This window comes from Canis lupus, chromosome 38 (genome assembly GCF_048164855.1).
Source record: "Canis lupus baileyi chromosome 38, mCanLup2.hap1, whole genome shotgun sequence".
Lineage (NCBI taxonomy): Eukaryota > Metazoa > Chordata > Mammalia > Carnivora > Canidae > Canis > Canis lupus.
In genome coordinates, this window is record NC_132875.1 from 396,419 (window position 1) to 528,378 (window position 131,960).

Here is a 131,960-nt window from a genome sequence, read left to right on the forward strand (position 1 = left end):
AGGGCCGCGCTCACCCAACCACCTGAAGGCCGTTGACAGGCTCGAGGTTACTAACCCTGGTTTTATGCCTGTGCCTCTGGCCCCCGGCCCCATGCGCGGTCAGGCGGCGGGCGCCCCGGATGGTCCCCCCCACCCCCGGGAGGACTCGGCCGCCCGAGAACCGTGCCCGCCGGCGTCCCGCGAAGCCAGGGACCAGCGCCGGGTGCGGGCACCGGGGGGGATGGTGGGGGCCGGCATCTTCCCCCCCTTCATCTGCCGCAAACCCAGGACACACGCGGCACGCTGGCACCTGGAGGCCGAGGCCCGAGCCTCTGTGGGGCCAACACCGGGCACGAGCCAGGCTCCCTCGGGGCCTTACCCTTCACCCCGGAGCCGCCCCCCAACCTCCTGCTGCGATGCTAACCTGATGCGGTACCTCATCCTGGGGTCACTCTGTGGTCCCCGTCAAGGGCGGCCCCGAATCCAGCCCGTCAGCACCTGCGGGCCGCGTGGCCTGACGCCCCTTCCAGCGTCCGGGGGGCTCGATGCCTCCCCGGGGCCCACCCATGAGGCGGCTTTCCGTTCCGGGGGTCCCAGGCCCCCCACGGGAACCCGGGGATCCCTCCTGCCCCCCATCCAGCTCTCCTCCGCGGATCCAGGGCACAGCAGGTTGCGGCCGGGGCCCCCCACGCTCCGCGGACAAACACCCGGGCGGCCCGTGTCCTCGGCAGCCAGGCGCTGCGGGGAGGCCACCTTGGCTCCTCGTGCCCGTGAGGGAGGCGTGGCTCCCCTTCAGCTCCCGGAGGGTTGGAAATGGACCCGTAGCCTCCCTTGGCTGGAGCACAGAATGGTTTTCTTTCAAAAAACAAAACAAAACAAAACAGAACAAAAAAACAGCAAAAAACAAGCTTAATATGTTTATAGGTTTGATTTATTTTCATTAGCTTCCGTGCCGGTCAACATAAAATAATTATAAATTCAAGATTACAGTGGAAATCACTACCATTTTAATTAAAAAAAAAAAAACACAGTGGAGGAGGTTGGGAGGCTATATATACCGTCTGCCGTATCTCTCCTGGAAATGTTAAAAAAAAAATCCTGTCACGCACTAGGAAAGGTTTTAATGGGAAAGAGAAGGGAAGAGGCGAAGAAGTGGGAGCAGGGAGCGTGGGGAGGAGCCTGGGAGCCCAGGACGGCCGCGATCCCGGCGCCTTTGGGGCCCCCGGGCCCTGGGGTGCTGCAGAGACCCCAAGTCTGGCGCCAGGCTCGGGGTCTGGCTCCCGGCCTCCCCCGGAGCACCCAGGCCTGGGCCTGCATGGGAGCCACTGTCGCCATCCGCCACCCGGAGGAGAGCTGCCGCCGGGGCCCCACGTGGGTGGGTCGGGGCCCCCAGCCGGCTCCCCCCTGCCCCCCCATCCCACCACCCCGCCCAGCACAGGCAGTGGGAGAAGGCTGAGACGGCCACCGTGTCCTGGCAGAGCCGCAGCCGCCCTGGCCGCGCAGGAAGGTGCATCACACTCACCCACAGACACGGGTGCGCGCTCCGAGCCCGGGCCCCCGGGGCTGCCCCCCCAGGGCCCCGCCGCCACCTGCCTGCGTCCTGGCCGGCCACCCGGGGCGGGGCCGGGAGCTCCACTGGGCCCTCAGAGGTGATGCCCAGAGAGCAAGCAAACAGCGTTCCTGCGGGGCTCTGACATCCACAGCTGCGGGTGGGATGGAGGCCTTCGGAGGCCGCGTCCCTCCCGCCCCAGCCCCACACGCGGGCGCTGGCTCCCTGGCCTTCGCGGCGCGGGCCGCCACATTTTAGGGTCTGGCCAGCAGGCCCAGGGCGGCGTTGGCTCTCCCCACGTGTGCTCCCCTGGTCCCGAGCGAGCCCCGTGGGACAGGCGTCCTGCTCAGCGTGCAGCTGAGGACACAGCTGGTCACGTCCCGCCAGAGGCCAGCTCTGCCCGAGGCGGGACGGGGCTCCTGGGGGGAGCGTGAGGCCTCCGAGGAGCAGGGCGCGGTTGCTTCTTCTGTGAGCCTTTGTGTCTCCGTGTTTTAACGTGTGCACGGTGTGCTCCTCTTCCCCGAGCCCCCGGGGGGATGCAGCGCGGAGGGCGAGGCTTGGCACACGTAGGCGCTCGAGGAAAGGGGCCCCTCACCCTTGAGTGTCACCCCGCGTCCCTGTGCACACAGGGGGCTCGGAGCCGGGAGCCTGGCTGGACGCAGATGCCCCAGAGGACCCCGGGGACCATTTGGGTCAGGATCCCAGACCTGTCCATACCCTTTGGGCAGCTGCTGAAGCGCCCGGACTCCTCACGGTCGGGAAGCAAGAACCCCCGTCCCCGTCGTGGTCCTTCTAGTGGGACCAAGACCCCAAACGACAGGAGACAGATCAACAGCAGGAGATGACATTTAAGTCTGTACGAACAGGAATTCCTGGTGGATGGCGCGGGGACGGGAGACAGGGCTTAAAGGAACCCGGGCCTTCGTCCTGCTGGGCCCACCCACGAGGGCTTCAGGGACACACGGGGTCTCTAGGGGCGGGGCAGCCAAGAGGCTGGGGCTCGAGGGGGCGGCAGACGCAGGGCTCCCGTCCTGGGAGGCCCACGCTGGTCCAGGTGTTCTCCATGGCCCCCTTGCTCTGGCCTCCTCCCTGGAGAGGATCGGGCACCGTCCAGCTCGCCCCACCCGCAGCGGGGCACGTGGGCCTGGCTCCGGCCGTCCCCGGGCTGTCCCCAGGCCGTTCCCCATGAGGTTCCCCCTGCGGCTCCCCCTGTGGCCCCCCCGCAGCTCCCCGCGCGGTTGCCCAGGCCCTGCACTGCTCTACCAGCTTCCACGCCTGCACCGCTCGCTAGGCCAGGGCCCTGTGGCGGCGGCAGGGTTGGGGGCACCGGCCCAAAGGAGCGGGGGCCAATCCTCAGGCTGAAAAGACAAGGGCTTGCTGTCCAGGGAAACTGAGGCTCATCTGTGCAGAAAGTGAGTGACCCCCTGGGGCCAGGAGCCCCCTTGTGACTTTTTCTAGGATCCGCTTCCTTTAGAATGAAGACAGGTGCCCCGAGGGTGGATGCAGCAGCGATGCAAAGGTCCTGGGGCAGCGAGGCAACACGGAGAGCCCCCTACCTGGAGGACAGCAGTTGCCGGGAGCCCCGCAGAGGTGCGTCCCTCGGTCACCACCCGCCGCCCAGTCGGCCGCGCCAGCTCCTGGGACAGGCCCGGGGGACCCGACGAGCTCCTGGCTCCAGGGATGCCCAGTGCTCTTTGCGCTGGGAGTGGCCGCGGGCTCCTGGGCGGGATGCCGCCGTGGGGTGGTGGCAGTGGGGCCCTCACCGCCGCGGCCAATCCAGGAGGGCTGTCACCCCCCGCATGGAGGCGGCCGGACCGGCGGGATGGGGACTGTGTGTAGCTGCTCACCCAGCAGCTCGGCCGCACCGCCTGCGGCGCTCCTACTGCAGACCCGGACCCAGCCCTTATAGGACAGCCCACGGGGGGTAGGGGTGGGGAGGTGTGGGGATGGGGGATGGGGTAGGGCATGGGGGATGGGGGGCCGCCGGCGGGGGCCCAGGAAGCGGAGCTGGGAGCGCACAGACACCTGCCCCCCCGCTTGCACCTGCCGTGGGGCGGGGTGGCCAATGTGTGCTTGCAGGTCAGGAGACAGACGTGGAGCCTCAGTCGGCCTCGGGGGCTTTGGGGTCTCCCCCTCGGAAGCTCCGGAGGACCCCGAGGAGCATGGTGCGCTGGGTGGTGTCCCCACATCCACCCTGTTAGGGACCCACCTGCTCACCTGCAAGTAGGGACCTCGGGCGCCCTCCACAGGACCTGAGCGGCGGCCGGGCCCAGCCTCCTGACCCTGGCCACTTAGCGCACCGACTGCAGCTGCCCACCCACCCCAGCCCCAGGCCCGGCTCGGGGTCCTGAGCGCCAGCCCCATGCTGCGTGCAGAGCTTGACTCTAAAAATTTTTAAAAATGAAAAGGCAAAGAACACGGAGATATTTGTAGCAAAGCAGCTTCCACCCTGGGAAGGGTTGTGGGGGCCCCCAGAACCCCAGGACCCAGCTCTGAGGGTCACGGCTTCACTGTGCCGGTGGCTGCGCAGCCGGGTGACGTGGTGAACCTAGCACCCACCCACCCACCCACCCCCATCCCGCCCCACGTGACCCCTCTGGGCACCCTTGGGCCCTGACTCCTCCCACCCCAGCTCAGCAGCTCCGGGTCCCAGGCCGGGCCACAGGGGGAACGCGCTGTCTACGCGGCCCTGGGGGCAGCAGCGGCCACATCTCCAACGGAGAGATGAGGATGGGGGGGTCGTGCGGGGACAGGCTGTGGTCCAAGGTCGGTCCCCGTGAGGCTTTCAGACGGAGCTCAGAATTCCGCCTCCCTCCGTCCTCACAGCCAGTGGCGAGCAGGGACAGGTCTAGGAAAGGGCACTGGAGGCGGAGGGAACGGGAATCCCGAGGTCACAGATGCACGGAAGGACCGGGAAGTGGGCGCGTGAGCCAGCCTCTCCCAGTCCTGTCGCCTGCGCCTCGATGGTGCTGTCACCCTCCGTCGTCGAGAGCCTTCCCTGTTCCTCCTGCTTGGATGTGGGAGCCCTCGTCGGCCGTCCAGGCCCGTGCCACCGCCGGTCCTCTCTTCTCGGCCCGGCTGGCTCCCTGCTCCTTGGCCCATCGTGCGTGTCACATGCTTCCCTGCACCCCACATCCTGCCTGGTACCCCAACATGTCCCTGCCTCAGGAAGGCCTCCTTGATGGATCCGCCCCTGGAGCACCCCACCAGCACTCGACCTTGGCCTGTCTCCAACATCACGCTGGCCCGAGGCCGGCCCTCAGCCACCCGTGGAGCCCCTTCCCCGCCTCCTCCCTCTGGTCCCCGTCACCCTCTGACAGCTGGACGGTCCCTGTGCACACGGGGCCCGGGCAGCCCTCAGACCACTTGGCAGGTGCAGAGGCCGAGGAAGCCGGGGACGCGGAGGGGGGTGGTCCCGCGGGGCTGTGCGCCCCTCTGAGCTCCGGCCTCAGCTGCCCGGCCGCGGGGTCAGCGGCCTTCCCGACCGCGGCAGGACCGACCGGCTGCCCGGAGCTGGCCTGTGATTCGTGCTCCTTGTCTGTGTTTTAAAAAGGATGAACTCGGGGCCGGGAGATCCCGAGAGGCTCTCGTTCCTGGGGAGAGGTGGCCGTCCCCGCGGGGGGCTGGGGCCAGCTGTCCTGCCTGAGGGGGAGGCTCCCGGCCTCCTGTGGCCCCCAGGCCCAGTTTGCTGGCCCTTTGCTGCCATCGGGTGGCCTTAGGCCTGCAGTGCAGCCCGGCCGGTCGGCGCGTGAACCGGGACGTTTGGGGGGCGCAGGGGTGACCGAGGGCCCCAGGGAGCGGCCTGTCACACTCGCACTTGGCTGCTGACCGCAGGGCCTTAGCGGCTGGGGCCACCTGCCCTCCAGGGTTTGCGAGATGCACCCCCCACCCCTCCACCGCCCTCGGGTTTCCGTCCTCCTGCGTCCTTCTCTGCTCTAGAAGCCCTGTCCGTCCTTCTCCATGGACACAACCAACTCCACCCCTGACGGCCCCGCGGTGCTGGTCTTGCTCCGGAGGGTCGGCCTCCGCGCAGCCTCCCGTGCACACCTGGGCGCCCGGCCCATGGCCAGCTCCACACTCACACCCCACACGCCCCCCCCCCCGTAAGGCCGGAGCGCGTGTCTGGGTTTGTAACCAGGCATGCCCGCGTGTGACGCCTCCCCGACGTCTGGGTCTCAGTGCGCAGGGGAGATGGGGCCCCTTCCCCTTGCAGCCCCGCCGCCCGGGACTCAGCCTGGCCCATGGCACGCGCTCTGCAAGCATCTGACGGCTGACCGCAGGCTCTGCAGGGCGGGAGACGGGTCGGCGAAGGTCGGGGTGCCGAGGACCTTGCGGCCGACCCCGCGGCGCGCTCGGGCCCCCACGGAGCCCTCCTCCTGAGCCGCGCGTGGAAGCCGTGCACACTCAGGGCAAGGCCCCACCCCTCCCTCTGCCTCCCAAGCTGGCGTGCTGGATGGAGTCGGGGTGCAGTAGCGGCGGGAGACGATGCCAACAGCCTCGGAGAAAGGGACCCACGTGCAGAGGAGAGACAGGCGCGTCCTGCTCTGCCCTGAGGTCTCCGGGCACCTTGCCGGCCCACCGTGCTCCGTCCCCGCCGAAGCTCACGGACCATGGAACAAGCCACGTCTCCTGAGACAGCGGAGCAGACAGCTGGGAGCCCTGCTGGCCCGGGTGGGCCCCCCTTGGGTCTGGCGCTGAGCCGGGCCTGTCATCAGCACCAGGTGACCAGGCTCCTTAACGTCTATGGGTGAAGGTGGGACCGCATGGCCGAGCCACGGTCCAGATGCAGATTCGCAGCCCAATTCCAGGGGAAGCGGACGGTCAGAGACCCGGGACACGGCCCCAGGGTTCTAAGCAACAGCAAGGGCTCTTGGGGAGGGGGAGGCTTAACGCTGGGGTTGGACACCGAGGCATTTCCCCAAAACCCTGCTAATTCCTTCCGGGCAAATGGTCAAATGCCCCTGGGGGCCACCCAAGCCCGAGGGAGACTGCGCATTTCCAGGGCACGGGCCCTTGAACTCGGACGCCACTTGCAAAGAGGGTCAGTTCGCTGGATGCTCGGGAACCGACGCTTAGGACGGAGTCACTAGGTTAGAACGGGACATTCCCGGAGTCCGACAACCCTGCGGCCCAGGACTCGGGGCGGCGAGCTCCTGGAGCCGGGCCGTGAGCCGTGGGCGCCCCGGGGCTCCCGCCCGTCCCAAGGCAAGCCCGCCCCACTGACACAGGACCCGGGCCTCGACATCCGTGTGTGGCCCTCTGTGCTCCCCTTTTCTCTGTTCACGCAGAAACCCAGAGCCATTTACGGCTTCCGTCTGGGAGATCCACAGAGAGAGGACCCGGGAACGGCCCGGACAGGGGACCAAGGGACGCGCCGCCTCACCGGAGGCCGCGGCGGCGGAGGGCGAGGGAGGCAGGGGCTCGGGGGCGCAGGCTCCCCCCACCCCTTGAGCCTCCGGGCGGGCCCTCAGGGGCGCCCACGGCAGGGCCCCTGCGTCTTCATGCCAGCGAGGTCCCCTCCTTCCGCAGGTTCCGCGCTCTGACCGCGGGGCCTTTGTCTTTGGTGACTTTCCAGACCAGGATGAGGAGAACGACGAGTGTCATCAAGAGCGTAGAGAAGGAGAGGACCTTCACCAGGTAGGCGGGGCCGGCTATGGCGGTGGCGAGGGTGCCCTTGTCCCACAGGAAGGCTGGGAGTTGTAGGAAGACATGGGGAGCCGAGGGGTGTGGACGCAGACTGCCCCGATGGCTACACCCCAGACGGCCGGCGGCCCCTCCCCGCGTCCTCAGCCCTGGTGCTCACGTGCGCCCGCTGCCCTGGGATGGATGTCGTCACGGGGTGGCTTGATGGATGCACCCCAGGTGGTGGGTGGGGCGCCTGAGGCTCTGTGACGTCACCTGAGCGGGAGGCAAGGGTCTGAATCAAAGGTTCTAGTCCACAAGCCCTCACGCCCCGCCTCCAGGTCGGGAAGGGCTCCCCGATTGCGCATGAGGGCGCCCCCGAACCCCCTTTATTGTTCTTCTTCTCATTTGGCCATAACGGTAGACATGCAGAAAGCTGCAGAGATAGCAGAGACCCCGCGCACCCGGGAGCTGCAGAGATAGCAGAGACCCCGCGCACCAGGGAGCTGCAGAGATAGCAGAGACCCCGCGCACCAGGGAGCTGCAGAGATAGCAGAGACCCCGCGCACCAGGGAGCTGCAGAGATAGCAGAGACCCCGCGCACCCGGGAGCTGCAGAGATAGCAGAGACCCCGCGCACCCGGGAGCTGCAGAGATAGCAGAGACCCCGCGCACCCGGGAGCTGCAGAGATAGCAGAGACCCCGCACACCAGGGAGCTGCAGAGATAGCAGAGACCCCGCGCATCAGGGAGCTGCAGAGATAGCAGAGACCCCGTGCACCCCAAGGGCCGACTGTGTGCAACACAGGACCAAGTCAAAACCAGCCAGCGGGCGTCAGAACAAGCATGAGCGTGTACTTCTACGGCAGCTTGTCACCCGCGGAGGTTCCCGTAAGCGCCGCAGAATCGCCCTAGGCCGTGAAGACTCAGGGTGTCCACACCCTCCCAGTGAGAGACGGGGCGGAAAACAGGCCTCCCGCGGGCTGCACCCCGCTCCGCCTCCATTGTCCGGGCGACCTCATTAAGTATTTCCTCTAAATAGGTGGGAATTCGCGTCCAGAAGCGCCGGGCTCTGGGCTTGGAGGGTCGGGCACGACCCAGAGGGCGCGCGGGCGGGAGGAGGCCTGCGCTGCCCGCCCAGCGACCGCTCCTCGGCCTTGCTCAGCCGGACGCGGCGTCCTCACGGCCGCAGACGCTCTCCCCGGCCCCTCCGCACCCATCCTGGCCATCTTTGACTTTGGTGATCCTACTGGGTGGTTCCAAAGTTTCCAGGTGGTTCTCCTTCTGTGTCATCAACGTCTTCTCTGAGATTTTCTGCTTCTTCTTTGTTTCAAGACTATTCATAGCTGCTTGTTGGAGCATTTTTATGATTCTTTAGAGTCCTTGTTGGGTACGTCCAGTCTCTGCACCGTCTTGCTGTTAGCATCCTTTTTTTTTTTTTTTTTTTTTAAATCAGACTTTTTCCTGTGGTTCTTGCTGTGCCGTACGGCTCTGCTTGCGGGACATCTGGGTGTTCCGAGACTCTGGATCCTATTTAGCTCTCCTGTTCTGGCGGGGCTCCTGTGACATCAACGCCAGGCAGGGGTGAAGGTCCAAGTTCTCTGCCTAACCTCATCAGCGCAGGGTCGGGGAGACCGGTGACGCCTGACGGCTGGGTGGATAGGGTCCTCAGGGCCCCCAGGTGACCGGGAAGGGCACTTTGCTACCTCTGAGTGGGGACCCCATTACCTTTGGGCAAATGCAGAAGCCCGGGACCCCCACCCGGGGTGGGGCATGGGGAGGGGCGCCTCACTCCAGCTGGGCAACAGTGGGGCCCTGGGATGCCCAGTTGGTCTTTGCTCACAGGTGGGGGTGGAACCACGTTTGGCTCGAGTAGGCCAACCATGGTCTAAGACCTTGATGTCTCCCGGGATTGCCCTTTCCCCAGGGTTTGGCTACAGAAAGCCCCGCAGGCTTTTCTTGAGACTGTTTGGTCTACGCCCCTCGTAGTGCTTCTCCAGCACCCCACCCACGGTGTACGAGACAAAATGAAGGCCCAGGGAACCCACCGCCATGTGCATCCTTGGCTCCCAGGTGCCCAGCCCGTCCGCCCCCCACCTTGGAGTCATCTTACGCTCGTTTTACATGAAACGCGTGGTGTTCGTGAGCTCCAGGTGCAGCTCCCCCGCTGGGCCTCGGGACTCCCGAAGCCACCTCGAGAGGTGGGCAGGTGGTGCCAGCGGGAGGACTCCTGTCGGAGCACAGCCCTCCATGTGTGCGGCGCCTGTGGCCTCCGTAGGGTCACGTCGTCTCCCCGAGCCCCCACCTATGCCTCACGGACGGAATTAAAGCAGTAATGCAACGCGTACTGGTTTTTATGGGACTGGAAGGAGCTTATGAGGCATAAGGACCTTTCAACCATAAAACGGGACACAAATGTAGGTCATTTTAAATAAGAGTCGGGGAGGAGAGAGGATACAGGGCCGGGCAGCTTTCCTTGAGCTGCTTCTCCTCCGGGTCTGTGAGTGGCTCCCCCACCCCGGGACGACCTCCCTGGACGTCTGTGCCAGTTCCCTGGGACGTGGGGGTGTTACGGTCACGCAGAAGGTGGGTGGACTTAGGGACCTGGAGGGGAGGTGCCCCTCCTGCTTATCCTACTGGGTCCCAAACACAGTCACAGGCGCCCTCGTGACACAGGAGGACGCGAGTTGCAGGAGAGACGGACACGCCGCCGAGAAGGAGGAGGAGGAGGAGGAGGAGGAGGAGGAGGAGGAGGAGGAGGAGGAGGAGGAGGAGGAGATGCCGGACGGGCAGAGAGACGCTGCCCCAGAGCCTCTGCAGGGGGCACAGCACTTGATTCCAGCCCCGGGAAACGGGCACGGGACCTTGCCGACCACCTGCCCACGTCCCTCACCTGTCTGAGGAGCTGACGGAGAAAGTGACCGTGGACACACGCTCGGCGCTCCGGCCCCTCCTCCCCGCGTCCACTAGGACACGTCATCGCTGTCCTCTTTTATTTTTTAGCGTCTTCACTGAGGAAGGAGTCATGCACCGTGTAGTCACCGTGTAAAGTGTGCGGTCCGATCTTCCGCCCCCGCAAGCCGAGCCCCAGGCCCGTCAGCATCCTCGTCCGTGTGTCCTCTGCTTCCCGGCTGCAGACCTCTGGGGCTCCTCTCGGCTCTGCGGCAGGCTGGGCCTCCCCGTCCCTTACCTGTCATGCTCCTCAGGTCCTAGTCCGCGGCCTCCCCAGGGCTGTGGTTTGACCGGCTGCCCCAACTCACGTCTCAAGGGGCACCGAAGGCCTTCGATGGCCCCCCAGGCCTGCTGGTCTCCTTCATGCTCCCTGCTCGGGTTTCCAACCTGCAGGACACGGCCAAGCACTCAGGATGTCTGAAAGGACCACGTGGCTCCTCGTTCCCCTCTGGGTCATGGTGAAGCCCCTCTGGCATCTCTGGGGAAACAAAACCGACGCACCCAGCACACGTCGACTTCACCACCAGTGGGCCTGCATCTCTGGGGGACCAGGTGGCGGTACCCAGATGCCCAGGGAGGGAGCAGGACCTGGAACACGGGGGTGCTTGGAGGCCCAGGGAGGGAGCAGACCCCGGGCGGGGGTGGCTGGACGCCCAGGGAGGCAGCAGGACCTGGAACAGGGGGACACTTGTCCTGCACTTCTGAGCTCCTCTCTGTCTCGGAGCAGCGACCGTGCAGCCAACACTCGTGGCCTCCCTGTGCTCAGCTTTCCCTCCATCCCGGTGCCCGGAGCAGAAACAGCCCCGCGCGTGCCCCTGGCCGTGACCCCACGGAAGCTCCCGCCAGCAGTCGGAGGCCTGGGCTTCCCGTGCCCCTGATGACGCGCTGGGGTCAGCCTGAGGCCGTGCTCCGTAGAGGCCCGCGGTGGCTGCGCCCCAAGCCCATCTTCCCACACGGTCTCCCCGCTGCAGAGCTGAGCTGTGCCGGCGCCTCTCGTCTCTGCGGCCCCCGTGAGCTGTGACCGCCATCCTGTTGCGCCTGTGACAGTGCCGCCGGCCTCGGGCCTGGGGCCTGGGCTGAATCACAGGTGCAGGTGGCAGAGCAGGAGGCTTGGGCTCCATCACCGCAGAGCCAGTTCCCGCCATCCGTGCATACACACACGCACACGCACACATGCACACACGCATCTGCACGTCCTCCGCCCGCCACCCCCTCCGGCCTCCCGTCTCTGTAGAGTCCCCGAACTTTCCGACGTGGAACAGAGAGGAGGTCAAGCTCGCGGGGCCCCTGCTCAGGAATCGACGGTCTGCGAGCCGGTGACCAGAGCCAGTGACCGCCACCCAGGACCGCAGCTGCGGGCAAAGGCTGACCGGCCGGCTTAACCCCCGCAGGCAGCGCCGCTCCAGAGGTGCACTGGTTTGCTCCAAGTCGTGCAGAAATCCTACAACCAGGCATTTGACTTTACAAAAAAAAAAAAAATCCACCATGGGGCTGTTCTTATTCCAAGGCTCCTTGCACCGTGGCTCTGCTCTTCTCCGCCTGCACCTCCCGGGTCAGGCAGTGCGCGCTCCTCCCCGGGGCTGGTGGCACCCCTGCCCCCCCCACTCCAAGAACCCCTCTGACCTGCAGGACCTGCTTCTGTTCCTCGAAGTCCGTGCCCTTGACCCCGCGGACACAGGCTGCTGGGCAAGAAGCCTCTGGCTGGGGGCGGCTCCGTCCTCATCCCCCTAAACCCACAAGCCCCCCTCCCCTGCCTGCAGAGTTGCTCTTTTTTTTTTTTTTTTAAGATTTTATTTATTTATTCATGAAAGACACAGAGGGAGAGGCAGAGACACAGGCAGAGGGAGAAGCAGGCTCCATGCAGGGAGCCCGATGTGGGACTCGATCCGGGGACCCCGGGGTCACACCCTGGGCCGAAGGCAGACACTAAACCGCTGAGCCACCCAGGGATCCCCCAGAGTTGCTCCTCCACTAGTTCATTTGCTGCTTCATCCCAAAGCTGTATCCAAGATGGATCTGCAAAGGAGGCTGAGCCAAGGAGGGGGGAGTTATGGGGACACACGATAGGTCGGAGGTGAGATTTCGGGAACAGGCGGCCAGGCCGCCAGCTGAAGTCGAGTGGCCCGCGGTCCCTCCGCACGTGGGCACCCGAAGGAGCAGGGTGGAAACAGTGGACTGCAGGGCCGTGGGAGGTTCTGCAGGGCTGTGGGCACCGCCCCGCCTGCTGCCCCGCGGCCGCGGCCTTGCTCCCGAGTCTCTCTCGGGTTTGCAACGTCTCTCCCAAGGCTCCTCATCTCCTCAGCACAGAAACATCGACGTTATTAGTGATGATCCACCGGGTACCCAGTAGGCGCCAGCGGACTGACCCCCCTCGCAGGCTGAGCGACGCCCCCCCCAAGAGGCGCCACGTAGCCTCATGCTCTCCGTGGTGACAGGGACATGTGGCTGCCTCTGAAGACGAGGGGAGGCCGGGCCCAGGAGTCCAGGCCGCCTCTGGAGGCCACTCAGGGCCACAAGACAGATTCCCGCCTGCAGCCTCCGCGAGGGGCCCGGCTGGCGGCCTCTGACCTCCAGGCCTGCGGGAGAACAGACCTGCGTCCTTGGGGCACACGACCCGCAGGCGGCCTTGTCTCCCGTTGGCCTGACAGCCGGGCTTACCAACCTGAGCCGGGTCGGCTTCCGCAGCCCTGCACCCTCGGCCTGCAGAGCCCACGACGCCCGGCCCCCCTACATCCCCTGTCCTATCCCTCCCAGTCCCCCCATCTCCTGCCCTCTTCTTCCCCCTAGGCAACCCCCCCAGCCCCCACCCCTGCGCCCTCCCCACCCTCCCCCAGGGCCCTGCTGTTTGCCGGCCGCTCCCTCCCAGTCCACCCCCGCCCTTGTCTTCTGGGGTCCCCTCTGGTGGTCTCATCCCCTCCCCTAGTTCAGGGGGCTGCCCGCACCCCGTGGCCCCGTGCCTGCACCCAGACATCACCCCCCTCGCAGGCACCGCCAGCACCGCCAGCCCACCCTCCAGCCCATGCCATCTGCCTGTCCACCGCCCCCACTGTGCAGCAAGGAGCCCAGGAGTTCCTCCTCCTTGACCCCCCGCCGCCCTGCATCTCCCCACTCCTGCCTCCCCGTGTGCTCCGCTCCTGTCCTAAGGCTGAGCCTGGGACCCTGACCTGCACCTCCAAGCCATGCATGCGGAAGTCCAGCAGGGCCCTTGGGGCTCAACGTGTGCCCCACCCCCACCCCGGGGCCGATGGTGACTTGAGAGCGGGAACCGTCTGTGCTGTTGTTTCCCTGAAAACCACCATATGCATGTTGCTCCCATGTATTTGCGGAATGAACAGCAGAATGTGATGTCCCAGGTAGGCTCGTGTTTTAGTTCACCCGGAAACTTGGCTCTTCGGACAAAAATGCTGCCCCTGATGCTGCCCCCGTGCTAAAGGGGAGAGCGGACGATTCAGGGCGGGAGATATGGGAGGGTCTTGTGTCGGGAACCGCGTTGTGTGAACCACACCCAGTCTCATCCTGGGGCCCTGGAGGCCAAGCGGCAGTTTTCCGTGGGCCTGTGGAACACCTGCTCCACCGTGGGGGGTGTGGAGGGAGGGGACAGCGCCCGAGGACTCTACCTGGGGTCTGAGCACAGGCATCGCACTCCGGGGAGCTGTTCACCCGTCATCCTGTCCTCACTGGCGTGGAGGGCCCCAGCCAGACACACGAAAGCTCCCTCACCCCTTCCAGGTCCCCCAACGGTGGCTCCAATGGGAGGAACGTCCCACCCAGAGGCTGCAGTGCAGCGACAGCAGAAGCTGCGAGCTCCCTTCCCTGGCAGCCTGCTAGCGGGAAGGGGGTCCTGCTGGTGCACAAGCGTCTCTGAGGCTTCTGAGAGTCACGCGAGCAGCGCGGAGGTCGGCAGGCCTTGAGCCATGTGGCTGGTTCTCCTCCCAAGAAAACAGGGGGGCCTGGTTGCAGCACCAGGGGCAGGACCTGGGGCCTGCAGGAAGCAGCACAGCTGGAGCAGAGTCCCCATCGGGGATCGTGCGACCCCAGGGCTTCCAGGAAACTAACCGCGTGCCCATTAGAGCTAGCGTTTGGGTGCCTTCCAGATGTCAGGGGCCAGTCAGCCGTACCCCGGGAGGCGGAGAACCTGGATGACTGCGGTTACAGGCCCAGTCAGGCGAGGGAGCGCCTTGCCCTCCCGCCCCAGCTCCCCCAGTGCCCCCTCCAGCTCCCAGTGCAGCGAGTACTTTACATTAGCTGGAGTCCCCCGGAGGACACGTCGCACCCGTTCCCCCAACCAAGTCCCACAGCGGAAGCCTGGCAGGTGCGGAGGGGCTCGACGGTGCAACCCTGGTGTGAGGCTGAAGTTTTGGAGCAGATTCACTTGACTGGACTGCTGGTAGCCAAGGAAGCAGAGAGCTGCAGGGTGCGGCGGGGCCCCCCAGGGAGCACGGAGTGTGGCTGGAGGCTCTGGTGGACGCCGGGGGGGCAGGGTGCCGCCCGCCAGGATGCTCATTAGGGTGCTTCTGTAGGGAGGGGTCCCGGGGAGGAGCCTGGTGTGCGGGGACTGGAGCACGAGGGAGAGCTGTGCTGCAGCCCAAGGCCAGGCCAGGGGGGCTGGAGGGGCCGTGTCAGGGGAACCCACGGCCTGCTTTAATGATCACACGTGCATCTTAGAAGGATTCCACAGGGCTTGCGGGGCGAGGGGGGCACCAGACGCAGGGAAACCACCCCAGCAAGACGTGATGGTCATCTGTGAATGGGGCAGATGGGAAGGTGGTCCGACGGGAAGGAACGTGGGCGGAGAACAGCGCGGATCTGCGGTGGAGGAAAGGCCTGGCGACGCCGCCCCGGTGTTTCCGGGCTGCCTCCTCCAGGCGGCCCCAAGGCGCTGCCCTGCTTGCCGCACCTGCTCCCGACCCGACGCCGCACCTGCCCGGTGCACCTGCTGGCTTCCCACCTGCGGGTGCACCTGCTGGCTTCCACATCTGCTTGGTGTACCTGCTGGCTTCCCACCTGCCCGGAGCACCTGCTGGCTTCCCCACCTGCCCGGTGCACCTGCTGGCTTCCCACCTGCCGGTGCACCTACTGGCTTCTGTACCTGCCAGGTGCACCTGCTGGCTTGGCTTCCGCACCTGCTTGGTGCACCCGCTGGCTTCCACCTGCCCGGTGCACCTGCTGGCTTCCCCACCTGCCCGGTGCACCTGCTGGCTTCCAGCACCTGCCAAGTGCACCTGCTGGCTTCTCACCTGCGCGGTGCACCTGCTGGCTTCCCACCTGCTGGTGCACCTGCTGGCTTCCAGCACCTGCCAGGTGCATCTGCTGGCTTCTCACCTGCACGGTGCACCTGCTGGCTTCCGCACCTGCCCGGTGCACCTGCTGGCTTCCCACCTGCTCGGTGCACCTGCTAGCTTCCAGCACCTGCCAAGTGCACCTGCTGGCTTCTCACCTGCGCGGTGCACCTGCTGGCTTCCCACCTGCCAGGTGCACCTGCTGGCTTCCAGCACCTGCCAGGTGCATCTGCTGGCTTCTCACCTGCGCGGTGCACCTGCTGGCTTCCGCACCTGCCCGGTGCACCTGCTGGTTTCTGCAGCGCTCCCGCAGAGTGCACGGGGCCCGGGGCTCTGCACCGCAGGCCTGGGTCCCCAGCCGCCCCGCGCCACACGGCAGGCTGTGCCAGGGCCTCCCGGCTCCACCTGACTTCGGGCGCCCAGTGACCCCAGGGCTGCTCAACAGCCTTAGGCTTTTTAAAAATAGCATTCCATTGTTGCATCCTGACGTTACACACGAAGAAAAAAATAATTAAAAAAAAAAAAAAAAAAGCATTACCCAAAATACTATGTCCTTGGAAGAGCACTGAAGACCATCAGTGCATCAGGGCTCTCGACTCGAGGGCCGGTGGGAAGCAGTGCGCATGCGCCCCAGGTCCCGGACCCCGCCGGGGAAGGCGAACTGCGCATGTGCCTCAGGTCCCGGACCCGCCCCGGAAGAGGTGGGAAGGGAGCCTACAAGGAGTTGCGTGGCCCCGGCCGTCCGCCCCAGCGGCCCACGCTTCATTAGCGGCACGGACGCCGCCGAAGGCCCCGTCCTTGGGCCGAGGACCTGCACCTTGGTTTCGCGTGCAGCGCCGCACTTTTGGAATCCCCGAGGGTCAATCTGAACGGGTCACAGCACAGAATGAGCCCTCTCTTCCGGTGGCTTTTCCGGGGCAGAGGAAGTCGGTGAAGCTCATTGGCTAACGGGGGCGGAAGGGGCTGGGCCGCTCATCCCGCGCGCGGGGCGTGACGGGTGTTGTAGTTCCGAAGCCGAATCTTTGGAGTCCGTGCGGCCGCCGCGGGCAGAGGCGCGCTTTGCACCACCGGAGAGCCCGGCGTGCAGGAGCCGCGTGGCCGTGGCGTGACGGCCCGATGGCAGGACCGCGGGGGGGGAGAGGGGACCGCTGGAGCAGGCCTGGCGGGCGGGGGCGCGTGCGTGCAGGGGAGGAAGCGGCCCTCCCAGCGGGGGCGCGGGGGCGCGAGGTCACGGGGTGCAGGGGGGCGCCGGTGCCTCGCCCTGCTGCGCGGTCCTCCGTATCTTGCTGTTGCGTCGCTTCGGTGGCCCCAGAGGGCTTAGTAACCCAAGGCGCCCCACGCCTGGCCTCGTCCTAGGGGAGACGGGGCCGTGAACCCTCGGCCAGGGCTGCGCCCACCTGCAGCCCACCTGCAGCCCACCTGCAGCCCTTCAGCTCGCGGAGCTGGGTCCCTCGCCGGTGGGGCAGGTGCGGTGCCGCGCAGCCCCCAGCGACTCTTACCTGGCGATGGGAGGGACCTGAGGTTTGAGGTGTTAGCCTTAGGGGAAGCCCGTTGTTGAGTTGAACCCTGCACAAATGGGGAAGCTAGGCCTCAGCTTTTTTTTTTTTAAGCACGCCTTAGGGGACGCCTGCAGGGCTCAGCTGTTGAGCATCTGCCTTCATCCCAGGGCGTGACCCCGGGGTCCCGGGATCGAGTCCCGCATCGGGCTCCCTGCGTGGAGCCTGCTTCTCCCTCTGCCTGGGTCTCTGCCTCTCTCTGTGTCTCTCATGAGTAAATAAATAAAATCTTTTTTTTTTTTTTTTTCTTTTTTAAAGCATGCCTTAGTGCACTGATTGGCCTGGCACAGAAGCATTGCCCGCGCAAAAGATTTTCCTGAACCGTTGAGAAACCTTTTTTCCCTGGTCTGCCCTAAGTTGTCTTACTGGAGACAAGAAGGCAGCGGGCGGGGGTGGGGCAAGCGTGGATCCCCAAAGACTAAATAATTTTATGATTGTGATTATTTAGCTTGAGAATGCGTTGCGATTCCTGTGGGCGGTGGATTTACCCTCAGGGGTGTCTGACTAATACTAGCCGCATGTGCATTCCTTGCTCCCACCATAAAGAAGTGAAACTGCGCCTTTGATTCGCTTAAATATGCTCACGGTGATTCCTCTGCAAGCCCCATATGATTGCGCACCCAGGGACTTCCTCCGCTCCTCCTGAGGCCTCTCTGCTCCGGCTGCCCGGACTTCACCGCCGTCGTCGTCGTGAGAACCCGCCAAGCACACCCTCCCTGGAATACTCTCCCTCCCCCCTAACCCTAACCCTAACCGCCCCTCTGCCCCCAGGTGACCTTGCTCAGGGCTTTCCTGAGACACTGTCCTCAGGCCTTCTCCAGCAACCGTACCTGGACTGGTGCCCTCCCTGGCCGCTCTGTCCCGCGCCTTCCCTAATCTCCCTCTAGCATCATCTCGCCGTGAACGGACTTGTTCACTTGCTGGAGGCCTGTCTTCCAGACTAGGAAGCGAGCATCAGGAGGATGCGGTGCTAATGTGTTCGCCTTCCTGCAGATCCGGCGGGAGGAGCACGTCCTCCAAGGCTTCCTCCCGGGCCGCTCCTTCCGTCAGGACGCAGCAGGCTACTGTGCTTTCCAGCCTCTCTCACCTGCGGGGCTGCAGGTCCTTGGCCCCGCGTCCGGTGGGTGGAGGGCTGAGGCCCAGCTCCGCTGCGGGTTGGCCGTGGGCCACCGACTGATTGTCGGTGTCGTCTGCTCACTGTACAGGCCCCGGTTGTCCCATCGTCATATTCTCAGCGCCTGGCACCGTGTTCAGGGCCTGCAGTCTGCTTCTCCCTGCACACGTTCCCTCCCTGCCCGCATCCTGTGCATCCGGGTCCGAGACCGTGGCCTGGGCCTCACCGCGGCGGCCACGGGGCGCAGGGAGGACGGTAAAGGCAGGGGCGCGCCGGGGGCTCCCTCGCTCCCCTACGGCTGCTCGGCGGGTGTCTGCTAGGGTCCCCGGGGGGTCAGGGGGTGGCAGCGGGAGTGAAGACGCAGTTAGGGCGAGAGGACGCGGCGGGAGACGAGTCAGCCGGCGAGTATCTGCTCCCGTGCATTCCAGCCGGGCCGCGAGAGCGGGAGGTGCCAGCAGGCCGGGAGGGCTCCCTCGCTTGCCAGCCCTCGGAGCTCCTCCAGGGGCCGGGTGAGCATGTCTCACACTCGTCTCATGTCAGCCCCACTTTCACAAAACGCTCGGTTGTATTTTCTTTTTTTAACGTACTTATTTTAGAGACAGCGAGCAGCGAGCGAGCTCGCACACGGGCAGGGGAGAGGCGGAGGGAGAGGCACGGGCGGGGGGGTGGGATCTCCAGCAGGCTCCCCTTGAGCCCCACGCGGGGCCCGGTCCCACGGCCGCCAAGGGATGCTGACGTGAGCTGCAGCCCGGAGCTGGGTGGTAACCGACTGCGCCCCGACCTGACCCGGGCGCCCTTTGTTCTCCGGCCCGCCTTCCGCTCATGCAGGGCCGTCAAGGCCTCGCCCGTCCTGACCACCGGCTCCTATCTGCAGCAGATGAAGGAAACGAGACTCGCGTCCATACCCGGTCGCCCCGCATCCACCTGGACGCTGGTCCCCTCCATCCCACAGGCCCGTCTCCGGGCTTGAGGCCCCAGCCTGCACCGTGTCCTGGGGGGCACCGGGTGCCCTCGGCACGTCGTCGGTGCTCAGTGAATACGCATTGAAGGAGCGAGCCCACCTGTGCCGGGTCCCACTAAGCCCCTTGGATTCCTTCTCACCATCGTCCTTCCATGCAACAAATGCTGTATGGGTCTCGTTCTGTTTGCCCCCAGCCCTAGGTCCGTCCTGTTAACGTGCACGTTAGGACTGCAGCCCTGGAGTCCCCGTGACCGGGGCTAGGGTGTCCGCAGTGGGATCATTCCCGGCTTGTTGCTGCCGCTGAAACGCGAGCAGTGCAGCGTGGCGAGAACACTCGGGTCCCGCGTGGCCTTGCGAGGAGGGAAGCGGGACCTTCTCCGGGTGGGAGCGGCGTTTTCATGTGACCGTGTTTGGCGCTGGGGAGTCGGATGGCCTCCAGCATCCGCACTCCGGGCGCGGTCCCCAACGGGGAGGCCCTGGGAAGCCACTTCACCTGCTGCTGCGTCCCCCCCGACAGGTGCAGGGCCCTGCGACCGGCGCCCCCGAGACCTGATCCCTTGCAAAACCTTGTTCCCTGCACGGCCTCTGTCGTCAGCCGTTCTTTTCCCTGCTCACCCTCGTGTCTGGAAGACTGCTCTGGGCCTTTGAGTCTCTCCCACGAAGCAGCTCCCCTCGATGCACCTCACTGTCCCTGGAAAAACGACAGGGTCGGATGAGCTGGGCGCCGAGGTCACCCTCCCTGTCTCTGTGAGTGAGGGCAGGCCTTGCTGCTGCCCGCCTGCTGGGAGTTTCCTGGGGCTGCACATCGTGCCTCCCCGGGTGATTCATAACCCCGGGGGGCTGGAGAACCACACTGTTGGGAAAACAAAGTGTACAGAGGAAGGAGAAGCAGAAGAGGGAACAGCAGTGTGCTTGGAAGGGGAAGTGGTGCTGCCTGAGCTCTACTTGAAAGAGGCCTTACAGGGTCTAACCTGATTCTTCCCGCTGCAAATGGATTGATTTATCCATGGGAGGTGCAGGGGCGTGACAGGGATGGGCACCACGGGTTGGGTGCGTGTTTGTGGAAAGCCCTGGAAGGTCAAGAGAGTGACTTCCTCCTTTTCCCGACCAAAAGGGTTGTTGGGAGGGAGTCTGTTGACGGGGGATGTCAGCAGGCCCCAGGAGCCCGCTGCACTTGCTCCCCGGCTGCTGCAAGGTGGCTTCTTCAGAGCGGGGCCTTGGCCCTCCCGCTTGGGGCGCAGTTGAGAGCCGCGTGTCCCGGGTCCCTTAGGTGACGGAGCAGACGAGGGAACCATCACTCACGCTCTCCCTTCCAGCCTCTTGGCTGACAGCTGGGGGTGGGAGTGGGGTGGCGGGGAGGGCTGGTGGGCCGTGGGCGCGGACGCGGGGGAGGCTGCTGCTCAGAGAGCAGGGCTAGTGCTGCCGCCTCCCGCCTCCCCGGCCGAGGAAGGCACATCTGGGGCTGGACAGGAAACCGCGTGCATCTTCGGGTTCTTCGGGGACCCCGCTGCTGTTTCCCAAGTGCCCCATGACTTTGGTCGGCTCACGTGTGCGGCTGGCGGGTGGCTGGTGCTTCAAGACGAAGGGACCCATGTTCTGGGCTCCGTGGCCTCATCCGGGCCTTGCTGCACAGACGACAGCCCCCCCCCCCCCCCCCCCCCCCCCCCCCCCCGCCCAGACATCCTCCTCGTGTACTGATTACCTGTTGCCGCCTTGGCCAGCGGCTTGTTTGACGTGTCGGTGGGGTTCGCAGAACTCCCAGAAAACCCGCTTTCCCTCCCCTTCATAAGCACAGGAAACAGACTTTACTTCCTGTGCCTTATCAGGCCTGGCTGATGGGTCATAAATTAACGTTTTCCACCCTCCCTTTCGTTACCTGTCTTGTACACATTTCAGAAAACCCCTTATGCTGTGGAACCAAACAAAGGTCGCCTGTTGAAATCTTGATTCGGAAAAAAGGCCGTGAACGTCTTAGAGATGTCCCTTCCAATACAATAGCCTTATATACACACGTATGGAAACTTAATATATCACAACTATTTTTATTTATTTATTGAAAGATTTTATTTATTTGTTAGAGGGAGCATGAGCACGAGCAGGGGAGGGGCAGAGGTGGAGGGGGAAGCAGACTCGCCGCTGAGCAGGGCGCCTGTCGTGGGGCTCCCTCCCTGGACCCCGAGATTGTGACCTGAGGGCAAGCCAGACGCCTAATGGAATGAGTTACCCAGATGCCCCTACGTCACTATTTTTAAAATATATTTTTTAAATATTTTATTTATTTATTTATAATAGACACAGAGAGAGAGGCAGAGACACAGGCAGAGGGAGAAGCAGGCTCCATATAGGGAGCCTGATGCGGGACTCGATCCTGGGACTCCAGGATCACACCCTGGGCCGAAGGTGGCACTAAACCGCTGAGCCACCAGGGATCCCTAATATTTTTTTAAAATATATTTTTAATTGGGGGATCCCTGGGTGGCGCAGCGGTTTGGCGCCTGCCTTTGGCCCAGGGCGCGATCCTGGAGACCCAGGATCAAATCCCACATCGGGCTCCCGGTGCATGGAGCCTGCCTCTCCCTCTGCCTGTGTCTCTGCCTCTCTCTCTCTCTCTCTCTGTGTGACTATCATAAATAAATAAAAATTAAAAAAAATATATTTTTAATTATAAGTGAAAAAAATCCAAGCTATGGCAGAGAAACAAAGGGTCTGTAATAGCAAACAGGTAGCATCTTCTGTGTTTCCTCCCTCGCCTGATGCTCAGAGAACGGCAGGTGCAAGTGAGACCAGAGCAGGGCTGCCAGGCTGCGCGGGGCCTCGCTGGCCTCCGTGGGGAGCTGGGGCACCTGCCGGCAGGACCTGCGTGGCCTCGCAAGCGGGGTTGCTGTCCATGAGAGTTAGGATGAGGCTAGGACAGCACCGTCTACTTAAAGGTAGAGCGGAAGCCACGTACATACTTAAAGCGCCCGGCAGTCATGTTAAAAAAAGGTAAAAAGAGCCAGGTGCGACTCCCTGTAATACACGCAGCCCGATGCACCCCAAATATGGACATTTTAGCGCGCGATTGCTATTTTTCAGATTATGAACGCGGTGTCTTATGTGATTTCCTAGTGGAAAAGCCTGGCATGTACTTCACGCGGTGACTGCGCAGCCCCGGGCAGGTGGCCGAGCTTCCCTGCGTCCTGGGCGGCCAGAAGGGCCCACTTCCCTCAGCTCCTTCCCTCACTGGTGTGAACTTTGGTTGACATGCCGTCCCTCATGGAGCGCGTGGGCTGTGGGTGAAACGGAAAGTCACCGAAGGGTCGAAAAGTCGGGGCCCGAGCTGGGCCACGGCGGTCACAGTGTGAACCCCATTTTGTGTCAGTAACTTCCATTTCTGTGCCCCCGGGGCAGACGCAGCCCCTGAGATGCCACCTGGGACGAGGGCTGGAGCAGGGGGCGGATGTAGGAGAGCAGGAGCCGGAGAGGGGATGCAGGGCAGGCTGGAAGGAGGGGAAGGGAATGGACGAGAGGCCCTGGGGGGGGGATGAAAAATCCCCCGGATCCGCGAGATCTGTGTAGACAACACCCCTGGCAAGTGTAGCTGTGTGTTTCTTGCAAAATGTTTCAGAGGCTCCTCATCTGTGAGTTGTGAGTCCTGGAGTTCTGGACCAGGTTCAAAGGGCGAGGTGTCCCGTCCTCTCCTTGAAGGGAAAGTTGTAGGACGTGAGAAAGCAGCCATTCAAGACATGTTTTCCTCCCTCTTTTCGGTTAACCTGTGAACTTTGTTCCTTTTCTTTTCTTTTTTTTTTTTTTAAGATTTTATTTATTCATGAGGGACACAGAGAGAGGCAGAGACACAGGCAGAGGGAGAAGCAGGCTCCACGCAGGGAGCCCGACGCGGGACTCGATCCCGGGACCCCGGGGTCACGCCCTGGGCCGAAGGCAGGTGCTCAACCGCCGAGCCGCCCAGGGATCCCCCTTTGTTCCGTTTCATCGGTGGCTAACACGCGTGGATTTCCAGGCCACTTGAGCCGCAAACCATGAAGGGAAGAGCCCGTGAGATTAGAGCTTTATCACCGAAACAAGGAGTCTTAGAATCACAAGACCCCCCCGCCCCCTGCGGTAACTTCTTTTCCAGCGTGTCTGGCACGTGGTCATGCAGGTGCAGGACGGGCACCGCTCCGGGCCCAGCTCACACACACACAAAATCAGACCGTCTTTTACCGAGTCCCCGTAGCGGCTCTAAGGTCGTCCCACTCTTGTGTCGAGCTACATTGTGCCTTCGGTGACTTTCGCACCCGGGGCCTAACGCCACCTGCCAGAGCAGCCCGCCGGGTGAACGAAGGACGCGGGAAGGATCTTCAGACACGGGCTGGTCTGGCGAGCTCCCTAAATTGCTCTTTGTTTTGATGATCTCAGACTCTTCCCCGTTTTGAATGACTCCTTTTGGACAGGATGTCACTGCAAATGCTCTTCTCCAACCAACCAAACAGTATCCAACACCGTGGTGAATAGTCTCCGGTAACAAAACACAGTTAGGTAATAGGGGCTGCCCCCCCGACCCGCCGCACCCCAGCCCGGGGTTCAGAGACTTGTACGTTTCACCCGAAGATGATAAACACACAGTCAAGCCCAGACCTGCCTGTGTGAAAGAGAAGCCCCGAACCCACCACAGTAAGAGGGAGGGACAGCAGCAGTTCACGGGCGCGCGGGTCCTGCTTACACCTACGTGCTGGCAGCTGGCTTTGCTCTGCCCAGGCAGGGACCGGAGACGTGGCTTGGGATCGTGGAAGGTAGAAATTTGTGAGACGGGTCCCCTTCATGATGCTGGCTCCTCTAATAGGTGTAAAATCTATGACAAGGGGCCAAGAAAACCCTGCTATTGACCCCAGGAAGTGATGAGAAAGCTCACTAGGGCTTTGCGTAAAATTAAAAAAAAAAAATATATATATATATATATATATATATATATATATAAATCATGCTGGAGAAATTACCCTCCAGGCCTGCGATATGCGCTGATTTGAGGCCTGATATCATCCACCAGGACAGTGAGCCTCATACTGAGGAATTACATAAGAACTGATGGGGACCACTGGCATTCCTAGGACCTTGCCAGCAGCAAAATGCAAAACAGTTCTCCATGAATTTCCCCTGCAGTCTAGGTCAGATGGGACGCTCACAGGGAAACAATTATAAAACCTCAATGGAAGCGTACGGACGGAGAGGAGGACCTAAGAACAAGTGCACGTTACGTTCGTGGAAGAGTCAGCAGTTACAGTAAGAAAATTCACGTCCCAAGAGCTGCAGGTAACGAAATAAGGCAAAAGATAATAAAACAAGTATGCCAAAAATGTAAAGTCAGCTAAAATGGGGGGAAAAAAAGGAAGAGAAACCCTCACAAAAAGAAGAACAGTATGATGAAAACAGGAGGATTTCCTCAAAAATCAGATGGACCTAATTTAAGAACTTAGGAACCAGTCTCCAGTATTAGCAAGTCAGTGAATAAGTCAGTAGCACAACCGAGATAGTTGAGTTGGTGACGTAGAAGGTGGTCCCCAGAAAAGTACCCAAAAGTGCAGGAAGGGAGGGAAAAGGGAGGAAAGAATAACTGTGAGCCGAAGAGACGTGGGGGAGAGCAAGAAACTGCAGCGGGTTTGTGCTGGGACGTCTAGGGCGGACTTGCAGGGGCCCTGGAGAAGCAGCCCTGAAAATATAATAACTGGGAGCCTCAGAAACGGAAGAAATACCTGAAAGCACCACCTAAGGAAGCACGAGGGCTCCCAAGCTGGATGGCTGCAGTGCGGGGTCCTTGCACACATGGCTGCTGTGAACACGGGTCTCGGTGTGCCCGGGTGTGCACTGGGGCTGATGGTGCCGTCGGGTGTGCATGGGTGTGAACGGGGGCTAGCGGTGCCGTCGGGCACACACGGGTATGCACGGTGTCCACCAGGGCTGGCGGTGCCATCGGGTGTGCACGGGTATGCACTGGTGTGCATGGGTGTGCATGGGGGCTGGCGGTGCTGTAGGGCACGCACGGTGTGTATAGGTGTGCACCGGGGCTGGCGGTGCTGTAGGACGCACAAGGGTGTGCATGGGTGCACACTGGGGCTGGCGGTGCCATCGGGCGCGCAAGGGTGTGCATGGGGGCTTGTGGTGCCGTTGGGTGTGCATGGGGGCTGGCAGTGCTGTCGGGTATGCACGGGAGTACATGGATGTGCACAGGGGCTGGTGGTGCCGTCGGGCATGCACGGGTGTACATGGGTGTGCACCAGGGCTGGCTGTGCCGTTGGGCATGCACGGGCGTGCACGGGTGTGCACCGGGGCTGGCGATACCGTCGGGCACACACGGGTGTGCACGGTGTGTACTGGGCACTGGGGCTGGTGGTGCTGATGGGTGTGCACTGGTGTGCATGGGTGTGCACGGGGGCTGGCGGTACCATCAGGCGTGCACAGGTGTACACGGATGTGCACGGGGACTGGTGGTGCCGTCACAGGCGTGCACAGGTGTACACTAGTGTGCACGGGTGTGCACCGGGGCTGGCGGTGCTGTCAGGTGTGCACGGCACCCGCGGGGTAGCCATGGGCCAAGGCTGCGCAGATCCGGTCTGTGATCTGTGACCCCAGCTGTGAATGCGGGGACCCTGCTTCACCACTGCCTCGGGCGGGGACCAAGGGCTCACCCCTGGAGCACGTGAGGAGCGTGCGCAGGCAGCGTCCACACTGGCCCGGCTCCCGCTGCGCCCGTGCTGCTGCTGGCGGCACTACCTGTACTGATGGCTGAGCAGTGGGATGGGGGACCTCGGGGCCCAGCTCCCCTTCTGCCTCCCGCCCCGCCGTCTCGGCCCCAGGGTCCCAGACCCTCACACCCTTACTCACATTCCTCTCCTGGGTGGGAAAATCCCGAAAATCCGCTGGCCCTCCCCTGACCTCCGTCGCCAGCACAGTCAGGGCCTGCCGGGGGGTCTTAGGGGCGAAGGTGCGAGGTTTGGTGGGAAGAACGTGACGCTTGGGAAGAACGCAGCCGAGCTAGGGGCCCAGCGTCCCCACTGAAACCCGCGGAAATCTCGCACCACTTAGCCCAGCAGTGAAAGGTGAGTTAATACCACCCGTCTTCGTTCTCTTTAAAAAAATATTTGCGCACCTGGGACGGTTGTAGGTGCTGAAGACCGCAGGGGACATAACGGGCAAGACACCTTTTGGAGCCTTTAGCAGGACGGGTAAGTCACCGCTCAGACGGCTCAGAATGCCGCGGACTAGACGCGCTTAGTGACATTCTTGCCCGATACACATGCATCGGGACCTGCGGTGCGGCCGGCAGTGTAGTGGCCACTGGGCACCGTGTCGAGTCAGACCAGGGCAGGAGGTGAGAACGGAAAGGAGCCCTTTGATTTCTGAGAGCGACACGCGGGCGCCAGTTCTCGGGGGTCAGAGCGCCCACAATACTCGGGTGGAGCCTGCCGGGGTCGGCTCAGGTCAGCGGCAGGCCCAGCGCGGGAAGGAGCCCCGGGGGGCGCGAGAAGCCCCCTGGGTGGTCCCGGGGCCTCCTCCCCCCCACCGGGAGGCCGGGGTGGAAGTCAAGCCGCAGACCCAGGTGCCCGGCCGGGCCTCCAGCGCTGGTCCTGTCTGTGGCCACTGTTGGTCAGACCCTTGTGATCCTCGGAGCGGCCTCCACCCTGCCCCGGCCGTGGTGGCCTGGGGTCACGGACCCTCGAGGCTGAAGGAAACCACAGGAATCCTGTCACCTGGTATCATTCTATCTCCTAGTAGGACGTGCCGCCCCCACCCCCCCCAATGCAGCCCTGAGAAAAAGAAGTCCTGGGCCAGGGGTTAGCAGACCTCAATCGGAGTGCTGGCCCACGTTGCTGTGGCCAGGCCGCTCCCTGGCCCCCTGGGGTGATGACCCTTCTCTCCAGCAGTTGTTATGGGGGGCACGCGAAGTGGCCCATGTGACGGCTCTTGGGGAACCAAAAATGCTCTAGAAGCGAGGGTGGGCTTGATCTGGGGGCTCGGATGGTAGCCGGTTCCCAGCACCGGGGGAGCACTCTGGCCCCTCCTCCTGATGACGCCCGTGCCCTGCTTCTGTGACCCCAACCTGTGGGATGGGACCTGGCCTTGCCCCCCAGGGTCCTCCGGTGACTCCATGAGTCTCCTCCAGAAGGAAGCGGCTAAAGCTGTCGTGGCTAAACGCATCCGCCTCACGCGACCTTTGGAAAATTCGTTGGCGTATCTCCTCCATAACCCCGATCTCTGACGGTCATGCTACCTGGCTTTTGTTTCTGATAAAAAAAAAAAAAAATCACAAACAGTTCTTGAGTCAGAAAGGATGTTAGCACTAGAAAATTCGAGGATGCAGATAAACTATAAACAGATTCTTCAAGTTTGACAGGAGGCTGGACGCTGGGAGGACGCTAAGTGAGGCACCGCGCTGGGATTGGGAGAGCCTTGATCCTTTTACTTTTCCGCCTCCTCTCTGGGCTTCCAGCCACTATTTGGTCAGTTTCACAGCTTCATTCAGTCACTCTCCCCGTGCAGCACAATTTTTTGGAAGATTGTATTTATCTATTGACAGAGAGAAAGCACAAGCAGGGGGAGCAGTAGAGGGAGAGGGAGAAGCGGGTTCCCCTTCGAGGAGGGAGCCCGATGCCGGAACTCGATCCCAGGACCCTGAGACCATGACCCGAGCCGCAGGGAGGTGCCTAAGCAGCTGGGCCTCCCAGAAGCCCTCAAAATAATTTGTCCGTGTGGTCTCAAAGTGTTCTGGGGCCGCACTGAGCGCCCCGAGGCGGGCTGGGTAAGGGCTGCCTCCCAGACACAGCCCTGTCTCTGGAGGACTGTCCCTGCACCCCGCAGGCTCCGCGGGGGCCGGGAGGGCTGGGAGAGAGACAGAGCTTGGCCCTCTTCTTGTTGTAATTACCAGCAGATGTGCGCGGGGAGCGGGGAGTGACACAGCTGGCAGCGGAGAGGGGCCCCTTAGGGTCTTCCTGTCTGCCTTTGCTCATTCAGGGAGATCCGGGAAGACCCCTTGAGAAAGTGACCTTTGAGCTGAGGTCTGAGTAAGAGAAACTACGCATCAGAAGGGGGTGACAGGAGGAGCGGGCCTGGAGCTTTCCAAGCGGAGGAAACTCTACAAAGAGGTCAGGCAGGAAGAAGCTTTGCATGTTGGAGGAACTGAAAGCCTGGTGGCTGGGCCAGGCACGGAGCAATGGGAGGGACACAGCAGGGCCACCGAGGTCAGGCCAGGCCCCATCCACCTCCGTGGTCTTTATCTTAAGAAACCTACTTCCGGAGATGCAGCCGCAGGTTAGGGCGGTGGTGGTGGCGCTGGAAAGGTAGAGGAGGACACACTCGAGATGCTTCCAAAGACGGGGGCTGGAGGAGTTGCCCAGGATTCAGGTAAGAATAGTGCGGGGCTGGGAGGTGTCGGGGCGTCTAGGTTTGGACCTGCCAGAGGGGCCTGTCCTCACTAGCGTGGACGCTCTGGAGCCCCGGCCGGTTGTTCAGGGCCACTGGGAGCCGTGGGGGCCCTGCTGTCCCCGTGCAGTCGTAATGGGCTTTTGGCCTTTCGGGCAGAGGCTCACATCTGGAGGGTGACCGGAGGAGGGGCTGGAGCAGACGGGGCAGGTGGAGAGGCAGGGGGTGAGCGGGAGGGGCAGGGGGGCAGGAGGGAAACAGGAGCCTGGATGGGGGGGAAAGAGGGGCTGGGGACACTGAGGGGGATATTGATGAGATTGGGGGGTGCGAGGTGGGGGCAAGGAGATTGGAGGGGCGGGGGATTCAGATGTTGGAGGGGGAGGATGGGGGCGGGGGACGGGAGCTTGGGGGGAGGATGGGAGCTTGGGGTGGAGGATGGGAGCTTGAGGGGGGAGGATGGGGCAGGGAATGGGAGCTTGGGGGGAGGATGGGGATGGGGGATGGGGGCTTGGGAGGAGGATGGGGATGGGGGATGGGAGCTGGGGGAGGATGGGAGCTTGAGGGGGGAGGATGGGGTGGGGGATGGGAGCTTGGGGGAGGATGGGAGCTTGGGGTGGAGGATGGGAGCTTGAGGGGGGAGGATGGGGTGGGGGATGGGAGCTTGGGGGAGGATGTGGTGGGGCATGGCAGCTTCAGAGGAGGATGGGGAGGGGCATGGGAGCTTGGGGGAGAGGATGGGGGCAGGTGCTGGGAACTGGTGGGGGATGGCAGCTTGGGGGGAGGATGGGGCGGGTGCTGGGAGCTGGGGGGAGGATGGGGCAGGGGATGGGAGCTTGGGGGGAGGATGGGGACGGGGGATGGGGGCTTGGGAGGAGGATGGGGATGGGGGATGGGAGCTTGGGGGGAGGAGGGGCGGGGCCTTGGAGTTTGTGGGCTCGGATGGGGCCAGAGATGTGAGCTTGTGGGCTCGGATGGGCCGGGGATGGGGCTCTGGGGGAGGATGGGCCGGGGACGGAGATTGGAGGAGGGGACGGGGAGGGGCGTCGCGGGGGGCGCGGCCCGAGGAGCGGCTTTAAGAGCGGCATCCTGCCGGGGGGTGCGGGGGAGGGCTGGGGCGGAGGGGCCGTCCCGCGGGGAGGGCGGCGAGGTGGGCTCCCCAGCCGGTGCCCTGGGCGCTCCGCGGCCGCCGCTGGGTGGGGGGGTCGCCCCGTGGGTCGGGGGAGCCCTGGGGGCGCGCGGGGCGGCGCGCGCGGGGGGCGCCGGAGACCCAGGGTCCCGGGGCCCCCGACGGGCCACGGCGCAGGTGCGGATCCCGCGCGGCTGGTGGCTGCTGTGGGCCGCGTGGCTGCCGCTGGGCGCCGGCGATCCGCCCGCCGCGCCCCGGTCCCCGTCCGCGCCCCCGTCCCCGTCCCCGTCCCGGCTGCGCTGCCTGCAGGTGTCGGTGTTCGCCAACGGCAGCTGGGCGCGCACGGACGGGCAGGCTTGGCTCGGGGAGCTGCAGGCCTTCGGCTGGAGCAACGGCTCGGACGCCGTCCGCTGCCTCCGGCCCTGGGCGCGCGGCGCGTGGGGCGCGGGGAGGTGGCGCGCGCTGCAGGAGCAGCTGGGCCTGTACCGCCGCAGCTTCACCCGGGACGTGCGGGAGCTCGTGAAGATGCTGCAGCTGCGCTGTGAGCCCCCGGCCCCGGCGGCCGCCCCCTCCCCGGGCCCCCGACCCGCACCCGCACCCGCGCCCGCGCCCTGACCTGGTCCCCGCCCCGCCTGCTCGCAGACCCCTTGGAGATCCAGGTGTCCGCCGGCTGCGAGGTGCGCCCCGGGAACACCTCCGAGGACTTCTTCCACGCAGCCGTCCAGGGGGAAGAGATCCTGAGTTTCCAGGGGTCTCACTGGGTGCCCGCGCCCCAGGCCCCGCGCTGGGTGCACAGGGCCACCAAGGAGCTCAACAAGGACCAGGGGACCAGGAGGACGGTGCGGGAGCTCCTCCGGGACACCTGCCCCCCGTTTGTCAGAGGCCTGCTGGAGGCAGGGAGGTCGGAACTGGAGAAGCAAGGTGAGCCTGCCCCTCACCCCTGCCTGCACCCCGGTGCATGGGCGCTGGGGCCAGACTCTGGGGTCACCGGGGAGTGGGGTGGGGGCCTGAGGCTGTTTACTCCTCCTGCAGAGGCTCACTCTGCACCCCTGGGGTCCCAGGAGCTGAATTAGGTAGACAGTGGGGGTCAAGCAGGGTCTCTGCCCAAAGAGACCGGGGAACAGTTAGAGCAGTACACCTCACAGGGCTCTGCAGGGGATCCCGGAGGATCTGTGAGGGGCTGTGAGGGAGAGTCAGGAGGGCCTCCACCCCAGCGGGTCGCCACCTTGAGATCCCCCGCTTCCTCGTTGGACACAGAGCGACCCGAGGCCTGGCTGTCCGCGGGCCCCACTCCCGGGCCTGGCCGGCTGCGGCTGGTGTGCCACGTCTCCGGCTTCCACCCCAAGCCTGTGCGGGTGACGTGGATGCGGGGCGAGCAGGAGCAGCGGGGCACCCGGCGAGGCGACGTCCTGCCCCATGCTGACGGCACGTGGTATCTCCGAGCGACCCTGGACGTGGCAGCCCAGGAGGCAGCCGGCCTGTCCTGCCGGGTGAAGCACAGCAGTCTAGGGGGCCAGGACATGGTCCTCCACTGGGGTGAGGAGGGGCTGGGGCCCCACTGTGCACGAGGAGGGGGGTCTGCAAGCATCCAGAGGGGCCTGGGCCACAGGTGGGTTTGGACACACAGGACAGAGGAGTTTCCAAGATGAGCCCGCTCCCCGCCAGGAGGGCAGCCACTTAGAGGAACAAAGTCTGCACAGGAGAAGGGTCGGGATGGGGCACCGTCCACCGTGGGTGGGGGCTCAGTCGGCGGAGCGTCTGCCTTCAGCTCAGGTCGTGGGATCATAGGATCCAGCCCTGGGTGGGGCTCCTGCTTGGTGGGGAGCCTGCTTCTCCCTCTCCCTCTGCTGCCCGCCCCCCACCCTCCGGCTTGTGCTAGTGCACGCTCTATCTCTTTCTCTTTCTTTCTCTTTTTCTCTGTCAAATAAATAAAATCTTAAAAAAAGGGGGGGGGGTTGAGATAAATGTCCCATATTTAAGAAAAAAGAGACCAAGCAATTTGCAGGTCCAGAAGTAGGTGTCAAATAAAGAATCCCAGGAGGGGTCCCTCCCCCAGAGAGGCAGGGTTGAGGGCTCCCTGACTGTGCCCCGCCTGGAGGCCCCTTGTCCCCAGCTCCTTTGAAACCGGTGCCATTCTTCTGAGTTTAGGGCTGAAGGGACGGGCACTGAGCTGGGTCGGGTCCGCTGGCCCTGGTCCCGCGGGGGGAGTGGAAGAGCTGACCCAGGTCGGCCTGGCCGCTGGGGTCCTTCCTCTGCACGGGGTCCCGCCTTGTGCTCCAGCGCGGGGTCCTGGCCCCTAGGCCCGGAGACGAGACGGGCTCCCTGGATTGCAGAGGAACAGAGTGGGCGCTCCCTGGGGGGAGGCGGTGAGAAGTGCTTCGACACCCTCCTGTGGGCGTAGGAAGGGGTCCTGGGGTGAGAGCCTGTGATCCCCACGCAGGGAGGAGCCGCTCCTCCGCGTGGCTGGTCGCCGTGGCCGTGCTGGGGTCCCTCCTGGTGATCGGGTGCCTTGGATGCTCAGCCGCCTGGTGCAGGGCGCGCCGGTAGGTGTCCCCTTCCTGACCCCCCTTCCCTCAGCCTCTCTCCGTTGCCTCGCCCCCTGCGCCCCCCTTAATGCCTTCTCCCCCCTACACCTTCTCAGCTCCTATCAAGACATCTTGTGACTGTGCTCGCCGCACCTGCCCGTGTGGGACTCAGGACCCCAAGGGCCCAGGACGTGGGCGCAGCGGCTGAGGGTGAAGAAAGGCTGCCTCGGGGACACAGGACACTCACAGGGCAGCTCGCATCACGGCCCTTTAACAGTCTAAGGTCAAAGCTCTTTCTCAGTAAACTGCGAGTTTATAAGCCGCAAGGGGTTCTGTAAACCAGGGCGTGCAAAGGTCCGGGGGCACGCAGGGAACGCCGCGCAAGGCCGTGTGCGGCCGTCAGTGTCGGGTGGCGCCCTCGGCCGCGATCTGGGAAGTGCTCGCGCCCCAGGAAGTCGGAGAGGAAGGGGCGCATGAATAGAGGAAGAGCCTACGTTTTCCAGGGGAGCCGATGGCTAGGTTCTCGCGCGAGCCCGTTAACACGCGCACTCGAGCTCTTCCAAGACGTGTGCCCCGCGCCGCGTTCCCCTGGGCGGCTCCCGGATGGCCGCGGGCGGGCTCAGAGTTCGGGTCTCTTTTGGAAAAGAGCTGGTCCTGAATGACAGGTTGGTAGTTCGGGGGCACAGCTGCTTCTGCGAATCCGGCTTTAACAAGGGGGACATGTTCCTCTTTCAGAGAAAGGCTGTGGGAAACGGGGGTGTCTCAGGGTTTATTTGCTGTAACTGATTTGCGAAGGGGAAATGGGAGCGGGTTAGGAAAAAACAGAACAAAACGAAGTTACTCTGGGTGGGGCGGTTTTTTCCAAACGGCCACTTTGTTGAGATTGGAGGAAGGGAGTCCTGAAGGAGTCAGCTTGGGCCGGCTGCGCTGGTCCCGCCCAGTTGGGGACCCTCGAGTGTCTCCGGGAAGTGGGGCTAAACTTTGGAGAGTGTTTGCTGGAGAGAATTAGGATATTCGGCCTCTTGTACGCTGGGCCCGCAGGTGGAGCCTTGGATGTGGGCGAGGACCTCCCGGCTCCCAGGGCCCTGGTTCCCAGCTGCCTTCTCCTGACCGGGACCCCGTCTCGGCCCTACTAAGTGAGGGACGGGAGCGGGGCCCCCGGAACGTGTGTCTGAACAGGCCTTTGGGGGGTTCTGACATTCAGACGCGGCGCCTTGGCTTTGGGGAACGCGGTGCCACGGATTCCTCCGACGGCTAGTGGGGCCCCGGGCCTGGGCTTAGTCGGGGGGGGGGGGGGGGGGGCTTCCTGGAAGGGGAGGCTGGAGGCGAACCAGCAAGGGCCTTGGCTGCAGGGTCCTCCTGTGTCAAGTGGAAGCAGGATCCTGACTCAGGCGCCCGGCCTTGGACCCCCAGCCTGCAGAACGGGGTATAAGCCACCCCTTCCTGGCATCTGGGCACAGCACCCGGCGGGAGACGACAGGTGACCTCCCGGGGGTGGGGAGCAAATGCGGACCAGCGTGTGGTGTGTAACACCTTCACAGCAGGGACCTGGGGGCGCCTGGGGGCCCCGTGGGCCGGCGCCTGCCTTCAGCCCAGGGCGTGACCCCGGGGCCCTGGGATCGAGTCCCACATCGGGCTCCCTGCATGGAGCCTGCTTCTCCGTCTGCCTGCGTCTCGGCCTCTGTCTCTCGTGAATAAATAAAATCTTTAAACTAAAACAAGGACCACCCCCCCTCGCCCTGTTACCGTCCCTGATACCACCTGACCCAGGCGCCCAGTTGGCTCATCCTCCTCCCGCGGTGGAGGCTGTGGACCCTCCCGGTGGCCGGTGCACACTCAGGCCGCACGTTCCAGTCCCTTCTGAGATCGGTGGGGGTGGGGGGGCCCTGCCCGAGGGAGGGAGGGGCTGCCCCAGGTCCCGGCCAGCGCAGTGGGTCTGAGAGTGGGTGCCCACCCTGCCAGGCCCCTCTCACCTGGAATGCACAGTAGGTACACGGATGCCCACCCTGCCAGGCCATCCTCCCACCTGGAGCACTCAGTGGGTGTACGGGTGCCCACCTTGCCAGGCCCCTCCGCCCCCCCGGGCTGGGAGCGCACAGTGGGTGCGCAGGTGCCCACCCTGCCGGGCCCTGCCACCTGCCCAGAGCACCTGGACACGGCCCTGTGCCCTCAGCCGGGCCATAACCTTCCCATGCCCTGTCTGCACGACACCGGCGCCCCCAAGGATCACTGGCACGTTGTCCGTCGGTCCGTCCGGGAGCCCACTCCACCTGCAGGGCCTTGCCCGGCCTATGCTCGTGCCCCTGCCGTGTCTGCAGAACTGCTCCAGCGTGCGCACCGACTGCAGGCCGCGTGTGGCCCTCTCGGCCTCCACCTGCTCCGACGACGCCTGCGCTCTAGCCCTGGAGGGGCAGGGTCACCTTTCCAGCCGTGCCTCCTTGCACATTCTTCCCCGGCCCTGCAGTTTTCCGTAGGGTCTTCTTTTTATCTTAGTTACCGTCTTCTCACGTTTACCGATTCTACTAACCCCCGTCTGTTTTGCTTATGCTGTGGTTTCTGCTTCCTAACTGGACTCGGGTGGGTGCCCGTGGTGCGTCTGTGACCATATGGAGGCCTTGGCGCGCTCTCCGAGGCTGTCCCTCACCTGACCCTTGCTCTTAAGTCTGGCACAGAGTCGATGGGCTTCGCGGTGAGGCCGTGGCTTCCCCTCCCAGAGCTTCCCTGCCAGGCCATGCTGGGGTTAGGAGGCGACCCGGTGATAAACCAAGCAGGGCAGGCGTGACGGGGCACAGGCTTTTGAGGGATGTACCGTTTGCTGTGCGTGCACAGCCCCGGCTTCCAAGCGCCACCTCCCGGGATGGGCCTCTGTTCTGCGGAGGCCACGGGGACCCTCCCGTGCGACTGTCCACTCCTCAGGCTCCCTGCCCCGACGGTCTCCCCACGGCTTCTGCGCCCCCTGCCCCGTTGGCTCAGTGCGGCCGCTGCCGTGGGGCGCTGCGCGGGGAGGCTGGGCCCTCCGGCTGCGGTTTCCAATTCAGACTGGCTTCCCCCAGGGCTTCTGTGATCCTGCTGCACCGTCCCTAGAAGGCTCTTCTACATTTAGTCCCTTGGCTTTTCACCCTGCACCTGACCGTCTTTTCTATTTCCCTGGGAAAGTCAGGATTATCCAGGAATGAGTCCCACATCTTCCTCCTTCTGGCTCACGGGGTGAGGGGCTTTCCCCTCACGTCTATCAGCGGACACACGTCCACCTTTGCTAAGCTGGACCCTTCCACCTGGCCTTTGTGCAGCACAGCCCTGGGGCTTGTGCCTGGTGTCTTGACCCTGCGGGCTCCCCACCTTGAGCGCACCCCTGTTCCTAGACGGCCTGGGACATTTAAAACACAAGCAAAAAAAAAAAAAAAAACCCTAAAAATAAATAAATAAATAAATAAATAAATAAATAAATAAATAAATAACAAACCATAAGTGGAAAAACTTTGTGGGCCCAAACTCATTTTTTTTTTGGAAAAATTCTGAAGTTATGTATCTGGATAATATTTCATGTTTGAACGCATGTCTTCATTCCTTTCCTTGAGATTTTACTTTTCGTTCTTACCCACGCACGCAAGGTGCCCGTGCATTCCCGTGTGCCCCAGGGAAGAATGTTGCAGAACGGGGAGACAGGAACCCCAGGTTGCGTCGCCGAAGGTTCAGTGATGGCAGACGGTGTAGGACGTGGCAGGTTAGACTGGAAGATCTTCGCAAGCCAGAGCAAGGTGTGTGTGAGGGCTCTAGCTGCCCGTGACACGTGTGCCAGGGCAGCGGCAGGCCCCGGAGAGAGTGACCAGGGGGCAGTCCTGGGCGGTGGAGCGGGGAAGCTGTGACACATGCTTGTGACTGTGGCACCGAAAGGTCAGGACGGACACCGGATCTGAGAGGCGGTGCGGGAAGCGAGGCGAACATTTGAGCCTCGCTTGTCTGCGTGGCTCAGGGGACAAGCACCGGGGGTTGTTGGATTCGGGTCAGGACTCCGGGAACCGCGGCAGAGACTGGGGAAAGCTGAGGTTCTGTGTCCCCCCCCCCGCCCCCGCCAAGAGGAGTGAGGCTCAGACCTAGAAGTTAGAGGTCGAGCATGGAAGCCAAGCAAAGTGCTGTGCGCTCAACCTGCAGTCGAACATGTACACCTGCCACCTGTGGGTTGCGAAGCATTGTCTGCAGCCGCGTCAGGGATGACCCCCAGCCCTGAGCCAGGGAATGTTGAGCCCCCCGCCGGGCCTGTGCTGGACAGTGTGTCTGACGTCGGGATGCACACGGACATCCCCGTGGGTTACGACGTGCTCCGTGTGAAAGAGGCCTCCGAGGGAAGCCTCGTTTGCGTGCGGACACGCAGCGGCTGCGGGCAGAGGGACCCGAGGGGGAAAGCAGCCTGGTCAGAGCTTCCTGAGAAGATTAATTTCAAGCTCTAGCTTGAAATGGAGGGAAGTGGGAAGTCACATCCGCGGCCTGATCTCGGATTCCAGATTTCAGCAGCGCCGGCCACATCAAGGCCTGACAGCTCCGGGATGGCGCTGGCCTGGGGGCAGTTTCACCTTAGAAATGTAGAGTCCACTCCCGGGAGTGCATTTTGGAGGGTGCAGAGTCGCACGCCCTGCGCTGCACTTCAGACGTTTAAGGTCGTGGTGCTGGCAAAAGAGAAACGGGAAGTGGGGCCGGTTTCTTGCTGGGCAAAGAGCGCTCGACACAGAGAATGTGCTGGGAGGCCCGGGCCAGGCCGGGTGAGCCGTGAGGAGCCCGAGTTGAGATGCTGGCCTCGTGGCCTTTGGAAAACCAAGCAGAAGTCCTCTTCTCTCGAGCCCGAGACCCAGCTGGCAAGGCAGAGGGACCCTTGTGTCCTCTATAGATGTGACGAGAAGAGCTAAGCTTAACTCTTCCTGCAGATGGTAAGACCTTTCATACATGGAAAATCCAAGCAACAATGTGGAGAAAGGGGAACCCTCTTGCCCCGTTGGGCTGCCCCTCCGACCCTGGGTCAAAGCACATCAGGTCGCCACGGCAACCCCAGTGACGTCAGAGGCCTGGCATGACGTCACGCTGTGGCCCCACGGGGGAACCCACCAACCTTGCCAGCTTTTTTGAAGAAGGAGGACTGTATGGGAGACTCTGCTGTGTTCTAGCTTTGGAGGGGACGATGTGAGCTGGTGCAGCCACTCTGAAAACTGTGTGGAGGTTCCTCAAAGAGTTAAAAATAGACCTGCCCTACGACCCAGCAATTGCCCCGCTGGGGATTTACCCCAAAGATACAGATGCAGTGAAACGCCGGGACACCTGCACCCCGATGTTTATAGCAGCAATGGCCACGATAGCCCAACTGTGGAAGGAGCCTCGGTGTCCATCGAAAGATGATGGATAAAGAAGCTGTGGTCTATGTACACAATGGAATATTCCTCAGCCATTAGAAACGACAAATACCCACCATTTGCTTCGACGTGGATGGAACTGGAGGGTATGATGCTGAGTGAAGTAAGTCAATCGAAGGACAAACATTATATGGTCTCATTCATTTGGGGAATATAAATAATAGTGAAAGGGAATAAAGAGGAAAGGAGAAAAAATGAGTGGGAAATCTCAGAAAGGGAGACAGAACATGAAGACTCCTAACTCTGGGAAACGAACTAGGGGTGGTGGAAGGGGAGGTGGGCGGGGGGTGGGGGTGACTGGGTGACGGGCACTGAGGGGGGCACTTGATGGGATGAGCACTGGGTGTTATATGTGGGCAAATTGAACCCCAGTAAGAAAAAAAGAAAATCCAAGCAACGGTATTTGACAGAGCAAAAAACGACTTGCATTTAGATGGGAATTTTTGTCATGGGGACAAGGTAAGTGTATGCAAATCAAAGCTATTCTCTCGGGAGGTGGGCGGGGAGTGGGGGTGAATGGGTGACGGGCACTGAGGTGGGCACTTGACGGGATGAGCACTGGGTGTTATTCTATATGTTGACAAATTGAACACCAATAAAAAATAAATTTATTAAAAAAGCTATTCTCTCTATTAGCAATAACCAACTAGACCTGAAAACGGGAATAAATAGTCCATTCAAAAAAAAATGACAGAATTATAAAATTCTTAGGAAGAGATTTCACAAAAATGGTACAGACCCCAAATGAAGAAAAGGCACGGAGTCCTCTGAGGGGCAAAAGACACGTTCTGAATGAATGGAAACATACAGTCTGTTCTTGGTTTAGAAGAGTTAAAATAAGGATCCCTAGGTGGCGCAGCGGTTTGGCGCCTGCCTTCGGCCCAGGGCGCGATCCTGGAGACCCGGGATCGAATCCCACGTCGGGCTCCCGGTGCATGGAGCCTGCTTCTCTCTCTGGCTGTGTCTCTGTCTCTCTCTCTCTGTGTGACTATCATAAATAAATAAATAAATAAAATTTAAAAAAAAAGAGTTAAAATAATCAAATATCAATCCCCAAGATGTGTAAGCTAAATGACATTCTTGGTATTAAAATAGCCAAAAATGTGAAAAAAAAAATGGTCTGAGTATGGGATCTGCGGTACTAAATGTTAAAACTCAGAGGCAGTGTCATCAAAATACGGTTATGGGCAGTGGGGGTGCGTGTGGGGGGACAGGACGGATGTGAACCTGGACAGAGATTCTAACTACAGTAGAGCGAATACAAATCATCAAACTGGCTAAGACTCTAGCTTTTAATTATTCCAACCACTAAAAAGCTATTAATTTTGTGACATGAAAGAGGTGCTAATTATTGGTACAATGGCAATCGTATTACAATATACAAACATATCGAATTCAAGTGTTACATACCTTAAATGAAGGCTATGTTTTGTGTCAGACGTGTTTCGGAGAAAATCTAATCAAATCATGAAAAGCTAAAAAGAAAGGACTCTGGTGATAAAATTGAGCAATCGTTGAGTAGAGGAGTAAAATAGGCAAAAGATTTATGCAATCTGAAAAGAAACCAGAGTATAGAGGAGTAAAAGAGGAAGGCAGGGAAAGGAGAGAGTTCCTGTCACTGCAGAAGCATGATCAATGAGGGCGCTGGCTCTCCGTCTAGGAAAACCATAATATTGGAAATCTCCCTCGCAGCGTAAATAAATTCCAGATATACTAAACACGGAAGTTTTGAAGTCTTTTTTTTTTTTTTACCAAAATAGGAACAAGTAAACTATAAAATAAAATAAATAAAATAAAATAAAATATACATTTTATTTTAAATATATAAATAAAATATATTTATAAATATAAATTCGAATATAAATTTAAAAATTAGAGTTTTGTATGGCAGGAGACAGATTGGGGAAAATATCTATATTAAATCACAGATGGCCTTGCACAGTGTTAATAATGGGAAACATCTCTTACTCATTTATAAGAAGCAGCTCAGAGCTCCAAGAGTAACAGGGCAGACTCGACGGGTAACTCATAAAGAGCAAATCTGAATTGGGTAACAACCATAAAAAGAAATAACCAGCGTCGTAGTTGTCGTGGGACCGCAGGTACAAGGAGCTGGCCTTCTCCGCAGACTGGCAGCCGGGAGGAGACTAGACGTGATTTTTCAGAACAGCCCTTGGGAAAGCTCTTGGACAAGGTCTCGTCACAGGAAGAAACCGTAGACGTCTCGCCCCACAGATGCACCCCTGAGACTATTTTGGGAAAGCGAAGGAAGCAGGCCGGAGGCTGCAGGCGAATGCGGTCCCGCAGAGAAGGGTGCAGGGGGCCGTGGGCTCCCCGAGGCGAGCACCGTGCAGACACCGGTGCGGGCTCGGGGGGTCCTGGGCCGGGACAGGCCGACCACAGAGTTCGGCGGCCGAAGCAAAACCGAAGTTGACTTGTGTCAGAAGATCGACATCCCCAGGTAGGTGCCAAGGGGGACCCACGAGGAGGGCGGGGACGCGGGCTTCCTGTGAAGTGCCACCGGTGTAGGCACCCCGAGCGCAGGGCCGGGCCTGGAAAGGGGACGGTGGTTTCTCTGTAGGAGGACAGGGCGGCGCAGCTGTGTGGCCTCGTGTCCCCGGGAGCAGGGCCAGTGCGATGGGCGGGAGGCGGCCACTGTGCTGGTGACCGCGGCCTCCTGGGCTCGGCGGGCCGGGGGTGGCTGGGTGGCCGCCACCGACGAAGCCACGCGGTCTGTTGCCGTCCACTTGGCTGGGTCCCGGCAGCGTCATGAGAATTCAACTTACTTCTCTGAACTTCCCCTTCCTTTCTTCATGGGGATGACGACTCACACGTGTGTGAAGCTAAGAGGGACTCAAACACCAGAGCGCCACGGGAAGCGACGAACCGCCGATGTGCTGTGGCTCCTTGGCCAGCTTTCCATTCCCTAAGGGAAGCTAAACTACCATGCCTTGGGGGGGGGCACCCCAGCGGGGAGCAACAGGATGACGGTTTACGGTAACACGGGGTGGCTCAAAGCAACAGGGGGACAGCGGGCCGCGACTCTGACAGCACCCAGTACTCTCCGGAGACTCTGCACCGTTTTGACCATTGGCCGTCACCCCCGACGGAGCCGCAGCCCTTGGGAAGCTCTGCGATCCTCTCGAGGGGAGCTCCTAAGTTCATGACAGAAAAATGGAATCCACGAGGCCACGCTGAGGTTTATATGTGACTGTATTCTTTCTTTCCTTTCTTTTAATCAAACAGATCGAAGCTAGAGGTGAACCAGAGCAGTCGTAGGAAAACAACAACAACAACAACAACAACAACAACAAAGAGACTATCCTTTTCTTTGCAATTTGGATATGCTGCAAACACGATGAGCAGCTTTCTGACTGGGATCGGAAAGGAGGTGGAAGATCCTTGTTACCATCATAACAGTAAGAATTAGACATTATAAAAGGGGTATTTATCTAGGAAGCTATTGAAGAGATGTGGAAGCAAGAAAACGCCCAACGGACTGATCTTCAGAGAGAGGTCACCTTACCCGTGAGGAAGGAAGCAACACTGGAGAAGAAAGCTTGGCAGCGTTCAGAGAGACGAGGAAGCAATGTCGGGGGCGGGCTGGGGTGCTGGGGTCTCGAGACTCTCAAATGCAGCAATAATTTACTTGACCTAAAAATTCTCCCTAGCTTCCCAGTCTCCTTGTGCTGAGAAAAGGGGAAGTGCGGGTGGGACCGTCAAATAGAAGAGTCTAGTCTCACGTCTTCTTGTGATTTTACCCTGTCTCAAAAGATGAAACGTGTCTAACTCCCGCCAGGCTCCAGGATTGAATATTGATGAGACCAAAGAAATCAGACTTGGCGAGAAGCACTGTAGCTCTGGGAGGACAGGACGGTTGAAAGGCAAGGTCAATTTTAAACACTTGCCTAGGCTAACGTTCATGTTATACTTAAGACAATCGGAGCAGTCACCTCCTCACTTCAGCAGCCCTGCACTGGAAAGAGATTGCATGTTCTTAGAAATAAAAACAAAGCAAAAGAGCTGAATTATTATTTTTTTAATAAATTTACTTTTATTGGTGTTCAATTTGCCAACATACAGAATAACACCCAGTGCTCATCCCATCAAGTGCCCCCCTCAGTGCCCATCACCCAGTCACCCCCACCCCCCGCCCACCTCCCCTTCCACCACCCCTAGTTCGTTTCCCAGAGTTAGGAGTAAAAGAGCTGAATTATCAAGACCCCATGGTATCTATGTACAATGTAGAACATCATAAAACAAATGGAAGGTATTAGAGGAAAATGGGACACATTAAAAAAAGATATCAAGAGAAAGGGATCCACTGATAGCCGAGATGTTGAAACTAACAGGAAAGGAGTTCGAAACTAGGACCAGCAATAAGTTTGGCTCGGGGCACGGCCGTGGGCTATCTCTGGCCCTCAGGTAGGGATCACAGCTCCCCTCAGAGTGGCTGGCTCTGCATCACTTTCTCCTCCTGGGTTCCACTAATGACTCCCTCTACTTGGCTAGTAGGGCCTAGAGCTGGTGATGGCTCTGTGGCCACTAGCTTCAGGTTACTTTACTTGAGGTTCACTTACACTGCATCCATAGTCCTTTATAAACCTCTCTCTTCAAAGAAAAACACATAATATATATTTAGAAATTTAAACGTCAAGATAAAAAGAATGTGTGAAAATGGGGAATCTCATAGATTACTAGAAAACTTTTAAAATGTACAGAACTAGGGAATCCCTGGGTGGCTCAGCGGTTTAACACTTGCCTTCAGCCCAGGGCATGATCCTGGAATCCTGGGATGGAGTCCCAGGTCGGGCTCCCTGCATGGAGCCTGCTTCTCCCTCTGCCTGTGTCTCTGCCTCTCTCTCTCTCTCTGTCTCTCATGAATAAATAAATAAATAAAGTCTTTTAAAAAATGTACAGAAAGTGTTGTGAGAAAAGCATAGTGTAGGATCTTAACAACAGAATAAACACTACGGAAGAAGGAGTTAGTGATGTGGAATAAAGGACCACAGAAATGATCTGAAATAAAACATTGGGGGAAAGGGCTGATAAGTTAAAATAATTGAACAGCACCTTTGATTTGTGTTATAATCATTGGATAGAGGCAGGAAAACTATTTTTTAGAAATAATGGCCCAATTTTCCCCAAGACTGATGAAAGAACATCAGCTCGAAAATTCAAACATCCTAGCAGTCCCAAGCAGGATACACTCCAAGGGAACCACACCAGCGTATGTCCTCATACACACTGAAATCCAAAGAGAACGAGAAAATCCTAAAAGCAGCCATGAAAAAAGACACTGCGTACAAGGACAAACGTAAGAACGACATCTTCCCAGTAGAAATAAAAGCTGAAGGGCAAAGAATGGTATCTTCAAGCACAACCTTCAACTTAAAATTTTATGGAATGCTAGATACATTCATCAAAACTATCCTTCAAACATAAAGACTAAGTAAAAATATTTTCTGATAAATGAGGGCTGAGAGGATTACTGCCAGTGGACCTATTAAGAAATGCTACTGTGAGTCTTTTAGGATGAAGAGAAAAGATACCAGGTATAAGCTTGGAAAAACTGAAGGACCAGGGAGATCTGGGAATAGTCTATAACAGAAATACCTCATAATGATAATATTATGATCAATTCATTAAGAAGGCATAAAAGTCCAGTCAATGCACCTGATAACAGAGTTTCCAAATTCTTGATGGAAAGATTGGTAGATCCTCAGGGAGAAAAAGATAAATCATGATTGGAAACTTTAACACACTGTATCTATATTATTATTTATATTATTATTTATATTATTATACTATTACTATTATTCATATTATTATTTATTTATTGTTTATATACACACATTGTATTTATTAATACAATAAATGAACAAAAATCAATAAGGGCATAGAAGATTCGAGTATAACACCTATTGAACATTACACCTTGCTCATTCAGGATATATGTTTTTTCCCCGGCACATGAAACAAGTATCATTGTAGACCTTGTGCGAGGCCATAAGTGGTCTCAGCAAATACCAGAGAATTGGAATTCCTCGGAATGTATTCTCCGATCATAACGGAATTGAATTTGAGATAGATAGTAAGAAGAAATTTAAAAAAATACCCAAATGTTTGAAAATTAAGCAGCACAATTCAAATAATTCATTGGTTAATGAAGGATTCAGAAGGGAGTTTAGGAAGTTAGGAGTTTAGAGTCAAGCAGACTCTCCACCGAGCGCAGAGCCCTCCTCAAGGCTCAACCCAAGACCCTCGACTACCACCTGAGACCGTGACCCGAGCCGAAACCAAGAGTGGGACTCTCAACTGACTGCGCGACCCGGGTGCCCCTGCTTTATTTAAATTTTAAAATAAATGTACGTGGTGGTGAAACCAATACAAAAGAAAATCGAGTAGTGAACAAGACCGCATAGAGCAACATTCAGGTACGTGCAGTTTAATCTGGGAACGTTGCATTTTGGAAGAAACAACAGTTACGAAAGGAAACTCACAAAAATAAATCCTTTACAAGTGAAATTTAACATTTGAGTTGCCAGTTAGTTTTTACCACATATAATTGTTTCATAGGAAAAAGTGTCAATCCAATGAATATACTTTCAATAAGCTATAAATAAAATTGGGAACAATAGGAATCATTTCATTGCCGCTTTAGAATAGGTAGGAATTAGGTTGGACTAATGGAAGTTACTTGGTATACTTTCTCCTAAATCCTTAAATGTGCAGCCTGAAGTAGAATGCCTCCCCAAAGCTGGAGAAATTAGGACGTTTAGGTTACAAAGGTGACACAGATATCTCATTTAAGGCTGACTGCAACTGTGGGAAAAAATGGGGGTGGGGGGAGTAGCCCAGAGTGAGATAAAACCCTGCACTTACAGCAGAGTCTGACTACAAAGCTCCCCACATCAACGTAGTTTACTTACAAGGTACTGCGATGAGTTGTCTGGTCTTTTAAGAAGTGTTGGGTTAAGATAAGGTCCCAACCAATGAACAGATGTCACTGCAGGTGACTGTGCACACCAGGCACCGGGTTTTGAATTCAGATCAAGTGCGTCTGAGCAGCAGAGGAGTGGGGGGCGGTTAGGGGTTGGGGGTTGGGGGTTGGTGTCAGGGGTGGGGTCCCCCCCCCCCCCCCCCCCCCCCCCCGCAGACACCACCCAAGCCTGGGAAGTCGATGCCCCTGGATGTGTGTAGTTCACCACTAGGTGTCACTGGGTGTGAGTTACTGAGCAGACTGGCGCCTGGAAGGCTCCCCATGAAAGAAGTTGACTTTGTGTGTAGATTATCTCTTTTCTTTGTTTGCTCCCCAAATCCTGAAGGTTTCAGGGGCCTCCTGCATCCTGCCTCACAGCTTCTCAGCCCCGCCCTGAGAACCAACTGCAGCTGCCTTGCTTATCTCCTGCATTTGGGCGCTAAGGCTTTTCTCAGGATGTGGTTGGGACGCCTGTGAGAAGCTGCTTATCACTAGTGGATGCAAGCGTGGGGGTAATTCAGGCCCCACGGGGTATCCTGGGCCAGTAGGGGGAGGGGGGCTGGTACGTGCTCCCCTTGCACCCTCAGGCGCACCATAGAGGATCAGGGCTCCCTGTGACCCGTTGTACTGGCCTTTCCTTTCCTGGTCTAACTCCCGGGGTTCCACCGCTAATGCCTGGCGTCATGTCTTAACCTATCAAGCTTTTTGTGAACCTGAACCTTCATTTCTCTTGGGACCGTATGTGGAATTGGAATCGCTGGGTCACAGGTCACACATTGTGCATTTGATGGATACTGGTTAACGGCTTTTCGCGGTGATCCACCTTCCATCGTCCCCACATTCTCACTTATATTTGGTGCTCACTTTTTTAATTTAAGCCATTCTGGTGGGGATGTAGTGTATCCAACTGTTGTTCTAGTTCGTGTTTCCCTGTTGACTAATGGTTCTTAACCTATTTTCATATGCCTGTTAGCCATTTGGATTCCGTCTTCGGTCAAGGGCCAGTTTAGGTTTTAGCTATTTGTGTGTGTGTCTAGGGGAGGAGTCAGTCATTTTCTTATTGAATTGAATTCCTCTATAATTTCTGTACACAAGTACTTTGTTGGATTCGTGATTGCGAATATCACCGGAGGCTCTGCTTTACTTTCTACTCTCATAAAGTCACATTTGGATGAGGAGGATTTCTTTTTGACAGCACACGGTTTGTGGATGTTTTTCTTTACAACCATCATTATCTAATCCCATAAATTATTCACTCCTATGCTGAGGTCACAAGATTTTCTCCTTAATCTGTGGTTCTCAAATATAAGTGGAATCCTCCAGAAGGCATTTTAGAGCACAAATTATTGGGTTTGTAATTCTTTAGGTCAGGGAAGAGGTCCAGAAATTTGCATTTCTTATAATTTCCAGATGATGCTGTTTCTGTTGGTCTGGGGTCATCACTGAAAACCACTGTAGTATTTTACCTCTGAGAACCTGAACTATTTAACCTTTTACATTTAGATGCACAATATACCTGAACTGATGTTTGCGCCTGGTGTGAAATACGGTAACGCTATGTTATTTGTGATGTCAGTCACTTGACTAACACCACCGATATGTAGGACCAGGTACCTTGGCTGTATGTATGGATCTGCTTCTGAACTCATTGTTCTGTTGCTGTCTTCTGTAAGCCTATCCTTTTGCCAATGAAATGTAATAAAGTAATTATTTTAGATTTTTAAGATATCTTAATATTCATGAGAGTGACTCTTCCTTTTTCCTCTTCCTCAAGTGCATCTAGTAGAAGAGGAAATATGTTTGTTTTTGCATTCGATTGAAAAACTGGAATTATGAATACAGCCAGAGCCCTCCCCCTAGTAGCCCAGGATGCCCTGTGGGGCGTGAATTTCCCCACACTTGCAGTGCTGAGCATTCCCTAGTGATTAGATCATAGATGTTGATTTAATCCTAAACACCAGAGCAGCAATTTATTTTTTATTTATTTATTTTTTTTCAGAGCAGCAATTTATTAATAAAAAGACAATGCAGAGTTACAGGCTTTGGGGAGGTTAAAAGTCACTTTCACAAGAGAGCAATAGTCTCTGCAGTCTAGAAATCAATGACAACCTTGTTTTTTTTAAAAAAAAAACACACATTATTGGGGTGCCTGGGGGGCTCAGTCAGTTGAGTGACCGAGTCTCGGTTTTGGCTCAGGTCATGATCTTACAGTCATTGGTTTGTGCACCGCATCAGGCTCATTGCTGAGCTTCGGATTCTCTCTCCCTCTCCACCCTGTTCTCTCTCATTCTCTCAAATAAAGAAATAAAATTTAATAAATCACATTTGAAAGTGAAGAACATTTTGAAAAGTGAAATATCCAGGGTCATGGGCTGCGCTGTGTCTCCCTGTATTTGCATGTTGAAGCCCTATCTCTAGTGTCTCAGGATGATACTGCATCTGGAGATAGGGTCTTTAAAGAGTAATCAAAATGAGGCCATGGGGGTGGGGGGGGGGGCCGGTCTACCCTGGATAGTGTCCTTAAAAGAGGAAATTTGGACATAGAGGGACTCCAGGGGTGCCCTGAGGAAATGTGATGTGAGGACACAGGGATAAGGAGGCCATCTGTCTACAAGCCTGAGAGAGAGGGCTCAGATGGAACCAAACCTGCCGACACCTTGGTCCTGGACTCCTGGTCTCTAGAAATGTTAGAAATACTTGTTTGAGCCCCCCTGTCTACGGTACTTTTTCATCCAGCCCCAATAGACTAACACAAAGTTTTATTTTAAAAAGTTAGGCATTAAGCAAGAGGAAAAGTAAGCAAACATAGAGCAGTCCTTGAAGGATAATATTAAATCCTTAGGTAGCATTTTCAGATCTTTTTATGGAAAATTAAAGTCTTCTTAAGATAATTTTTGTAGGGGCAACTGATGACTCGGTGTTTGAGCCTCTGCCTTTGTCTCAGTTCATGACCTCAGGGTCCTGGGGTCAAGACCCACATCGGGCTCCCCGCAGAGAGCCTGCTTCTCCTTCTGCCTGGGTCTCTGCCTCTCTCTGTGTGTCTCTCATGAATAAACATAAAATCTTTAAAAAATGATAGTTTTTGTAGAAGATACTTTTAAGTAGAAATTTGAGTAAACATACAGCAAAGAGTATCTTCACATACTTTCTATCTGATAACAAGAGTCCTGCCCCCTCCCCCCCAAAAAAAACCAATATTAAATGCAATCAGTCCATCTCTTTTGTTACCTACTGCACCCACTGAGTTTTTAATTACAGTGGTTAGAGGTTTTATTCCTAGAAGGTTAATTTGCTTTAAAAAAAATCTGTCTGAAGGCAAGGGAAACAAAAGCAAAAATGAACTATTGGGACTTAAGATAAAAAGCTTCTGCACAGCAAAAGAAACAGTCAATAAAACTGCAAGACAGCCTACAGATGGGAGAAGATATTTGCAAATGACGTATCAGATAAAGGGCTAGTGTCCAAGATCTATAAAGAACTTATTAAACTCAACAGCAAAGAAACAAACAATCCAGTCATGAAATGGGCAAAAGACATGAACAGAAATCTCACAGAGGAAGACATAGACATGGCCAACAAGCACATGAGAAGATGCTCTGCATCACTTGCCATCAGGGAAATACAAATCAAAACCACAATGAGATACCACCTCACACCAGTGAGAATGGGGAAAATTAACAAGGCAGAAAACCACAAATGTTGGAGAGGATGCGGAGAAAGAGGAACCCTCTGCACTGTTGGTGGGAATGTGAACTGGTGCAGCCACTCTGGAAAACTGTGTGGAGGCTCCTCAAAGAGTTAAAAATAGACCTGCCCTATGACCCAGCAATTGCCCTGCTGGGGATTTACCCCAAAGATTCAGATGCAATGAAACGCCGGGACACCTGCACCCCGATGTTTATAGCAGCAATGTCCACAATAGCCAAACTGTGGAAGGAGCCTCGGTGTCCATCGAAAGATGAATGGATAAAGAAGATGTGGTTTATGTATACAATGGAATATTCCTCAGCCATTAGAAATGACAAATACCCACCATTTGCTTCAAGGTGGATGGAACTGGAGGGTAGGATGGTAAGCGAAATAAGTCAGTTGGAGAAGGACAAACATTATATGGTCTCATTCATTTGGGGAATATAAGAAATACTGAAAGGCATTAAAAGGAAAAGGAGAGAAAATGAGTGGGAACAATTAGAGAGGGAGACAGAACATGGGAGACTCCTAACTCTGGAAAACAAAGGGTTGCAGAAGGGGATGCAAGTGAAGGGATGGGGTAACTGGGTGACGGGCACTACGGGGGGGGGCACTTGACGGGATGAGCACTGGGTGTTACACTATATGTTGGCAAATTGAATTCAAATAAAAAATGTAAAAAAAAATAAAAACTTGTTGGGATGAAAACAAAAAATAAAAAATAAAAAAATCTGGTATTTTTTGATAATGTGTATTTCTTTCCTGGTATTATTTCTTTTTATATCTTTATGCTTTTAAAATATAATTTCTAGGCAGCCCAGGTGGCTCAGCAGTTTAGCGCCACCTTCAGCCCAGGACGTGATCCTGGAGTCCCCGGATCGAGTCCCACGTCGGGCTCCCTGCATGGAGCCTGCTTCTCCCTCTGCCTGTGTCTCTGCCTCTCTCTCTCTCTCTCTCATGAATAAATAAATAAAATCTTTAGAAAAATATAATTTCTGGTATGTATGATTTCTTGAGGGATCTAATGTGTTATTTGTCTGCCGACTTAACTTCATGATGAATTATTTCTCTCTGTGCTAATTCAGGATTGTGGTCTCATACTGGGAAAGGCTTAATGTGTGTGGAATCCTTTCAGCTTGTGTCGAGGGTGGTTCTCTTGAGATTAATTTTGCATTAGGGATCCCTGGGTGGCGCAGCGGTTGGGCGCCTGCCTTTGGCCCGGGGCGCGATCCTGGAGACCCGGGATCGAATCCCACGTCGGGCTCCCGGTGCATGGAGCCTGCTTCTCCCTCTGCCTGTGTCTCTGCCTCTCTCTCTCTCTCTCTGTGTGACCTATCATAAATAAATAAAAATAAAAAATTAAACAAAAAAAAAAATTCACCAAGGGTCACAAGGGTGTTGCAAACTTGGAATCGTCCATTATTTTAATTTATTGGATCGTGTACTTCAGGGTCACACGCATAGAATATTTGTGAACCACAATGTCCCTCTTGTGATTAGTGATTCTTAGAATGAGGAACAAGCAAATAAGGAAGCCAACACTCAGGGAATACACAGATGGACAAACTTCCTCTTCTTTACATCGGGGTGGGTTTCTTCTGGTCCTTCCTGTCACTGAGAGGTCACAGCAGAAACTCTCATGGCAACTTTCACCAGTTTGATTGGTCTCAGGCCTTGTCTCCTGATCCAAGCAGGGAGACCAGAACAGCCAGCCCCCAGGGGACCCACGCAGTGCCGTGTATGCTCACGTGCCCTGTTTGCCATGCCGGGTTCCCATTTCTTCTGTGTCATTCTCTGTGGGTTTCCCTTACTTCATAATGAATGGAGCTCTGCTTTCAAAAAGAACTAAAGCCTTTTTTTTTTTTTTTAATCTTGCATTTCTGGGTGTTTGTATTATGTATCTCTTCAAGTTATGGAGCATGCTGTCTTGCCAGGAATAGAATCCATATCTATTCTGTATATCTGCTCACAGGATCCCAAGGGTCACGTGAGAGAACAGTGCTTTAGGTTTGAAAGTAAGTCTGGAAGGAAGGAAGAGGTTGTATTGAATGGATGGGGAGTAGGAGGAGATGGAGGGGATGACCCGGGAGCTGAGTTGAACGCCATGGGGACCTGGCTGCAGAGCAGAGTGGGGAGGAGCAGAACATGTGTGTGGGAGGAGACAGGGACACAGGACGACATGTAGAGTGCCGGAGTGCCGAATGGTGCTAGAAAATATTCAGTTCCTTCAATCCTGTCATGTTGTAGATGAGGAAACTGAGACCAGATGCCAATACTTTTTCTCCAATTCACTGTGTCCAGTGGCTATCCCAGCCAGGAGTTTTCTTGACACTCAGTCCAAAGCTCTTTTAGTAAAAGGGATGTGATGGGAGAGGTGAGGAGCACCCAGAGCAGATGCAGACAGAGGTGCTGGAGGTCAGACGGACAGGAGACACACTGGACGGAGAGTGTGGGGGGAAGGAGAAGCTCAGTAAAGGCACATGGTTATTAGTGAACTCCTCCAGCTGAGAAGTTGAGGTTTCTTTTGTTTGAGGGGCACTCAAAGGGCTTCCTGGGGAGGTGGATCATGTCTGTGTCCTGAAGAAGGAGGAATTCAAGGGCTGTGATGGTGTTTGGGGGGCACCCAGCAAGGGCTGTTAGAGAAACTCGAGTGTGCTCAAGGCCTGAGCACAAATGAGTCAGTAGGAGGGTCCAGGGTGATCAGGGGAAATGGAAGATGCCTTGCTCCCCAGGGGAGGTTTGAACACCCCACCAGCTCACCTCCAATCACCTTCCAGAGTTCTCCATGGGGGGATTCCTGTGTCCAGGGAGTACACGGTTGTCGGTGACCTGACAGCCAGCCCTTCTCCTCCACAGTCGGCTCTCTCTTGAGAAGCTCCTCTCCTATCTCTTCCCTCAGAATTTGACCTCTCCAACCTACCCGAGAATACCTGCAGGAGTGGAGCTGGCTGGTGTTGGGAGGAAGAATTTCCTCTTCACTGCATGAGTCTTCTAGCTGGACTAAGAATCAAACTGACACGGGACAGATTAACGGAATAAAATCAAATTTAATTGTATATCCAGGGAAGCCACACGGACATGGAATTCCAAAGATGGTGAAGCAACATGCAGTTACGTGAGCTCAGGAGAGTCCTGGGGGCTGAGGATAGAAAGGGGAGGAAGACCACTAGTGGGAAGGTGAGGGGGACACGTTGGAAAACAAAGGTGCTCTCTTGTGTGGATACGTTTCTTAGGTAAAGAGGAATCTCTGCTGGTAGCTCCCGTCCCGGTACAGTCTCTGCTTTCCAATGAAAATTTAGACAGTTGAGAGAGAGACAAAGCACTTTTCATGAATTTGCTTGATTTTGCTTTTTTTTTAACTCACAATACTATTCATGCCGAGGTGGCCCATCCTAGGGCAGCCTGCCCTTGACCTCTATGCTGAGAAAGCTGTAGATCCTCAGGGGAACCATGACTCATGTACCAGCTGCTTCCTGCACCCCTGATTGGAGTCCTCTCTGCCCACAGTAGCCGAGCTCTAGGCCACTTCAATTTCCAATCTTCTTCTTCTTCTTCCTTCTCATTCTCTTCCTTTCATTACCGGAAGCTGCCCTTACCTCTTGGTGAGCATCGAGCCAAGAGACACAGCAAGCCGAAGAGTAAGACAAGGAAGGGCTCTACTTGCAACAAACAAGGAGAACAAGGGGATCGTTCCCAAAGCAGTGTCTCTGCAGACAACAAAATTGAGGAAGTTTTAAGTAAGGGAATGCATACATTCTCAAGCAGGGGCTTGCCCAGTGGGGAATTCAGCATGGAACTGGGGAAAAATCATCTGAAGGTGACAGTGGTCAGGTCAGTCACGAGATCCACGGGAGCGGGCATCACCAATTCTCTGGCTGCAGTAGGGCCAGCATCTGGGTGCCCCAATAGGTTTAGGCCCTGCAGAGATGACTCAAGAGTGTGTGCCAGGTCAGCCCTCATTTTTGAACCAGCCCTGGGAGTTTCCCCACTGATTTAGTGTGATGTGAGGTTATCTCCTGGGCTATCTCCTGACTTGATGGTGGCTCTTCTTACCTTCTTTCACTGGCTGGCTAGTGGCTGAAAATGACTTTTCCTATGCCAGAAAAGCTATATTTGCCTTTTTTTTTTTTCTAGAGACCTCTAATTCTGCTTGTTTATACTCTGTCTTCTGGGTCCTTCTCTTGCATCTGTTATGCCCTTTGGTATCCCTGGCCAGTTCCAGACACTTTGTTGTCAGAGCTGCACTCCTCATTTCATTATCACTCTTCCTTCTCCTTCCTTCCCAAACCCATCCACCCACTCCCACTATCCCACACCAACCTCAAGAGTGTAAGCACTGGACACTCACAATATTCAGCCTTGAGCATAAAAAAGCATTTGTGAGTCCTCATAGTTAAAGAGTGATGGTGGGGGGAGTTGCTTTTAAAGGCCTTCCAATATCAAACTTTTGCTTTCTTTGAAGTCTTTACTGTTCAACTTGTCATAGTGCTTCTTGTTCTTGTTGCTGTGGCTTTTGCTCATTTAATGTGCAAAATGTCACTCTTCCTCGGGCACAAGGGCTCAAATGGCAAATGCAGACTCTCTTAGGTGCCTGGGGGCACCACCCCCCTGCTTTTATTTGCATGTGTTTAATAATTTTTGATCAAAATGCAGACATCTCAGGAGAATAAGACACTGAGGTACATACGATATTTTTTTTTTTTGGCATGGCAATGTGTCTTCCTGTTCTTTTGCTAAGTGTTGTGTAGGGGGGATCAGTCCCTCTAGTCGAGGTACCTGGGTTTGTGCTGATTGTTTCCACAGTCCTCATATTTCTCTTCCATTACTTTCTTTGTAGGGTTGAGCTGTTTGCATGAGGGTTTGATACTTATCAACTGTGAGTATTACATTTGGGTTCTGCCTCAGGTTGATTTTTTTTAAAAGATTTTATTTATTTATTTGAAAGAGAGAGAAAGCATAGGAGCAAGTGAGAGGGGCAGAAGGAGAAGCTCCCCGGTGAGCATGAACCCAGACGCAGGACTGGATACCAGGACCCGGGGATCATGACCTGAGCCAAAGGCAGACACTTCACTGACTGAGCCACCCAGGCACCCATGATTGATCTTTATAGGGACCAACAGCAGGCCATCCCAAAATGGGCCACATTGACATAAAGGTTATTTTGAGTTAAAAGCAATAAAAACCCAGCATATTAAAGAAAAGTCTTGACCTCCCCTTCACTTGCATGCCAATATCAGGAAGGGAGTTATTAACAAATATTCCTCTTTACCTAAGAAACTTATCTGCATAATAGAGCAGCTTTGTCTTCCAAACCTCTCCTCTCACCTTCTACTAATGGTCTTCCTCCCCTTTGTATCCTCAGGCCTCTATGACTCTCCTGAGCTCACAGAAGCTTCATGTTGACTTATTGTCTCTGGAATTCCATTTCTGTATGGATTCTCTGTACAAATGCAATTGAATTTAATTTTCTCCTGTTAATCTGTCTCATGTCAATCTGATTGTAGTCTAGCAAGAAGGACTGTGAAAGGCAAAGAGCAAGTTCTTTCTCCTTGACATCTTCATCCACTTGCCCCTTGACCAGTAGAGCAGCTCGTGGTAACCTGCTGGCTAGCCTGCTTGGGACAGAGAATGGGGTACCAGCTCTGTTCTGGTCCAGTCTGATCCTCAGCCAGGTGCTTTGTTTTTCAGTTTTGGGATTGGGCCTCCTAAGGTTTCCTGTGTTTACCTCAGTAGACTGAACCTCTTAGTTTGGGACAGGGGGAGGGACAGTCCCTCCCTCACTGTCCCTCCCCCTCCAGCTGCACTGTGGTTACACCTGTGCCCTGAGGCAGTGGGGCTCCCTGTCCTTTCCACTTTTGGTTAAGTCTTCTTTCTGTTGGGAGATAGTGGTCTTCCTGCCCTTCTCAGAGAACACCTGCTCTCAGGCCTTAGACTTGTACCAGGAAAAAGCAGTTCCCAGACCAGCAGTTCCTGGTCTGTATCCTGGATACCAACCAGTCAAGAGTCCTTGGTGAGGTTGATAGAAAGAAGACTAGAGATACAGAGAATTTTTAGTCTGTCGTTCTCAGGGCTCCTGGTACTCAGGCTAGCCTTCAGTCATTTGTTAACAATTTCAGCAGGTTTATTCTTTCTGACCTATAGAGCATCTTGCATCTGTCCCAAGCAAGCCAAGGATTGCATCCCCTATTTCTTTGGAGGTGACTGCCTTTCCCCAGATTTTGGGTTAACAAGTTGCCCTGATCCTTTGGCTCTTGTCAACAGACAGGATTTTTGATCATTCAGCTTTTCAAAATTTTGACGATGGGAGTGCACTCTTTCTATATTCCAATCAACTTTCCAAAAAATATTATCTGTCTAACATTAACCTGAGATTACTTCTGTTTACTTGTTAGCCAAGAAATAACAAGTAAAATAGCCAAACACATTTATCCAGGTGATGTAAAGCACAAACAAATATTGAAGTGTCATAAAACACTTAAGACCATCATGAAAAAGGAAGGTTAGCATGTCCAGCAGAGGTCAGCTCATGATAAAAGAAGCATGGAACATTAAACCAGGAAGAGTAAGAAGGGAATCTGGATACATGATTTTAGAACATTCTACTAACTTCAGTTGCCTCAAATTCTCGTGGTATTGAATGATAAACAATAGGAGATTTACAGCTGGACTCTATTTAAATTTCATAGTTATTAGCATATGGCTTTATTCTCAAGAAAAAATGGGTAAGATTGTCATTTCATCAAGTAGAATTATAGCTAATACTTTATGATGGTTAAAACATTTTTGTGTTGAACATCTCCATAGTAACTGGATCTCAGAACCGAATTATTCAATTATTCATAAATAATCATTGAGCACCTACCACTTGCCAGGCCCTCTGTTATGTGGTCATGAGGGGGGGAGAAACACTTGAGGCCAACCAGCAAGTCAAGATTATGAAGGGCAAACATGAGCAAGAGTCATCACTTTAGAAATATTGTTTCAAGCAAGCTTATTTTTGTTAGAGTGCACATGAGTATCTGCAGGTATGTTTGTGTGGGATAGTGTAAATGTGCATATATATTGTGTGTGTGTATTTGTGTATTCATGTGCCTGTGTACCCTGGTGGAGTGGGTGCTACCATTTACCAAGGGATGGGAGTGTCAGCCTGGTTCCTTCCTTAGCAACTTGGGCCCCAGGGCCCTGTGCTCTCCTGAAAGATGGGTACGAGGCTCAGGCTCTTGGGCAGCACGTGTCTCCTGAGACAACTATGGCTTCCCTGCTCCCCATATTTTGGTTTCCATCCCCGGCACCTTGTTCTCCATTTTCTCTTTCCCATTGTCCTCCTCTTCCAAAGTGAATCTATTCTTTTCCCACAGACTTCCAAGAGCCAATCTCCTTCCAAATCATCCTGACCTCATCCTTTTATAACCATTGCTGGACGCAAGATCTGGGCTCTTCTTGGCTTGGTGAAGTTCAGACTCATTCTGGGATAGCAAGAATGGTGCTTCCATTTTCATGTGGCCTTGGTCCACTGGTCACTTCAGCAAGGAGCAGCTCACAGAGCTGGAAAGGATACTCCATACAAACTCCATGAGATTTCTTCAGATAATTCATGACAGTGTCAGTGATGGGCAGCTTGAATGTGAATTCACCACCCTCGAGGGTGGGATAGAAGAGGCAGGTCTGTGTGTGTCCTTGGATCCTTCCTCATCAAGGAAAGAGCCTCCACTGGCTTCTTAACCTCATCATGAAGCTGAATCACACCACTATGGGCAGAGCGTGGAGCCAGACCCTGATTCCTGAAAAGCTTCACATCTTCTGCTCCATCCCACTCCTCTCATTGACCACAGGCTGGGCTCTCCTGTCCCACTAGTTCTCCTATGACCACCCGTTTCCCTGGCCTCCAACCAGGCACCTCTGGTCCTCACTCTGTGACTGACTCCTTGACACTGCTTTTCTCCCCATTGTGTCCCATCATCAATGTCTGTCTATGTGACCCTATGCCCCACTGCTCTACCTTCACCCTAGATTATTTCTCACGTAGCTCTCCCACTGAGCCCTTTCCTATTCTCTGTCCACACCCTTCATGCCCCTCTTTCAACATTCTTTCCTCAAGTATTCAACTCTTCCTTCACCTCCAGCAACCACCATTTTGTCTGAGTCTCCCCTCAAACCAAATTTGCTCCATTCCCTCCAATTCCCTGAATTTCTCCCTCTGCTTCCACCATCCATGGCTTCTGCTCATCTCATTTCATCCCCTTCACCCTCCCTGTTCTGTAACACTGTCTTTCTTGCCCAGATCCCTTCCAAGTACAATGGCAGAAGCTGTGAGCTATATGTTGGGGAACCATCAGTAGGCTTTGCCCAGATTGTTTACCAAGGATCAGATTTCCTGAGCTTCTAGAACATGTCATGATCCCATCTCCAAATGGAGGAAGTAGGGCTCAACAGGTCTGCAAACAATTGACTCAGTTCTATATCATTCACAAATTAGTACACACACTCCTCTATGACACTTGCCCTGGGTTCCTGCTGAGTCTCTCTGAAGCAGGGAAGGTGAAACTCCAGCTACAAGGTCAGTCCTGCTCCCTCCCTCCAAGTATTCTGCATTCTACACTCAGAAATCTGCACCATGCCCTCAAATTCAGGGTAAGAAAGAGCCATGAGAGAGAGAGGATGATGGTGACAGTTCTAGAGGTGGAAAGGTGTGTCTATCCAAAGTGATGGCATTCAAATTGGCAAAGAAGAAGTCAAACTCTCTTCTTCTCAGATGACATGATACTGTACATAGAAAACTCAAAAGACTCCTCCCCAAGATTGCTAGAACTCATCCAGCAATTCAGCAGTGTGGCAGGATACAAAATCAATGCCCAGAAATCAGTGGCATTTCTATACACTAACAATGAGACTGAAGAAAGAGAAAGGAAGGAGTCAATCCCATTTACAATTGCACCCAAAAGCATAAGATACCTAGGAATAAACCTAACCAAAGAGGTAATGGATCTATACCCTAAAAACTACAGAACACTTCTGAAAGAAATTGAGGAAGACACAAAGAGATGGAAAAATATTCCATGCTCATGGATTGGCAGAATTAATATTGTGAAAATGTCAATGTTACCCAGGGCAATTGACACGTTTAATGCAATCTCTATCAAAATACCATGGATTTTCTTCAGAGAGTTAGAACAAATTATTTTAAGATTTGTGTGGAATCAGAAAAGACCCCGAATAGCCAGGGGAATTTTAAAAACGAAAACCATAGCTGGGGGCATCACAATGCCAGATTTCAGGTTGTACTACAAAGCTGTGGTCATCAAGACAGTGTGGTACTGGCACAAAAACAGACACATAGATCAGTGGAACAGAATAGAGAACCCAGAAGTGGACCCTGAACTTTATGGTCAACTAATATTCGATAAAGGAGGAAAGACTATCCACTGGAAGAAAGACAGTCTCTTCAATAAATGGTGCTGGGAAAATTGGACATCCACATGCAGAAGAATGAAACTAGACCACTCTCTTTCACCATACACAAAGATAAACTCAAAATGGATGAAAGATCTAAATGTGAGACAAGATCCCATCAAAATCCTAGAGGAGAACACAGGCAACACCCTTTTTGAATTCGGCCACAGTAACTTCTTGCAAGATACATCCATGAAGGCAAGAGAAACAAAAGCAAAAATGAACTATTGGGACTTCATCAAGATAAGAAGCTTCTGCACAGCAAAAGATACCATCAACAAAACTCAAAGACAACCTACAGAATGGAAGAAGATATTTGCAAATGATGTATCAGATAAAGGGCTAGTGTCCAAGATCTATAAAGAACTTATTAAACTGAAGAGCAGAGAAACAAACAATCCAGTCATGAAATGGGCAAAAGACATGAAGAGAAATCTCACAGAGGAAGACATAGACATGACCAACAAGCACATGAGAAAATGCTCCGCATCACTTGCCATCAGGGAAATACAAATCAAAACCACAATGAGATACCACCTCACACCAGTGAGAATGGGGAAAATTAACAAGGCAGGAAACTACAAATGTTGGAGAGGATGTGGAGAAAGGGGATCCCTCCTACACTGTTCATGGGAATGTGAACTGGTGCAGCCACTCTGGAAAACTGTGTGGAGGTTCCTCAAAGAGTTAAAAATAGACCTGCCTTACGACCCAGCAATTGCCCTGCTGGGGATTTACCCCAAAGATACAGACGCAGGGAAACACCAGGACACCTGCACCCTGATGTTTCTAGCAGCAATGGCCACAATAGCCCAACTGTGGAAGGAGCCTCGGTGTCCATCGAAAGATGATGGATAAAGAAGCTATGGTCTGTGTATACAATGGGATATTCCTCAGCCATTAGAAATGACAAATACCCACCATTTGTTTTGACGTGGATGGAACTGAAGGGTATTGTGCTGAGTGAAGTAAGTCAATCGAAGGAGGACAAACATTATATGGTCTCATTCACTTGGGGAATATAAAAAATAGCGAAAGTGAATAAAGGGGAAAGGAGAAAAAAATGAGTGGGAAATATCAAAAAGGGAGACAGAACATGAGAGACTAACTCTGGGAAACGAACTAGGGGTGGTGGAAGGGGAGGTGGGGGGGTGGGGGTGACTGGGTGACGGGCACTGAGGGGGGCACTTGATTGGATGAGCACTGGGTGTTGTGCTATTCTATATGTTGGCAAATTGAACACCAATAAAAATAATAATAATAATAATAATAATAATAATAAAAAGACATTAAAGAAAAAAAGGCCCATCTCTGAGGAGGGATGGGACAAGTAAAAGGAGGATGGGTGGTTGGTCAGGGAGAGGGTGATGGGGCGGAGAGGTCCTGGGAGGTACAGCTCAACCCGGGGTGGACGGGAAATGACACCCTCTGTGCCCAACCCCACAGAGCAGCCCCCCTCCTTGGATTTGGTCTTCTTGGTGGTGATCGTGCCTCTGGTGCTCCTGGCAGGCCTGGCGTGGTGGCTCTGGAAGCGCTGGTGAGTCTCTGGAGCCCCCTTCCTGCTCTTTCCCACATGTCTCCCCACCTTTCAGTGTGTCCTCAGCCCTCCTGCGGCCATGCCTTTCCCCCCTGCATCCTCCCCTCCACCTGCTGCAGGGGGCCTCCTCCTTGTTCCTCCAGGAAAACACACTTGAGACCTCAGTGCACGGACTTCCTTCTGGAGAGAGATCTCAGCAGCCCAGGCCCCGGGATTTACCTAAACCCAGCTCATTGGTCATGTCCTGGTAACTCTGCATGTAAATTTCTTTCAATTCCGCTTATTGACCAGTTCTCAATGTAAGCGCAGTGTGATTTAGCGTGGTTTGTTGTTCTAACATGGTTCTGGAACTTAAATCTCAAAATGTAACTCAATGTAAAATGAAGTCCCAGCAGCCTCCATGAGTCACAGGCATCAGATGTCACTTCCTCCAGTGAGCCCTCCCTGTTTCACAAGTTGAATCAGTTTACATTATAAGAATTTCCACCACCTTTATTTGAACTTTGGCAATTCTATTCCTGCCCCTCAGCCCTTATTGCCCCTCATAGGTCTCTTTATCCCTCTAATTTTTATGATTTTGAAGCAAAGTCTATGTCTTTTTATTATTTGTATCCTTAGCAAGGAGTCTCACTTGTGGGGATCCCTGGGTGGCTCAGTGACCTGCCTTCAGCCCAGGGTGTGATCCTGGAGTCCCAGTATCGAGTTCCACATCAGCCTTCCTGCAGGGAGCCTGCTTCTCCTGTCTGTGTCTCTGTCTCTGTCTCTCTCTGTGTCTCTCATTAATAAATAAATAAAATCTTTAAAAAAATGAAGGAAAAAAATAAATAAATAAAAAAATGAAGGAATCTCACCTGCATGAAACATGTCCTTAATAAAAATCTGTGTTGAAGGGTGCCTGGTTGACTCAGTTGATTAAGCATCTGACTTCAGCTCAGATTATGATCTTAAGAACCTGGGATCAAGGGCTGTGCCAGGCTCTGTGCTCAGTGAGGAATCTGCTGGATATTCTCTCTCTCTCTCTCTCTCTCTGTCTCTGTCTCTGTCTCTCTCTCTCTCTCTGTGCCCCTCATTTGCTTGTGCTTTATTTCTCTTTCTCTCAAATAAACTAATAAAAGCTTGCAACTCTCCCCTCATGTTGAATTCATGTTAATGAAATTCATAGGTTTTCTTTTGCTTTTGCTTCCTGACATGTTTGTAGTAGTGGAAATATTTGGTGATGTTCATGTTATAGATGTTCTCATGTGGCCAAGGTCTTCATGCTTTCCCTGTTCCGGTTGACATCTCCAGGTCTTTTAGTAGAAACAAGCTTTTCTGTGAAGGTTTCTGTTCTACAGGTTTCTGTAACTACAGACACCTACTGGACTGGACCTGCTGCTCCAAGTATCCTGAATTAAAGGAGGAAGGCAGGATGCTTGCTATTTGTATGGCTCAGAGACAGCAGCAGAGCTGTCACCCTGGGGATTTCTGGCAATATAGGATCTTGGCCTCAGGTGAGACTCTCTCATTGCAGATGAAAGGACTCAAAGTAAAGTGGCTTAGTCACCATAGGAGGGCACATACAGCTCACATTTCAGACACACTTGAAGTGCCAGATTCTGAAAAAGAGGGGCCACTGAACTGAAGGTCACTACAGAACCTCCTCTTCAGTAGGGTACTGCTTTAAAAAAAAAATTATTCATGAGTAACACACAGAGAGAGGCAGAGACACAGGCAGAGGAAGAAGCAGGCTCCCTGCGGAGAGTCCGATGTGGGACTCAATCCCAGGACCCTGGGATCATGACCTGAGTCAAAGGCAAATGCTCAACCACTGAGCCACCCAGGCATCCAGAGGTCACTACTTTCAATAGCAAGAGACATAGCTAACTTTCCTGACACACAGAAACAGAGTTGGACAAAATGAGGAGGCAGAGGAATATGTCCTAAATGAAAGAACAGGCCAAATTCACAACAAGAGAGCTAAGTAAAAAGGAGAAAAGTAATACACCTGATAAAAAATTTAAAGTAGTGGTCATAAAGATACTTGCTAGACCTTAGAAAAGAGGAAATGACCTAAGCGAGATCTTCAGCCAAGAGATGGAGAGCATAAAAAGTATCCAATCATTCCTGAAGAACTCAATAAGTGAAATTAAAAATACATGGATGAAAACAACAGAATAGAGGAACCAGAACAGATCAGTGATCTGAAAAACAGGGTATAAAAAGCAATTAAGTTGAAGAAGGGAGAGGGGAAAAACAAAGTAAAAATAGGCTTAGGAAACTCAGCAACCTGATCAACCATAAAAATATTTGCATTATAGATCACAGAGGGAGAGGAGAGAGAAAGGGGTCAAATAATTATTTGAGAAAATAATAGCTGAAAACTTCGCAAAACTGATGAAGGAAACAGAAATCAAGAGTTCAGAGGTATAAAGAGCCTCTAGTAAAATCAACTCAAGGAGTCTACACCATTAATTCAAATGGCAAAAATTAGTGATAAAGGAGAATTTTAAAACAAGCAAAAGAAGAGAAGAAAGTTGGGCAGCCCCGGTGGTGCAGCGGTTTAGTGCCGCCTGCAGCCTGGGGTGTGATCCTGGAGACCTGGAATCGAGTCCTATGTCGGACTTCCTGTATGGAGCCTGCTTCTCCCTCTGCCTGTGTCTCTGCCCCTCTCTCTATATATCTATGAATAAATAAAATCTTTAAAAAAAAAAGGAAATGAGATATCTTACTGTTGTTTAAAAAAAAAAAAAAAAAGAAAGAAAAGAAGAAAGTTACATGCAAAGGAAACCCATAAAAGCATCAACTGATTTTTCATTAGAAACTTTGTAGGCTAGAAGAGAGTGGCATGATATATTCAAAATAGTGAAAGGAAAAACAAACAAACAAAAAACAAACCCTGCAGCCAAGAATATCTATCCAGCAAGGCTATCATTTAGAATAGGACCGATACAGAGTTTTCCAGACAAACAAATGTGAAAGGAATTCATGACCACTAACCCAGCCCTGGAAGAAATGTTAAAGGGGAGTCTGAGTGGAAAGGAAAGCAAAGACCAAGGAAAATAAGATGATAAGAATAAAAATATCCATAATTATTAGTCAAGGGACTCACGAAATAAAAAGATGCAAAGTACGACAGCATATTTAAAAATTTGGGTCGAGGAGGGAAAGGAGTAAGGAGTGGTTTCAAATTTAAGTGACTTTAACTTAATATTGATAGTTCTCTACGGAAGCTGTTATATACAAAGCAAATGATAAACACAAACCAAAAATAAAAATTAATAATAGATATGCAAAAAAATAAAGAGAAAATAATCCAAGTATATCACAAAAGAAAGTGAGTTAACCAAGGGAAAATATAGCAAGAAGGCAAAGGAGCAGAGAACCACAAAACCAGTGATAGACAGCAATAAGTCCAACCCGTCAATAATCACATTGAATGTAAGTGGACTAAATGCTCCAATCAGAAGACGCAGGGTGATGGGATGGGTAAAAAAACAAGACCCATCTACATGCAAAACCTAGAAAAGATTCATCTCAGACCTAAAGACACGTGCAGATAGAAAGTGAACGGATGGAGAAGCATTTATCAAGCAAATGGGCAGCCGGGGCAGCAATACTTGTATTGGACAAAATGGACTTTAAAGAAAGACTTTAGCAAGAGACAAAGAAGGGCACTATGAGACGGTTCAGGGACGATCAATAGTGCCTGGGTGGCTCAGTGGGTTAGGCGTCTACCTTTGGTTCAGGTCATGATCCTGAGTCCCAGAATTGAGCCCTGCTCAGCAGGGAGCAGGCTTCTCCCCTCCCCCCACCTTGCTCATGCTCTGTTTCTCTCACGTGTGCAAAGTCCTGTGGTCTCTATGATGCCTATTGGTTCCTCACTAAGAATAATGGAGGACTGGGGGTTGCTGAGACTCTTACACAGGCAATCATGGGGGAATCTGGACAAGCAAACAGAGCGACTGTTAAGAAGAAATCCCAGCAGATGGGTGACAGTGTCTGGTCAGACCAAGTCCCCAAACTTTGCTTATTCCCTAACCAACTACAGTTCCCACCTCCCCCAGAAATAAGTTCCCACCGGCCCCATCCATTAGTGAGGGATTCTCTGGTTTGGCCCAGGGAGGTTCTCTGTCACATGTGCTCTCTCCATCCCCTCGGAGGGGAGGTCATCCGCATGGTTAGACCCCCTGCTCTCCCCGTTAAGGGTAAGGGACCTTCCCTGAAACACTCCTTTCTCTTCATTTCTCTTCATTTGCCAACTTCCTTCCTATGAAACCCTCCATTTGCACCACTGCTCAGAGCTCCCCTTACCTGCCAGGTGGGAGGCTGCCCCATTCTTGAATCACTTAATAAAACCAGGTGGATATTCAGATTTTCCTGGCTGATTAGTTTTTTACTACAAGCAGTGAGAAGACAAAGATGTGAAGGAACTGGGGTGGGGGTGGGACGGGAAAGGAAATACCTGGTGGGGGGGTGTCACAGGGCAGGAGGGACAGAGGGACAGCAGGTCCAGGGCTGGTGCTGGGAGCCAGGTGTTTTCCTGGGTTACTGTCTGGGTGAGAAGAAAGGGCTGAGAGGTGGGCCCACTTTTCCATGCCATGCAGAACTTGTTCTGTAGCATCTGAATCAGGGGGCGGGGGCAGGATGGACGCTGGTGACAGGGAGAAGCTGGAGGCCAGAGGGGAGGCAGAGCAGGAGGGGAAGTGAGACTGAGTAGGTGTCCAGGGCTGAGGGAGGAGCACATTTGCATTGTGGCAGAGACTCAGGGAAGGGTTGTGTGTGGAGAGGAAGTCAGAGGAGAGGGGCTGGGAGGGGGTCGGTGTGTGAGGACAGACGTCAAAGAGCGACTTTGCAAGAGAAAGAACATCTGCAAACACGATGCTCTTCCTGCAACTTGTGCTGTTGGCGGTTCTCCTCCCGGAGGGTGACAGCGAAGATGGTGAGAGCTCCGGTCCTGTCTAATGGCTACAGGACCAGAGAGTGTGAGTGTGTGTGTGTGTGTGTGTGTGTGTGTGTGTGTGATTCTGAGTCTGTATACTTGTGTGTATGTGTTTCTTTGTAGGTTCTTTTGTGTTAGTGTGTTTGTGCATATGTCCTTCTGTGCAATTGTCCCTGTGTGTGTGCACGGGTGGTGTGGGTGTGTGGGTTCCCCAGCACATACCTGAGCAGGGAGAGAGTCAGCCTGCTTCCTTCCCGAGCATCCCCGGCCCCAGGGCCCTGTGCTCTCCTGAAGGATGGGTGCGAGGCTCAGGCTCTGGGGCAGCACGTGTCTCCTGAGACGCCTATGGCTTCTCTGTCCTCCAGATTCTGGGTCCCGTCCCGGCCCCGTAGTCTCCACTCCCTCTCTTCCCAATGTCCTCTTCCTCATTCTATCTGTCCTTTTCCCACAGATTCCCAAGAACCAGTCTCCTTCCGAGTCATTAGAACCTCATCCCTCTACAACCGTTCCTGGACACAAAATCAAGGCTCAGTTTGGCTGGATGATGTGCAGATTCATGCCTGGGACAACAAGAATCGAACTTTCGTTTTCCGGTGGCCTTGGGCCCAGGGAGACTTAAGCAACGAAGAGCGGATGGAAGCAGATCAGTTATTCTATTCAAACTATATTTTTTATAATCTGGTTTACCATGACCATGTCAGCCAATGGCAGCTTGAATGTGAGTTCAGGTACCTACGAGAAGGTGGGAAGGAGGTGGCAGATGTATGTGTGTCTGTCCTTGGATCCTTCTTCCTCCAGGAAAGAGGCTCCATTGGCTTCTAAACCTCATGTGTCCCCATCACGAAGCTGAATCCCACCAGTGTGGGCAGAGGGTGGAGCCAGACCCCGATTGTTGAAAAGCTTCACATCTTCTGCTCCGTCCGCTCCTCTCATTGGCCACAGGCTGGGCTCTCCCGTCCCACTGGTTCTCCCACGACCACCCCTTTCCCTGGCCTCCAACCAGGCAGCTCTGGTCCTTGCTCTGTGACTGACTCCTTGATCTGTGTGCTTTTCTCCCCATCCTATCCCAGCAGCGATGTCTGTCTATGTGACCCTGTCACCCCCTGTGCTCCCTTCACCCTCGGTTGTCTCTAGCCCAGCTCTCCCGCCAAGCCCTTCCTTTTTTTATGCCCACATCCTTCATGTTTCTCCTCCAACTTTTGCTCCTTCCTCTATCAATCAGCTCTTCCTCTGCTTCCAGCGACCACCACTTCCCCTTTGTGTGAGGCTCCCCTCAAGCCAAACTGTGCTCCATTCCATTCAATCCCCTGAACTTCTCCCTCTACTTCCGCCGTCCATGACTTCCATTCATGTCATTTCATCTCTTTATTTCCCCCTCTCCTGTAACTCAGTCATTTCTCCCCAGATCCCTTTCAGGTACAGATGGAAATAGGCTGTGAGCTGCGCATTGGAGAACCTTTCTCAGGATTCATGAGGTATGCTTATCAAGGTACAGACCTTATACGCTTCCAGAACACGTCATGGAGGCCATCTCCAAAGGGAGGAAGTAGGGCTCAACAGGCCTCCAGCGTATTCAATCAATACCATGAAGACAATGAATTCACACATGAGCTCATCACTGGCTACTGTCCGCGTTACGTCTTGAGTCTTCTTGATGTGGGGAAGGCGGATCTCCAGCGACAAGGTCAGTCCTGCTCCCTCCCTCCAAGCTTTCTGCATCCTACGCTCAGAAATCTGCACGATGCCCTCAAATTCAGGGTAAGAGAGAGTCAGGAGGGAGAGGGGTGATGGTGATGGGCTTCAAGAGGCGGAAAGGTGTGTCTGTCTAAGGTGATGTGAGCACCTCCCCTCAGTCTGTGAATCCCTGTCATGTCTCCGCAGTGAGGCCCGAGGCCTGGCTGTCCGCTGGACCCAGCCCTGGGCCTGGCCGTCTGCAGCTGGTGTGCCACGTCTCCGGCTTCTACCCCAAGCCTGTGCAGGTGATGTGGATGCGGGGCGAGCAGGAGCAACAGGGCACCCAGCGAGGTGACGTCCTGCCCCATGCTGATGGGACATGGTACCTTCAGGTGTCCTTGGATGTGAAAGCCAAGGAGGCAGCTGGCCTGTCCTGCCGTGTGAGACACAGCAGTCTAGGAGGCCAGGACATGGTCCTCCACTGGGGTGAGGAAGAGCTGGGGCCTGGTTGGGCAACATGGTAAATGGTCATCCATCAGAGCTGGGAGCCTGATGAAACTTTTGGGAATCTAGGGACTCTAGAGCAAAAAGAAGACAATATTAGTAACCGAAAAAATGGAAGAGCTGTGGGGAGGGTCCTGCAGATGTGGGAGGATGCAGAGGGTTAGGTGGAGTGTCCGTCTCTGAGGAGGGATGGGAGAAGTGAAAGGAGGAAGGGCGGTCAGTCAGGGAGAGGGTGACAGGGGCAGAAAGGTCGTGGGAGGTGCAGTTCAACCCGGGGTGGACGGGAAATGACACCCTCTGTGCCCAACCCCACAGAGCAGCCCTACTCCGTGGGCTTGGTCTTCCTGGTGGTGATCGTGCCCCTGGTGCTCCTGGCAGGCCTGGCGTGGTGGCTCTGGAAGCGCTGGTGAGTCTCTGGAGCCCCCTTCCTGCTCTTCGCCACGTGTCTCCCCACCTTTCCGTGTGTCCTCAGCCCTCCTGCCGCCCGTGCCCTCCCCCCTGCAGCCTCCCCTCCACCTGCTGCAGGGGGCCTCCTCCTTGTTCCTCCAGGAAAGCCCACTGGAGACCTCAGTGCATGGACTTCCCTTCGGAGCGGGAACCCAGCAGCCCAAGCTCCAGCACTTACCTAAACCCAGCTCAGCACTGACGTCCTGGCCACTCCCTGTGGCCAACTCTTCCTTAGTCCTCCTTATTGACCTGTTCTCAGTGTCAGCTCAGTGTGATTTAATGGAATTTCCTGTTCTGATTGGTTCAGTATCTTAAGTCTGAAAATTTAACTCCGTGTAAATGACGTCCCAACAACCTCTATCCATTACAGGCATCGTATGTCCCTCCCTCCAGTGGGCCCTCCCTCAGTCAGAAGTGGAGGCAGTCTACATGGTGATAATTTCCACCACTTTAACCTGCATTTTGACAATTCTATTCCTGACCCCCAGGCCTTGCTGCCCCCATTGTGTCCCTTCCCTTCTAATTATTGGATGTTTGACAGCAAAGTCCATGTCTTTTTAGTATTTGTATTCTTGGCAAAGAGAGTCCCTTGTATGGAATATGTCCCCAATAAAATTATGTGTTGAATTTGTTCTAAATTCATAGTTTTTTTTTCTTTTTCTTTTGCTTCCTGACATGGTCGTAGTAGTGGAAATGTTTCATGCCTTTTTTTGTTAATCGTCTTGTCACCTGGCCAAGGGAGTTCATACTTTCTCTGTACCCATTGACTTCTCCAGGGCCTTAGGCTGAATCAAGTTTGCCTGGGAGGGTGTCTATTATTTAACCACAGACACCCATTGGACTGGACCCTTTGCTCCAAGTATTCTGAATTAAAACTGGAAGGCAGGATGCTTGCTGTGGGGGGGTGCTCAGGGGCAGCAGCAGAGATGTTACCTATAGGGTCTTGGGCTCAGCTGAGACTCACTGGACCACAATTTCTGCTTTTGCAAAATCAGCAGAGGATTTCCAGGGACCTAAATATGATGCCTGAGACGGAGCAGGGCAAGTGTGTCCCTGGGGAAAAGGGGTTGCTCCAGGAAAGAGAGCCGGAGCGTTGCGGTCAGGGATGAATGGGGACCCAGCGAGGAGCGCGCACACAGTGCCTCCTGGCATTCCCGGCTGCGGATTTCCAGTCCTGAAGACAGAGACGGAGTGACAGTGAGCCATTGCTCTGGGGGGGAAATGAGGGGTTGGGTTCCTGGATCCTCTGTCCACAGCGCCTGCCATCTGAAGACCACACAGCCTGGGTAGTCTTGGACTATTTCTTGTAGTCACCTGTTTCTGTTTCAGGCCAGCTTCTCTAATACGTGTATATATTTGTAAATAGTTAATTGTATGGAGTATTTCCCTGTACTGAATAACCAGCTCAGAAGTGTGTCACATTTCCAAGTTGGGGTGCTGTGAGTACCGTGATCTTTGGCTTCAGACCCACAGCTGTACTCTCCACAATGGTTTTAGACACAAACAAACAAGAAGTAGTCATGGTCCCATGAATCCATGAATATAGCTCTTTCCCCCCCTTTCTCGTGGCATCATCACAGCATCATAGTGGTTACTTTAGCCTTTTGGGATGGATCCACATAGACTTCAAGTATGTCCTGTTCCTCTTCCTGGATTTACTGCATTGTTGACTCTCGTCCCACAACTCTGCATCAGGAGTCTGAGCGAGCTTTACATACTCAAGTATTTTGTCATGAGACACATCCCATCTTCTGCTTGGGAACCCCAGTCAGCCCTGTAGCTCTGGGCTGTTTTAAGCACTGATATCACCTAGAAAGAGCACATAAATGCAGAAAATTGGCACCCAAGGGACCATGATCAAGACCCATGTTTACAGTGTGGGAATTAACAGGGGAATCAGAGTGGCACCTGAGGTGGATGACACGTCAGGCCACTCTTTGTGTCCATGAACAGTGGTGGGTTCATGTGTCTGGGGCTGCAAATCGATGTCCCCAGGTAGGTCCATCAGCACAAACAGAGTCCACGAATAATGAAATGGATGCTTTGTGACCCATGACCCTCATGGCGGTGCAAGTGGAGACATCCATGGCTACACTTCAGTATCTCTAGATTTCATTAATTAACTCAACAAAACTTTCTCAATTCCTGTCCATGCAGCAGGAATCTTTGAGTGTCAAGTAGTGGACAGGAAAGGTCATCATTGTTTTAGGAGCTTGAATATTTGCTTTCCTGATTTGATCCTGGTTTTTATTTTTGTTCCTCACAAGTTTGTTACCGCAGCAACTTATGCGGGTTGAGCTAGGGGAAAGGGACTTAGTTCTAGTTTGTTTAGGGGCTGAGGGATGGTGATCCAAGGTCAGAGAATGTCCAGAGGGACCATGTGCCTGCTCCCAGCCCTACAAATGTGGGCTTTTCTGGAGAATAACGCACAGAGGAGAGGTGGGAAAGATGAAAATCTGGGAATTGGGAGAGAAAATCATGGGGCTTTTGGAATCTTTTCACATGGATCACAATGCTTGGCTGTGGGACCCTGGGTGGCTTAGAGATTGAGTGTCTGCTTTTGGGCATGATCTTGGAGTCCTGGGATTGAGTCCCACATCGGGCTCCCAGGGGGGAGCCTGCTTCTCTGCCTTCCTGTGTCTCTGCCTCTCTCTGTGTCTCATGAATAAATAATAAATATTTTTTAAAAAGAATGCTTGGCTGTTTCTCTAACTTGCAATCTACCTCGTCTCCCTTGTATGGCCACCATGTGGATTTTGCTTGGTTGGCTCCACCCTCATGGGTATCCCTGGGCTCTGATCACCTGGAGGCCATCAGGGGAAAGCATCCTTGACAATGAGACAGGCTGGAGGATGGACAGGTAGCCTCCAGGTCAGGCCAATCACCAGACAGATGCCACTTGTATCACACAGAGTGATGATTCAGGGCCAGGCACCCGCTCCAGGTGGCGCATCTGCTGCAGGAGCCTGATTGCTGTGGTCAGTGGTGGGGAAAGAGATGCTCTCTCTTGGCCTGGATGATAAGGTCAGCGTTTGAAGCCTGAAACAAGTACAATCCATTTTTCAGCACCAGAGAAGCAAGCTCGAGGATGAAGCCTGCCTGCAAGAAGGCAGAGAAATTATACAGATGACATTTGCCCAGAGGTTAGACCCCGAGTGTTCTTACTGGAAGAAAGAAAAATAAAAGAAAAGAAATAGAAAGAAGAGGGTTAAGATGTAAAGGGTGGCCAAGGTAACTGGGTTGGTTATACCTCAGTTGGTTACTTCATTTTATGTTTTTAAAAAGAAAGTAGTTATTGCCCAGCAAAAAAAAAAAAAAAAGTATTCAAAGATGTGATAATGCTACATTAAACATTAAGTTTTTGTGATTTGCTTCAGTGGAGGTTTTCTGGACCAATCCTGCATTTTCCTTCTGAAATGCTGCACGCCTCATGGGAGGCAGGGCAGGTACGGACGTGAGCATGCAGGTGCGGCTCCCTGGATGCTCCATGTGCACCAGGCTCCTGGGATCTTCAGGCCAGCCTCTCTGAGAAGTCGTTGGAAGACTTTCTCAGGAGGACCTTCGTTCATGTGGTGTCACAGGCTCTGCTGCACCTGTTAGAACTGGTGAGGGCCCCCATGGCCTGAAGTGGCCCCCACCTTCCTCCCTGGGCGGCTGGAAAGCTGCACACTGTCCACAGATACAGTTTTCAGGTGTCATCATCCTCCAGTGAGTCTGAAAACAGCAGCAATAATGAAACCAAAGCATCAGAAAAGCAAAGGCAGACACACAGACCCGCAGAAAGTGTTGGAACCCCCACGACCCTGGGCTCCCCAGTTCCATCAGCCAATGTTTCTTGCAAATATTTCTTTCTTCTTTTTTTTTACATTTTTTAATAATAAATATATTTTTTATTCGTGTTCAATTTGCCAACATACAGAATAATACCCAGTGCTCATCCCGTCAAGTTGAAGATATTTCTTAATCCTTTTTTTGCCTGTTTGTTTTTTTCTTCATGTGACCTTGTCTTGTGACACTCTTACCCGTCTTGCATATTATCCTGACATCTGGATAAATCCATGTCCTGGGTGTTTTCATGGATTTCTAACAGACTACCGGTCGGGAATCAAGGTGCAGGGTCTGCTGCGGGTTACATGATCAGTGAATACTTATACTCTAGGGTTTCCTAGAGACGAAGGGGCAAGCCGGACCACCATGAAATAAGCCAGCAAGTATCATGGCTTGGCAGTTAAACACTCAACATGCAAAGAGTTTTCATAGATTTCCTTCAGATCCAATGCATCAGTTCATTCATTCGTCTCTCAGCTTTTACTATTTATGTGGTAAACATATTCTTTCAGAGAAGTTCCACCATTTACAGGAAGCAGCTCTGTGTGCAGATATTTAAGATATAAAGAGCGGCGTCTGGGTGGCTCAGTTGGTTCAGCATCTGACTCTTGATTTTGGCTCTGGTCAAGATCTCAGGGTCTCAGATCAGGAAACATGTCGGGTTCCCAGCTCAGCGGAGAGTCTGTAATTCTCTCTCTCCCTCTGCCCCTCCCTTGACATTTGCTTTCTTTCTTTCTCTCTCTCTCTCTCTTAAATAAATAAATAAATAAATAAATCTTTTTAAAAATAAAGATATAAAAATAATCTCTTCCTCCAAGCTTTCTCTTCCCCCCCCCCAATGTCTACATGTAATCACCCAAAGTCAAACTTCAGAACTGTTAAATATGCAAATTCAACTATGTCTATGTGAAGATCTAATTGACTTTATTAAATGCTGCATGAATCGGGCAGTCCTCCATCTGGCATGCGGGTGGGCACTCAGAGGAGCTGTGAAAAATGGAAAATTTTTGTAGAAAGGTGGGGGTGGCCAGGGAATTAATAGTACAACAGCTCTGGTCCAGGATTCAGGCTTGTTTTCTTGGGGAAAAGCAAGAGGTCTTATCATGCATATGACCTCATCTGCCCGTGGGGGTGGAGAGGACCCAGGTGACAGACTGAACAGTTCTGCTGGAAAGAAAAATTTCCTGCCTGACTGGTTAAGGCCACATTTCTGGGGGAGGTTGAAACTGTAATTCGATTGGGTTTGAAGTCCCAATGTGGGAACTTGGCCTTGTGTCACCATTTTGGGTCTCTGATTTTCTTTTCTGTAACAATTAGCCTCTCACCTTACCTGAGACATGTGATCTAATTTTCATGCATTAAGCGCTACTCTCAGCTCCTGCTTGCAGCTCAGTTTTGGCTGCTGCTTGTGTAGTAGCTGTAGGTCATGACGTTTTCATTTAGCCTCTGTGATAACAGAGCATGGTTTCGGGTTCATGTTCTTTAGGTTGTTATTTTCCTCATTGCTAGATGTTCCAGGCTAAGGGAGGTCAATTGCCTGGTGGTTAGCAGCTGTGAACACACATTGAAGCTTTGGAGAGAATACAATGCACCGGAGAGTTGAAGATTGCTACAAGCATTATAAATCGCAATATTTGGAGTTTACTTTTATTCCTGGTCCCCAAGACCTAAACCAATAAAAATCAGATAAGTCAAAAGAAAGATCCCGAGGAAAGTGTCACCCTTCTAAAGCCACTGTCTTGTTCTTAAGCAACTGAGCTTCAGCCTCGCCAGAAGTGTCCTTCCTGGCCTAGCAGGTGATGTCAGAATTAGCACAAGTAGACTTTGGCTAGAGATTTTAGGGAACTTTGCTGCACTGCTATTGCTTTCGCAGCAGATTTTGCAGTAATTTAAACAATTAAGGAGCAGTGTTTGATCACAGTCTCATTTCTGTTTATCCTTAACCAGGGAAATAGCGATCTGCTACACGGAGTCAAGGAGGATCCTATTCAACTCAACAGAATGCATTTAGGGGAGCGACCAATGAGATGGTTTATTTTGCTGGTAAGAAGTTAGGGGCATGGTTAGATTATTTCCTGGCCTGAAATAAATGAGGTCTCTGCTCCCAGCAATGACCTGGGAGATGCAGACCAGGATGCCAGTGCCAGAGTAGAGGGAGTCTACTTGGAGGTCAGCTACCCCCCCCCCCCCTTCCCAGTCAATTGCATCCAAAGGCCGAGCATTCTACAGTTTTATGGGAGTGTCAGTGGTCAGGAGCACTTGGGTGAGTCCCTGTCATTGGGACAAGGGCTGCCTTCCTCTGCTGATATTTTAGAATACAACTCACCAGGCCCTAGATTGTGACCCACACGTTCCTTGGAGTTAGGACAGGGGAAAGCTTCTTCTTTTTAAAAAAATTATCTTCTGTTTGTTTCTTTATTTGTTTTTAGAGAGAGTGTGCAAGCAGGGTGCGGGGCATAGGGAGAAGGAGAAAGAGAATCTTGAGGAGGCTCCAGGCTCAGCACGGAGCCCCATGCAGAGCTCAATATCATGAGCTGGAGATCGTGACCTGAGCTGAAACCAAGAGTGGGAGGCTTCATGGACCGAGTCACTCAGGTGCCCCAGGACTGAGGAAGCCTTCTTTAACCTGCAGAGGACAGGCTTGAGCATCAGTCATTAGACACTTAGGTCTAACATCACATATCATTGTACCACCTGCGTGAGACAACAGGAGACCAGCAAGAGGTCGTGCACCAGTGGAATTTCTAGAATTTGTAAGGTCTTTGTTGAGGATCCTGTGGTTGTCCAGCAAAGTGAGTGCCTTGGTCACTGGAGAGGGTGGAAAGTACACCCCACATGGAAAACACATTTCAACAGTTTGTTGTAGTTGTTCTGGTTTCTTTTCCCAAGATTGCCTCATCCAAGCAGCAGCGAGAGGCTTTACTGCATCCAGAAAACACACACACACACACACACACACACACACACACAGCGATACGAACATGTCGATAAGCTGTACTGAGGGGCAGTTTAAAGGCGTCCAGTTGCAGGTGTGAAAATTACATAGAAGTCTCTACACCAATGTCTATTCATAATTGGAGGCATCTTAAGTGTATCAGTGTGGGTGAAGGAATGCAAACACCAAAACTAGGGGTAGGCAGGGAGCCAGGATGAACCAATGACCTTCATGGGGCTTCCCAGAACCCAGAACCCTGAATAGATTGAATTTGAAACCATTATTTCATCATAGTAATTTTTTTTTCAGAAGTATGGTTGCCATGTCACAAGGGCATGAGGATGTCAGAAGTCTGGCAATGAGGGTCAATCTTTCCAGAAGCAGAGCGTACGTGCTATATTTGTACAGACAGAGTCTTGAAAGGCTCTGGTATTATTGATTTGACAATACTTTCCACGTAAACTACATACTAAATAGTCCTAATTAGTTTAACAAATCTTTTCAAATATCATGACCCCAAAAGACCCTACCCTTCCCTTCCTTTCCCTTCCCTTCCCTTCCCTTCCCTTCCCTTCCCTTCCCTTCCCTTCCCTTCCCTTCCCTCCCTTTCCCTTGAATTTGATTTTTGGAAGTTTTTGTTTTGTTTTTAAAGATGTTATTTATTTATTCATGAGAGACACAGAGAGAGAGAGAGAGAGAGAGGCAGAGACACAGGCAGAGGGAGAAGCAGGCTCCAAGCAGGGAGCCTGATGTGGGACTTGATCCTGAGACCCCAGGATCACGCCTTCGGCCAAAGGCAGGCGCTAACAGGGATACCCCTGATTTTTGGAAGTTTGTTAAATATATCAAAAAGATTTTAAAGCACTTACGTAAATAGAATCAAGAATCTTTAAGAGGTAAATATTTAAAAGGTAAAAAAGTTATACAATCTTAGCACAAGCAAGCTGAAAGCCCAAGAAAGCCAAGGAAACAGAGAGAAGACCAAATTTTAATTTTGTAGGGGCTTAATTTTTAAATTAAAACTTATTTTTATTTTCTATTTTTTAAAGATTTTATTTATTCATGAGAGACACGGAGAGAGAGGCAGAGACATAGGCAGAGGGAGAAGCAGGCTCCATGCAGGAAGCCACCCTGATGTGGGACTTGATCCTGGGACTCCAGGATCACATCCCGGGCCAAAGATGGCACCAAACTGCTAGGCCACTGGGGCTACCCTAAAACTTATTTTTAAATAAATTTATTTTAATTCTACCCAGCTTGATTGCATACTATTACTTCTTTTTAAAGCTACCGATGAAGGATTGTTGGGGAAAAAAAGCAGGCAAGGCCAAGCCCCCCACCAAAGCAGAAACCACCCTTAAAAGGATTTTACACCATCCTTGAAGGAGCCCTCCACCCTTTCCCACAGGACAGATGACAACCTGATTGGTTGACAGGCTCAAGGACGGTTAATCAGATTAAAACAGCCACTCCAAGAAGCCCATAAAAACCCCTAGATAAAGTCCGGGGGCATCCTTCTCTGCTCTCTTCCCTCTTTGGGAGCTTTGTAGTATCACTTTACTTTCTTTCTCTTTTTCTTTTTTCTTTTTTTTTTTTTAATTGGAGTTCAATTTGCCAACATTTAGCATATCACCCAGTGCTCATCCTGCCAAGTGTCCCCTTCAGTGCCCGTCACCCAGTCACCCTCACCCCCTGCCCACCTCCCCTTCCACCACCCCTAGTTCGTTTCCCAGAGTTAGGAGTCTCTCATGTTCTGTCTCCCTTTCTGATATTTCCCACTCATTTTCTCTCCTTTCCCCTTTATTCCCTTTCACTATTTTTTATATTCCCCAAATGAATGAGACCATATAATGCTTGTCCTTCTCTGATTGACTTATTTCACTCAGCATAATACCCTCCAGTTCCATCCACGTCGAAGCAAATGGTGGGTATTTGTCGTTTCTAATGGCTGAGGAATGTTCCATCGTATTCATAGACCACAGCTTCTATCACTTCACTTTCTATCTATCTCTCAATAATCCTTGCTTTGCTGCCCACCCCTATTGGTCCGGTCTACCTCTCATTCTTCCAAGCAACATGGCCCAAACCCGTAGGCACTAAAGGGGAAGAAATCCTGTAACACTACCTTTCCCACAAACCTTCTACAATTTCCTTTTTTATACTCTATTTTTGTCCTGTGTTTCCCTTCAGAGAATTAGCCCCATTTTAGGACAAAATAATTTTCTTTTCCCTCAACCAAAACATGCATTTCCATTCCTTACGCCCCTTCTGACTGCAAACACACCCTATTTTCCTGGTATATGGGGATATTTCCCTCATGATTTCTAGTAGCTTTCATTACATATATTACTTAGAATTTTTTACCCTTCTGAAATTTCATGTCTACCAAAAACTAAGAGGAGAGCCATTGTGAACTGTCTGTTATATCAACATTTTTTTAAAAAATTTGCTGATTTATGAAGACATTTAAAATTTCTGGAAGCATGTCTCACCCGAATTTTGCAGTGTAGCATAGGCATACCCACATACTCTAGTTTTTTTTTTTTGTTTTGTTTTGTTTTTTTTTTTTTTTGTAGTAAGCCCAATGTAGAGAAGCCTGTGTTTAATTATGAATGTTCTAGGATTTTGTCTTATCTGGAAATGATCTCGATATTTAATGGTCTGAACTTAATTATTTGACTTAGCAAAACTTTTTTTTTAAAGATTTATTTATTTATTCATGAGAGAGACACACAGAGAGGCAGAGACACAGGCAGAGGGAGAAGCAAGCTCCCAGCAGGGAGCCTCATCCCAGGACCCTGGTATCATGACCCAAGCAAAAGGCAGACACTCCACCACTGAGCCATCCAGGTGTCCCATGACTTAGCAAAACTTTTTAAAGATCTTTAAGTTACCAAGGATTTTGGAACTATTTAGTTATTTTTATTTTATTTTATTTATTTATTCATGAAAGACACAGGTAGAAAGAGAGGCAGAGACATAGGTAGAGGGAGAAGCAGGCTCCATGCAGGGAGCCCGACGTGGGACTCAATCCGGGGTCTCCAGGATCATGCCCTGGGATGAAGGCGGCGCTGAACCACTGAGCCACCCGGTTTAGCTGCCCTTGGAGCTATTTAGAGCACAGGGGAAGGGAGGTAAAAATAAAACAAAAAACAAAAAACAAAAAATAAAAAAATAAAAAATAAAACAAGACAAAATCAGAGACAGAGACAAACCATAACCATAAATTAAATTTATAATTTAATTTAATTTAATAAATAAAACTGAAAGTCGCTGGAGGGGAGGGAGGTGGGGGGACAGGGTACCTGGGTGGTGGGCATGAAGGAGGGCCGGTGATGGGATGAGCACTGGGTGTTATATCCACTGATGAATCACTGAAATCTACCTCTGAAACTAATACTACGCTATATGTTAATTAATTGAATATATATAAAGCTTTTAATCTTATTCACATCTATTTATTTTACTTATCTTTAACAGTTATGTTCAGATTACCCACTAAACTTCATGAGGCATCAGAGGAAGTCAACATTCATGTACGTTTTGTTGTAGTTGTTGATGGATCTTACACAAGTTAAGGTAAACTTATTCGGTTAGTCAAACAGGCAAAAGTGTAATATTTAACGCTGAGAATTCTAAACACGTGTTTGATTTAATTAATCCGTTAATCTCAAACTAGCTTTCATGTTAAATATTTTTACATTCACATGAATAACATTTGGGTCCATTTCTATTATTTTGAGTTTTAGAATGCCCAATCCTCATACCTGCAGGCCTTCAAACCCACTAAATAGCTCTTTAACAAATTAATTTTAGCAAAGTCTCCCTGAGACGGAAACACATTTCCAACTCAGATATGAACATACAAGACAGATACAGAATTGACAGCTTCTGTTTTAAAATCACTGCCATCAAAAAATAAAAAAGTAAAATAAAATAAAATAACTGCCATCATGGAGGAGCAACATTCACCACCTCTATAAGTTTCACTTGAGGTATTTTTTGTTTGTTGATTTGGGTTTTTCTTTTTCTCTTATTTCTTTTTTTGGGGGAGGGGCAGATGGAATGAACAAACTTGATTTGTCTACATGGCAAAGATTTTTTTTAAGTATTTTTTTTGAAAGACACAAGATTAATATTTATCTTTGTCATGTCAGTTTTTACTTATTTGTTTATTTTTTGACTTTAAAAAATATTGTATTTATTTACTTAGAGAATGAGCACAAGCCGGGAAAGGGCAGAAGGAGAATCTGGGCAGAATCCACACTGAGCACAGAGGCAGAGGCAGGGCTCAACCTCCTGACCCTGCGATCTTGACCCTGAGACCCTGACTTGAGCCAAAGTCAGGAGTCGGAAGCTTAGCCCATTGAGCCTCCAGGGCACCAGGGAAGCCCTTTCTCCCAGGGCTTTCCGGTCTTCTTTGTACTTGACAAGGATTATCTCTCTGGAATTTGCATTTGAAAAGAATTCCTGGAGATTTGCCGGCAGAACTCCTTGTATTTATAATTGGGAGACCCTGGAGAAAATACAGGCAGCCCTTTCTAGAAGGACTTTGGATCTTTTAAGGTCAGAATGTTTAGAATGCATGTAAGATGTCCCGATTAAAAAAGGACTGTTGGTCTTTGACTTGCTTTTGGAACCACGCTCCTGGCCCCGTAGACTAGAGGTGTTGAAAGAGGAAGAGCTGTTTTTAGTTTCCCAAAGAATTTCCAAATTGCCTGACAAATATCAAAGGACTGACACATCCGTCCACCTGTGAGAAAGTCCTCTTTTCCTCTGGGGACCTTTAGCTTAGGAGAGGAGGCCTGAAGTAGTTTCCCTCAGCTCTGAACATCAGCTTTTACTTTGGCCAAAGTTCTGATGATGGATTTATGACATTTTTCAACGTATCCTAGCAGGACGTGGCTGGGACAGCGGTAAAGGGCGCTGGCAGCGCAACCTTATGGAGCTGAGAGGCATCTGCAGAAATCCTCCCTTTACCAGGCCTGGAGGCACCCCAAAGATCACCAAGGAAAGACCCAATAGGAGGGGATCCCTGGGTGGCTCAGCGGTTTGCCGCCTGCCTTTGGCCCAGGGCCTGATCCTGGAGTCTCGGGATTGAGTCCCATGTCGGGCTCCCTGCAGGGAGCCTGCTTCTCCCTCTGCCTGTGTCTCTGCCTCTCTCTCTCTCTCTCTCTCTCTGTTTATCATGAATAAATAAATAAAATCTTAAAAAAAAAAAAAAAAAAAAAGAAAGACTCAATACCCCGCGTGTCCCAGGCAGCAGGAAGTCAAACCGTGATCTTAGGACGTCAAAGTGGATGAGCGGGAAGGAAATAGTTATTTTGAGAAAGGATTAGTAGTCAATGGGTTTGGATTTGGAAAGAAAGGGCTAATGCGAACTTGTATTTATTTCCCTGTCTGCTGGGCTCAGGAAGTAATCGGTTTAAAACAACTCTGGAGGACCCTCCCTCGGGTGAAGGGACTCCCTTCGCTCAGTCTTTGACCAAAGAGTCTGAGGAGCAACACCTGTAACCGCAGGAGGTTTTGTTTGAAAGGGTGGGGCCTCTGCGGAGTGGAGGGTGATTGAGATGAAAAATTGGGCTGGGAGTCCTCAGGTGAGGAAGGGTGGAGGGGCAGTAGGAGCTATAACAAGGCTTCCTTGTTTTAGACTTTTTATCAGCTTTTTGTAAGGAATCTTTTGATGAGACCATTTTTGGAATCCTGCCTTTTCCTGGAATTCCCCGCATGCCATGGCATCCGTTTCTGTTTATTGAATTTGAGGACTCTGATGTTCAAGTGCAGTTACTAAGTGAACAACACGCTCTGATTGGAAGGTTCCCCTAATGCCCACTGTAATTCTAGATCATCATTCTGGACTTAACAATTTTCTAATAGGAAGAACCTCATGGAGAACTATCTCAGACTCTTGCCCCCGACCAGCAGAGCTGCCCTTGGTACCCGGCTGGCTCCCTGCTTGCGACAGGGAGTGGGGCACCCGCTCTGTTCTGGTTCAGTCTCATCCTCAGCCAGGTGCTTGGTTTTTCAGTTTGGGGATTGGGCCTCCTAAGGGTTCCCGCCTTTCTCTCAGCAGATGGAGCCTCTCCTCTGGGACAGGGTGTGTTACTGGCCCTCCCTCCCTGTGTCCCCGGACCCCAAGCTGCACTGTGGCTTCACCTGTGCCCTGAGGCGGTGGGGCTCCCTGTCCTTCCCACACCTGGTTAAGGCTTCTTTCTGTTGGGAGATGATGGTCTTCCTGCCCTTCTCAGGCAGCAGGGCTCCCGTAGCTTCAGGCTTATACCCGGCCTGGAGAAAGCAGTTCTCTGGTCTGTATCCTTGATTTCCACCTGGTGTCAGGAGCACCTGGAAAGGTCTAGGAGTGTGGACGAAGCCTGGAGATACAACAGTTTTCCCAGATCTTTGAATCTCAGGCTCTCAGTGAGCAATTTTAGCTGAATTACTTTTTCTGTCTTAGCATCTGGCGTCTGTCTCAAGGAAGTAAGGGTTTGCATCCCCTTTTTCCTTGGAGCAGTCTGTCTTTCCCTACATTTTGGGTTAACAAGTTGCTCTGATCCTTCAGCTCTGATGGATTCAAGAGACATGATTTTGATCATCAAGGTCTCATAAGGTTGAATGTGGGAGTGAGCTCTTTCTAGATTTCTATGTTCCAATCTTAACTTTCCAAAAATCATGATAATATTAGGCTGAGATTGTTTCTGTTGACTTGTAAACCAAGAAATAACAAGAAAAATAGTTCAAACACATTTATACCAAGTGAGGGAAAGCACAAACAAATATCGAAGAGCCTTTGAACACTTCAGAACACCATGAAAGACGAAGGTGGGCATGTCCAGCAGAGATCAGCTCATGGTAAGACAAGCATGGAGTATTCCAGCAGGAACAGTAAGAAGGGAATCTGGGTATATGATTCCAGGACAGTCTAATGACTTCACTTGCTAAAAATTCTCATGGTTTCTTATAACAAGGAATAGGAGAGATTCACATTAGGACCCTCTGTGGAAACTTGCTGATTATTAATATATGAATTTATCCTAAACACAACTGTATAAGACTGTCATCTCACCAAGTAAGAATACAGCTAATAACATTGGGATGCTTAAAAAAATTTTATGTTGAATGCTGCCATAATATTTAAGCGTAACTGGATCTCAGAACTGAACTATTTAATCATTCGGAAATAATTATCGGGCACTTACCACCTGCCAGGCCCTCTGTTATGTGGGGGTCATGAGGGGATAGAAACACCTGAGGCCAAGCATGAGGCAAGATTATGAAGGGCCTACATGAGCAAGGGTCACTGCTTTACATAATACTGTTGTCAGCAGGCTTGTTTTTGTCTAGAGTGTGTATATTATGATAAAACTCAGCGCACCAAAATGAATATTATTCAGTTCATGTTTTATTCTTCCCAAGTAGAATAAAAGCTCCTTGAATACAGCCTGCCCTGTGCACACTGTACCTTCACGAGGGCAGCACAGCGTTTGGGTCCAGGCAGGTGCTAAGTGGCTGGTGGTGAGTGAATATGTATTAATGCCAGTCAGATGGAGGGGGGACTCTTCAGATGTTTCCATGTCCTGTGGTCTCTGTGATGCCTGCTGGTTCCTCCCGAAGAATAATGGAGGACTGGGGGTTGCTGAGGCTGCTACACAGGCAATCATGGGAGAATCAGGACAAGCCAATAAATCTATTGTTAAAAAGACAGTCATAGGCCCAAAATGGTGCTTCAGGCCAGGCTGAGTCCCCAAAACATGCTTAATCCTAACCCAACTGCAGTTGCCACCTCCCCCAGAAATGTTCACCTGTCGGTGAGGAATTCCCTGGTCGGCCCTACTCTGTTCCATGGACCCTCTCCACCTGCCAAAGAGGAGAGGTCATCTGCATGGGGAGAGCCCTGCTCTCCTAATAAAGAGGTGACCTTCCCTGAAACATTCCTTTCTCTTCTTGCCAACTTCTTTCCTATAAAATCTTCCCAATTTTCAGACCTCCTTTCTACTTACCAGAAGGGATGCGACCTGATTCTAGAATCACTTAATAAAACCAGTTATATCTTCAATGGTGAGAAGTCAGAGCTGGGGTGGGGGTGGGACTGGGAAGGAAATGGGGGGTGGGTCACAGGGCAGGAGGGACAGAGAGACAACAGGTGCAGGGCCGGTGCTAGGAGCTGGGTGTTTTCCTGGGTTACTGTCTGGGTGAGAAGAAAGGGTCTGAGAGGTGGGGCCACTTTCCCAGGCCACACAGGACTTGGTCTGTAGCATCTGAATCAGGGGGCGGGGGCGGGATGGACGCTGGTGACAGGGAGAAGCTGGAGGCCAGAGGGGAGGCAGAGCACGAGGGGAAGTGAGACTGAGTAGGTGTCCAGGAGCACATTTGCGTTGTCGCAGAGACTCAGGGAAGGGTTGTGTGTGGAGAGGAAGTCAGAGGAGAGGGGCTGGGAGGGGGTCGGTGTGTGAGGACAGACGTCAAAGAGCCACTTTGCAAGAGAAAGAACATCTGCAAACACGATGCTGTTCCTGCAACTTGTGCTGTTGGCGGTTCTCCTCCTGGGGGGTGACAGCGAAGATGGTGAGAGCTCGGGTCCTGTCTAGTGGCTACAGGACCAGAGAGTGTGAGTGTGTATGTGTGTGTGTGTATGTGTGTGTGTGATTCTGAGTCTGTATACTTGTGTGTATGTGTTTCTTTGTAGGTTCTTTTGTGTTAGTGTGTTTGTGCATATGTCCTTCTGTGTAATTATCTCTCTGTGTGTGTGCTCGGGTGGTGTGGGTTCCCAGCACAGACCTGGGCAGGGAGACAGTCAGCCTGCTTCCTCCCCGAGCATCCCCGGCCCCAGGGCCCTGTGCTCTCCTGAAGGATGGGTGCGAGGCTCAGGCTCGGGGGCAGCACGTGTCTCCTAAGACGCCTATGGCTTCTCTGTCCTCCAGATTTTGGGTCCCGTCCCCAGCCCCGTAGTCTCCATTCCCTCTCCTTCGCAATGCCCTCCTCTTCCTCAGTCTATCTGTCCTTTTCCCGCAGCCTTCCAGGGGCCAGTCTCCTTCCAAGTCATCCTGACCTCATCCTTCTACAACCATTCTTCAACACAAAATCAAGGCTCAGCTTGGCTGGATGAGCTGCAGACTCACGGCTGGGACAGCAAGATGGGCGCGTTCATTTTCCTGTGTCCTTGGTCCACGGGCAACCTAAGCAACGAGGAGCTCATTATAGCGGAAGAGTCCTTCCATTCAAGCACCATTCAACTTCCTCTGTGTTTTCATAACTACTCCAGTGACTGGCAGCTCGAATGTGAGTTCAGTTCCCTCTGGGTGGGATGGAGGAGGCTGGTCTGCGTGTGTCCTGGGATCCTTCTTCCTCCAAGAAAGAGGCTCCATTGGCTTCTAAACCTCATGTGTCCCCATCACGAAGCTGAATCCCACCAGTGTGGGCAGAGGGTGGAGCCAGATCCCGATTGTTGAAAAGCTTCACATCTTCTGCTCCATCCGGCTCCTCTCATTGACCACAGGCTGGGATCTCCCGTCCCACTAGTTCTCCCACGACCACCCCTTTCCCTGGCCTCCAACCAGGCAGCTCTGGTTCTCACTCTGTGACTGACTCCTTGATCTATGTGCTTTTCTCCCCATCCTATCCCAGCAGCGATGTCTGTCTATGCGACCCTGTCACCCTCTGTGCTCCCTTCACCCTCGGTTGTTTCTGGCCCAGCTCTCCCGCCGAGCCCTTCCCTATTCTCTTCCCACCACCTTCATGTCTCTCCTCCAATATTCAGTCCTCAGTCACTTACTTCCTCCTCTGTATCCACCACCACTTCCCCTTTGTGTGAGCCTCCCTTCAAATCAAACTTACATCCATTCCCTGCAATCCCCTCATCTCCAACTTTTGCATCTACTGTCCTGGTTTCCACTCATCTCATTTCATTTCTTTTTTTCCGTCTCTCCTATAATTCACAGTCTCTCTTGCCCAGATCCTTTTCAGGTACAGGTGACATTAGGCTGTGAGCTGCACTTTGGGGAACCATCAGTAGGATTCGTGCGGTTGGCTTATCAGGGGGAAGACCTTATAAGTTTCCAGAACAAGTCATGGTGGCCATCTCCAAAGGGAAGAAGTAGGGCCCAGCAGGTGTGCAGACAAGTCAACGAATTGGACCATGATGACACTGAACTCACACATGAGCTCATCACTGGCCACTGTCCGCGTTTCGTCTTGAGTCTTCTTGATGCGGGGAAGGCAGATCTCCAGCGACAAGGTCAGTCCTGCTCCCTCCCTCCAAGATTCTGCATTTTGTGCTCAGAAATTTGTACTCTTCCTTCAAATTCAGGGTAAGAGAGAGTCAAGAGGGAGAGGGGATGATGGTGATGGGCTTTAAGAGGCAGAAAGGTGTGTCTGTCTAACATGATGTGAGCACCTCCCCTCAGTCTGTGAATCCCTGTCCTGTCTCCGCAGTAAGGCCCGAGGCCTGGCTGTCCGCTGGCCCCAGCCAGGTCTGGCCATCTGCGGCTGGTGTGCCATGTCTCTGGCTTCTACCCCAAGCCTGTGCGGGTGACGTGGATGCGGGGTGAGCAGGAGCAGCAGGGCACCTGGCGAGGTGACGTCCTGCCCCATGCTGACGGGACGTGGTACCTTCAGGTGTCCTTGGATGTGAAAGCCAAGGAGGCGGCCGGCCTGTCCTGCCGTGTGAGACACAGCAGTCTAGGAGGCCAGGACATGGTCCTCCACTGGGGTGAGGAAGAGCTGGGGCCTGGCTGGGAAAGGGGGCATGTTTTGTCCCACAGAGCAGTACAGCCAGATGAAACCTTTGGGAATCTAGGGACTCTGGACCAAAAAGAACACAATATCAGTAATTCAAGAAACAGAAAAGCTGAGGGTGAAGGTCTTGCAAATGTGGGAGGATGTGGCGATTTGGAGAAGGGCCCATCTCTGAGGAGGGATGGGAGAGGATAGATGAGGAACAGCGTTCAGTGAGGTGGAGGGTGATAGGGCCGGAGAGGTCGTGGGAGGTGCAGTTCAACCCGGGGTGGACGGGAAATGACACCCTCTGGGCCCAACCCCACAGAGCAGCCCCACTCCGTGGGCTTGGTCTTCCTGGTGGTGATCGTGCCCCTGGTGCTCCTGGCAGGCCTGGCGTGGTGGCTCTGGAAGCGCTGGTGAGTCTCTGGAGCCCCCTTCCTGCTCTTTTCCCGTGTCTCCCCACCTTTCCGTGTGTCCTCAGCCCTCCTGCGGCCCGTGCCCTCCCCCCTGCAGCCTCCCCTCCACCTGCTGCAGGGGGCCTCCTCCTTGTTCCTCCAGGAAAGCCCACTGGAGACCTCAGTGCACGGACTTCCCTTCGGAGCAGGAACCCAGCAGCCCAAGCTCCAGCACTTACCTAAACCCAGCTCAGCACTGACGTTCTGGCCACTCCCTGTGCGCAACTTTATTTCACTTCTGTTTGTTGATCAGTTGTCAACATAAGCTCAACATGATTTAGTTGGATTTGTTGTTCCTATTCGTTTCGGGAATTAATTCTCAAAGATTTAACTCAATGTAAATTGAAGCCCCGGCAACCTCCGTGGGTCAGAGGCCTCAGATGTCACTTCCTCCAGTGAGCCCTCCCTGAGTCAGAAGTGGAAGCAATGGTGAGAATTTCCACCACACTTTACTCCACTTTGGGGATTCTATTCCTGCCCCTCAGCCCTATTGCCCCGTGTGGTTCCCTATTCCCTTCTAATTTTTATGATTTTGAGGCAAAGTCTATGTCTTTTTAATAATTGTATCCTTGGCAAGGAGAGTCCCCTGTATGGATTATGTCCCCAATAAAAATATCCACTGAATTTGTGCTAAATCCATAGTGGTTTTTTTTTGTTGTTGTTGTTTTTTCTTTTCCTTCCTGACATATTTATAGTAGTTGAAATGCTTCATTCTCTTCTTTAAAGGTTGTTTCACCTGAATGAGGCAGTTCACACTTGACCTGTTCCCATTGACCTTCTAGGCCTCTAAGTTGAATCAAGTTTGCCTGGGAGGGTGTCTGTTATTTAACCACAGACACCCATTGGATTGGACCCGTTGCTCCAAGTATTCTGAATTAAAAGTGGAAGGCAGGATGCTGTGGGGGGGGGGGGGCGGGAGGGGGGCTCAGGGGCAGCAGCAGAGATGTCACCTATAGTGTCTTGGGCTCAGCTGAGACTCACGCGACCACAATTTCTACTTTTGCAAAGTCAGCAGAGGATTCCCAGGGACCTAAATGTGATGCCTGAGAGGGAGCAGGGCAAGTGTGTCCCTGGGGAAAAGGGGTTGCTCCAGGAAAGAGAGCCGGAGCGTTGCGGTCAGGGATGAATGGGGACCCAGCAAGGAGGGCGCACACAGTGCCTCCTGGCATTCCGGGCTGTGGAGTTGCAGTCCTCAGGTCAGCAAAGGTGAGCCATTGTTCCTGGGGAGATGCTCAGTGGGCTCCTGGGAGACTCTGCTCACAACACCTTCCGCCTGATGACCACACAGCCTGGTTTCACGTGTTTCAGTTTTAAGACAGTTTCTCTAATGCATACGTGTATTTGTGCACATTTTATCGTATGGAGAATTTCCCGATACTGAATTACCAGCTCAGAAGTGTGTAACATTTCCCAGTTTGGGTACTTGACTGCCAGTGTCTTTGGCATCAGCCCCACAGCTGTGCTTCCCACAATGTTTTTATTTTATTTATTTTATTTTATTATTTTATTTTATTTTTAAACATTTTATTTTTTTATTCATAGAGACACAGAGAGAGAGAGAGAGAGAGAGAGAGAGGCAGAGACCCAGGCAGAGGGAGATGCAAGCTCCATGCAGGGAGCCAGATGTAGGACTCGATCCCGGGACCCGGGGTCACGCCCTGAGGTGGAGGCAGTGCTAAACCCGCTGAGCCACCCGGGCTGTCCCCCACAATGTTTTTAGAAACAAACAAGATATGGTCATCATCTCACCAATCCATGATCATAGCTCCTTTCCCCTTTCTCGTGGCATCATCACAGGATTCTCGTTGTTACTTTAGCACTTTCTGGGGTGGATCCACATGGACATCATGATTGTCCTGCCCCTTTTCCTGGATTTACTGCACTGTAGCTTCATTAGCACTGAGCTCATGGCCACAGCTCTGCAGCGGGGTCTGAGCAAGCCCGCTGTACACACGCATATTGTCTGTGAGGCACATCTCACCTTCCTGTGCTTAGGTCATCAGTCAGCTCCGGGGCCCTGGGCTTCCGGCACTTTTTAAACAGTGACATCACCTAGAAGGACCATGCAAATGAGGAAACATGGCGGTTCACCAATGGACCGTGAACAAGATCCACGTTTACAGTGTGGGAATTAACAGGGGAATCTCAGGGGCACCTGAGGTGGGTGACACGTCAGGCCACCCTTTGTGTCCATGAACAGTGGTGGGTTCATGTGTCTGGGGCTGCAAGTCAACGTCCCCAGGTAGGTGCATCAGCCCAGAGTCCACGAATAAGGAAATGGATGCTTTGTGACCAATGACCTCCATGGCAGTGCAAGCGGAGACATCCACAGCCTGACTTCAGTTACTCTAGATCTCGTTAATTAGCTAAAATAATCATTCTCAAGCCCTGACCTTGCAGCAGGGACATTTAGTGGGCGTAGTGGGGAGAAAAAGGTCATCACTGCCTCTGGAGTGTAAAAGTTTTGCTTTCCTAATGTGTTTACCTGTTTCATTGTGTTTCTATCTAGTTTCTTCTTCCTTCCCTCCTTCATTCCTTTCTTCCTTCTCCTTTTCTTTCCCCATTTGCTCTCTCCCTTCCTTTTCCTTCCTCCCTTCACTTCCCATTCCTTCCTTCTTTCTTTTCTATTTTATCCTTGAATTTGATTTTCGAAAGTTTCTCAAATATATCGTTTTAAATTAAAAGGAAAAAAAAAACATTCACACAGAAGAGATTCGACTTATCTACTTTGAAGAAATATATTAAAGAAAATGGAAGGTTAAAAAAAATCACACCCCAAATATGGTTTGGCAAATGTTTTCTTAAATTTTAAATTAAGTGGAAAAAAAGAACTCATTCACACAGAAGAGATTCGACTTACCTGCTTTGAAGAATTATATTAAACAAAATGGAAGGTAAAAAAAAAAAATCACACCCCAAAAATGGTTTGGCAAAATATATCAAATGGAGTTTAAAAGACTTGCTTAAATAGAATTAAGAATCTTTAAAAGGTAAATGTTTAAAAGGTCAAATAATTATGCAATCTTAGCATAAGCAGACCAAACATCCAAGGAAACTGTCCTTTCAAAAGAAGACTGAATTTTAATTTTGTATGGGGTTAATTTTGATATTAAAACTTATTTTTTAGCAAATTTATTTTAATTTCACCCAGCTTGACCATGTATTATTATTTCTTTTTAAAGCTACCATTCCCACAAGCCTTCTACAATTTTCTTTTTTATATTTGATTTTTGTCCAATGTTTTTCTTTAAAGCAGCAGCCTCATTTTAGACAAAATTACTTTCTTTTCTTTCAACAACAAAAGAATGCATCTCTCTTCCTTACACTCCTTCTGACCACAAACACATCCTATTTTCCCTGTGTATGAGGATATTCCCTTTGTGATTTCTAGTAGCTTTCATTATATATATATTACTTAGAATAATTAACCCTTATTAACTTTCTTTTCTACTGAAACCTAAGAGGTGAGCCATTGTGAAGTGTCACATTGGATTTCTCAAACGTCCACATTTATGAAGACATTTAAAGTTTCTAGAAGCATGTGTCACCTGAATTTTATAATGCAACACTGACATACCCAAATATTTTAATTTTTTTTGTACTAAGCCCAAAGTAGAGAAGCCTGTGTTTAGTAATAAATGCTCTAGAATTTTGTCTTATCTGGAAAAGATGCAGACATTTAATGGCTTGGACTTAATTCAGTTAAGCCAAAACTTAGCGAAACTTTTGAGATTTTTAAATTACCAAAGATTTTGGAACCATTTGAAATCTACCTACAACCCTTTTTACCTTATTCACATCTATTTAGTTTACTTGATCTTAACAATTATGTTCAGATTACCCACAAAACTTCAGGAAGTATTAGAGGAAGTCAAACACCATTTATGTTTTGTTATTGTTATTGACGACTCTTACCCAAGATTAGGTCAATTTATTAGGCTGGAGAAACGGGTAGAAGTGTTATAGATAATGTTGAAAACTCTAAACGCGTTTGTTTTAATTAAGCCATCAATCTCAAAGTAGCTTTTATATTAAATATTCTTCCATTTACATGAGCCTGAACAACATTGGGGTCCATTTCTATTATTTTGAGTTTTAGAATGCCCAATCCTCATACCTGCAGGCCTTCAAACCCACTAAACAGCTCTTTCACAAATTAATTTTAGCAAAGCCTCCCCAAGATGGAAACACATTTCCAACACAGGTATAGACACGCATGAACACACAAGACAGATACAGAATGGACAGCTTCCGTTTTAAAATTACTGCCGCCGTCAACCAGGTGCAACATTCACCCCTATAAAAGTTGCACTTGAGGTGTTTGTTTGTTTGGGGTATTTTCCGTAGAAGAAATAAATGAACATGATTTGTCTACACGGCAAAGATTTTTTTAAAAGGGGGTGACTGGGTGACGGGCACTGAGGTGGGCACTTGACGGGATGAACATTGGGTGTTGGTGTTATTCTATAAGTTGGCAAATTGAACACCAATAAAAAATAAATTTATAAAAAATAAAATAAAATAATAAAATAAAATAAAATAAAATAAAATAAAATAAAAAAGGTATTTGTGGCAAAGACACTTAAGATTTGTATTTGTCCTTGGCAAGTCCAGTTTTAAATGGGCTTTCCGGTCTTCTTTGCACTTGACAAGGATTATCTCTCTGGAATTTGCATTTGAAAAGAATTCCTGGAGATCTGCCGGCAGAACTCCTTGTATTTATAATTGGGAGACCCTGGAGAAAATACAGGCAGCCCTTTCTAGAAGGACTTTGGATCTTTTAAGGTCAGAATGTTTAGAATGCATGTAAGATGTCCCGGTTAAAAAAGGACTGTTGGTCTTTGACTTGCTTTTGGAACCACGCTCCTGGCCCCGTAGACTAGAGGTGTTGAAAGAGGAAGAGCTGTTTTTAGTTTCCCAAAGAATTTCCAAATTGCCTGACAAATATCAAAGGACTGACACATCCGTCCACCTGTGAGAAAGTCCTCTTTTCCTCTGGGGACCTTTAGCTTAGGAGAGGAGGCCTGAAGTAGTTTCCCTCAGCTCTGAACATCAGCTTTTACTTTGGCCAAAGTTCTGATGATGGATTTATGACATTTTTCAATGTATCCTAGCAGGACGTGGCTGGGACAGCGGTAAAGGGCGCTGGCAGCGCAACCTTATGGAGCTGAGAGGCATCTGCAGAAATCCTCCCTTTACCAGGCCTGGAGGCACCCCAAAGATCACCAAGGAAAGACCCAATAGGAGGGGATCCCTGGGTGGCTCAGCGGTTTGCCGCCTGCCTTTGGCCCAGGGCCTGATCCTGGAGTCCCGGGATTGAGTCCCATGTCGGGCTCCCTGCAGGGAGCCTGCTTCTCCCTCTGCCTGTGTCTCTGCCTCTCTCTCTCTCTCTCTCTCTCTCTCTGTTTATCATGAATAAATAAATAAAATCTTAAAAAAAAAAAAAAAAAAAGAAAGAAAGACTCAATACCCCGCGTGTCCCAGGCAGCAGGAAGTCAAACCGTGATCTTAGGACGTCAAAGTGGATGAGCGGGAAGGAAATAGTTATTTTGAGAAAGGATTAGTAGTCAATGGGTTTGGATTTGGAAAGAAAGGGCTAATGCGAACTTGTATTTATTTCCCTGTCTGCTGGGCTCAGGAAGTAATCGGTTTAAAACAACTCTGGAGGACCCTCCCTCGGTTGGAAGAAATATTTTGCTGTGGCCCTTTGCTCGGTCTTTGACCAAGGAGTGGAAAAAGTACACTTTCAAGTGCACTTCTTCAATGAACGCTGTCTGATTGGAAGGTTCCCCGTAGCGCCCACTGTCAGTCTAGGTCAGTTGTAATACGTACACTTACCCTGCTCCTTGACTCCAGCTTCCAGGACTGAGGTTCTTAGACATGAGCTGAGCAGTGTAGTGCCCAAGACTGCGAATCCGAGAAACCACCGAGGAGCCAATACCCATGCCAGCGCACGAGGGTTTACTTGCAAGCTCGAGCTTGGGTCCAAGTATACCCGACACAGCGGAGCAGGGACTTGGATCCCGAAGTGGGTTACAGCTGGGTTTTTTATGGGCTGGTCTAGGGGATTTTCAGGAGGGGGGGGAGGAATTTTTCAAGTTCTGTTTACATTCTGATATGGGGCTTTCATGGGCATTGAGCTCTGTTCTCATTCTAATATGGGACTTTCTGCCACGGGTGTGGGCTCTGTTGTCTTTCTGATATGGGATTCCCTGCCAAGGGCAATTCTGTAGTTTTTCCTGTAAAGTTCAGCTCTTATTCATGGGGGCCTAAGATGGCTGTACTGGTGCTAATGCTAAACGTGAGGTGGAATGGCCTTAATTTTTCTCGGCCTCCACAAGCAGGTGCTCCTGAAGGTGACATGCTTGACTGTTTAGAATTTAAGGACCTCATGAAGCCTCTGGGTTTCCTAGAGCTGCAATAATAGCTACAAAGGACGGGCCATGGGGTTGGGGTTGTGCATGGGCTACGGTGTACCTCATTGCTCAGTTTTCTTGAGGTTGGCAGGTGACCGAGTGTCAATCCGACCCATCTGGTGACCAACTTCTGTCTCAGGAACCTTCTGGGGGGTGGCGAGGGCTCTAACAGCCTTTCAGTGCTCCAATGCTCCCAACTTTGGGGCTGTTTGACCCCTGAGATCCTTCTAGCAACTGCCTTCATTTACACACACCAAGACAACAAACATGCACCTACCTATAGGATCAGTTCTGCATCTGGCCATAAGAAGGCCCCAAGCACCATCAACTCCCCTGCGACCTTGTGGAAGCTGTGCCCCCAAGAGTTTGGTCTCAAAGGCTAGGGGTGTGGCCTTGGGCAGACCGTTCTGGCAGCTCTGTGTGCTCCAGGGAAGGCTGCAGGTCCGGGTGGCTCCAGGCGTAAGCGTCTGCAAGCTCCAGCTGACCCTGCCTGGAAAAGAAAGCCAATAGGATTGGGAATGCCAGCGAACGGGGCTCCGGGCCAGGAGCTTACCTGCGGTCCTTGGGAAGGTGGGAAACGCAGTGGGGTTCAAGGGTGCCTGGGGTCCTGCTGTGTTTCTCCAGGTCCCTCAAGGATGCTGGAAGCTCACTTGGGATCCCACCGATACCACCAAATCTACTAAATAATAAAATTCAAACAAGTACTTTTGAAAATCTAATTGGCTCTATTGAATGATTCATGAATCAGCAGGACCCACCTCTGAAGTAGGGAGGCACTAGGGGGAGTTGTACAATATGAAATATTTTATAGGCCAAGGTGAGGCCAGGCAGCTATTAGCAAAAGAGAAGGAGCGTTCCAACACCCAGGCCTGCTTTCTAGGCGGAGGAGCAAAGGGTGTTATCATGCACATGACCTCATCTACCTTTTGAGTGGAGAGGACTCAGGTGACGGACTCATTGGCTCTGATGGAAAGAAAAATTTACTGACACTGACTGGTTAAGGCTACATTTCCGGTGGGGTTCAGTTAGTTAGGATGGGTATGAAGCCCCCGTGTGCAGACTCCGTTCAGGGCATCATTCTGGACTTAACAATTTTCTAATAGGAAGAACCTCATGGAGAACTGTCAGATTCTTGCCCCCGACCAGCAGAGCTGCCCTTGGTACCCGGCTGGCTCCCTGCTTGCCACAGGGAGTGGGGCACCCGCTCTGTTCTGGTTCAGTCTCATCCTCAGCCAGGTGCTTGGTTTTTCAGTTTTGGGATTGGGCCTCCTAAGGGTTCCCGCCTTTCTCTCAGCAGATGGAGCCTCTCCTCTGGGACAGGGTGTGTTACTGGCCCTCCCTCCCTGTGTCCCCGGACCCCAAGCTGCACTGTGGCTTCACCTGTGCCCTGAGGCGGTGGGGCTCCCTGTCCTTCCCACACCTGGTTAAGGCTTCTTTCTGTTGGGAGATGATGGTCTTCCTGCCCTTCTCAGGCAGCAGGGCTCCCGTAGCTTCAGGCTTATACCTGGAGAAAGCAGTTCTCTGGTCTGTATCTTGGCTGCCAGCCTTTCAGGAGCACCTGGTGTGGTCAATGGAAGAAGTCTAGAGATAAGGATAATTTCCTGATACTGTGATTCTCGGAGTTCCAGGTACTCATGCCAGTCTTTAGTCATCTGTTGACAATTTCAGTGGAATTATTTGTTCTGACTTAATTATTTTTTCTGAGCATCTGTCATATGTCCCCAGTAAGCAAGCATCCCCTATTTCTTTTGAAGAGTCTGTCTTTCCACATATTTTGATTACCACGTTGCTCTGATCCTCTGGCTCTGATGGATTCAAGAGACAAGGTTTTGATTATCCAGCTCTTAAAATTCTTAACTATGGGAGTGGGTTGTTTCTATATTCCAATCATAACTTTCTAAAAAAAAATCTGTTTAGCATTAGCCTGAGATTACATCTGTTTACCTGTTAACCAAGAAATAACAAGTCAAATAGCCAAACACATTTATCCAGGTAATATAAAGCACAAACAAATATTGAACTGTCATAAAACCTTAAGACCATCATGAAAAAGGAAGGTCAGCATGTCCAGCAGAGGTCAGCTCATGAGAAAACAAGCATGGAAGAGTAAGCAGGAAGAGTAAGAAGGGACTCTGGACACATGATTCTAGAACATTCTACTAACTTCACTTGCTTCACAGTCTCATGGTTTCTTATAACAAGTAATAAGAGTTTCAAGCAAGACCCTCTGTGTAAACTCCATAATTTTTGCATATGACTTTATTTTGAAAAAAAAAATTGGTAAGATTGTCATCTCATGAAGTAGGAATGCAACTAATAATTTTGTGATGCTTACAAAATTTTTATGTTGAATATCTTCAGGGTTTTGAAAGTAATTGGACCCCAGAACTGAACTATTCAATCATTCAGAAATAACCATTGGGCACCTACCACATGCCAGGCCCTCTGTTATGTTGGGGTCGTGAAGGGGGAGAAATGCCTGAGGCCAAGCAGTGAGTCAAGATTATGAATGAGCAAGGGTCACCACCTTAGAAATATTATTTCCAGCAGGCTTCTTTTTGTCTAGATTGTGTGTATTATAATAAAGCTCAGCACACCAAAATGAATAGTCTTCATTTAAGTGTTATTTTCCTAAGTAAACTAGGAACTCCTTGAAGAAAGTGACTGTGAACACTGTATTTTCATGAAGGCAGCACAGTGCTTGGATATAGGCAGATGCTAAATGTCGAATTGGTGTGCGAGTAGGTATTAATGCCAGTCAGATGGAGGGGGTATTTTTCAGATGTTTCCATGTCCTGTGGCCTCAGTGATGCCTACTGGTTCCTTCCTAAGAAAATGGAGGACTGGGGGTTGGTGAGACTCTTACATAAGCAACCATGGGGGGATTTGTACAAGTAAATAGAGTAATTGTTTCAAAGAAACCCATAAGCTGAAAATGGCATCTCAGGCCAGGCCAAGTCCCCAACCCTTGATTAATCCTTAACCCAACTGCAATTCCAACCTCCCCCAGAAATGTTCACCATCAGTGAGGAATTCTCTGGTCAGCCCCAGTGAGTTACTCTGTCACATGTGCCCTCTCCACCCCACAAGGAGGGGAGGTCATCTGCATGGTAAGACCCCCTGCTCTTCCATTTAAGGGAAGTTGACCTTGCCTGAAACATACCTGTCTTTTTTGTCAACTTCCTTCCAACAAAAACCCCCCATTTGCACCACTCGTCAGAGCTCCCCTCTATCGGCCTGATGGGAGGCTGCCCTACTCTCGAATCACTTAAGAAAACCAGGTAGGTCTTCAGATTTATCTGGTTGATTTTGTTTTTTAACTAAAGCAATGAGAGGACAGATACGTGAATGAGTTGGAAGGTTGCTGGTGAGACAGGGAAGGAAATACCTGGGCGGGGGGGGGGGGGGGCGGTCCACAGGGCAGGAGGGACAGAGAGACAGCAGGTCCAGGGCTGGTGCTGGGAGCCGGGTGTTTTCCTGGGTTACAAGGAAAGGGTGAGAAGAAAGGGCCTGAGAGGTGGGGTCACTTTTCCAGGCCACACAGGACTTGATCTGTATCATCTGAATCAGGGGGTGGGGGCGGGATGGGCACTGGAAGAAGCTGGAAGGGAGAAGCTGGAGGCCAGAGGGGAGGCAGAGCAGGAGGGGAAGTGAGACTGAGTAGGTGTCCAGGAGGAGCACATTTGTGTTGTTGCAGAGACTCAGGGAAGGGTTGTGTGTGCAGAGGAAGTCAGAGGAGAGGGGCTGGGAGGGGGTCGGTGTGTGAGGACAGATGTCAAAGAGCCACTTTGCAAGAGAAAGAACATCTGCAAACACGATGCTGTTCCTGCAACTTGTGCTGTTGGTGGTTCTCCTCCCTGGGGGTGGGGGGGGTGGGGGGGTGGGGGGGTGACAGCGAAGATGGTGAGAGCTCCGGTCCTGCCCAGTGGGCGCACGTGTGTGTGTGTGTGTGTACATGTGTTGGCATGTCTGTATGTGTGTTTTATTATGCACATGTGTGTATGAGTGTGTATGTGTGCATGTCTGTACATGTTTCCCCGTGCCTGTATGCTTGTGTGCATGTGATTGTATGAATGTTCTTTTGTGTTAGAGTGCATAAATGTATGTGTTGATGTGTAGGTGTGTTTCTGCATGTGTACATGTGTGCACTCATGGTGAGGGTGGGGGTACATGTGTGCACTAGTGGTGTGGGTTCCCCAGCACATACCTGGGCAGGGAGTGAGTCCGCCTGCTTCCTCCCCGAGCATCCCAGGCCCCAGGGCCCTGTGCTCTCCTGAAGGATGGGTGCGAGGCTCAGGCTCGGGGGCAGCACGTGTCTCCTGAGATGCCTATGGCTTCTCTGTCCTCCAGATTTTGGGTCCCATCCCTGGCCCCTTAGTCTCCACTCCCTCTCTTCCCAATGTCCTCCTCTTCCTCAATCTCTCTGTCGTTTCCCACAGGCTTCCAGGGGCCAGTCTCCTTCCAGATCATCCTGACCACATCCTTCTACAACCGTTCCTCAACACAAAATCAAGGCTCAGCTTGGCTGGATGAGCTGCAGACTCCCGGCCGGAACCCCAAGACTGGCAGTTTCTTTTACCGGCAGCCTTGGTCCAAGGGCAACTTCAGCAACAAGGAGCTGATGAAAGCAGAAAACTTATTCCATACTTTCTCCATTAGATCTCCTCTGCTTTTTCATGACCATTTCAGTGACTGGCAGCTCAAATGTGAGCTCAGTTCCCTCTGGGTGGGATGGAGGAGGCTGGTCTGTGTGTGTCCTGGGATCCTTCTTCCTCCAGGAAAGAGGCTCCTTTGGCTTCTGAACCTCAGGTGTCCCCATCACAAAGCTGAATCCCACCAGTGTGGGCAGAGGGTGGAGCCAGACCCCGATTGTTGAAAAGCTTCACATCTTCTGCTCCGTCCCGCTCCTCTCATTGACCACAGGCTGGGCTCTCCCATCCCACTAGTTCTCCCACGACCACCCCTTTCCCTGGCCTCCAACCAGGCAGCTCTGGTCCTCGCTCTGTGACTGACTCCTTGATCTATGTGCTTTTCTCCCCATTTTATCCCATCAATGATGTTTAACTCTGTGTTCCCTGTAAGCCACAGTGCTCCCTTCACCCCACATTGTTTTTACCCCAGCTCTCCTGCTGAGCCCTTTGCTATTCTCTACCCACACCCATACACCCATCATGTCTTTCCTCCAACATTTGTTCTTTCCTCAGTCATTCATCTCTTTCTCCAACTCGGTCAAACACCACTTCTCCTGTGTGAGCCTCCCCTCAAACCAAAGCGTTTCCCTCTAATCCCCTGAACTTCCCCTTTGCTTCCACCATCCAAGGGTTCCACTCATGTCACTTCATCTCCTTCACTTGCCGTGTCCTGTAACTCACAGTCTCTCTTCCCCAGATCCCTTTCAGGTACAGCTGGTATTAGGCTGTGATTCTCACATTGGAGAAGCATCAGTAGATTCACCAAGATGGCTTATCAAGGATCTGATCTCCTGAGCTTCCAGAACATGTCATGGTGGCCATCTCCAAAGGGAGGAAGTAGGGATCAGTAGGTCTCTATTCAACCAGGGCCATGTTTCCCATGAAATAGTATGCAAGCTCCTCAATGAGATCTGCCCCCCGATCCTGTTGAGTCTTCTTGATGCAGGGAAGGCGGATCTCCAGCGACAAGGTCAGTCCTGCTCTCTCCCTCCAAGATTGTGCATTCTGCACTCAGAAATCTGCACTCTTCCTTCAAATTCAGGGTAAGATGGAGTCAAGAAGGAGAGGGGGTGATGGTGATGGGCTTCAAAAGGCGGAAAGGTGTGTCAATCCAAAGTGATGTGAGCACCTCCCCTCAGTCTGTGAATCCCTGTCCTGTCTCTGCAGTAAGGCCCGAGGCCTGGCTGTCCGCTGGCCCCAGCCCTGGGCCTGGCCGTCTGTGGCTGGTGTGCCACGTCTCCAGCTTCTATCCCAAGCCTGTGCGGGTGACGTGGATGCGGGGTGAGCAGGAGCAACAGGGCACCGGGCGAGGTGAGGTCCTGCCGCATGCTGATGGGACATGGTATCTCTGAGTGAACCTGTATGTGGCAGCCTGGGAGGTGGCCGGCCTGTCCTGCCAGGTGAGACACAGCAGTCTAGGGGGCCAGGACATGGTCTTCCACTGGGGTGAGAAAGAGCTGGGGCCCAAGTGGGAAAAGGGGGCAGTGGTCTTTCAGCAGAGTTGGGGAGCCTGATGAAATATTTGGGAATCTAAGCACTGCAGACCAAAAAGGACTTAAAATTAATAATTCAAGAAACAGAAGAACTGAGGGTGAGGGTCTTGCAGATGTGGGGACATGGGGGGGTTTGGATGAATGGTGTATTTCAGAAGTGGGATGGGAGAAAAAAGTGGAAGAGAGAGGTTGGTTCAGCAAAGATGACACAAGTAAAGAGGACCAAGGAGTACAGTTCAACCCGGGGTGGACAGGAAATGACACCCTCTGTGCCCAACCCCACAGAGCAGCCCCACTCCGTGGGCTTGGTCTTCCTGGTGGTGATCGTGCCCCTGGTGCTCCTGGCAGGCCTGGCGTGGTGGCTCTGGAAGCGCTGGTGAGTCTCTGGAGCCCCCTTCCTGCTCTTTTCCCGTGTCTCCCCACCTTTCCGTGTGTCCTCAGCCCTCCTGCGGCCCGTGCCCTCCCCCCTGCAGCCTCCCCTCCACCTGCTGCAGGGGGCCTCCTCCTTGTTCCTCCAGGAAAACACCTGGAGACCTCAGTGCACGGACTTCCCTTCGGAGCAGGATCCCAGCAGCCCAGGCCCCAGGACTGACCTAAACCCAGCTCAGCACTGATGTTCTGGCAACTCCCTGTGTGCAACTTTATTGAACTTCTGTTTATTGATCAGTTGTCAATATAAGCTCAGCGTCATTTAGTGGGGTTTCTTGTTCTGGTTGGTTCTTGAACTGGAGTCTGAAAGTTTAACTCAATATAAAATGAGGTCCCAGCAACCTCTATGGGTCACAGGCATCAGATGTCACTTCCTCCAGTGAGCCCTCCCTGAGTCAGAAGTGGAAACAATCTCTGCCCGGTGAGAATATCCACCACTTTAACCTGCACTTTGGCTAAACTATTCCTGACCCCAGGTCTTGTTGCCCCTTTTCCTTTGTAATTCTTAAAATTCTTGAAAGAAAGATCATGTCCTTTCTATATTTGCATCCTTGCCAACGAACCTCACCTATATGGAATTTGTACTCAATAAAAATATATGTTGAATGTAGGACAAATTCATAGTGTTTTTTTTTTTTCTTTTGCTTCCCAATATGTTTGTAGTTGAGACATTTGATGCTTTTTTTTTTGTAAAAGTCCCCTCACTTAGCTAGTGTCTTCACTCTTTCTCTGTTCCTGTTGACATCTCCAGGTCCTTAAGTAGAAACAAGTTTGCCTGGGAGGATGTCTATTACTTAACCACAGACACCCATTGGACTGGACCTGTTGCACCAAGTATTCTGAATTACAAGTGGAAGGCAGGATGCTTGCTGTGGGGGGGGCTCAAGGGCAGCAGCAGAGATGTCACTTTGGGGCTTGATAGAGATATAGGGTCTTAGGCTCAGCTGAGACTCACTGAACCACAATTTCTACTTTTGCAAAATCAGCAGAGGATTCTCAGGGACCTAAATGTGATGCCTGAGAGGGAGCAGGGCAAGTGTGTCCCTGAAGGGTAAAGAGAAAATCCAGAAAAGGGAACATTTACCTCTCAGGAATGAATGGGGATCCATCAAGGAGGATGCATATAGTTCATCCTGGCATTTGTGGCTGGTGTATTCTAGTCACTGGAGACCGGGAGTCAGTGACAGTGAGCCGGTGCTCCTGGGGCAAAATCGAGGTTGAGTGTCTGGGGGACTCTGTTCACAATGCTTGCCAACTGATGACTACCCATCTTGGTTTCATGTGTGTTTCTGTTTAAAGACAGCTTCTTTAATACATATGTATATTTGTAAACAATTTATCATATAGAATATTTCCCTGGACTGAAATACCAGCTCAGAAGTGTGTAACTTTTCCAGCTTAGGTACTGTGAGCACCGTTTTTTTTGCCTTCAGCCCTGTTGCTGTGCTGCCCGTGATGATTTTAGGAGCAGACAAATAAGAAATGGTCATTATCTCAGGAATCCATGAATATAGCTCCTATTCCTCTTTCCTGTGGTGTCATGATAGCATCCAAATGTTACTTTAGCACTTTCTGGATTGGCTCCACATGCACATCATGAATGTCCTATTCTTTTTCCTGGATTTACTGCATTGTTGATTCATTAGCACTGAACTCACGGCTCACAGCTCTGCATCAGGAGCCTGAGTGAGCCTTAGCTAAGAAGGTGTTCTGTCTGTGAGGCACATCCCCCCTTCTTGTACTTAAGAACACCAGTCAGCCTTGCAGCCTTGGCTTCAGACATTTTAAACACTAAAATCACCAAGAAAAAGCACATAAATGCAGAAAATGAGGCATCAAATGGACCATAAATAGGACTCGTGTTTACAGAGTGGGAATTAAAACAGAGAGGCACAAGAGCACCTGGTTCAGCCTCAGCTAGGATCACCTGAGGTAGGTGCCCCTTTTGGCCACTCTATGTGTCCGGGAGTAGCACTCAGCACAATGGTCTGGAGGTTACAATTCAATATTAGTAGGTAGGCCAATCAGCACAGACAGATTCTGTGATAATGAAGATGGACTCCCTGTGACTGGTGACGCCCATGGCAGTGCAAGTGGAGACATCCATGGCTAGACTTCAGTTACTCTAGATTTCATTAATTAACTCAAGGAACCATTCTCAAGCTCTGACCATGCCGCAGGGACATTTTGAGTGTAAAGCAGTGGGGAGGAAAAGGTCATCACTGTTTTAGAAGCTTGAAATTTTTTGCTTTCCTGATTTGATTATGGTTTTCATTGTTGTTTCTATGGAGTTCGTTAGTACAGCAACTTAAGTGGGTGAACTAGGGTAAAGGGATGTAGTTCTAATATGTTTAGGTGTTGATAGAAGGGCCCAGAGCAGAAGAACCTCCCAAGGAACCCAATACAGGCACAGGAAGGCACATGTGGACATTTCTGGAAAATAACATTGACATAGGAGGGGTGGTAAAGGTGAAAATTATGGAATGAGGGAGTGGAAACAGTGATACTTCCCCAATTTTCTCTCCTGGATTAGGCCAGCTGGTTGCTTCTCTAGGTCCCAATCTACTGAGTGATCCTCACATTGCCACTATGTTGTTTTTGGTTGGTTGACTCTACCCTCATGTGTAGCCCTGGGCTCCAATCAGCCTGAGGTCATCAGGAGACAGACAGAAGGATGCACTGGTAACCTCCAGTTCAGGCCAGTCATCAGACAGATCCCATTTGTCCTCACCCAGGTTGATGGTTTGGGGCCATCTGCTCCAGGTTGCATAGGTCACACAAAGCCTGATTTTTATGGTCAATGACAGGGAAAAGAGATGCTCTCTCTTGTCCTAGATTATATTGTGCAGAGTATAATGCTGGAAACAACTACAATCCATTTTTCAGCAACAGAAGCAAGCCTGAGGCTGAAATCTGTATGCCTGAAGGTAGAGACATCGTATACATGAAATTTGTTAAGAGAGTAGATCCCAAGTGTTTCACTACAAATACATAAAAGAAAAATAAAGAAGGAAGCAGGTCAGGAGGGAGAAGCTTCATTGGCAGAGTTGTAAGAGGATCCCAGACTTGCTTATCGCTTGAAAACAGCTAGATAAATATCTAATAATTTTGAATACCCAGAAATTAATCTGAGGATTGAGAGAACAAACTGCACAACTTAGGGAGAGAAGAGGCCACATCATGGAAGGTAGGGGGCACAGAATCATGGTTTGGGTAGATACAAATCACAGGTGCTATGGAAGGGTAGGAGTCCTGGTTGTGGATGGAGGAGAGAAAAAGAAAGAGAGGGAGAGAGGGTTAGAGAGGAGCCCACAGGGGATCACACAATGAAAACAGTTCCCCAATGCCACCTACTGGGAAAAAGAGAGGGACTGATTTTCATGAGTTATTACAACCAGTAGGGATGAAAGACTGGAATTTTAGAAGTTGACACTTTGGCCGGTGTGGGTCTGGCAGGTGCTGTTGTGCTCCTCTGGAGAAGGAGGACAGTAACCCAGGGACAGGTGGCACAATCTAAGGATTTCCTGGAACATTCAGGAGAAATAGTTCCCCTTTCTTGGAGTACATCTGGGGGAGGTGGCTTTGCATACCCAGGGACAAAGAAACTGGCTAGCGCCATTACCCTCCTCTGTCCCAGAACATAGGTGCAAAGACATTCGCAGAGAGGGACCTACCTGGACACCACTTATTTGCTGTACTTTACTCCAAACTCCCAGCCCCTGTGTTTTGGTGTGACTTCCTTCTGGGATAAACCTGCACCAGTCCCAGCCCAGTGAGACCCTCCCCCAAAGAATCAGTGGGAGTCTGCACCATGCCAGTTCCCTGAAGTTTGGAATTTCAAAATCCAGCATCCCTGGGATAAAACATAGAGGCACTGTGCTGTTGGGTGGGAGATGGTCTGGACACAGTTAGGGTAAATGCAAGGATCTGAGGGGCACCAGGGACATTAAAGAGGAAATTGTTTGCTCTTCTGAGAGGGCTTCTCTAATAGCAACAGGCATGGCTCCCCTCTCTGGGAATGAGTGATGGGCCTGGGGCCATTTTCCTCCCCCACCACTCAGCATAAACTTTTATTAAGTAGCACAGTGCCAACAGTAGTGTCCTAAACCACTTGCACCAAGTCCTTGCCCCTCTGCACTCTGCAAGTGCTACTTTTCTCAGGCAAGTATTTCTGAGAAGCAGGTCAGTAGGCTCATTCCCCTGGAAGACCAGCAGAAACCTTCACATGCACCACATCTACTGACCACAGAGTTCTGCACAGCTTCTGTTCTAGTGGAAATTGCATCAGGTCTCATTTAACAAGCAGACCAGAGCACACCTTGTAAAAACTCACCACACTCTGGACAAGGTCCAAACATTGCTCACTGCAGCCTAGGAGATCCTCTGCAGACAACTGACCAGAGGGAAAGAGCAGTGAAAACACAGCAGCAGAGTGCACACAGCACACAACAGAGATCTCTCCTGAAGCACCAGGTCCTGGACAGTATAAGATCAATTATTAATAAAGCCATTACTCTCATTAGCAGGAAACACACAGGCTTTTAATAACACAGAGAAGAAGACAGAGACCAGACAAATTGCCAAAATGTAGGAATTCATCCCAAAAGAAAGAACAAGAAAAGGTCAGGCAGAGATCTAATTAAAACAGATAAGTGATATACTTGATGCAGAATTTAATCATAAGAACACTAGCTGGGCTTGAGAAAAACACAGAAGACATCAGGAAATCCCTTACCACAGAGATAAAGGACCTAAAAACTAGTCAGGTTTAACCAGGTATAACCGAGATTTGAGACTGAATGTAGTGACCACAAGGATGGAAGAAGCAGAGGGATGAAGAAGTGGTATCGAAGATAACATCATGGAAAATAATGAAGCTGCAAAGAAGAAGAAAAGAAAAATGTTTAACCACAAAGATAGACTTAGGAAAGTCAGAGACTCCATAAAACATAATTTTTGTATCTTAAAGTCTCAGAAGAAGAGCAGGAAAAGGGGGCAGAAGGCTTATTTGAACAAAACATCTGTATTTTTGTAACCTCTGGGTAAATACCTAGCAGTGCAATTGCTGGGTTGTAGGGTGGCTCTATTTTTAACATTTTGAGGAACCTCCATATTGTTCTCCAGCATGGCTGAACCAGTTTGTATTCCCATCAACAATGTAAGAGGTTTCTTTCCTCTTTCTCTGCATCCTTGCCAACACCTGCTAGTTCTTGTGTTGTTAATTTTAGTCATGGTGACAAGTGTAAGGTGGTATCTCATCATGGGTTTGATGCGTATTTCCCTGATGATGAGTGATATTGAGCATCTTTCCATGCGCCTGTAGGCCATCTGGATGTCTTCTTTATAATAATGTCTATTCAGGTCTTTCACCCATTTCTTAACGGAATTATTAGTTTTTTGGGTATTGAGTTTGATAAGTTCTTCACAGATTTTTTTTTTAAAGATTTTATTTATTTACTCATGAGAGACACACACAGAGAAAGAGAGAGGCAGAGACACAGGCAGAGGGAAAAGCAGGTTCCATGCAGGGAGCCTGACGTGGGACTCGATCCGGGGTCTCCAGAATCCCACCGGGCTGAAGGCGGTGCTAAACTGCTGAGCCACTGGGGTTGCCCTCTTCACAGATTTTGGATGCAAAACCTTTATAAGATGTATCATTTGAAAATATCTTCCCTCCAAAGGTTGCCTTTAGTTCTATTGGTTTTTTTTTTTTTTTCCGTGCAGAAGCATTTTATCTTGATGAAGTTTGCTTTTGCTTCCTTTGCCTCCATGACATGCCTAGTTAGAAGATGCAAGATGAGCACTGGGTATTACACTATATGCTGGCAAATTGAATTTATTTATTTATTTATTTTTAATTTTTATTTATTTATGATAGTCACAGAGAGAGAGAGAGAGAGGCAGAGACACAGGCAGAGGGAGAAGCAGGCTCCATGCCCCGGGAACCCGACATGGGATTCGATCCCGGGTCTCCAGGATCGCGCCCTGGGCCAAAGGCAGGCGCCAAACCGCTGTGCCACCCAGGGATCCCTGGCAAATTGAATTTAAATAATAACAACAACAATAAAGATGTTGCTATGGCTGAGGTCAAAGAGGTTGCTGCCTGTGTTCTCTCAGATTTTGATGGCATTCTATCTCACATTTAGGTCTTTCATCCATTTTGAATTCATTTTTGTGTGCAGTGTAAGAAAGTGATTCAGTTTCATTTTGCAAGTTGGTGTCCAGTTTTCCCAACACCGTTTGTTGAAGAGACTGTCTTTTTTCCATTGGATATTCATTCCCGCTTTGTCAAAGATTATTGAACATATAGTTCTGTGTCCATTTCTGGGTTTTCTATTCTGTTCCATTGATCTATGTGTCTGTTTTTGTGTCAGTACCACACTGCCTGGAGGAGTACAGCTTGAATTCCTGAATCATGATGCCTCCAGCTTTGCTTTTTCTTTTTCAGGATTGCTTTGGCTATTCGGGGTCTTTTGTGCATCCATACAAATTCCAGGATTGTTTGTTCTAGCTCTGTGAAAAATGCTGTTGGTATTTTGATAGGGATTACATTAAATGTGTAGATTGCTCTGGGTGGTGTAGACATCTTAACAGTATATTTCCTTCCAATCCATGAGCATGAAATACTTCTTCATTTCTTTGTGTCCTCTTCAATTTCTTTCATAAGTGTTCTGTAGTTTTCAGAGAACAGATCCTTTACCTCTCTGGTTAGGTTTATAGGAATAAAGGTATAGTATGATTTTTGGCGCAATTGTAAATGAGATTAATCCTTGATTTCTTTTTTTTACTGATTCATTATTGGTGTATACAAATGCAGCAGATATCTGTACATTGATTTTTTTTTAAATTTTTTATTTATTTATGATAGTCACACACACAGAGAGAGAGAGGCATAGACATAGACAGAGGGAGAAGCAGGCTCCATGCACCGGGAGCCCGACGCGGGATTCGATCCCGGGTCTCCAGGATCGTGCCCTGGGCCAAAGGCAGGCACTAACCTACTGCGCCACCCAGGGATCCCTGTACATTGATTTTATATCCTATGAATTAACTGAAATCATATATCAGTTCTAATAATTTGGGGGAATTTTTCAGGTTTTCTACATAGAATATCATGTCATGTGAAAATAGTAAAAGTTTGACTTCTTCCAGACCAATCTGAATGCCTTTTGTTTCTTTTTGTTGTCTGATTGCTGAGGCTAGAAATTCCACTATAGTGTTAAATAACAATGATGAGAGTGGATAGCCCTGGTACTGATTGTACAGGGAAAGCTCTCAATTTTCCCCCACTGATGATTATAATAGCTGTGAATATGTCATATATGGCCTCTATTATGTTGAGGTTGTTCCCTCTATCACTACTTTGTTGAAGATTGTTATAATGAATGGATGTTGTACTTTGTCAAATGCTTTTTCTGCATCTCTTGAGGAGATGGTTCTTATCCTTTCTTTGTATTAATATCCTGTATCACATTGATTCCATTGTGCATATTTAACAACCCCTTCAGCCCAGGAATAAATCTCACTTGATTGTGGTGAATGATTCTTTTGGTGTTAGATTTGATTCATTAGTATCTTGTTGAGAGTTTTTATATTCATGTTTATCAGGGATGTTGGCCTGTAATTCTCCTTTAGTGAGGTCTTTGTCTGTTTTTAAAATGCAGGTAATGCTGTCCTCATGGAATGAGTTTGGAAATTTTCTTTCCATTTCAATATTTTGGAAGAGTTTAAGAAGTATAAGTATTAGGTCTAGCAGAGATATTAACTTCCAATGAGGGTTCCAATGAGCTACACTGTTCCTAAGGACAGTCCAGAAAATGGCACAATCGTGAGAGACACAATTCCCTGTCCCCACCCAAGGAAAAGTGTGGGTTTGCACTGCCAGAGTCCCTAAAATTTGGAGTTTTGAAACTCAGTTGAGCGCTTGAGATAAAATACAGGCAGAATCAATATAGGGTTCTGATAGAAACCAGGGACACAGAAGGGTGATTGATTGCTTTTTTGTGAGGGCTTATTGAAGAGTGGAGGCTATAACCTCTCCGGTCTGGAGCTAGAGAGCAAGGTGCAGCCATTTTCATCCCACCCATCAGTGCTGAATCTCTTAGGGAGCAAAACAGCACCATCTCGTGGAGATCTGAGCCACTTACACTAAGCTCTACCCCACAGGAGGTGGGGAGGGGGCAGGAAGGCGCCCTGGAGGTACATCTCCACTAGGGCAAGTCCACCTGAGAATCAGTGCAGTAGGCCCCGACCCCAGAAGATGAGCACTAATAACTCACTTGCACCAAGTCTATGGATCACAGAGTGTTGCAAAGCTTCATCTCTAGGGGAAGTAGATCTAGCTTTCTTTTTATTTTCTTTTTTATTATTTTTTCATTAAAAAGTAGTTTATTTATTTATTTGAGAGAGAGTACGTGGAGGCGCCAAGAGAGAGGAACAAGCAGACTCCATGCTGAGCAGGGAGCCTAACATGGGGTCTGATCCCAGGACTCTGGGATCATGACCTGAATGCTAGGCAGCCACTTAACCAACTGAGCACATAAGCACCCCTCATTTCTTTCTCATTTTTAAATTCCATTACTTATTTCTTATTAAATTTATTTATTTATTTATTTGACTTTATTTTCTTATTTGAGAGAGAGTTCACAAGAGGGGGAGAGGGCAGAGAGAGAGAGGGAGAAGTAGATTCCCCACAGAGTAGGGAGCCCAACACAGAGCTCGATCCCAGCACCCTGGAATTTTGACCTGAGCTGAAGGCAGTGTTTAACTGACTGAACCACCCATGTCCTCCTTTATTTTTTTTTCTTTTTCTCCTTTATTATTAATTTTAATTTATATATAATTTTATTTTTGGATCTAGCTTCTTTTAACAAGCAGACTAAAACACACTCAGTTTTTTTTTTTCTTCTTCTTCTTTTTCCTTTTCTGGACAAAATGACAAGATGGAGATATTCACCCCAAAGGAAAGAACAGGAGATAGAACTGATAGTCAGCGATTTAATCAATATAGGTACAAGTAAGATGTCTGAGCTAGAATTTAAAATAACAATTATAAAGCTACCAGCTGGGCTTGAAAAAAGCATTGAAGCCACTTACTGCAGAAATAAAAGAACTACTGCAGAAATAAAGGAACTAAAATCTAGTCAGACTAAAATTAAAAATGCTATAACCAAGATGCAAATCCAAATTAATGCCATAAAAATGTGGCTGGATGAAGCAGAGTAATGAACCAGTGATATAGAAGATAAAATTATGGAAAATAATGAAGCTGAGAGGAGGGAAAGAATGATAACAGGTCACAAACATAGACTTAGAGAATTCAGCAACTTATCAAACTGTAATAACATTTGTGTCATAGGAGTCCTAGAAGATGAAGAGAGAGAAAAGGGGCCACAAATTTTATTCAAGTAAATTATTGATGAAAACTTCCCAAATCTGGGGAAGGACACAGACACCAAAATCCAAGAAGCACAGACAAGACAAATCCAATTAAATTCAACAAAAGTTGACCATCGCCAAGACATACCATAGTAAAAAAGTCCTTAAACTATAACAGAAAACAGATCAGGTTTGCAGCAGGTCCATCCACAGAAATCTGACAGGCCAGAAGTGAGTAGCATAATATATTCAACATCCTGAATGGGAAAAATGTGCAGCCAAGAATACTTTATCCCATGAGTCTGTCTTTCAGAATAGATGGAGATCAAAAGTTTCCCAGACAAACAAAAGCTAAAGGAGTCTGTGACCACTACACCAGCATTGGAAGAAATATTAAAGGGGAATCTTTGGGGAAAAAAAGGCCAAAAGTGACAAAGACTAGAAAGGCACAGAGACCATCGTCAGAAACGCTAAATTCACAGGAAACACAGTGGCATTAAACTCATATCTATCAATAATCACTCTGGATGTAAATGGACTAAATGATGCAATCAAAATGCATAGGATATCAGAATGGATAAAGAAACAAGATCCAACTATTTGCTGCCTATGAGAGACTCAGTTTATTTATTTATTTTTAATTTTTTAAATAAATTTATTTTTTATTGGTGTTCAATTTGCCAACATATAGAATAACACCCAGTGCTCATCCCATCAAGTGCCCCCCTCAGTGCCCGTCACCCAGTTACCCCCACCCCCCGCCCACCTCCCTTTCTACCACCCATAGCTCGTTTCCCAGAGTTAGGGAGACTCAGTTTAGACCTAAAGACACCTGCAAATTGAAATTAGGGGGATGGAGAACCATCTATCGTGCTAATGGTCATCAAGAAAAAGCTGAGTAGCCATACTTATATCAGATAAACTAGATTTTTAAGCCAAAGACTTAACAAGAGATGAACAAGGGCATTACATCATAATAAAGGGGTCTATCCATCAAGAAGATCCAACAATTGTAAATATTTATGCCCCCAAATTCAGAGCACACAGGTATATAAATCAATTAATAAAAATCATAAAGGAACTCATTGATAATAAGAAAATAATATCAGGAGACTTTAACATCCTGCTCACAGCAGTGGACAGATCACCTAAGAAGAAAATTAACAAGGAAACAATGACTTAGAGTGACACACTGGACAAACGGGACCTAATAGACACATTCAGAACGTTTCATCCTAAAGCAGCTGAATACACATTCCTTTGGCGCGCACACGGGACAATCTCCAGAATGGATGACGCACAGAGTCACAACTCAGGCCTCAACATGTACAAAAGATCAAGATCATACCATGCATATTTTCTGACCACAACTCTATGGAACTCGAAGTCAACCACAAGAAAACTTTTGGAAAGGCCACAAGTACATGGGGATTAAAGAACATCCTACTAAAGAATGAATGGGTTAACCAGGAAATTAAAGAAGAAAAAAAAAATTTCATAGATGCAAATGACTGAAAACATGACAATCCAAAAATATTTGGGATGCAACAAAGGCAGTCCTAAGAGGGACAGTATATTGCAATACACGCCTACCTCAAGAAACAAGAAAAGCCTCAAATACACAACTTAACCTTACACTTAAAGGATGTGTGCTTTTGTCTTCATGTGTCCGTGTCTTGTGACACTCTTACCCGTCTTGCATATTAACCCTGACATCTGTTTAAATCTCTGTCCTGGGTGTTTTCATGGATTCCTAACAGACCACTGGTCAGGAATCGAGGTGCAGGGTCTGCTGTGGGTTACATGATTGGCAAATATTTATACTCCAGGATTTTCCTAGAGACGAAGGGGAGAGCTGCTCCAGCATGTAACAAACTGGGAAGTGTTATGGCAATGACAGTTATATACTCAAAATGCAAGAAGTTTTCCATAGATTTATTCCTGACACAGTAATTAATTCATTCATTCATCACTTACTCAGCTCTTCCAATTTGATGGTAACCACTCTGAAAGTGGTTCCAACAATATGAGAAGCAGCTCTGCATCCAGGTATTTAAGATACAATGAATAATCTCTTCTTCCAAGCTCCTTCCTTTTTTGATTTGTACATTTAATCACCCAGAGTCAAACTTCAGAGCTCTTCAGTGAGAAAATTCAACCATGTGTATGTGACAATCTAAATGGCCTTATTAAATGATCCACAAATCAGGCAACTCCCCACATGGCACACAGGTGGGCACTCAGAGGAGCTGTGCAAAATGGAAGGTTCTTGTAGAAGGAGGGTGGGGCTGGGGAGTTAGTAGCAAAAGAGCCCCGTTCCAGGAATCAGGCCTGTTTTGCGGGGGAGGGGGAAGAAAGCAAAGGGTCTTGTCATGCACATGACTTCATCTGCTTGTGGGGGACAGAAAGGACCCAGGTGATAGACTGACTGGTGCTGATGGAAAGAATAATTTCCTGCATGATGGGTTAAGGGCAAATTTCTGGGGGAGATTGAAACTATAATTAGATGAGGTATGAGGTCCCAGTGTGAAGCCCCAGTGTAGGAACTGGGTCTAAGAAACACCATTTTGGGCCTGTGATGTTCTTCTTCTAACAGGAAGAACCTCATGGAGACCTGTCTTCAGACTCTTGCCCCTCCACCAGCAGAGCTGCTCTTGATACCCTGCTGGGTACCCTACTTGGGACAGAGAGTGGGGCACTGTTCAGGTCCAGTCTCATCCTCAACCACGTGCTTTACTGTTCAGTTTTGGGATTGGGCCTCCTAAGGGTTCCTGCCTTTCCCTCAGCAGATGGAGCCTCTCCTCTGGGACAGGGTGGGACAGCTCTGGGACAGGTTACTGTCCCTCGCTCACTGTCCCACCCCTCTTGCCCCTGCCGCTGCCCTGAGCTGCAGTGTGGCTTCACCTGTGCCCTGAGGCAATGAGGCTCCCTGTCCTTCCCACACCTGGTTAAGGCTTCTTTCTGTTGGGAGATAGTGGTCTTCCTGTCCTTCTCAGGCAGCAGGTCCCCTGTAGCTTCAGGCTTGTACCCGGCCTGGAGAAAGCCGTTCTCTGGTCTGTATCCTGGATTCCAGTCTGTCAGGGCCCCCAGTGAGGTCAGGGGAAAAACCTAGATATACAGAGAATTTCTTGGGTCTGTGACTTCCCGTGGCTCCTAGTACTCACGCTTGGCTTCAGTCATTTGTTAACCATTTCAGCAGAATTATTCTTTCTGGTGTAGAGCATCTGGCATCTGTCCTAAGTAAGCAAGGCTTTGCATACGATGTGGTGACCTGACAAAGTGGAGGATGGTGGCTCATGTGGTGAAAGAATTTACCCAAAGCAGAGCAAAGGAGACAAGTTTATTGATTACACAGCCAGGGAGTAGCAGACAGGATGGGAGGGAGAGACCGTCTGCCAGGAGGCAGTGGAGGGGGCTGTGGTGAAGCAGTGAAGGGGGAAGGTGAGCAGGTATGGAAGCATAAGGAGTTTTCTTTCTTGGTACCTGTGTCCAGGAGTAAGTAACCTGTTGGTCAGCTATGGCCTAAGCGTATTTTTAGGGGAGTTGCCTAATGTGGGGTCACTGTGGACCCTTCTATCTTACACAGGTTTCATTTCTACAATCAAGTTGGTTTCCTACAAGTAGCCTCCACTTCCCCCCAACACATTAACAATGACAAATCTTTGGCATTTGAGTGGATGTCTCACCTTCAGATGCTTCTTCTTGCTAAATGGGGGGTATAGAGAGGTCCCTACAGAACTTCTCAGTCCATCGGGGCTTCTCTACAATCATAGACTGGAGCATGGTGTTATATTAATGTGTTTATACGTGATTTGAGTGACATTTCCTAGTGGCTGGTCTATGGGATTAGGGGGAGGAGATCCTCTCATGGTATGGACTGGAAACCATGTTGAACCATCATTTGTATACGGAACTGTTGGATTTTAGACAAGGTAGATGTATTTTTATTTATTTATTTATTTATTTTAATAATAAATTTATTTTTATTGGTGTTCGATTTGCCAACATACAGAATAACACCCAGTGCTCATCCCATCAAGTGCCCCCCTCAGTGCCCATCACTCATTCACCCCCACCCCCCGCCCTCCTCCCCTTCCACCACCCCCCTAGTTCATTTCCCAGAGTTGGGAGTCTTCATGCTCTGTCTCCCTTTCTGATATTTCCTACCCATTTAGAAGAGGTAAATTTAACAAAGAGATGAAATGGAGGGGGACCAATAATTAGGACTATGAGTATTGAGTCCAGGGGCTCTAAAAAGGGGAGAAGCCAGGAGAGCCATGATCAGGTTTCTTCCCAGGAAAACCATCCTTATGTTGCATGATCCTGGAGGGAGGAAGCCAAAAGATTAGGATGAGGACAAGGATAACCCCAAAGGAGACATGATTGTATTGTGAGAGCAGGATATCAAGAGGGTGTAGGTCCAGGTACGTTACAATTTCTCACCAGGTAAACTTGGAGAGGTCACCCTGAATGAAAATGTCAAGATTGAGGTCTTGGAATTGGGAAGGAGAAATCATGAGGATGTCAGGAGGAAAATATTTAGGAAAATTTTAATATTTTAGAATGATTGAATGCAAGAGAGTGCAAATTGGCAATGGGCCTGATGCATGGGCCTCTAGACCTCTAGGTGTGCATCACCTGAGTCTCCTTTGGGACAAGCAGAGATCTCCATCTGGCTTGCAGCTCTACTTGCCGGAGGGCTCAGAGGACAAAAATGCCAGCAGAAGGAGGTCAATCTCAGAAATGCAAAGGTTAGTTTGTACCTTTGTCATTATGTCCTTTCCACGTAATGGAGTTGGACAATCAGGTAAACAAGAAAGGAGTGGGTAAAAGTACTGTTAAGCTAAGATCAAATGAAAGGGGAATGAAAGGTCTCTTCTTTGGGTGCTCGTCTATGAAGGTGACGAGGTCCAAGGATGGGAGGGTGACCATGTGTATTTTATATGAGCAGACTAAGTGGCTCCCGAATATAGTAGAAATTCAATTTTGTCTCATGCTACACACAGTATTAGCCGAGGCTCCGCTGTAGTGATGGAGAATATGGGAGCCTGCACAGTATTGGGCCCTGTCAGTCAAAGGAGAGGAGATCATCCTCCTCTGCTCCTTTGGGCTCCTCATAATCAAGGTATAGAGCTATGGGGTTGCCCAGAGTAGCCTTGGTGTGAGCTCATTGATAACTTGTGATGGCCTGGACTTAGATCTTTTGGGCCTGGGATGGCCTTCCTGCACATGGGAAGAAGGGGCATTTTCATTTCCAGCGCCCTGGTTATTTGCACACCAGACAAAGCCCTGATGGAGGGGGCAGTAGACACTACTGGGTCAGATGCCCTGATTGGCAAAAAAACAATGGAGCCTTAGAGGTCCTCCTGGGACATGGGGAGACTTAGTGGCTTGTACCTTTAATGGCTTTTGACTCTGGGTGGACTCAGAGAAAGGCAGGGAGCTGGCGATAGCTGCAGCCATACTTTGGTCCTGGCCCTTGTCTCTGTTCCCTTTCAGCCCTTGAGTCTACTTTTCAGTTATTGAAGACCTTGAAGGCCATATCCAGAAGTACGGGGACATGGGTCTGAGGTCTTTGATCCAGTTTCTGAAGGTTTGCCTTTCATCACGGGAGACCTAGCTAATAAAATGCATTGCTCATATTGCCATTACATCTTGGACCTCAGGATCTAGGTTTCTGTATCTCCTCATGGCCTTTGCTAAGCAAAAATGAAATAACATGGGATTTTCACTTTGGCCTTGGGTTATTTCTTTACATAATTTACAGATTTTGTGACTGCTTTTTATACTCTCAACCAGGCAAGTTTTCATGTAATCCTGAATAATTTTACAAGGGTCATCTTTCTGATAATGCCATCTAAGTTCAGCATTTGGGTCCCCTATGCCCCCACCAGGGCAGTCGTGGGAATGAGTGTGGGCCCCATCAGCCCAGCTCTGAATCAAAGACCAGATATGGTTTTTCCCTCATGAGGGCAACACATGTAAGGATGATATGAATGTCCTGCCAGGTGAGATAAAAAACAGTTGTGAGGTGTTTGAATTCCTTAGTGAAGTGGGAAGGATCTTGGCTAAAGGAGCCAAGATTTGTTTCTATCTGAGACAGATTGGACTTTGGAAAGGGGACAAAGACCCTAATGGTCCCTGCATTCCCATTCTCTACCTGGCAGAGGACATGACAGAAGTCAGGTCCTCAGGTTCATAGTTAGTGCCAGACTGGGTAGCAGAAAGAACTGCTACAACACAACACCTAAGAGACCAAATATTCTAATTTAAAAAATGGACAGAAGACATGAATAGACATTTCTCCAAAGAAGACATGCAGGTGTCCAACACACGGATGAAAAGACGCTCAACATCACTCATCATCAAGGAAATGCAAATCAAAACCACAGTGAGATATCACCTCACACCTGCCACACTGGTTTAAAAATTCAAAAAAAAAAAAAAAAACAACCACACACACAAGAAACAAGTTTTGGACATGATGTTGAGAAAAAAGAACCCTCTTACACTGTTGGTGGGAATGCAAACTGGTGCAGCCACTATGGAAAACACTATGGGGAATTCCTCAAAAAACCAAAAAACCAAAAAAACACCGTCCCCCCTCCAAAAAAAAAAAAAAAAACAGAATTGCCATACTATCCCACAATTTTGCTGATGGATATATTTTTTGTATTATTAGATATTTACCCAAAGAATATGAAAACACTAAAATGAAAAGAAACATTCACCCTGATGTTTACTTCAGCAGTCAAGTGTCCAACAATAGATGAATAAATAAAAAAAAAAAGATGTGGTATGTACACACAATAGAATATTATTCAGCCATAAATATGACTACAACCTTGCCATTTGCAACAACGTGGACGGAGCTATAGAATATCATGGGAAAGGACATAGTCAGAGAAAGACAAATACCGTATGATTTCACTCATATGTGGAATGCAAGAAACCAACAAAATGAACAAGGACAAAACAGACTCTTACCCATAGAGAACACACTGCTGGTTCCCAGAGGGAGGTAAGTGGGGAGATGGGGGAAGCAAGTGAAGGGGATTAGAAGTGCACTTAGGTTGATGAGCACTGAGTAATGTCTAGAATTGCTGAATCAGTATATTGTACACCTGATACTAATACAACACAGTATGTTAACTATAGTGGAATTAAAAAACAAAAAAAACCCCCAACCAAACCAGAAAAAAAACTAACTTAACACACCAAAATGGAGAGTTCTTGGTTCTTCTTCCCAAGTAGACTAAAAACTCCTTGAATACAGTGCCTGCCCTGCGCACACTGTACCTTCACAAGGGCAGCACAGTGCTTGGGTCCAGGCAGGTGCTAAGTGGCTGGTGATGAGTGAATATATATTAATGCGAGTCAGATGGAGGGGGAACTCTTCAGATGATTCAATGTCCTGTGGTCTCTGTGATGGCCACCGATCCAGAGATATTAATTCTTCACCATCAATCAGGAATTCTCTAGCTTGCACCAGGGAGGTTCTCTGTCGTGTGGACGCTCTTCACCCCTTGAGGAGGGGAGGTCATCTGTATGATAAGACCTCCTGCTCTGCCAGTTAAAGGAAAGTGACTTTCCCTGAAACACTCCTTTCTCTTCTTTTGTCAACTTCCTATGAAAACCCCTTGCGCCACTGCTCAGAGCTCCCCTGCACCTGCCAGGTGGGAGGCTGCCCTATATTTGTGTTTTTTTTTCTTTTTTCTTCTTGTAAAATTATTTTTTATTGGTGTTCAATTTGGCAACATATAGAATGACACCCAGCGCTCATCCCATCAAGTGCCCCCCTCAGTGCCCATCACCCAGTCACCCCCACCCCCCGCCCACCTCCCCTTCCACCACCCCTAGTTCGTTTCCCAGAGTTAGGAGTCTCTCATGTTCTGTCTCCCTTTCTGATATTTCCCACTCATTTTTACTCCTTTCCCCTTTATTCCCTTTCACTATTTCTTATATTCCCCAAGTGAATGAGACCATATAATGTTTGTCCTTCTCCGATTGGCTTATTTCACTCAACATAATAACCTCCAGTTCCATCCACGTTGAAGCAATTGGTGGGTATTTGAATCACTTAATAAAACAAATAGATCTTGAAATTTACCTGGTTGATTTTGTTTTTTACCACAAGAAGTCAGAGATGTAAAGAAGCTGGGGTGGGGGTGGGATGGGGAAGGAAATACCTTGGGGGGGGTCACAGGGCAGGAGGGACAGAGGGACAGCAGGTCCAGGGCTGGTGCTGGGAGCTGGGTGTTTTCCTGGGTTACTGTCTGGGTGAGAAGAAAGGGCTGAGAGGTGGGGCCACTATTCCAGGCCACACAGGACTTGTTCTGTAGCATCCGAATGAAGGGGCGGGGGCGGGATGGACGCTGGTGACAGGGAGAAGCTGGAGGCCAGAGGGGAGGCAGAGCACGAGGGGAAGTGAGACTGAGTAGGTGTCCAGGGCTGAGGGAGGAGCACATTTGCATTGTGGCAGAGACTCAGGGAAGGGTTGTGTGTGGAGAGGAAGTCAGAGGAGAGGGGCTGGGAGGGGGTCGGTGTGTGAGGACAGACGTCAAAGAGCGACTTTGCAAGAGAAAGAACATCTGCAAACACGATGCTGTTCCTGCAACTTGTGCTGTTGGCGGTTCTCCTCCCGGGGGGTGACAGAGAAGATGGTGAGAGCTCGGGTCTGGCCCAGTGGCTTCAGTTGTGTATATGAGTGTGTGTGTGTGTATGTGTATGTTTTTAAGTGCTTTTGTGCATCTGTGTGTTTGTGCATGTGAGGAACTGGGAGTATGCATGTTTGTATATCTGTGTTTGTATATGCATATGGGTGTGCATGTCTGTGTGTGGGTGTGTGTGCTTGTGGCATGTGTTTCCACACATACCTGAGGATGAGAGAGTCAGCCTGCTTCCTCCCCGAGCATCCCCGGCCCCAGGGCCCTGTGCTCTCCTGAAGGATGGGTGCGAGGCTCAGGCTCTGGGGCAGCACGTGTCTCCTGAGATGACTATGGCTTCTCTGTCCTCCAGATTTTGGGTCCCGTCCCTGGAATCTTAGTCTCCATTCCCTCTCCTTCCCAATGTCCTCCTCTTCCTCAGTCTATCTGTCCTTTTCCCACAGTCTTCCAGGAGCCAATCTCCTTCCGGATCATCCTGACCACATCCTTATACAGCCGTTCCTGAACACAAAAATCAAGACTCAGCTTGGCTGGATGAGCTGCAGACTCACGGCGGGGACCCCAAGACTGGTGCTATCAGTTTCCTGCAGGCTTGGTCCAACGGCAACTTCAGCAATGAGGAGCTGATCAAAGTGAGAACTTATTCTACACATACACCATTAGAACTATTTCAACACATCACAACCATGTTAGTCGATGGCAACTCGAATGTGAGTTCTGTTCCCTCGGGATTGGGTGGCAAGTGGCAGGTGCGTGTGTGTCTCCCTGAGTTCCTTCTTCCTCTAGGAAGTGAGCTCCACTGGACTCTGAACCTCACGTCTCTCTGCCAATAAAGGTTCACACTCATCTGGACAGAGCATGGAGCCAGACCCCGATTCTTGAAAAGCTTCACATCTTCTGCTCCGTCCCGCTCCTCTCATTGACCACAGGCTGGGCTCTCCTGTCCCACTAGTTCTCCCATGACCACCCCTTTCCCTGGCCTCCAACCAGGCACCTCTGCTCCCTCACTCTGTGACTGACTTCTTGAACTGTACTTTCCTCCCCATTGAGTCCTATCAGCAATGTTTGTCTACATGTTCCCCCTACCCACCCCCCGCCCACTGCACTCCCTTTACCCTAGATTGTTTTTCCCCACCTTTCCCCATGAGCCCTTCCCTATTCTTTGCCCACAAGCTTCGTGGTTCTTCTCCAAGATTTGCTCCTTCCTCAATCATTCACATCTCCCTCCTCCTCCAGCGACCACCACTTCCCTTTTGTCTGAGGCTCCCCTCAAGCCAAACAGTGCTCCATTCCTTTCAATCCCCCAAACTTCTCCCTCTGCTTCCACCATCCATGGCTTCCACTCGTCTCATGTCATCTCTTTCACTCCCGCTGTCCTATCACTCACATCTGTCTTCCCCAGATCCCTTTCAGATTCAGCTGGTATTAGGCTGTGATTCCCACTTTGGAGAAGCATCAGCAGGCTTCCTGCAGTTGGCTTATCAGGGATCTGATCTCCTGAGCTTCCAGAACATGAATGGAGGCCATCTCCAGAGGGAGGACGTAGGGCTCAGAAGTTCTGCAGTCTATTCAACCAGGACCATGTTTCCCATGAAATAGTACGCAAGCTCCTCAATGAGATCTGCCCCTGGATCCTGTTGAGTCTTCTTGATGCAGGGAAGGCGGATCTCCAGCGACAAGGTCAGTCCTGTTCCCTCCCTCCAAGCTTTCTGCATCCTGCGCTCAGAAATCTGCATGATGCCTTCAAATTCAGGGTAAGAGAGAGTCAAGAGGGAGAGGGGGTCATGGTGATGGGCTTCAAAAGGTGGAAAGGTGTGTCTGTCTAATGTGATGTGAGCACCTCCCCTCACTCTGTGAATCCCTGTCCTGTCTCCACAGTGCGGCCCGAGGCCTGGCTGTCCGCTGGCCCCCGGCCCCGGTCTGGCCATCTGTGGCTGGCGTGCCACGTCTCTGGCTTCTACCCCAAGCCTGTGTGGGTGACGTGGATGCGGGGTGAGCAGGAGCAGCAGGGCACATTGTATAGCGATATTTTGCCCAATACCAATGGGACGTGGTACCTTCAGGTGTCCTTGGATGTGAAATCCAAGGAGGCAGCTGGCCTGTCCTGCCGTGTGAGACACAGCAGTCTAGGAGGCCAGGACATGGTCCTCCACTGGGGTGAGGAAGGGCTGGGGCCCAAGTGGGAAAAGGGGGCAGGTGGTCCTTCAGCAGAGTTGGGGAGCCTGATGAAATATTTGGGAATCTAAGCACTGCAGACCAAAAAGGACTTAAAATTAATAATTCAAGAAACGGAAGAACTGAGGGTGAGGGTCCTGCTGATGTGGGAGGATGGGGAGGTTTGGATGAATGATGTATTTCAGAAGTGGGATGGGAGAAAAAAGTGGAAGAGAGGTTGGTTCAGCAAAGGTGACACAAGTAAAGAGGACCAAGGAGTACAGCTCAACCCGGGGTGGACAGGAAATGACACCCTTTGTGCCCAACCCCACAGAGCAGCCCTACTCCGTGGGCTTAGTCTTCCTGGTGGTGATCGTGCCCCTGGTGCTCCTGGCAGGCCTGGCGTGGTGGGTCTGGAAGCGCTGGTGAGTCTCTGGAGCCCCCTTCCTGCTCTTTTCCCGTGTCTCCCCACCTTTCCGTGTGTCCTCAGCCCTCCTGCGGCCCGTGCCCTCCCCCCTGCAGCCTCCCCTCCACCTGCTGCAGAGGGCCTCCTCCTTGTTCCTCCAGGAAAGCCCACTGGAGACCTCAGTGCACGGACTTCCCTTCGGAGCAGGAACCCAGCAGCCCAAGCTCCAGCACTTACCTAAACCCAGCTCAGCACTGATGTCCTGGCAACTCCCTGTGTGCAACTTTGTGTTTCTGTGATGCTTAATGATATATTATCCATGTAAGCTAAATGTAGTTTAGTGCGATTTGTGTTCTGACTTGGTTCTGGAACTTAAATATCAAAATTTAACTCAGTACAAAATGAGGTCCCAGCCACCTCCAGGTGTACCGGCATGAAATGTCACTTCTTCCAGTGAGCCCTCCTGATTCAGATGTGAAAGCAGCCTCTGCCTGGTGAGAACTTCCGCTGGTTTATCTATTCCTGACCCCTAGCCTTTTTTACTCTCACTTGGTCCCCTTTCTCTTCTAAGGATTCTTGAAAGCAAAGTCCATGTCTTTTAAATATTTATATTCTTAGCAAGGAGTCTCACCTGCATGGAATATGTGCTCAATAAAAATATGTGTTGAATTCATGACAAATTCATGAGTTTTTCTTTTCTTTTGCTTCCTGGCATATTTGTAGTAGTTGAGATGTTTGATGCTCTTCATGTAGAAATCTCACTTGGCCGATGAATTTCACACTTGCCCTGTTCCTGTTGACACCTCCAGGCCCCTAGAAGAAATCGGATTTCCTGTGAAGATTTCTATTATTTAACTATGCAAATCTACTGGACTGGGCTTGTTCCTTGAGTATTCTGAATTAAAAGAGAAAGGCAGAATGGTGGCCCTTGCTGGTTGTGGGTCTCAGGGACAGCAGCAGAGATGTTACCCTGGGGCTTGTTAGAAATGTAAGGTCTTGCCCTCAGCTGAGGCTCAGTGAATCAGAATTTGCATTTTAGCAAAATCAGCTGGGGGGTTCATCTCATGAATCCATGAACATAGGTCCCTTTCCCCCTTTCTTGTGGAGTCATTGTAGCGTCTTAGTGTTACTCTAACACTTCCTGGAGTGTCTCCACATAGACGTCATGACTGTCCTGTCCTTTTTCCTCAATTTGCTGCATTGTTGTCTCATTGCCACTGAACTCATGGCCCACAGCTCTGCATCAGGGGCCTGAATAAGCCTGAACGAGCCTTATCTACACAGGCATTTTGTCATGAGGTGCATGCTACTATCGTCCGCTTAGGAACTCCAGTCAGCCCTGCAGCTCTGGGCTTTGGGGTTGTTCTAAACAGTGGTATCACCTAGGAAGAGCACATAAATTCAGAAAGTGTGGCACCAAAGGAACTGTGAATAAGACACGTGTTTACCAGGTGGGAATTAACACAGGTACATAGAGTAGCACCTGGGTCAGCCTCACCTGGGAGTAGGTATGGTGGGTGACACATGTCAGACACACCAAGTGCCCATGAATAGCAGTAAGAACATGCATCTGGTGGTTACAAATCAATGTCCACAGGTAGGCTGATCAGCACAGAATCCATAAATAATGAAATGGCCCCTTGGTGACTGATGACTCCCATCACCGTGTGAGTGGAGACATCCCTGGCTAGAAGTCCGTTTCATTAATTAACTCAACAAACCATTCTCAAGCTCTGATCATGCAGCAGGGCCAATCTGAGTGTCAAGTAGTGGGGAGGGAAAGGCCATCACTGTTTTAGGAGCTTGGAAAGTTTGTTTCTCTGATCTGATAATGGTTTCCATTATTGTTTCTATCCAGTTAATGCAGCAACTTATTTGGATTGAACTCGGGGAAAGGGAACTAATTAGACTTAGTTCTACCTTTTTTTTTTTTTTTAGGGCTGAGAGTAGGGCCCAAGGCTGGAGAATGTCCAGAGGGACCACATGCTTGCTCCCAGCTCTGTACATGTGGACATTTCTGGAAAATAATGTTGAGATAGCAGAGGTGGAAAAGATGAAAATATGGGAATTAGGAGAGAAAATTATGAGAACTTCTGCAATCTTCCAATCTTCCTGCCTCGATCAGACTACTTGACCATTTCTCTAACTTCAAGTCCATCTTGGCACCCTTGTATCGTCACCATGTGGATTTTGGTTGGTTGGCTCTAAATTATGGGTATCCCTGGGCTCTGATCACCCGGAGGCCATCAGGAGAAAGCATCCTTGACAATGAGACAGGCTGAAGGATGGATAGGTAACCTCGAGGTCAGACCAATCACCAGACAGATGCCATTTATACCACACAGAGTGATGGTTCCAGGTCAGGCACTGGTCCAAGTGGCACAGGTCACATGGAGCCTGATTGCTGTGGTCAATGGAGGGGAAAGAGATGCTCTCTCTTGTCCTGGATAAGTCAGGGTTTAAAGCCTGAAACAAGTACAATCCATTTCTCAGCACCAGAGAAGCAAGCCCGAGGATGAAGCCTGCCTGCAAGAAGGCAGAGAAATTATACACATGACATTTGCCCAGAGGTTAGACCCCGAGTGTTCTTACCAGAAGAAAGAAAAATAAAAGAAAAGAAAGAGAAGGAGAAGTTCCTGATATGAAATGTTGGCCATGTTAATTGGCTTGGTTGTGGCCATCATGTCACCATGTATGCATACATCAAAACCTCAAGTGGTTACTTCATTATATGTTTTTAAGAGAAAATGACAAAGTAGTCAAACTTGTGAAGAATGCTACAAAAAAGATTAATTTTCATGATTTGCTTCAAATCAAGTTTCTTAACCATTTCCTTCTGAAATGCTGCACGCCTCACGGGAGGCAGGGCAGGTATGGACGTGAGCGTTCAGACGCGGCTCCCTGGATGCTCCATGTGCACCAGGTTCCTGGGATCTTCAGGCCAGCCTCTCTGAGAAGTCGTTGGAAGACTTTCTCAGGAGGACCTTCGTTCATGTGGTGTCACAGGCTCTGCTGCACCTGTTAGAGCTGGCGAGGGCCCCGACGGCCCGTGATGGCCCCCGCCTTCCTCCCTGGGCGGCTGGAAAGCTGCATGCTGTCCACAATTAAAATTTTCATTTGTCATCATCCTTCACTGAAACTGAAACAGAAGTAACAGCAAAACCAAAGCACCAGAAAAGCAAAGGCAGACACACAGACTCACAGAAGGTCCTGGAGCCCCCACGACCCTGGGCTCTCCAGTTCCATCAGGTAATACCTTCCTTGTGTGGTTTCAGCCCAATAAGGTGGATTTCTATCCTTAGTGACTGGAAGCTCCCCTCTGATGGATGTGGGTGTGGCTTCTGGGGATGCTGGGCTAATGTCTCTCTTCCTTGCAACATTCTTCTCACTGCCCTCCTCCTTTCTTTCAATTTTTCAAAATATTCCTCTATTCCTTTCTTTGCTTGTGTGCTTTTGTCTTCATGTATCCTTGTCTTGTGACACCCTGACCCCGTCTCGCATGCTCACCTGACATAGGGGTCAATCCTTGTCCTAGGTGTCTACATGGATTTCTAACAAGCCACTGGTCAGGAGTTGAGGTGCCTGTTCTGCTGCTGATCAGTGACCGGCAGAAATTTACACTTGGGTTTTCACAGACACAAGAGGACAAGCTGCCTGCACCCCATCGGCTGCAGTCCCCTCTGAGAGCGTGCCTGTGTGAACCCTGCTAACACCGCAGCTCCCAGCCCCATGCTCCTCCGAGCATCTGCCCTCCATCACGCTCTTGTTGGGAGCCCACCCAAAGAGGTGCCACAAGGCTGGGGTGTGCAAGCAGCTCTGACAGGGGCCACACCACTCCAAAGGGAGTCCTGCCTTGGGCGTGGGGAAGATAACCTCACAGAACATTCTTACTGTGGCCCCAGATGTGGGCTGGTGGCTGAAAGCTGGTCTGATTGCAGGGCCCTCCCACCAAGGAAAGCTTCTCAGGGGGCAACACAGGGAATGTGCCCTAGGTTGGTGCTGCTTCATCTCTGGCAAATGCTTGGTCTGACACAACTGAAGCCCAAGGAGGCCCCAGACTGGCCCACTGATGCCACAGGGAACAAAGCCTGCCCACAACAGGCAGTGGGAGTCATTGCAGATGAGGGGACTGAAGGCCAAGCAGCTCAGTCACCACAGGAGGGCACATGCAGGCCACATATGAGACACCCCAACGGGCCACATTCTGATGAACAGGGGACACTGCACTGAAGGTCACCATAGGACCTCTTCTTCATAAGGTCAGTACAGTCAAGGGATGGAGACATAGCTAACTTTCCTGACACACAGAAACAGAGTTAGACAACGTGAGGAGACAGAGGAATATGTTCCAAATGAATGAACACAACCAAATCACAGCAAGACGGAGTGGGAAGGAGATAAATAGTATGCCTGACAATTAACTTATTTATTAGGATTTTTTTTTCAAATTTTTACCTAAATTCTAGTTAGTTAATATATAGTATAATACTGGTTTCAGGATTAGACCTCAGTGATTCATCACTTACAAATAACAGCCAGTGCTCATCACAGGTGGTCTTCTTAACACCCATCCCCTTTCCACCTTCTTCATCATCCCTCAATTTATTCTCTATTGTTAAGAGTCTCTTACGGTGCCTCCCTCTCTTTTTCCCCCTTCCCAAATGTTCATCTGTTTTGTTTCTTAAATTCTACACACAAGTGAAATAGTATTTGTCTTTTTCTGACTGCCCTATGTCACTTAGCATAATACCCTCAAGTTCTACCCATGTCATTGCAAATGGCAGCATTTCATCCTTTTTAATGGCCGAATAATATTCCATTGTCTATATATGCCACATCTTCTTTACCCATTCATCCGTCATTGGATATCCAGGTGCTTTACATAGTTTGGCTATTGTTGATAATGTTGCTATAAACATTGGGGTGCATGTGCCCCTTTCAATCTGTGTTTTTGTATCCTTTGAGTAAATACCTAATAGTGCAATTGCCGGTTCATAGGGTAGCTTTATTTTTAACTTTTTGAGGAACCTCCATCCTGTTTCCCAGAGTGGCTGCACCAGCTTGCATTCCTACCAACTGTAAGAATGTTCCCCTTTCTCTGCAGCCTCACCAACATCTGTTTCCTGTGTTGTTAATTTTAACCATTCTGACATTTGTGAGGTGGTCTGTCATCATGGTTTTGATGTGTATTTCCCTGATGATGAGTGATGTTGAGCATATTTTCACATGCCTTTTTTGGAAAAGTGTCTATTCATGTCTTGTGCCCATTTCTTAACTGGATTATTTGGGGATTTTTGGTGTTTTTTCTTTTTTCTATGAAAGATTTTTTTTGTATATTCTTTTATTGGAGTTCGATTTGCCAACATATAGTATAACACTCAGTGCTCATCCTGTCAAGTGCTCCCCTCAGTTCCCATCACCCAGTCACCCGATCCCCCCACCCCCTCCCCTTCCACCACTCCTTGTTATTTTCCCAGAGTTAGGAGTCTCTCATGTTTTGTCTCCTTCTCTGATTTTTCCCACTCATTTTCTCTCCTTTCTCTTATGATCCCTTTCACTATTTTTTATATTCCCCATATGAATGAATGATACTGTACATAGAAAACCCAAAGACTCTACCCCAAGATTGCTAGAACTCATACAGCAATTTGGCAGTGTGGCAGGATACAAAATCAATGCCCAGAAGTCAGTGGCATTTCTATACACTAACAATGAGACTGAAGAAAGAGAAATTAAGGAGTCAATCCCATTTACAATTGCACCCAAAAGCATAAGATACCTAGGAATAAACCTAAACAACAAGATAAAGGATCTATACCCTAAAAACTACAGAACACTTCTGAAAGAAATTGAAGAAGACACAAAGAGAGGGAAAACTATTCCATGCTCATGGATTGGAAGAATTAATATTGTGAAGATGTCTATGCCTCCCAGGGCAATGTACATGCTCAGTGGAATCCCTATCAAAATACTATGGACTTTCTTTAGAGAGTTGGAACAAATCATCTTAAGATTTGTATGGAATCAGAAAAGACCTCGAATAGCCAGGGGAATATTGAAAAAGAAAACCAGAGTCAGGGGCATCACAATGCCGGATTTCAAGTTGTACTACAAAGCTGTGGTCATCAAGACAGTGTGGTACTGGCACAAAAACAGACACATAGATCAATGGAACAGGATAGAGAACCCAGAAATGGGCCCTCAACTCTATGGTCAACTACTACTTTTTTTTTGGTGTGGAGTTTGATTAAGTTCTTTATAGATTTTGGATACTAACCTTTTATCAGATATGTCATTTGCAAATACCTTCTTCCTTCTGTAGGTTGCCTTTTAGTTTTGTTGCTTGTTTCCTTCACTTTACAGAAGCTTTTTATCTTTTTTTAAAAATTAATATTTTATTTATTTATTCATGAGAGACACACAGAGAGAGAGAGAGAGAGGCAGAGACACAGGCAGAGGGAGAAGCAGGCTCCATACAGGGAGCCCGTCATGGGACTCGATCCCAGGTCTCCAGGATCAGGCCCTGGGCTGAAGGCTAAACCTGGGCTAAACCCCTGAACCACCCTGGCTGCCCAGAAGCTTTTTATCTTGATGAAGTTACAATAGTTCCTTTGTTCCTTTGTTTCCCTTGCCTCTGGCAACGTAGATAGCAAGAAGTTGCTACAGGCTGAGGTCCACGTGGTTGGTGCCTGTGTTCTCCTCTAGATATTTGATGGTTTCCTATTTTGCATTTAGGTTTTTTTTATTCATTTTGAATTTATTTTTGTGCACAGTGTAAGACAGTGGTCCACTCTCATTCTTCTGTATGTTGCTGCCAGTTTTCCCAACACCATTTGGGAATAGACTGTCTTTTTCCCAATGAATATTCTTTCCTGCTTAGTCAAAGATTAGTTGATCATAGAGTTCTGTGTCCATTTTTGGGTTTTCATTCTGTTCCATTGATTTACATGTCTGTTTTTCTGCTAGCACCACACTGTCTTGATGATCACACCATTGTAATATAGTTTGAAGTCCAGAATCATGATGTCTCCAGCTTTAGTTTTTCTTTTTCAGGGTTGTGTTGGCTATTCAGGTTCTTTTATGATTTTCATACAAATTTTAGGACTCTCTCAGGTCTGTGAAAAATGCTGATGGTTGCATTAAGTGTGTAGATCGATTTGGGTAGTATGGGCACTTTAACAGTATTTGTTTATCCAATCTGTGACTATGGAATTTCCCCATTTATTTGTGTAATCTTCAATTTCTTTCATAAGTGTTCTATGGTTTCAGTGTACAGATATTTTACTTCTTTGGCTAGGTCTATTCTTAGATATCTTACGGTTTTTGGTATAGTTTTAATGGAAGTAATGGAATCAATTACCTGATTTCTTTTTCTACTGCTTCATTGTTGGTGTGTAGAAATGCAACAGATTTCTGTACATTGATTTTATATCCTGTGACTTTGCTGAATTAATATATTAGTTCTAGCAATATTTTGGTGGAGTCTTTCAGGCTTTCTACATTGAGCATGTTCTCCACAAATAGTGAAAGTTTGACTTATTGCCCATTTGTATTCCTTTTATTTTGTTTTGTTGCCTGAATACTGAGCCTAAGACTTCCAGTATTATATTAAGTAGTACTGGTGAGAGTGGACGTCCCTGTCTTGATTCTGACCATAGAGGAAAAGCTTTCAGTTGTTCCTCATTGAGAATTATATTAGCTGTGGGTCTTTTGAATATGGCTTTTGTGATGTTGTGGTATGTTCCATATATCTCTACATTATTGAGGGTTTTGGGTTTTGTATTGTTTTGTTTTTTTGCAAGAAAGTATGCTGTATTTTGTCAAATGGTATTTCTGCATCTATTGAGGGGATCATATGGTTCTTACACTTTCTTTTATTGATGTGGCGTATCATGTTGATTGATTTGCAGATTTTGAACCATCTCTGCAGTCCAGGAATAAATGCCACTTGATCCTGGTGAATAATTCTTTTAATGCACTCTAGGATCCCAATTTACTAGTATCTTGTTGAAAATTTTGCATGCATGGTCATCAGGGACTTTGGCCTGTAATTCTCCTTTTTAGTGAGGTGTTTGGTTTTGAAACCAAAGGTAATGCTGGCCTCCTAGAATGAGTGTGGAAGTTTTCCTTCCATTTCTCTTTTTTTTGAAACATTTTGAGAAGAATAGGTACTAACTCTCTTTTAATAGTAGAATTCTCCTGGGAAGCCATCTGCCCCTGGACATTTGTTTGTTGGGAGATTTCTGATTACTGATTCAATTTCTTTGCTGATTATGGGTCTGTTCAGTTTTTCTATTTCCTCTTGTTTCACTTTTGGTAGTGTGTACTTTTCTGGGAATTTGTCCATTTGTTCCAGATTGCCCATTTTCTTGGCATATAATTTTTCATAATATTCTCTTATAATTGTATTTCTGCGATGTTGGTTGGTATCACTCCTCTTTCTTTCATGATGTTACTTATTTGGTTCCTTTCTTTTTTGTTTTTGATAAGGCTAGCTAGGGGTTTATTTGTTTTACTAGTTCTTTCAAGGTATCAGCTCTTAGTTTTGTTGATCTGTTTTTGTTTGTTTCTATACCATTTATTTCTGCTCTAATCTTTATTATGTCCTTCTTCTGCTGGCATTATACATTCTTTATTGTTCCTTTCTAACTCTTTTAAGTGTAAGGTTAGGCTATGTATTTGAAGCTTTTCCTGCTTCTTGAGGTAGGTCTGTATTGCAATATACTTCCCTCTTAGGACTGCCTTTACTGCATCTCAATGGTTTTATACTATTGTGTTTTCATTTTCATTTGCTTCCATGTATATTTTAATTTCTTCTTTAATTTCCTGGTTAACCATTCAACTTTAGTAGGATGGTCTTTAGTCTCCATGTATTTGAGGTCTTTCCAATTTTTTTCTTGTGGTTGACTCTGACTTTCATAGTGTTGTGGTCTGCAAATATGCATGGTATGATCTTGATCTTTCTGTATCTGTTAGGTCCATCTGGTCCAGTGTGTCATTCAAAGCCACTGTTTCCTTCTAGATTTTCTGCTTAGATAATCTGTTCACTGCTGTGAGATGTTAAATTCCTCTACTATTATTATAGTATTATCAATGAATTTCCTTATGTTTCTTATTAACTGATTTATATATTTGGGTGCTCCCAATTTGAGGGCATAAATATTTACAATTGTTAGAACTTCTTGATGGGTAATCCCCTTAAGTATGATATAATTCCCTTCTTCATCTCTTGTTACAAGCTTTGGTTTAAAATCTAGTTCATCTGATAAAAGTATGGCAATTCTGGGGCTTTCTTTCTGTGTCCATTAGAATGATAGCTCGTTCTCCATCCCTTCACTTTCAATCTGCAGGTGTCTTTAGGTCTAAAACGAGTCTCTTGTGGGCAGCATATAGATGGATCTTTTTTTTTTTTAAATCTATTCTAATGCTCTATGATTTTTATTGGAGTTTTTAGTCCATTTACATTCAGAGTGATTACTGATAGATATGAATTTAGTGCCATTCTGTTACCTTGGTGTTTCTGATGATATTCTCTTTCCCTTTGTAGTCTTTGTTGCTTTTAGTCTTTTTTCACCCAATCAAAGAGTCCCCTTTAATATTTCACACAGGGCTTGTTTGGTGGTCATAAACTCCTTTAGTTTTTCTTTATGTCAGGGAAACTATCTCTCCTTCTATTTTGAATAATAGTTTTGCTAGATAAAATATTCTTGGCTGCATATTTTTTCCATTTGCATGTTGAATATATCCTTCCATTTTCTTCTAGGGTGCCAAATTTCTTTGGACAGATCTACTGTTTACCTGATCTGTCTTCCTTTGTAGTTTAAGAACTTTCCACCCCCTTTGATGCTTTCAGAATTCTTTCCTTGTCTGTGTATTCTGTGATTTTGATTATTATTTGTCTTGGTGATGGCAGGCTTTTGTTGAATTTAATGGGAATTTTTTGTGCTTCTAGGATTTTGATATTTGTTTCATTTTCCAGATTAGCGAAGTTTTTAGCTATAATTTGTTAAAAAAAATGTATGCTCTTTTTTCTTTCTTTTCTTCTTCTGGGACTTCTATGATATGAATGTTACTACACTTTAAGGAGCTGATAAGTTCCCCATGTCTACATTCATGACTTAATACCTTTCTTTCCCTCTTTATTGTAGCTTTTTAAAATTCCCATAATTTTATCTTCTGTATATTTCACTGGTTCACTCCTCTGCTTTTTCCATCCTTGTTGTCATTGCATCCATTCATTTTTGCACCTCTGTTATAACATTTCTTATTTTGGCCTGACTAGTTTTAGTTCTTTTATTTCTGCATTCTGGGATTCTCTAGTGTCTTCTATGCTTTTCTTAAGGCCAGTTAGTTTCCTTATTATTACTGATTTAAATTCCGGTTCAGACATCTTATTGTTCCTATACTTTCTTTTGGGATGAATTCTTTCATTTTGTCATTTTCTCTGGGACACACTTTTTTCCTTAATAAAGCCTGTTGTATTTGTAAAGCCTGTTGTATTCTTGCTTCTGAAAGTAATGGCTATATTAAGAAGAGGTCACCCCCCAAAAGTAAGCTAGATCCTAGGTATACTTTGATCTCTTTGTCAAAGGAAGGCAGACAAAATAATAATAATAGTTATAAAAATTTAAAAAATGAAAACAAAAATAATTTTTAAAAAAGGGAAGGAGGATGTTATGTACATTTAGGTATGCTTGTTAAAATAATCTAGATAAAATTTTTAAAAAGAAAGGATAAAAATAAAAATGAAATTAAATAAATTTTTAAAAAAGGAAGCTAGATTCTATTTCCTCTAGATATGATGATTTGCAACACTATGATCAGTAGATTTTGTGTGTGTGAAGGGTTTTTGTTGGTGTTCAGGGGTGTGCGGCCTGCTGTGCTGCTTCTCTGGCAGACTTATCTTAGTGCAGATGTACCTACAAGCCGTAGGAGGGTGGATTTTGGTCAAAGAGGCAACAGCTTCCACTGGGTGGCACTGTTTTACTCATTGAGTTGTGGGTTAGTGCTGATAGGTGAGTTGTGGGTCAGTGCTGATAGGTGGTGGTGTTAGTGGTGGAAATGGTGTTGCCCTGCTTTCTCGTCTCCAGAGTGGGAAGTTTATGCTGGTCACTCTTTTTTTTTTTTTTTAAAGATTTTATTTATTTATTCATGAGACACACACACACACACACACACACACACAGAGGCAGAGACACAGGCAGAGGGAGAAGTAGGCTCCATGCAGGGAACCCAATGTGGGACTCGATCTTGGGTCTCTAGGATGATGCCCTGGGATGAAGGTGGCATTAAACCTCTGAGCCACCCAGGCTGCCCCATGCTGGTCACTCTTAAAAATATTATTTATTTGAGAGACAGAGAGAGAGAGAGAGAGAGAGAGGGAGAAATCATGATTGGGGGTGGGTAGGGGTAGAGGGAGAGGGAGAAGCGGGTACCCTGCTGAACAAGGAACCTGACATGGGGCTCTCTCACAGGACTCTGAGAGAATTACCTGAGCCAAACACAGACACTTAACCAACTGAGCCACCCAGGTGCCTCTACACTGGCCACTCTTTAAGAAGCCCTCACAGGAAAGCAATGACTTCTCTTTTGTCCCTGGCTTCTCCCAGATTCTTGACTTCACTGTTCCTGCATCTGAACTGCCCCCTTTGCAGGTGGAGGCACAACACTCCAGTGTTTTATCTCAAGTGCATGGCTGAGTTTCAAAACTCCAAATTTTAGAGATCTGTGCTGTGTAGACCCTCGCTGATCCTGTGAGGAAGGGTCTCACTGAGCTTTTGCCATTTTCCAATTTCTCTTAGAAATTGGTTGTCTGACACAGTGTTTCAGAGTTTATGGTAAAATGCACCCCAAACATGGCACCAGGTTTGCTGCCCTCAGACAGCATCTCTATTTCTATGCTAATGACAGGCATCCACTGGGTCTTTTGTCCACAGATAGGTCATACCACCTCGCTCAAATGCACCCTAAGCAAGGAAAGTCTTTCTTCCTGTGTGATGCAGTGGATTCTCAGAATATGCTGTCCATTCTGGGCCTCTGCCTTCCTTTCCTGCTGGCACACTACCAAGCCCATTGGTCATGACTCTGGTGAGGGTCCAGAACTCCAAAATCTCAAACTTTCCACTCCAGTGCTTATAGAAACTTGTGGTGGTCAGTCCGTCTTCTTTTCCCAGTCAGTGGTTTTGGGGAAGAGTTCTTCATGTGAGATCCCCTGTGGACACCTTCACTCTTTTTCTCTCCCTCTCTCCTTCTCTCCCTGATCAGGGCTCCCTCCCCTTCTCAGCACCTACAGTTCTTCCCCCACTCCCACCAAATTGACTCTTTACAGCTCTTACCTTCACAATATGGCTGCTTTCCTAGTTCTAATTGTGTACTTTTGCTCTTTCTGTCCTCAAATTGATTTCTTGTATGTTCACGGTGATTTGGTACTCATCAGACCGCATTCAAGGGAAGAGCCAAATTCAGACCCCCCCCCCCCCGCTCCCCAGCTATCTTAATTCTTCCCTGATAGAAAATTTAAAGTAATTGTCTTAAAGATAGCAACTGGACTTGGGAAAACAGTGAAGAATTTTAGTAAGACCCTCAACAAAGGGGTAGAAAACATAAAAAAAAGAAAAAAAATCAGAGATGAAGAACTCAATAAATAAAATTAAAATATGCTAGATAGAATGAATAGCAAGCTAGGGGAAGCAGAATTGATCAATGAGCTATAGGACAGATAATGGAAAGTAATCAAGCTGCACAGGAGAGGAAAAATAATACAAAAGAAACACAGACTTAGAGAACTCAGAGACATCATCAAGCATAATAACATTTATACTATCAGGATTACAGAAGGAGAAGAAAGAGAAATGGGGCAGAAAATTTATTTGATGAAATAATATCTAAAAATTTCCCAAATCTGGTGAAGGAAATAGAAATCAAGAATCAGGAAGCACAGAGAGAACCCCCAACAAAATCAACCTAAGGAGGTCCTCAGCAAGACACATAGTAATTAAAATGGCAAAAAAAAAAAAAAGTGATAAAGAGATAATTTAAAAGCAGCAAAGGAAAAGAAGGCAGTTACATACAAGATAAGCCCTATAAGGTTATCAGCAGAGTTTTCAGCAGAAACTATAGGCCAGAAGAGGCTGGTATGATGCACTCCAAGTACTGAAAGGATGGACGCCTGGGTGGCTCAGTGGTTGAGTGTCTGCCTTCAGCTTGGGTCATGATCCCGGGGTCCGGGGATCGAGTCCCACATTAGGCTCCCTGCGTGGAGCCTGCTTCTCCCTCTGCCTGTGTCTCTGCCTCTCTCTCTCTCTCTCTCTTTCTCTGTGTCTCATGAATAAATAAACAAATAAATAATCTTTAAAAAAGTACTGAAAGGAAAACAAAACTATGAAGAACCATTAGAGCCAAGAATATTCTATCCAGTAAGGCTATAATTCAGAAGAAGAGATAGTTTCCCAGACAAACAAAAGTTGAAGGACTTCATGACCACTAAACCAGCACTATAAGAAATATTAAAGGGGACTGTGAGTGGAAAGGAATGGCAAGACCAAAATGAAAGGAAGCATGAAAGCAGTAAAAATAAAGATATCTATAAAATCAGTCAAAGGACTCACAAAATGAAAAGATGTAAAAGAAGTCACCACATACCTAAAATGTGCGTTTGGAGGGAAAGAGAAATAAGGTATGGATTCAGTGTTAAGTGACCAATAAGTTAATATCGACTGCTAAGGGCAGAAGCTGTTATATA

The 131,960-nt window shown here is 50.3% G+C and overlaps 4 protein-coding genes, 2 long non-coding RNA genes and 3 pseudogenes across 9 annotated transcripts; 8 read left to right on the forward strand and 1 right to left on the reverse strand.

Annotated features, from left to right (window-relative positions):
• Positions 1 to 5,891: 5,891 nt before the first annotated feature.
• SMIM42 (small integral membrane protein 42) lies at positions 5,892 to 7,518 on the reverse strand. The gene is made up of 2 exons (XM_072814493.1): positions 7,479 to 7,518; positions 5,892 to 7,326 (listed from the first exon to the last, which is right to left on the reverse strand). The coding sequence occupies exons 1-2, from the start codon at positions 7,516 to 7,518 to the stop codon at positions 7,028 to 7,030; spliced, it is 339 nt and encodes a 112-aa protein (XP_072670594.1). The 3' UTR covers positions 5,892 to 7,027.
• Positions 7,519 to 29,403: 21,885 nt separating this feature from the next.
• LOC140626741 (antigen-presenting glycoprotein CD1d-like) lies at positions 29,404 to 33,775 on the forward strand. Its single transcript, XM_072814495.1, has 5 exons — positions 29,404 to 30,070; positions 30,172 to 30,450; positions 30,787 to 31,065; positions 31,970 to 32,072; positions 32,171 to 33,775. Exons 1-5 carry the CDS (start codon positions 29,404 to 29,406, stop codon positions 32,190 to 32,192), a joined length of 1,350 nt encoding a protein of 449 aa, XP_072670596.1. The 3' UTR covers positions 32,193 to 33,775.
• Positions 33,776 to 38,497: 4,722 nt separating this feature from the next.
• Positions 38,498 to 41,521, forward strand: LOC140626645 (uncharacterized). Its single transcript, XR_012025703.1, has 2 exons — positions 38,498 to 39,914; positions 40,700 to 41,521. It is a non-coding gene; the product is annotated as an uncharacterized lncRNA (long non-coding RNA).
• A 13,803-nt stretch (positions 41,522 to 55,324) lies between these two features.
• On the forward strand, positions 55,325 to 57,127 carry LOC140626742 (T-cell surface glycoprotein CD1b-like; annotated as a pseudogene).
• Positions 57,128 to 57,812: 685 nt separating this feature from the next.
• On the forward strand, positions 57,813 to 59,371 carry LOC140626689 (uncharacterized). The gene is made up of 3 exons (XR_012025733.1): positions 57,813 to 58,543; positions 59,022 to 59,112; positions 59,256 to 59,371. It is a non-coding gene; the product is annotated as an uncharacterized lncRNA (long non-coding RNA).
• Positions 59,372 to 63,811: 4,440 nt separating this feature from the next.
• Positions 63,812 to 67,293, forward strand: LOC140626687 (T-cell surface glycoprotein CD1a-like). Of its 4 annotated transcripts, none has more exons than XM_072814443.1 (6): positions 63,812 to 64,073; positions 64,482 to 64,748; positions 65,436 to 65,714; positions 65,912 to 66,190; positions 66,524 to 66,614; positions 66,758 to 67,293. In XM_072814443.1, the coding sequence occupies exons 1-6, from the start codon at positions 64,028 to 64,030 to the stop codon at positions 66,852 to 66,854; spliced, it is 1,059 nt and encodes a 352-aa protein (XP_072670544.1). In that variant the 5' UTR covers positions 63,812 to 64,027; the 3' UTR covers positions 66,855 to 67,293. The 4 variants fall into 4 exon arrangements, with proteins under 4 accessions (XP_072670544.1, XP_072670545.1, XP_072670543.1 ...); XM_072814444.1 differs by having other exon boundaries at positions 63,812 to 64,030; positions 65,912 to 66,055; XM_072814442.1 differs by having other exon boundaries at positions 63,813 to 64,030.
• Positions 67,294 to 81,813: 14,520 nt separating this feature from the next.
• On the forward strand, positions 81,814 to 85,194 carry LOC140626723 (T-cell surface glycoprotein CD1a-like). The gene is given in 7 exon segments (XM_072814488.1): positions 81,814 to 81,980; positions 82,428 to 82,694; positions 83,368 to 83,649; positions 83,847 to 83,880; positions 83,882 to 84,123; positions 84,457 to 84,547; positions 84,690 to 85,194. Coding segments are annotated over 7 exon segments (1,074 nt in total). The 5' UTR covers positions 81,814 to 81,919; the 3' UTR covers positions 84,787 to 85,194.
• Positions 85,195 to 94,819: 9,625 nt separating this feature from the next.
• On the forward strand, positions 94,820 to 118,865 carry LOC140626721 (T-cell surface glycoprotein CD1a-like; annotated as a pseudogene).
• On the forward strand, positions 116,304 to 118,242 carry LOC140626722 (T-cell surface glycoprotein CD1b-3-like; annotated as a pseudogene).
• Positions 118,866 to 131,960: the final 13,095 nt, after the last annotated feature.

What these genes read in the sequence shown, in the direction of transcription:
- SMIM42 (XM_072814493.1), bottom strand. Translation starts at nt 7,518, where the DNA reads ATGCGCAATCGGGGAGCCCTTCCCGACCTGGAGGCGGGGC. An exon ending in TCCCGACCTGGAGGCGGGGC is followed by an intron (nt 7,327 to 7,478) that starts GTGAGGGCTTGT and finishes GGCGCACGTGAG; the next exon opens with CACCAGGGCTGAGGACGCGG.
- LOC140626741 (XM_072814495.1), top strand. Translation starts at nt 29,404, where the DNA reads ATGGGCCGGGGACGGAGATTGGAGGAGGGGACGGGGAGGGGCGTCGCG. An exon ending in GAAGATGCTGCAGCTGCGCT is followed by an intron (nt 30,071 to 30,171) that starts GTGAGCCCCCGG and finishes GCCTGCTCGCAG; the next exon opens with ACCCCTTGGAGATCCAGGTG. An exon ending in GGACATGGTCCTCCACTGGG is followed by an intron (nt 31,066 to 31,969) that starts GTGAGGAGGGGC and finishes ATCCCCACGCAG; the next exon opens with GGAGGAGCCGCTCCTCCGCG.
- LOC140626687 (XM_072814442.1), top strand. Translation starts at nt 63,970, where the DNA reads ATGCTCTTCCTGCAACTTGTGCTGTTGGCGGTTCTCCTCCCGGAGGGT. An exon ending in GGAGGGTGACAGCGAAGATG is followed by an intron (nt 64,031 to 64,481) that starts GTGAGAGCTCCG and finishes CTTTTCCCACAG; the next exon opens with ATTCCCAAGAACCAGTCTCC. An exon ending in GGCGGATCTCCAGCGACAAG is followed by an intron (nt 65,715 to 65,911) that starts GTCAGTCCTGCT and finishes ATGTCTCCGCAG; the next exon opens with TGAGGCCCGAGGCCTGGCTG.